Raw genomic sequence first — 104,080 nt, forward strand, 5'->3', positions numbered from 1 at the left:
ATTCCTAATGCTACTCTGTGATTCAGGTGAATCCTTATCAATCCTCACCTCCTCAAAAGCTGTCCTCATTACTGACATTCGACCCTGATGACAGCTTTGGAACAGATGTTTTAACCTGGAAGACACGATGTGCAGTGCTTTCGCTTACTTTGGTGGTCTAAGATAGTGCATCCTAAATACTGTTGTACATCATTACTGTGAACATTAAATTTCAAACATATGTCACTGGAACAAATCTAGAGTTCAATCTCTCTCCAGAATCTTTCCCTGCTTCACAGATAAGCGACTATGATTACATGTAACAGGTTTTTTAGCTACTAAATTGAATACTAAATAAATCTGTCAAGTAATACTGAAAACGTATGCACGTTTTGTTCCGCGAGTGGCCGTGTTGCGACTACGTAGCTCCAGTAACCCTTAATTCAAGTAACAAAACAAACTATTATTGTAATTAATACTGCCAAGCAACAGTACAGCTCACACCATCCGAAACGCCAACAGTCTCGGAGACGCAGTGACTTAGGGTTTCCAGGGGATTCCAGCGGCACAAGAGGTATCACTGTTCTCTTACAATTTTTAATGGATCATGGAACCAAGAGTGTCCGAAAAACAGTTCGATTTGCAATTAACAGAGAACTCATTGCACCTCTCGAGTGTCTCTGTGCAGATACAGTAATTTGCAGCGTTTGCATAGCGGCGCGCAAGACAGGGCAATACTGCAACATGTTATCCAGGTTTGCGCAGATTAGAGGTAAGGACCAAATATTTTTATTTTTTTTATTTATTCAATCAGGGCCAACTTATGTCATTCAGAGACAGTGATCAGTTTCGCAAAACCAATTACAGTAGGTCTTTTGTCAAAGTTCATTATTCAGGCAGTTTATACTGTTCAAAATTCTTACAGCCAGATGTTAACTTTTACAGTATGAAAGACTTACCTCTTTGTTACGATGATGAATTATTATTACAGCGCAGCTTTACTTTCACATTACGAAAAAAAAAAAAAAAACGGTTCAAAGGGCTCTGACAAGGGAACCTCCCAATCGCACCCCCCTCAGATTTAATTATAAGTTGGCACAGTGGATAGGCCTTGAAAAACTGAACACAGATCAATCGAGAAAACAGGAAGAAGTTGTGTGGAACTATGAAAAAAATAAGCAAAATACACAAACTGAGTAGTCCATGCGCAACATAAGCAACATCAAGGAGCGTATCAACTCAGGAGCGTCGTGGTCCCGTGGTTAGAGTGAGCAGCTGCGGAGCGAGAGGTCCTTGGTCCAAGTCTTCCCTCGAGTGAAAAGTTTACTTTTTTATTTTCGCAAAGTTATGATCTGTCCGTTCGTTCATTGACGTCTCTGTTCACTGTAATAAGTTTAGTGTCTGTGTTTTGCGACGGCACCGCAAAACCGTGCGATTAGTAGGCGAAAGGACGTGCCTCTCCAATAGGAACCGAAAACATTTGATCGCAAGGTCATAGGTCAACCGATTCCTCCACAGGAAAACACATCTGATATATTCTATACGACACTGGTGACGGGATGTGCGTCACATGACAGGAATATGTTGTCGACCCACCTAACTTGTACACTTAGCGAATGGGTAAAAAGATTCTTCTACCTTGTCCGATTTAGGTTTTCTTGTGGATGTGATAATCGCTCCCAAAAAAGTGATGAAAACATAAGAGTTTGTCAGATAATAATTGCCTGAAAATGAAAAATTTTCACTCGAGGGAAGACTTGAACCAAGAACCTCTCGCTCCGCAGCTGCTCACGTTAACCACGGGACCACGGCGCTCGTGAGCTCAGTCGATCCTTTATGCTGCATATCTTCCACATGGACTACTCAGTTTGTATATTTTGCTTTTTTATTTTTTTCATAGTTCCACACAACTTCTTCCTGTTTTCTCGATTAATCTGTGTTCAGTTTTTCAAGGCCTATCCACTGTGCCAACTTATAACTAAATCTGAGGGGGGTGCGATGGAGAGGTTCCCTTGTGAGCACTATGGGACTTAACACCTAAGGTCATCTGTCACCTAAAACTTAGAACCAATTAAACCTATCTACCCTAAGGACATCACAGACATCCATGCCCGACACAGTATTCGAACCTGCGACCGTAGCAGCAGCGCGGTTCCGGACTGAAGGGCCTAGAGCGGCTCGGCCACAGCGGCCGGGTCTGAAGCAGTCGTCTGTTGACGTGCTCAATTGGAGATCTGGTGATCGAGCATGCCAAGGCAATATGTCGATACTTTGTAGAGCATATTAGATACAAAAGCTGTCTGTGGGCAAGCGTTATTCTGTTGGAAGACACCACCTTGGAATGCTGTTCAAGAATGGCAAAACAAAAAGTCGGATTACCAGATCGAAGTACAAATCTGCAGTCAGGGTCAATGGTATAACCATTCTGGTGTCGTATAAAATCGCATCTGAGGCCATAATTCATGGTCTAGGTCCAGTGTCTCTCGCACACAGACAGGTTGGTTGCAGGCCTTAGACTGGCTCATCATAAACAAAACAAGGTCATCACTTGTCAGTGGCAAGAACCAGCTTTCAGCAGAAAACACAGCAGACCTCCACCCTGCTGTCCAATGATTTCTCGCACAGCACCACTGAAGTCGCAAATGGTGGCGGTTTAGGGTCAGTGGAATGCATGTTACAGGGCATCTGGCTCGGAGCTGTCCTTGACGTAACCGACTTGAGGCAGTTCGTTGTGTCATAATATATACAGGATGTTACAAAAAGGTACGGCCAAACTTTCAGGAAACATTCCTCACACACAAATAAAGAAAAGATGTTATGTGGACATGTGTCCGGAAACGCTTAATTTCAATGTTAGAGCTCATTTTAGTTTCGTCAGTATGTACTGTACTTCCTCGATTCACCGCCAGTTGGCCCAATTGAAGGAAGGTATTGTTGACTTCGGTGCTTGTGTCGACATGCGACTCATTGCTCTACAGTACTAGCATCAAGCACATCAGTACGTAGCATCAACAGGTTAGTGTTCATCACGAACGTGGTTGTGCAGTCAGTGCAATGTTTACAAATGCGGAGTTGGCAGATGCCCATTTGATGTATGGATTAGCACGGGGCAATAGCCGTGGCGCGGTACGTTTGTATCGAGACAAATTCCAGAACGATTGTGTCCCGACAGGAAGACGTTCGAAGCAATTGATCGGCGTCTTTGGGAGCACGGAACATTGCAGCCTATGACTCGCGACTGGGGAAGACCTAGAACGACGAGGACACCTGCAATGGACGAGGCAATTCTTCGTGCAGTTGACGATAACCCTAATGTCAGCGTCAGAGAAGTTGATGCTGTACAAGGTAACGTTGACCACGTCACTGTATGGAGAGTGCAACGGGAGAACCAGTTGTTTCCGTACCATGTACAGCGTCTGCAGGCACTATCAGCAGCTGATTGGCCTCCACGAGTACACTTCTGCGAATGGTTCATCCAACAATGTATCAATCCTCATTTCAGTGCAAATGTTCTCTTTACGGATGAGGCTTCATTCCAACGTGATCAAATTGTAAATTTTCACAATCAACTTGGGTGGGCTGACGAGATTCCGCACGCAATTGTGCAATCACGTCATCAACACAGATCTTCTGTGAACGTTTGGGCAGGCATTCTTGGTGATGTCTTGATTGGGCCCCATGTTCTTCCATCTACGCTCAATGGAGCACGTTATCATGATTTCATACTTGATACTCTACCTGTGCTGCTAGAACATGTGCCTTTACAAGTACGACACAGCATGTGGTTCATGCACGATGGAGCTCCTGCACATTTCAGTCGAAGTGTTCGTACGCTTCTCAACAACAGATTCGGTGACCGATGGACTGGTAGAGGCGGACCAATTCCACGGCCTCCACGCTCTCCTGACCTCAACCCTCTTGACTTTCATTTATGAGAGCATTTGAAAGCTCTTGTCTACGCAACCCCGGTACCAAATGTAGAGACTCTTCGTGCTCGTATTGTGGACGGCTGTGATACAATACGCCATTCTCCAGGGCTGCATCAGCGCATCAGGGATTCCATGCGACGGAGGGTGGATGCATGTATCCTCGCTAACGGAGGACATTTTGAACATTTCCTGTAACAAAGCGTTTGAAGTCACACTGGTACGTTCTGTTGCTGTGTGTTTCCATTATTAATGTGATTTGAAGAGAAGTAATAAAATGAGCTCTAACATGGAAAGCAAGCGTTTCCGGACGCATGTCAACGTAACATATTTTCTTTCTTTGTGTGTGAGGAATGTTTTCTGAAACTTTGGCCGTACCTTTTTGTAACAACCTGTATATACACTCCTGGAAATTGAAATAAGAACACCGTGAATTCATTGTCCCAGGAAGGGGAAACTTTATTGACACATTCCTGGGGTCAGATACATCACATGATCACACTGACAGAACCACAGGCACATAGACACAGGCAACAGAGCATGAACAATGTCGGCACTAGTACAGTGTATATCCACCTTTCGCAGCAATGCAGGCTGCTATTCTCCCATGGAGACGATCGTAGAGATGCTGGATGTAGTCCTGTGGAACGGCTTGCCGTGCCATTTCCACCTGGCGCCTCAGTTGGACCAGCGTTCGTGCTGGAAGTGCAGACCGCCTGAGACGACGCTTCATCCAGTCCCAAACATGCTCAATGGGGGACAGATCCGGAGATCTTGCTGGCCAGGGTAGTTGACTTACACCTTCTAGAGCACGTTGGGTGGCACGGGATACATGCGGACGTGCATTGTCCTGTTGGAACAGCAAGTTCCCTTGCCGGTCTAGGAATGGTAGAACGATGGGTTCGATGACGGTTTGGATGTACCGTGCACTATTCAGTATCCCCTCGACGATCACCAGTGGTGTACGGCCAGTGTAGGAGATCGCTCCCCACACCATGATGCCGGGTGTTGGCCATGTGTGCCTCGGTCGTATGCAGTCCTGATTGTGGCGCTCACCTGCACGGCGCCAAACACGCATACGACCATCATTGGCACCAAGGCAGAAGCGACTCTCATCGCTGAAGACGACACGTCTCCATTCGTCCCTCCATTCACGCCTGTCGCGACACCACTGGAGGCGGGCTGCACGATGTTGGGGCGTGAGCGGAAGACGACCTAACGGTGTGCGGGACCGTAGCCCAGCTTCATGGAGACGGTTGCGAATGGTCCTCGCCGATACCCCAGGAGCAACAGTGTCCCTAATTTGCTGGGAAGTGGCGGTGCGGTCCCCTACGGCACTGCGTAGGATCCTACGGTCTTGGCGTGCATCCATGCGTCGCTGCGGTCCGGTCCCAGGTCGACGGGCACGTGCACCTTCCGCCGACCACTGGCGACAACATCGATGTACTGTGGAGACCTCACGCCCCACGTGTTGAGCAATTCGGCGGTACGTCCACCCGGCCTCCCGCATGCCCACTATACGCCCTCGCTCAAAGTCCGTCAACTGCACATACGGTTCACGTCCACGCTGTCGCGGCATGCTACCAGCGTTAAAGACTGCGATGGAGCTCCGTATGCCACGGCAAACTGGCTGACACTGACGGCGGCGGTGCACAAATGCTGCGCAGCTAGCGCCATTCGACGGCCAACACCGCGGTTCCTGGTGTGTCCGCTGTGCCGTGCGTGTGATCATTGCTTGTACAGCCCTCTCGCAGTGTCCGGAGCAAGTATGGTGGGTCTGACACACCGGTGTCAATGTGTTCTTTTTTCCATTTCCAGGAGTGTATTTTCTCTGGAACTGGAAGAATAGGAGAAGTAGAGAAATGGAGTTTTAAAATGTAAGCATGAAAACGTGGGAGAGTAAAATGCAAAGAGGTAGGAAGTGAATGTATAATGTGCAACTGAAAAGGTGTAATGCGTGGAAAAGAAGGCGAGGTAAATAAATGTCGTGTGACTAGGGCCTCCCTTCGGGTAGACTGTTCGCGGGGTGCAAGTCTTTCGATTTGACGCCACTTCGGCGACTTGCGAGTCGACGGGGATGAAGTGATGATGATTACGACAACACAACACCCAGTCCCTGAGCGGAGAAAATCTCCGACCCAGTCGGGAACCGAACCCGGACCCTTAGGATTGACAGTCTGTTGCGCGGACCACTCAGCTACCGGGGGAGGACAGAAGGCGAGGTAAGAGACTTATTTTAAAGAATAATGTTCAAATTTCAGTAAGAACAGGTGGAATGAGAGTACAAGGATATAGGGCGGAAGTAAAAGGAGCTCAGGCTTGTGAGGAGGTGGAAGGTGAGAAGTTGGAACATAAGTATTCACGCTGTACATCCGGGACGTTAAGACACACCCCCCCCCCCCCCCCCCCCAGGGGTCCGTGAGCTATGCCAGAGGGGTCCGCAAGATGCTTTAAAAAATATGTTAAATATATTTCGTATGATAACAGATTTTTCGTTTTGGCCGCTTCCTGCATGAGCAGAGCTTTAGCGAACGCAAACTTCTGCGTCTAGCTTCTTTTGTGGCGGCCTTCGTAGCGACAACACTTCGCTGTAGAAACGGCCTACGAAGTCACCGCCACACTTTTAATAGCGGGCCGACCGGTCCGCTGGAACAGTGAACAGAAAGATGAAAACCCAAACACTCGGATTAAATGAAAGTCGGTACTTATCTTTATTAACGACGATACAGAACACAGTGGTGAACATGGTCTACAGAAATCTGTCTAGTTCGAGTCGGAGCGGCTTGGTCAGTGTCGGCTGACGATAAACAACAACTCTGCTGCGATGAACACACAACTGACTAGCAGGTACACAATTCGGTGGCGAGTATACAACTGAGCGGCGAATCCAGAACTGTCCTAGCGCTCGCGACTCCAGCGCTTAAGAAGCCAGAAGCCAGCGGTGGCGCGCGCAGACTTGCGGCGATTTCCTGTATCGCTGGCGCTGCTTATGCGGACGGCGTCCGGACTTTGATGCTGCCAACCTTTTGGCAGCGGGCTCGGTTGGCATTACTGGCTAGGATATAACAGCTTCTTCCTAGAGTGTAAAGAGATCGGAAGTGAGCATGAGCAGCTTCTAATTCATACGGATGTAAGATGGCTTTCTCGAGGTAGGATCTTGTCAAGATTTTTTGAACTTAGAGACGAGGTTCGTGTCTTCCTTTTTGACACAAAGTACGCGGATTTTCTCACTAACTTCTCTTGGCTTTGCTCAGTTGCGTTCTTAGCTGATGTGTTTGAACACCTGACTGTGTTAAACTTGAGTTTACAAGGAAGAAATGTAGACATGTTCAAAGTTGAGGATAAGATTAGTGCTATGGTCAAAAAGTATCAGACCTCGGCGTCAAGGATAGAAAATGAATCACTAACTAACGTTTCTACTTTAAGACAATTCTTGGAGTCATCAGAGGAGAGTTTGCCTGACCAGATCAAGATCAATGTAGCCGAGCATCTACGCAGGCTAGCCAGCACATTTGGAGAGTATTTCCCTGAACCTGACCCTGACGACAAGTGGATTCGAAATCCCTTCTGCTGTGAAGAAATAGACAAAATCCAAGGCCTCACTGAAAATGAGCAAGATCAACTTGTGGATCTGTCCAGATGTGTTACGATGATAAACATTTTCATCGGTGATAAAATTACTGACTTTGGGCATCGGCACGCAAGGACTACAAGAAACTTGGGGATAAGGCAATGACAAACATCCTTTCATGTGCAGCCACATATCGGTGTGAGCAAGCATTTTCTTCCATGTGTTTCATGAAAAACAAATATAAGAATCGGCTCTACATGCGGTCGGATTTCAGAGTGAAAGTTCCAAGTTTGGAACCTAATATTTCAGAAATAATGGACTCAAAGGTCAGATTGAACTCATCTCATTAAGAACTGAAAATAAAAACTAACTGTATACTGATGGAGTACTCTGTTGTAACTGTATTTTTTCAAATAAATAATACTTTGTATGAAATTAGTGTTTTCTTATTTTTCACACATGTCTAGTCAATGCAATCTCAAGTGTAGTATACATGACAGACCAATACACTTAGTTTTAATTTTTACCTGACTTTTCAGTTCATACTCAATTTTTATTTTTTTAAGGAGTTTGTTATACTGAACACCCAGATTTGAAGACAAAGATTTTGAGCAATAATCAGAAATTTAACAAAAGCAATGATGGCTAAATTGGAAAAGTTTTAAGTTCACTATTTTTTTCGATAATGAAAATGTCAATGTCTTTTATAAGTACCAAAAATAGAAAACGTATAAAAAGACTCTTAATTTGGCTTTTTTAGGTACTTGTTACTGTGATATGGCAAGGTACCAATCATGCTCGATGAGGGGGTCCTCGAGAAAATTTTGTTGGGAACCTCTGCTCTACACGTTTTGGACTGTACCGTGCAGTAGAAACATGGTGCTGAGCTACTCACCGATAATATCAGTACACTGTTCGTCTCTCGACTGTAGAGCGGGACTTACCTGAAACACAAAACAGAAAGCAGCAATTAACGTCGATCATAGGTAATACGTGGTCTGGCTTGCAAAAGTATGTGACTACAATAGAGTCAAAAGTCGACGAAAATATTTACAAAGATATTAAATGGTTCAAATGGCTCTGAGCACTATGGGACTTAACATCTGTGGTCATCAGTTCCTTAGAACTTAGAACTACTTAAACCTAACTAACCTAAGGACATCACACACATCCATGCCCGAGGCAGGATCCGAACCTGCGACCGTAGCGGTCACGCGGTTCCAGACTCAAGCGCCTAGAACCGCACGGCCACACCGGCCGGCCAAAGATATTAGTTATAAAATGGGACTGTCCGTTTGCCTCACTGTCGGTGCAGCACATAACTAAGAATTTTTTAGAGGGGCTCTGTTAGAATGGAAGCGACCACTCGGAGCTTTTATATTTTCGAAACGCTTCGATTCAGTGCGACACCGACATTTCCTCAAACGTAGCCGGCCGTTGGTGGCCGAGCGGTTCTGGGGCTACAGTCTGGAACCGCGCGACCGCTACGGTCGCAGGTTCGAATCCTGCCTCGGGCATGGATGTGTGTGTTGTCCTTAGGTTAGTTAGGTTTAAGTAGTTCTAAGTTCTAGGGGACTTATGACCTCAGCAGTTGAGTCCCATAGTGCTCAGAGCCATTTGAACCATTTGAACCTCAAACGTAAGGGGTCATGTGGCATATCTAGTCAGATCAGCGATTACACTGAGGTCTTCGTAGAAGGACCAAAGCACGCTATCCCGTGCAGAAATGATGTCTGTTAGTCCCAGGGATGTTTGTTACGGCCACTACTCTTCACTTGATAATTAATGCCTCATCGGAAAGCGCTGTCCCAGACTTCCCATCGGTGATGCGATTGTGAAAGATTTTTCCTGGCCTTTTATCTTACGTCTTGTTTAATCCACCCTTTCAGACCCTCTGGCTTCAATTGTGCACATTAACTTTTACTGTGTCTTAGCTGCAACATAAATATTTTTTCCCAATGGAAACCTGAGGTAGACATGTTGAATCTTTTCATCACGCGCAAGTACTATCGGGTATAAGTATCAAAATACCAGCAAGCCAATGTGTCCGTGGGCAGCAGCTTGCGACCATCAGAATACCTCAATGTGGTTGGTTCGCTATATATTCCACTGTATAGCTGAATACTGTTATTGCTATTTTGCATGGTAATTACTGAACGATCATTTTGATGTTTATTACAATAGATAACATTTCGTAATTAGTTCTTTTAGTCCATAAAATAAAGCCAAGTGAACAAAATATGTTTTGAAAATGGTTGCATAATTTTGTATAAATTATGCATCTAAAATAACTAAAAAATCGTCTAAGAGCTTTAGTACATTAATAAAAGTTTTCTTTTCCTCCAGAAAAAAGTCGTGTCCCGAAGTGTTAATGTTATCTATGCTGCCTAAAATATTTAAATATATGTATATGTGAGTGCCGTACGTGTTTATTCTCTGTTGTACGGCTGCTATGCTTACAGAGATTAATTTCTGTGTAAAATCAGAGGACAGTGAGTTGAGCGGTAAATGGCGTCAGTTCATCTGCACATCGGATGAATGAAAGTGAGGATATGGACGATTCGAGAACTAACAGTCAGAAAAAAGGTGTACAAAGATGGAGCAAAGAACGTATTGTACCAACTGATTATGGTTGCTGAGGTTCTGCAAACAATTTATGAACGGAGAGAAGGTGATGTTTGAACTATAAATGACGGAACAGTGTGGATTTTTTTACTGAATTACAGAGAGGAATGATTTGTTAATAAACAATACTTAGCACAGTACATCTATTTATTTTGTGTGTCTTTCCTTTTTAATAAACGATCGCGTTGCTGCAGTGATATTAACAGTGTAGCGATACGCGGCTGTGTGCGATAATAGGCAATAAATTGAAAATATTTCTTTCATCTGCAGATATATATAAATACGAGGGTAATCCCAAAAGTAAGGTCTCCAATTTTTTTATAAGTACATAAGATGATGAAGAAATTGATGAAATGTATGACGAGATAAAAGAAATTATTCAGGTAGTGAAGGGAGACGAAAATTTAATAGTCATGGGTGACTGGAATTCGTCAGTAGGAGAAGGAAACATAGTAGGTGAATATGGATTGGGGGGAAGAAATGAAAATGGAAGCCGCCTTGTAGAATTTTGCACAGAGCATAACTTAATCATAGCTAACACTTGGTTCAAGAATCATAAAAGAAGGTTGTATACCTGGAAGAATCCTGGAGATACTAAAAGGTATCAGATAGATTATATAATGGTAAGACAGAGATTTAGGAACCAGGTTTTAAATTGTAAGACACTTCCAGGGGCAGATGTGGATTCTGACCACAATCTATTGGTTATGAACTGCAGATTGAAACTGAAGAAACTGCAAAAAGGTGGGAATTTAAGGAGATGGGACCTGGATAAACTGAAAGAACCGGAGGTTGTAGAGAGTTTCAGGGAGAGCATAAGGGAACAATTGACAGGAATGGGGGAAAGAAATACAGTAGAAGAAGAATGGGTAGCTCTGAGGGATGAAGTAGTGAAGGCAGCAGAGGATCAAGTAGGTAAAAAGACGAGGGCTAATAGAAATCCTTGGGTAACAGAAGAAATATTGAATTTAATTGATGAAAGGAGAAAATATAAAAATGCAGTAAATGAAGCAGGCAAAAAGGAATACAAACGTCTCAAAAATGAGATTGACAGGAAGTGCAAAATGGCTAAGCAGGGATGGCTAGAGGACAAATGTAAGGATTTAGAGGCTTGTCTCACTAGGGGTAAGATAGATACTGCCTACAGGAAAATTAAAGAGATCTTTGGAGAGAAGAGAACCACTTGTATGAATATCAAGAGCTCAGATGGCAACCCAGTTCTAAGCAAAGAAGGGAAGGCAGAAAGGTGGAAGGAGTATATAGAGGGTTTATACACGGGCGATGTACTTGAGGACAATATTATGGAAATGGAAGAGGATGTAGATGAAGATGAAATGGGAGATAAGATACTGCGTGAAGAATTTGACAGAGCACTGAAAGGCCTGAGTCGAAACAATTCTATTTATTTCTACAATGGTTTACATCAGTTTACAGCTTGAACATTTGGCTATTTTTTGACATAATCACCATTTCTGTCGATGCATTTTTGTAGACGCTGTGGCATTTTCTGTATGCCCATGCCATACCAGCTCGCCGCCATGCTGTTCAGAAAGTTATGAATCACTTCTTTCACCTCACCGTCGGAGCTGAATCGCTTTCCGGCCAAATGTTCTTTTGACCTAGGGAACAGGTGATAGTCACTGGGCGCCAAGTGAGGACTATAGGGTGGGTGGGTGATTATGTTCCACTGAAATTTTTGCAGGAGTGCAACGGTTTGCCGAGCGATGTGTGAGCGAGCGTTGTCATCGAGAATGTGTACGGCCTTGCTCAACATCCCTCTTCTCCGGTCCTGAATTGCCCGTTTGACTTTTTTCCGAGTTTCAGAGTGTGTCAATTGTGGTCCCAACGATTCAGCTTCGCCGACGAGGTGAAAGAAGAAGTTCGTAACTTTCTGACTAGCACGGCGACGAGCTGGTATGACATGGGCATTCAAAATCTGTCACAGGATCTATAAAAATGCATCGACAGAAGGGGTGATGATGTGGAAAAATAGCTAAATGTTCAAGCTGCAAACTGATGCAAACCATTGTAGAAATAAACAGGACTATGTACTTTTAAAAGAATAGGAGACTTTACTTTTGGTATTACCCTCATATATATATATATATATATATATATATATATATATATATATATATATATATACACTACTGTACTAGAACTGACATGTGATTACATTTTCACGCAATTTGGGTGCATAGAACCTGAGGAATCAGTACCCATAGCAACCACCTCCGGCCGTAATAACGGCCTTGATACGCCTGGGCATTGAGTCAAACAGAGCTTGGATGGCGTGTACAGGTATAGCTGCCCATGCAGCTTCAACACGATATCACATTTCATCAAGAGTAGTGACTGGCGTATTGTGACGAGCCAGTTACTCGGCCACCATTGACCAGACGTTTTCAATTGGTGAGAGATCTGGAGAATGTGATGGCCAGGGCGGCAGTCGGACATTTTCTGTATCCAGAAAGGCCCGTGCAGGACCTGCAACATGCGGTCGTGCATTATCCTGCTAAAATGTAGGGTTTCGCAGGAATCGAATGAAGGGTAGAGCCACGGGTCGTAACACATCTGAAATGTAACGTCCACTGTTCAAAGTGCCGTCAGTGCGAACAAGAGGTGACCGAGACGTGTAACCAATGGCACCCGATACCATCACGCGGGGTGATACGCCAGTGTGGCGATGACGAATACACGCTTCCAATGTGCGTTCACCGCGATGTCGCCAAACACGAGTGCGACCATCATGATGCTGTAAACAGAACCTGGATTCATCCGAAAAAATGACGTTTTGCCATTCGTGCACCCAGGTTTGTCGTTGAGTACACCATCGCAGGCGCCCATGTCTGTGATGCAGCGTCAAGGCTAACCGCAGCCATTGTCTCCGAGCTGATAGTCCATGCTGCTGCAAACGTCGTCGAACTGTTCGTGCAGATGGTTGTTGTCTTGTAAACGTCCGCATCTGTTGACTCAGGGATCGAGACGTGGCTGCACGATCCGTTACAGCCATGCGGATAAGATGCCTGTCATCTCGACTGCTAGTGATAAGAGGCCGTTGGGATCCAGCACGGCGTTCCGTATTACTCTCCTGAAACCACTGATTCTATATTCTGCTAACAGTCATTGGATCTCGACCAACGCGAGCAGCAATGTCGCGATACGATAAACCGCAATCGCGATAGGCTACAATCCGACCTTTATCAAAGTCGGAAACGATATGGTACGCATTTCTCCTGCTTACACGAGGCACCACAACAAGGTTTCACCAGGAAACGCCGTTCAACTGCTGTTTGTGTATGAGAAATCGGTTGGAAACTTTCCTCATGTCAGCACGTTGTAGGTGTCGCCACCGGCACCAACCTCGTGTGAATGCTCAGAAAATCTAATAATTTGCATATCATAGCATCTTCTTCCTGTCGGTTAAATTTCGCGTCTGTAGCACGTCATCTTCGTGGTGCAGCAATTTTAATGGCCAATAGTGTATATATATTCCTCAGTATCTTTCAGAAAAGCGGTTTGATTGAAGCTAATTTGTCGCACAGAGCCGTCAATTATTTAAGCATATGATGTTGGTTGATGTGGTCTTGAGTCCTGAGACTGGTTTGATGCAGCTCTCCATGCTACTCTATCCTGTGCAAGCTTCTTCATCTCCGAGTACCTACTGAAATCTACATCCTTCTGAATCTGTTTAGTGCATTCATCTCTTGGTCTCCCTCTACGATTTTTACCCTCCACGCTGCCCTCCAATACTAAACTGGTGATCCCTTGATGCCTCAGAGCATGTCCTACCAACCAATCCCTTCTTCTACTCAAGGTGTGCCACAAATTTCTCTTCTCCCTAATTCTGTTCAATACCTCCTCGTTAGTTATGTGATCTACCCATCTGAACTTCAGCATTCTTCTGTAGCACCACATTTTGAAAGCTTCTATTCTCCTCTTTTCTAAACTATTTATCGTCCACGTTTCACTTCGATACATGGCTACACTCCATAAAAATACTTTCAGAAATGACTTCCTGATACTTAAACCTATACTCGATGTTAACAAATTTCACTTCTTCAGAAACGCTTTCCTTGCCATTGCCGGTCTACATTTTATATCCTCTCTACTTCGACCAACATCAGTTATTTTGCTCCCCAAATGGCAAAACTCATTTACTACTTCAAGTGTCTCAAAATGGCTCTGAGCACTATGGGACTTAACTTCTAAGGTCATCAGTCCCCTAGAACTTAGAACTACTTAAACCTAACTAACCTAAGGACATCACACACATCCATGCCCGAGGCAGGATTCGAACCTGCGACCGTAGCGGTCGCGCGGTTCCAGACTGTAGCGCCTTTAACCGCTTGGCCACTCCGGCCGGCTTATGAATTGTAGATTAAAACTGAAGAAACTGCACAAAGGTGGGAATTTAAGGAGATGAGACCCGGATAAATTGAAAGAACCAGATCTTGTAGAGAGTTTCAGGGAGAGCATTAGGGAACGATTGACAAGAATGAGGGAAAGAAATGCAGTAGAAGAAGAATGGGTAGCTTTAAGAGATGGAATAGTGGAAGCAGCAGAGGATCAAGTAGGTAAAGACGAGGGCTAATAGAAATCCTTGGGTTACAGAAGAGATATTGAATTTAACTGATGAAAGGAGAAAATATTAAAATGCAGTAATTGACGCTGGCAAAAAGGAATACAAACGTCTCAAAAATGAGATCGACAGGAAGTGCAAAATGGCTAAGCAGGGTTGGCTAGTGGACAAATGTAAGGATGTAGAGGCTTGTCTCACTAGGAGTAAGATAGATACTGCCTACAGGAAAATTAAAGAGACCTTTGGAGATAAGAGAACGACTTGTATGAATATCAGGAGCTCAGATGGCAACCCAGTTCTAAGCAAGGAAGGGAAAGCAGAAAGGTGGAAGGAGTACATAGAGGGTCTATACAAGGGCGATGTACTTGAGGACAATATTATGGAAATGGAAGAAGAAGTAGAAGAAGATGAAATGGGAGATATGATACTGCGTGAAGAGTTTGACAGAGCACTGAAAGACCTATGTCGAAACAAGGCCCCGGGAGTAGACAACATTCCATTATAACTACTGATAGCCTTGGGAGAGCCAGCCCTGACAAAACTCTACCATCTAGTGAGCAAGATGTATTATACAGGCGAAATATACTCAGACTTCAAGAAGAATATAATAATTCCAATCCCAAAGAAAGCAGGTGCTGACAGATGTGAAAATTACCGAACCTTCAGTTTAATAAGCCATGGCTGCAAAATACTAACACGAATGCTTTACAGACGAATGGAAAAACTGGTAGAAGTCGACCTTGGGGAAGATCAGTTTGGATTCCGTAGAAATGTTGGAACACGTGAGGCCATACTGACTCTACGACTTATCTTAGAGAATAGATTAAGGAAAGGCAAATTTATGGTTCAAATGGCTCTGAGCACTATGGGACTGAACTGCTGTGGTCATAAGTCCCCTAGAACTTAGAACTACTTAAACCTAACTAACCTAAGGACATCACACACATCCATGCCCGAGGCAGGATTCGAACCTGTGACCGTAGCAGTCGCACGGTTCCGGACTGCGCGCCTAGAACCGCGAGACCACCGCGGCCGGCGCAAATTTATGTTTCTAGCATTTGTAAACTTAGAGAGCTTTTGACAATGTTGACTGGAATAGTCTGTTTCAAATTCTGAAGGTGGCAGGGGTAAAATACAGGGAGCGAAAGGCTATTTACAATTTGTACAGAAACCATATGGCAGTTATAAGAGTCGATGGGCATGAAAGGGAAGCAGTGGTTGGGAAGGGAGTGAGACAGGGTTGTAGCCTATCCCCGATGTTATTCAATCTGTATACTGAGCAAGCAGTAAAGAAAACAAAAGAAAAATTCGGAGTAGGAATTAAAATCCATGGAGAAGAAATAAAAATTTTGAGGTTCGCCGATGACATTGTAATACTGTCAGAGACAGCAAAGGACTTGGAAGAGCAGTTGAACGGAATGGACAGTGTCTTGAAAGGAGGGTATAAGATGAACAACAACAACAGCAAAACGAGGATAATGGAATGTATTCGAATTAAATCGGGTATTGCTGAGGGAATTAGATTAGAAAATGAGACACTTAAAGTAGTAAAGGAGTTTTGCTATTTGGGGAGTAAAACAACTGATGGTGGTCGAAGTAGAGAGGATATAAAGTGTAGACTGGCAATGGCAAGGAAAGCATTTCTGAAGAAGAGAAATTTGTTAACATCGAGTATAGATTTAAGTGTCAGGAAGTCGTTTCTGAAAGTACTTGTATGGAGTGTAGCCATGTATGGAAGTGAAACGTGGACGATAAATAGTTTAGACAAGAAGAGAATAGAAGCTTTCGAAATGTGGTGCTACAGAAGAATGCTGAAGTTCAGATGGGTAGGTCACATAACTAATGAGGAGGTATTGAACAGAATTAGGGAGAAGAGAAATTTGTGGCACACCTTGAGTAGAAGAAGGGATTAGTTGGTAGGACATGCTCTGAGGCATCAAGGGATCACCAATTTAGTATTGGAGGGCAGCGTGGAGGGTAAAAATCGTAGAGGGAGACCAAGAGATGATTGCGCTAAGCAGATTCAGAAGGATCTAGGTTGCAGTAGGTACTGGGAGATGAAGAAGCTTGCACAGGATAGAGTAGCACGGAGAGCTGCATGAAACCAGTCTCTTGACTGAAGACCACAACAACAATAACAACACATTCAGAGGCGTGAGAAGTGTCCGCTTAAAATGAAGCGCAAATTACCCAGCCTGTATTCACACAGTGTTCCATAATGAGACCACTTAGCGAATTCATCTACATCTGCAGTTACGTGCATACTCTGCAAATCAAAAGTGCCTGGCAGAGGGTTCATCGAACCACCTTCACAATAATTCTCTATTTTTCCACTCTCGAACAGTGCACGGAAAAACAAACACCTGAACATGTCCGTGCGAGTTCTGATTTCCATTATTTTATTATGATGATTGTGTCGTCCTATGAAGGTCGGCGCCAACAAAATATTTTCGAATTCGGAGAAGAAAGTTGATGATTGAAATTTCGTGAGAAGGTCAGCTGCAACAAAAAACGCATTTCTTTTGCTGCTGTCCACTCCATGTCCTGTGTCATATCCGTGACACTCCCTCCCCTGTTTCCCAATAATACCAAACGTGTTGCTCGTCGTTGAATTTTCACGTTGTACTCCGTTAATCCTACCTGTTAGGGATCCTAGATTGTGCAGCAGTAATCAAAAAGAGGACGGCCAATCGTAGTGGAGGCAGTCTCCTTAGCAGATCTGTTGTATCTTCTAACCGTTCTACCAACAGATCGCATTCTTTGGCTAGCTTTCCCACACAACAATTTCTGTGTGTTCTTTGCAATTCATGTCGTTCGTAATTGTAATTCCCAGTATTTAGTTGAATACAGGGCTTTTAGTCATGACATTGGGTACAGATTTAAGTGTCAGGAAGTCGTTTCTGAAAGTATTTGTATGGAGTGTAGCCATGTATGGAAGTGAAACGTGGACGAATACTAGTTTAGACAAGAAGAGAATAGAAGCTTTTGAAATGTGGTGCTACAGAAGAATGTTGAAGATTAGATGAGTAGATCACAAAACTAATGAGGAGGTATTGAATAGAATTGGAGAGAAGCGAAATCTGTGGCACAACTTCACTAGAAGAAGGGATCGGTTGGTAGGGCATATTCTGAGGCATCAAAGGATCACCAATTTAGTTCAAATCAAATGGCTCTGAGCACTATGGGACTTAACATCTATGGTCATCAGTCCCCTAGAACTTACAACTACTTAAACCTAAGTAATCTAAGGACATCACACACATCCATGCCCGAGGCAGGATTCGAACCTGCGACCGGAGCGGTCACGCGGTTCCAGACTGAAGCGCCTAGAACCGCACGGCCACACCGGCCGGCTCACCAATTTAGTATTGGAGACCAGCGTGGAGGGTAAAAATTGTAGAGGGAGACCAAGAGATGATTACACGAAACAGATTCAGAAGGATGTAGGTTGCAGTAGGTACTGGGAGATGAAGAAGCTTGCACAGGATAGAGTAGCATGGAGAGCTGCATCAGACCAGTCCCTGGACTGAAGGCCACAACAACAACAAGAACAACAACGGCTTTTAGATTTGATTGATTTTTCGTGTAACCGATGTTTAACAGATTTTAGCGCCCATATGGATGACCTCACACTTTTCGTTATTTAGGGTCAACAAACTTGAAACATAATTTGTAACGTGTTCTAAATTTTTACCGCTTTCTTGCTTAGCGTCAAATATTTAAAGCATTATGTCATTTATAATGTTATCAGACGTCTGAAGCTGATGCATACATGGAAGTTTGTTTCTTTACGAGTCTGGGGTTTTCTGGTTATTCTAATCCCCACACAACCTGTGCACGACTATTTCTTCAAGGTATCCGCGTCTCAGGCTCGCAGACCGGTTAGAGGCGCCATGTCACGGATCGCGCGGCCCCTCCCGCCGAAGGTTCCAGTCCTTCCCTTGGGTATGGGTGTGTGTGTTGTCCTCAGCATAGGTTAGTGTAAGTTAGTTTAAGTAGCGTGTAAGTCTAGGAACCAATGACCTGAGCAGCTTGGCCCCTTAGGAATTCACACATTTTGTCTCATGTTCCAGCAGGTCACACTTGCTCCAGAGACATACGGGCGTATAAAGCCGACGCACAGTCCCACACAGCAGCTTCAGGAACTTCCGGGAGCGCCGGTTATCTGCTTCTGCTGGAGGACGTTGCGAAATCACAGCTGCGTACGGTAGACTCGGCTGCAATGCGGTTGGTGGACACAGCTGGAGAGGTGGGGGTTTGCAAAAAAGCGATAGCAGGACAAGGGACCGCCTGTGTGACGGTGGACTCCGTGGCAGCAAGGCGACTCACATGTGGACCCGGGCAGACTACCCCATCTGATACCGTGAGTACGTGATCTGTGTTTTCTGGCGTGCTGCTTGTTCTGTCTACAAAGGGTGTACCCTCTAATTTAGAAACAACAGTTCTTGCGTTTGTACCATCGTCTGAACGGGAAATGATTCTTGCAATAAACAGGACACAAAAAAGGACAACCACAGTTTCAGGCTAACTTCCACGTAAAACAGACTCGGGTCGGAAACCGCTTTGTTTTCATGTTGTAGCTCATTTTCTGTAAATTATTCATTTGTGTGACCACTTTGTCCGTAGTCGCTTTACAGTGCAAAGAAGGGCAGCTCGTTTCGTGTTATCGCGCAATAGGGGTGAGAGTGTCACTGATATGTTACGCGAGTTGGGGTGGCAGTCACTGAAACAAAGGTGGTTTTCTTTGCGGCGAGATCTCTTTACCAAATTTCAATCGCCAACTTTCTCTTCTGAATGCGGAAATATTTTGTTGACACCCACCTACGTAGTGTGAAATGATCTTCTTAAGAAAATAAGATAAATCAGAGCTCGAACGGAAAGATTTAGGTGTTCCTTTTTCACACACACCATTAGAGAGTGGAATGGTAGAGAAGTAGTATGAAAATGGTTCGATGAACCCTCTGCCAGGCACTGAAGTGTGAATTGCAGAATAACGATGTAGTTGTAGACAGTTCCTCAGGGTATTTTTGTTCCGTCGTTACAACTACAAGAAAAGGTGTGTTTTTTTTTCACCAGACGCCTTTCGCTTTATTGAGGTAAAACGTCATCAGTGGTCTGTACTTAAAGATATTTACAGGTTTATTTATTTTTAAGAGTTGGGGGAAAAAGATCGGAAAACAGTTCATTAATAATTTGTTGCTTTCTTCTTATAGTCATTTCTGCTTGGTTTCTCGCCTGCATCACGAAATTCCGCTTGCTAACACGTCTTTGGTGCATTTCTTCGTTAGACACCGAAACTTTTAGTCTGATTTTCCGTTGCACTGTAGAACTATGCATTTCTTACGTTTTACACAGCACAGTTTTTCGTAAACCTCTTTTTACTGTTTATTTTTGTACTTATAAGTGTGTATTGTGTTTTGTAGTGTTGCCAACATAACACTGTCTCTAGCTTGTCTTTCACCTATAGTTTCTTTTACTTTATTGTAATGAATAAATAGTTATGGAGTTGACACTTTTTTTAAATAGGTGGAGGAGGGAGAAGTATAGATGAGAGGACGTATGTCCATAGTAGTGTGATGGAGAATGAGTAAAATGTGAGAAGCAGTGAGTGAGTTGGAGGAAGACGGGAGGAGCAAGAAGTGGCTGGGGGGGGGGGGAGGGGGGGGGGAAGGGTGCTTAGATGTAAGAGGGTGAAGGATGGTGAAGGCTCTTTTCTTTTCCATGTGATTTTTTCACTCCTTGCTCCTCACGTTTTCCTCCAATGCACTCCTTGCTTCTCGCCTTTTCCTCCAATTCACTCTCCATCACGCTAGTTTGGAGCATTGAGCCACTGTTAATTTAGTGTTAATGGTATGTGTATGTGGAAATTTTCTTGGATAGGGAGGAGATGTGTGTCTTTACTGGTTCTTATGAAGTTCATATTTTCTATAGTTCTGCGTAGCACCTAAATAATGTGAAACACAAGAGAACGCAACTTACCGGCATATCACAAGGAACCCTTCCGTATATCCTACTGTTGTGGTTGTTGTTGTTGTTTTTCACTGTAGCCGACATATTCGTTGCGGAAGAACAACAACTATATTGATATTTAAAACATATTTAATATATCGTTTATTTTTCAGTGTCAGATTCACATTTATGAAAAATACATGATAAGTTTCGATCTCCCTGCATCATTTTCAGATCTGTGAAGTTGTCTGTTGCGCGTTCTGACACAGAGACGACGGGTTGCTGACGCAAATACATAGATAGAAAGGTGGTCAACGAAGATAGAAACCAGTGATAAATTCAAAAATTGTGCAACTGGAAATGAAAAATAAAGGATATATTAGATTTACATGCATATCTGAAAGAACGGGCACTGCTGTCTACCCAAAGCTGTATGAAATATTTGGAAACTGATTCGCTGATTGCAAATTCCTTGACACCACATGTATTCGATATAGATTTACTACTCAATAGTGAGGTATGAATATTCTAGCCACACACAAATTTTCATATATCGGATGCAGATGGTGTGAAGGAATTTGCACTCATCCAATTAAATTCGGATATATTAGAGTTGCTGTTGTCCGAAGAAAGTTTTGATGCAGATTTCCGCGCTAGTCGGCCTTTTGCAGACCTTCTCATCTCTGTGGAAGTATCGCAACGAGCATCGATTTGAACCTGCTTGCTTTATTCATGTCATGTTCTCCTTCTACACTTTTTACCACTAACGGTTCGTTGCATTACCAAACTGACGATTTGTTCATGCCTCAGAATGTGTCCTACCAAGCGATCCCTTCTTTTAGCCAAGTTCCGCCATACAGAGAGTGATACAGCTACCCCTACTGGTACGTTTAATGCAACCCGCAAAGCCTTCAAAAGCCGTGTGTGAGATTTTCACATTCTCTCATTTACTGTGTGCAAACTATGCAAACTATTAGTCCCATAGAAGAGAAGGAACAGGCCTTTCTGTAGGAAATTCAATGTAGTTGAATTTTATACTGCCATAAATTATTGCTGGAGGGCACAGTTTTCGTCGGAAGGTAAGCTTTGTACGTTTTTCTCGACTAATTCGAAAACTACGATCTCTAGCGAAAACGTTTCCTGTAGGACTAATAGTCTGATGTAGTGAGCGAGAGAATATGAATATCCTGAATGTGGTACTTGACGACAATGTGGGTTGCATAAAATCCATGGTTAGGGACACCCTGTACATCTTTTCTCCCTATTTCTATTCCACATAATCTTTAGCATTCTTCTACATCACTACATTTAAAAAGTTTCTTTCTCTTTTTGTCTAAACTTCTTACGGACCACGTTTCACTTTTGTACAAGGCTGCACTCCAGACAAACACTTTCAGAAAAAGACTTACTAACACTTATATTCGATGTTAACTGTTGTGTCTGGACCATACAGCCTAGACACAATGCTGTAGCCGATAGGGCACGCAATGCTAACGCAGACGGGCGTGAAGTCTGGAACATGAGACTTATAAATGAATAAGAAGAAAAGTACGTAGATGCTTGTTACTTAACTTTTAATTAGTCCTTGGAATACATCTCTCTTGAATATTAGTAAGCTATAGGCACTGATACAAATGGCGCCTTGCTAGGTGGTCGCCATTTAACTTAGCAGAGGGCTATTCTACTGTCTATCTCTCGGCAATTGAGAGCAAGGCTTAGCACGTCCAATCGCTAGCTATGTTGTCCGTACAACTGGGACGAGGTCTCCTCAGTCTCTCGAGACCTGCCATGTGGTGGCGCTAGGTTTCGATCACACAGTGGCGACACGCGGGTCCGACATGTACTACAGGACCGCGGCCGATTTAAGTTACCACCTAGTAAGTGTGGTGTCTAGCGGTGACACCACATTAACAAATATCACTTTTTTGGAAATGCTCCATTTTATGTCATCTTTATTCCCGCCACAGTCAGTTATTTTGCGCGCCACATAGCAAATCCTGTCTGCTTTTCGTACCTCATTCCCTAACCCCTACTTTGCCTTACGTGACGACATTCCATTACCCTTGTTTTCGTTTGGTTGATGTTCATCTTATAACCCCTTTTTAGCACACTGTCCACGCCGTTTAACTGCTCTTCCAAGTTTGTGACTGTGTCTGACGTGATAACATTCTGAAATCTCGAATGTTTCATTTATAATCTGTGTACTTTCATTCCCCGTCCAAAATCATCGTTGGTTTCCTTCACACCTCGCTCAGTGACACATAGAGATTAAGAAGGAACAAGCACAAATTTGGAAAGGGAAGTTTAGTAAAAAGAGTTTAAAATTGTTAGGCTATTTATCTGATAATAAATATGCAACCAATCGCTTTTTTACGATTTATTCAACCATGAGCATACTTTCGAGCCACTGCAGACATAAATTGCCAATTTAAATCACAGTCGCAGTTCGTCATCCATAATGGATATACCCAAATTGTTAGGTTTGCCCACACATTGTAAACCTTGAACCTGTCAGAAACGACAGAAGACTTCGCAGTGCATCTACATCTACATGATTACTCTGCAATTCACATTTAAGTGCTTGGCAGAGGGTTCATCGAACCACAATCATACTCTCTCTCTAACATTCCACTCCCGAACAGCGCGCGGGAAAAACGAACACCTGAACCTTTCTGTTCGAGCTCTGATTTCTTTTATTTTATTTCGATGATCATTCCTACCTATGTAGGTTGAACTCAACAAAATATTTTCGCATTCGGAAGAGAAAGTTGGTGACTGAAATTTCGTAAATAGATCTCGCCGCGACGAAAAACGTCTTTGCTTTAATGACTTCCATCCCAACACGCGTATCATATCTGACACACTCTCTCCCCTATTACGTGATAATACAAAACGAGCTGCCCTTTTTTGCACCCTTTCGATGTCCTCCGTCAATCCCACCTGGTAAGGATCCCACACCGCACAGCAATATTCTAACAGAGGACGAACGGAATGCTAGCTTCTTGAAAAGAGGTTACAAGACGAACACTAGCAAAGGTTAAACAAAGATATTTTATCCCACAGGTAAACCACGGAGAAGCACCGATATTAGCTCGAGAAGAGTAATTATCGTACGAAAAATGTCGATCAAAAAATTCTCTTTCGAACAGTTCCATAATACTGTTCATCTTTTCTCTCTCTTCTGCTAAAAAAAACTGATATGGATGGGCTCCTTACCAGTTCTTTTAGCAGAAGAGAGAAAATGATTCGAAAAAGAGACGCACGACACTTCACGTGTTTACTTGGTCGGAGTGTAAGTGTGAGAAAATGCCTCACAAATTGAGAGGTATAGATGTTGAATTCGATCTCAAGCGAAAAAATTTCGGAGGCAGTTCCGCGTCTGAGTAATTTGCTTGACAATGAGGTAACAAAAGTCACGGGATAGCGACATCCACATGTACAGATGGCGGCAGTATAGCTTACTCAAGATATAAAAGGACAGTGTCTTGGAAGAGCTGTCATTTATACTCAGGTGACTCATGTGAAAATGTTTCCGACGTGATTGTGGCCGCACGACGGATATTGAAGAGATTCTGAACGCGAACGCAATGGCCGACGGCGTTCACTTAACGGCCGAGAGCAGCGGAGTTTGCGTCGAGTTGTCAGTGCTGACACACAAGCAACACTGCGCGAAATAACCGCAGAAATCAATGTCGGGCGTACGACGAACGAGAGTGAGGCGAAATTTTGCGTTAACGAGTTATGGCAGCATACTTCCGACCCGAGTAACAACGACAGAATGTTAATGGATGACAATGCGCCATGCCACCAGCTCCCAACTGTTCGCGGGTGGTTTGAACAACATTCTCAAACTTTCAATACAAAAATATTATACTAATAAATCAAAATATAGACAGTTTCAATAGTGAGAATGAGATTTTCACTCTGGAGCGGAGTGTGCGCCGATATGAAACTTCATGGCAATTTAAAACTGTGTGCCGGACCGAGACTCGAACTCGGGACCTTTTCCCGGCAGAAGTAAAGCTGTGAGGACGAGGCGTGAGTCGTGCTCGGGTAGCTCAGTTGGTAGAGCACTTGCCTGCGAAAGGCAAAGGTCCCGAGTTCGAGTCCCGGTCCGGCGCACAGTTTTAATCTGCCAGGAAGTTTCATATCGGCGCACACTCCGCTGCAGGGTGAAAATCTCATTCTGGAAACATCCCCCAGGCTGTGGCTAAGCCATGTCTCCGCAATATCCTTTCTTTCAGGAATGCTAGTTCTGCAAGGTTCGCAGGAGAGCTTCTGTTAAGTTTGGAAGGTAGGAGACGAGGTACTGGCAGAAGTGAAGCTGTGAGGAAGGGGCGTGAGTCGTGCTCGAGTAGCTCAGTTGGTAGAGCACTTGCCTGCGAAAGGCAAAGGTCCCGAGTTCGAGTCCCGGTCCGGCACACAGTTTTAATCTGCCAGGACGTTTCAGTTTCAATAATGATCTAACATTATTTTACAGTATCCTAGTGGACACAATACTTAGTAATTTTAACATGAAACCAACTAATTTGTGTTATGCCCTTGAAGTGCGCATTCAGACTAAACTTCATGTCCATTTCCCTGTTGATTTCTCTTTACGTTCTGCCCAAACTTCCCTCATTCGTTTCTCTGTTCACTTTAGGTCCTGTGTTCTCTTCAGCTTCTCTTTTTCTCCTGTTCGCCTGGTGTTCCTTCATCTTTTGACTGTGTTTTTGTCGTCTCTGTTCGGTCCATTGTGTACGTTTGTTGTGTGGTCTCTCTTGTAGTTCGTTTCTTCCGATCAGGTTCCTAAGGAGTGTTTCGTTTTATATTGTTTCCTTTGTGATGCTGAGTTGTTCCGTGCCATTTCTTACTTCATTCAACCATTTGTTGTTTTTCCTTGTGCTAACCAAGATCTATCTCGTTATCCTAAGTAGTGCCATTCTGCTGAGGTGTCCGTAAAACTGTAGTCTTCGTTTCCTGATTTGGCCTGTTATTTTCTCTGTGTGTTCGTGTAGTTCTTCAGCTGGCCTCTTTATCCGTACCCCGTCTCTTTGCGTCGCTCTGAATATTTTTCTGAGTATTTTTCATTCCTTCTTCTCTGCCTCTTTGATTCGTGTCTGTCTTTGTACTACTGTGGTCTCGGCTACGTATAGTGCTTCTGGTAGCACCAGTGTCTCGTAATGTTGTAGCTTGCCCTTTCGTGAGATAGCTTCCTTACTGTAGTGATTCCAAGCCAGTTTGTAGGCCTTTTCTAATTTTGCTCTTCTCTCTTCATTAGATACCTTATTTCTTCCTGAAATCTGTATTGTTTTTCCTAGGTACTTAACATTTTCTGTTCTGTGTATTGTCCCATATTGTCGAACCTGCGACCGTAGCGGTCGCGATGTTCCAGACTGTAGCGCCTAGAACCGCTCGGCCACCCCGGCCGACTTGTTTCTTCCGATCAGGTACCTAAGGAGTGTTTGGTGTATATATTCATATCTACTCTGTATTCTTTCAGGCTTTTAAAGAGGGTTTCTCTGTCTATTGAATCGTACGCCTCCTTGAAGTCGACGAAGGTGATGGTTATATTCTGTTTGTGTTGCAGTATCATCTTAAGGTTCCATATCTGTTCAACGCACGACATATGTTTACGAAACCCAGACTGGTATTCGCCAATCACGTGGTCTGTTTGCTTCGCTAATCTATTCAGCAGTGCTTTCCAAAGCATCTTAAATGTGACAGCTAACATTGAGATGCCTCTGTAGTTGTTTGGGTTCGACTTATCCCCCTTCTCGTGTAGGAGGGTGTATCAGTGCTGTGCGCCATTCTTTCGGTATCTCTTCTTTTTACCATATCTGTTTCATGATTTTGTGTATGTGTTTTGTGAGATTCAGGTCTTGTAGCTTCCAGCATTCCGCAATGACTCCATCCTCTCCTGGTTCTCTATTCTTCTTGAGGTTCTTGATGATTTCTTGTAATTCTTCTATCAATGGCGGTTCGCTATCTGGGTCTGGTGGAGATTCCTCTGTGTCCAGTTTATCTGTTGGTGATTCTGCGTTTACGAGTTTCTCGAAATATTTCGCTAGGAGGTTACAGTTGTTCTTGGTATTGGTCTCTAGTGTGCCGTCCGGTCTCCTAAAGCAGAGGTACGGTGCTTGGTATTTCATCATGTTTTCTCTGAACGTCCTGTAGAAAGTCCCCGTGTTGTTCCTTGTGAAGTCTGTGTCTATCTCTTTTTACTTTCTATTTGTCGTAGTTTAGTTTCTCTTTACGGATAATTTTACTTGTCTGCTCCTGTGTTTTGAGAAATTCTTGCCAGTTTTCTGGTATCTTGTTGCTATTGAACTTCTTTCATGTATTGATTCGTCTTAAGATTTAGTCACCCTTCATAAATATACATTACTATCACGTTCCATACATAGGGTGTACCTGGAAGACTGCTCGATACTCAGGGATACGAGTGGGGCCATCATTCAAAGCAAAAAGCCTAGGAAACATGGGCTATAAATATGCATATCTTCAGAGCTTTGGTACTGCGAAACACATCTCTTACTATGCAAGCTCTTTGCTTACCATATCTTAAGATGTGGCAGTAGAAACAAATCCCTTCTACGGAACAAGTGCTCATAGATCTTGAGGTATGCGTTTTAGAGCCCATATTTGGTGGATAATTCTTTCTTATTTGGACCACGCTACTTCCTCACAAAATATGGAAATCAAAGAGCTTGTAGCAGAAGAGATTTCTGGCACAGTATCGAAGATCATGAAATGATCATAGCTGTTAAGGTATGCGTTTTAGAGCCCATATTCACTGGAAATCTCTGCCTCGAATGGTCGTTTCTGTCATATCCATGAATTTTGACTATTGCTTCTGTGACATCCTGTATATCTTTGTATGTATGTGTGTATCTGCTGCATGTACACACGTGCGTTCCACATCTCCTCCAAAAGCCGCTAGTTCGCTTTCGCTCTCTATCTCGAAAGAATCTCACTGTAAGCTAAGAACCACTTCATCTCCCATAGGGGTTAGAGTGAAAAGGTGGCGACACAGAAGGATAATTCATGACTCTGGAGCAATGTCAAACATATTTCGTATCTAATGATTCATCATTTATATTATTACACTACTGGCCATTAAAATTGCTACACCACGAAGCTGATGTGCTACAGACGCGAAATTTAACCGTCAGGAAGAAGATGTTGTGAAATGCAAATGATTAGCTTTTCAGAGCATTCACACAAGATTGGCGCCGGTGGTGACACCTACAACGTGCTGACATGAGGAAAATTTCCTACCGATTTCTCATACACAAACAGTTGACCGGCGTTGCGTGGTGAAACGTCGTTGTGATGCCTCGTGTAAGGAGGAGAAATGCGTACCATCACGTTTCCGACTTTGATAAAGGTCGGATTGTAGCTTATCGCGATTGCGGTTTATCGTATAGCGACATTGCTGCTCGCGTTGGTCGAGATCCAATGACTGTTAGCAGAATATGGAATCTGTAGGTTCAGGAGGGTAATACGGAACGCCGTGAGAGATCCCAACGGCCTCGTATCACTAGCAGTCCAGATGACAGGCATCTTATAAGCATGGCTATAACGGATCGTGCAGCCACGTCTCGATTCCTGAGTTAACAGATGGAGACGTTTGCAAGACAACAACCATTAGCACGAACAGTTCGACGACGTTTGCAGCAGCATGGACTATCAGCTCGGAGACCATATCTGCGGTTACCCTGGACGCTGCATCACAGACAGGAGCGCCTGCGATGGTGTACTCAACGACGAACCTGGGTGCACGAATGGCAAAACGTCATTTTTTCGGATGAATGTAAGTTCTGTTTACAGCATCATGATGGTCGCATCCGTGTTAGGCGACATCGCGGTGAACGCACATTGGAAGCGTGTATTCGTCATCGCCATACTGGCGTATCGCCCGGCTTGATGGTAAGGGGTGCCATTGGTTACACGTCTCGGGCACCTTTTGTTCGCACTGACGGCACTTTGAACAGTGGACGTTACATTTCAGATGTGTTACGACCCGTGGCGCTACCCTTCATTCGATCCCTGCGAAACCCTACATTTCAGCAGGATAATGCACGACCACGTGTTGCAGGTCCTGTACGGGTCTTTCTGGATACAGAAAATGTTCGGCTGCTGCCCTGGCCAGCACATTCTCCAGATCTCACCAATTGAAAACGTCTGGTCAATGGTGGCCGAGCAACTGGCTCGTCGCAATAGGCCAGTCACTTCTTTTGATGAGCTGTGGTATTGTGTTGAAGCTGCATGGGCAGCTGTACCTGTACACGCCATCCAAGCTCTGTTTGACTCAATGCGCAGGCATATCAAGGCCATTATTACGGCCAGAGGTGGTTGTTTGGGGTACCGATTTCTCGGGACCTATGCACCCAAATTGCGTGAAAATGTAATCACATGTCGGATCTAGTATAATATATTTGTCCAATGAATACCCGTTTATCTTCTGCATTTCTTCTTGGTGTAGCAATTTTAATGGCCATTAGTGTACTTTTATTATTTATACAGAAATAGTGTGGGAGTAATACTCACCTGTTACCCCTAGGGATAGGATTTGAAAACGACTGATATTAGCATCGAATTAACATCGAATTCATAGTTTTCACGGTCTATAGGCTCAGTGCTGATGTGCCGACGACGTCTTATCCCCAGGGGTGGAGGGGATGGGAGATGCAAAGACAGCACAGTAACAGCATATCCCTGTAACGTCTGTTGTAATTTTTACCAAACTGGTCGCACATATCAGTTGCTAGCGGGAGAAACTATGAATGTGAGACACCTCCTGTTAGCCTATGGATGGGGTAGGGGGTGTAAAGTGGTGACATACAAGCGTAACTCATGTAATCCTGGAGCAATTTGAAGCAAAGCTGCTATTCGTGATTAATTATTTGCACAAGATACCACCACCATCGCTGGATGTGAGATCAGAAGCGATGAGCATGAAACTTGTCGAAAACGACCTGTTGGTATTTTCTTCTCGTATTTTGTTAACTCTGAAGACTTTAGAAGTACGAACCGCAATGTATTTCTGACTCGCGTTGTTCGTTTCGTCAACAAGTCGCGATAGTGAGCAATGTAGGAGTCAGCAATTTTTATCAGCATGGTTCAGAGGTCAAAGATCATAACACACAGCTGGATACCAGAGACATATTTAACTTTCTCTCTCGATTCGGTTGGTGTAGAACAGTGGGGCATCGAACACATTCCACTGAAATCAGAAGATAGTGCAGGCCGTTATGCGCCACAAATACAAAAATACGTGTAGAAATATGTGTGGAAAATGGGGAATATACGAGGGTTGACTGAAAAGTAATGCCTCCACCTTCGTAACTCTTCAACAGTTGGCAGCATTGGTATGCGGCAGGTACTGGCTTGTTCCGTAGCCTCTTCTCTACAGCTTCAGTTGGCGGGAAGCCTTGGCATTGAACAGTTGTGTTGTTACAGTGTAAAGTATGGAAACCAGCGCAGACGGACGGTCAATGCAATTTAAGCAACGTGCAGTCATTGAATTCTTGACAGCAGAAGGTGTCACCCGAAAGGAGATTCATCAGAGAATGAAAGCAGTTTATGATGATTGTGTTGGTGTGAGCACTGTGCGTCGTTGGGCGAGTAAATCTGAAGATGTCGAAGCGGGAACATCTGACCAGCGTGACAAACAAAGAGTTGGACGACCTGTGACAGCAACCACCGAATTTCACAAGCAAAATGTTGACAGATTGCTACAGGACGATCGTCGTAACACTCAGAGAGAAATTACAAGCACAATGGGCATTCCACAAGAACGTGTGGGTCACATTATTGCTTTGCATGGCTATCGCAAGATCTGTGCACGATGGGTACCCCGCATGCTGACTCCTAAAACGAAAGCCAACAGACCTGAAATTTGCCAGGAACTCCTCTCGCGTTACGAGAATGAAGGTGAAGCATTTCTCGATTCAATTGTGACAGGAGACGAAACGTCGGTACACCGTTACGACCCAGAGACGAAACGTCAGTCTATAGAATATCGGCACAAAGACTCGCCCTAGAAAAGAGACTCAAGACGCAGCTCTCAGCCGCAAAACTCATGGCCACAGTGTTTTTGGACGCAGACGGTGTTATCCATCTACATCTACATCTACATAATTACTCTGCAATTCACATTTAAGTACTTGGCAGATGGTTCATCGAACCACAATCATACTATCTCTCTACCATTCCACTCCCGAACAGCGCGCGGGAAAAACGAACACCTAAACCTTTCTGTTCGAGCTCTGATTTCTCTTATTTTATTTTGATGATCATTCCTACCTATGTAGGTTGGGCTCAACAAAATATTTTCGCATTCAGAAGAGAAAGTTGGTGACTGAAATTTCGTAAATAGATCTCGCCGCGACGAAAAACGTCTTTGCTTTAATTACTTCCATCCCAACTCGCGTATCATATCTGCCACACTCTCTCCCCTGTTACCTGATAATACAAAACGAGCTGCCCTTTTTTGTACACTTTCGATGTCCTCCGTCAATCCCACCTGGTAAGGATCCCACACCGCGCGGCAATATTCTAACAGTGGACGAACGAGTGTAGTGTAAGCTGTCTCTTTAGTGGACTTGTTGCATCTTCTAAGTGTCCTGCCAATGAAACGCAAACTTATTCTAACAGTGGACGAACGAGTGTAGTGTAAGCTGTCTCTTTAGTGGACTTGTTGCATCTTCTAAGTGTCCTGCCAATGAAACGCAACCTTTGGCTCGCCTTCCCCACAATATTATCTATGTGGTCTTTCCAACTGAAGTTGTTCGTAATTTTAACACCCAGGTACTTAGTTGAATTGGCAACCTTGAGAATTGTACTATTTATCGAGTAATCGAATTGCAACGGATTTCTTTTGGAACTCATGTGGATCACCTCACATTTTTCGTTATTTAGCGTCAACTGCCACCTGCCACACCATACAGCAATCTTTTCTAAATCGCTTTGCAACTGCTACTGGTCTTCGGATGACCTTACTAGACGATAAATTACAGCATCATCTGCGAACAACCTAAGAGAACTGGTCAGATTGTCACCCAGGTCATTTAAATAGATCAGGAACAGCAGAGGTCCCAGGACGCTTCCCTGGGGAACACCTGATATCACTTCAATTTTACTCGATGATTTGCCGTCTATTACTACGAACTGCGACCTTCCTGACAGGAAATCACGAATCCAGTCGCACAACTGAGGCGCTACCCCATAGGCCCGCCTTGATTAGAAGTCGCTTGTGAGGAACGGTGTCAAAAGCTTTCCGGAAATCTAAAAATACGGAATCAACTTGAGATCCCCTGTCGATAGCGGCCATGTTGATTTCCTTGATCGTGGTACATCAATAAACTCAGAGCGTTACATCACAACGCTCCGAACTCTGAAACGACAGCTAAAAAAGGTCCGAAAGGAAAAGGGAAATGTTTTCCTGCAGCGTGACAATGCCAAACCACACACTTCACGTGGAACCACAGCAGAACTTCAGAGACTGAATCTCACCACCATACGGCATCCTCCATACAGTCCAGGTTTAGCACCGTCTGACTTCCATCTGTTCCCGATAATGAAAGACGATCTGCGGGGACATCATCATGCTTCTGATGAAGACATTGAGAGAACTGTGAGGCTGTGGTTGCGGAAACACAGTGTCGAGTTCTTCCGTGACGGCTTCAGCAAACTTGTTCATCGTTGGCACAAATGTATCCAATTGGCTGACGATTATGTGGAAAAGTGAGTACTGGTAATTAAAGATCACATACTACGTATTATTTCTGCGTTTGATTTATTAAAATATTCCCATCCAAACCCATTTAACAAAGGTGGAGGCTTTACTTTTCATTCAACCCTCGTATGTGAGATATGAGCATGCGAGCGAAGCTGCGTCCCAGAAACCAGTTAATAACGTATTCGTTAAACAAAATATCAAAATTCAGTTTAATGAAGCGTCCCTGTATTCTGGTCATACAGCTACACGTATATTCAAATCTTCACTTCTTTGAGGGTCAAATTACGCTGTTGTCCGTTTTATTCTGTTCAGCGTGGTTACAGTGAGCCTTGTTTTAAGGGAACCACATCGTTATTTAGATCGAAAAAAATCGATTTTCAGTTTTCATCATATTTCGATAGATTAAGCTTTTATTTAAGTACTCTGAAAAGGATTTCGTTGAAAAAATTTTTTTCGATCATTTAAAGAACATTTTCCTACCACGTGTGTTTATGTGCCACGCCTACTTTTCTGTCACCCACTTTTCTGCATATATTTTAGATCGTTATATCCCCTACATTGCACGTTAGGTATGTTGGCTACCCTTGAAATTCAACGGTCGGTATTCTTTTGTTTCTGCTGTTTGTAAACAACACGCTTTCAAACACACGGTTAGTTTTGTTCAAGTGTGATAGCGAGTAGTTGTTATAGAAAACTTGCAGGTACAGTATGGGCAGGTAGTTAGGAGAAATAAAAAAAAAATCTGGAGGCAATGAAGAGAGATGTTTGGGCCATATTCTCCCATATGTCCTCTACTGATGAGCCATGTCATGGATTGTGCCCCTCAGGAGAAAATACGTGGTGCAAATACAATAGGGCTCAGGCAACAGGAGAATTTTATTGTCACCAGCATTCTCTTCCACCTGCTGTTATTACAGCAATTAAACCAATTTTCAGAGACTTGGCTCATCCTGACCTTCTAAGGAAATGTCTGCATGGGCAGACACAGAACCCAAATGAATGTTTTAACAGCATAATTTGGAACCGCCTTCCTAAAACTGTATTTGTAGGCATGCATACAATGTAACTATGAGTTCATGATGCTGTTATTACATTCAGTTGTGATAATACTCGAAAGTTTTGGGTACCGGAAAAGCTGGAAATTAATCCTGGTGAAAATATGATCACTGGACTGCAACACTGCGATAAAATGAGGATAGGCGATGGAGACAGGTTTGCATCTAATATAGCCAAGAAAGCAAGACAAACATTCAGGGAGGTGAAAAAGAAGCTGGAAGACCTGCTAGAGGCCAAAGAAGGGCCATCATATGCAGCATGACAGTTTTAATTAACTTTAAGTAACAAATTTCAAAAGTTTTTTCTTTAAACTAAAATTTTCAGTACATATGTCCCATTTCATCAGAAACTATCACAGATAATTGAATGAAATTTTCAGAGACTCTGCATAACATAAAAAGCCATCTCTGGTACTACATTCATTAATATTGCCCCATTAAGAAGTTCCCAAAAAAATATTTTCTGCAGAAAAGACTTAATAGTTTTTGCTAACATATTTAAAGAAGTATTTCTTAAAAACTATAAAATAGATAAAGTATAATTTAGTACAGTTGACTCTATTAGCATCATGTAACATACAGTAAAAATATTAAGGTCCTGCATCAAATAGTTTTTTTCAGAAATGGGTCAAATACTTGCCTAAATTAACATGGGTTAGATAGGCAGGGTGTGGTCACCTTAAGGCACTTTGGCAAGAGTTGGGTGTTTTTAAGAAACTGTTTTGTGTTTGAGTTTTTGAACATTTTAAGAATATTATTATTTTATAGCCTTGCAGATTATTTTTCTTTTTCCTCGATGATGTACTAATTCAGCTCTTGGTGATCAACAGACACAACTCATCAGCCAGGATGTGCTGCAGGGTATCCACTTGCTGCTGCATCACGAATCTGCGGCTCGCCACGCTCATCATTGCCGTCCTCAGTTTGGTGAGTTTCAAAGCAAAGAAACATTTTTTTATTGTTTTACGTATGGCTGGGCCCCCCGTCGGGTGGACCGTTCGCCGTTCGCCTGTCTTTCAATTTGACGCCACTTCGGCGACCTGCAGTCGATGAGGATGATAGGATGATGATGGGGACAGCACAACACCCAGTCCCTGGGCGGAGAAAATTCCCCGATCCAGCCGGGAATCGAACCCAGGCCCAGAGGATTGACAATCTGTCACGCTGACCATTCAGCTACCGGGCGCGGACAAAAGGGCGATCGAAAAGTGTTCAAACTAGCACTGATCGATGAGAGGATACGAAACAAACTTTACCTCCGGAAATGCATGGTTTCCATCCTAGAGTCCATATACTCAATCGTACGTTGTCACAATTTGCGCGGAACCTTGTAGCCAGAGTTACAGTATTCATGCTTCCCTCCTTGAGGGTGGTACTGTCCCTCATAAGTCATGCACTAGCGTCCTCACCTCCCACTGTAACTGGTAATGTTATGGCCGATTCGCGTCTCTTGCCGACTCACCTTGTAATGGACGTGATACAGCGTAGTGCATAGTGGTCCCGTATTCGAATTGAGAGCTTGCCGACGTGATGGTGTTTACTTATGGAAACGCAAATGGCAACAGGCGACGGGCAGCAAGGTTGTACACTACTGGACACTAAAACTGCTTCACCAAGAAGAAATGCAGATGATAAACAGGTATTCATTGGACAAATATATTATACTAGAACTGGTATGTGATAACATTTGGGTCCATAGATCCTGAGAAATCAGTACTCAGAACAACTACCTCTGGCCTAAATAACGCCCTTGATACGCCTGGGCATGGAGTCAAACAGAGCTTGGATGGCGTGTACAAGAACAGCTACCCATGCAGCTTCAACACGATACCACAGTTCATCAAGAATAGTGACTGTCGTATTGTGACGAGCCAGTTGATCGGCCACCAATGACCAGACGTTTTCAATTGATGAGATATCTGGAGAATATGCTGGCCAGGGCAGCAGTCGAACATTTTATCCAGAAAGGCCCGTACAGGACCTTCAACATGCGATCGTGCATTATCCTGCTGAAATGTAGGGTTTCGCAGGGATCGAATGAAGGGTAGAGCCACGCGTCGTAACACATCTGAAATGTAACGTCCACTGTTGAAAGTGCCGTCAATGCGAACAAGAGGTGACAGACACGTTTAACCAATGGCACCCCATAACACACTCCTGGTGATACGCCAGTATGGCGATTTCGAATACACGCTTCCAATGTGCGTTCCCCGTGATGTCCCCAAACACGGATGCGACCATCATGATGCAGTAAACAGAACCTGGATTCATCCGAAAAAGTGACGTTTTGACATTCGTGCACCTGTGTTCGTCGTCGAGTACACTATCGCAGGCGCTCCTGTCTGTCATGCAGCGTCAAGGGTAACCGCAGATATGGTCTCCGAGCTGATAGTCCATGCTGCTCCAGACGTCGTCGAACTGTTGGTGCAGATGGTTGTAATCTTGCAAACGTCCCCATCTGTTGACTCAGGGATCGAGACGTGGCTGCACGATCCGTTACAGCCATACGGATAAGATGCCTGTCATCTCGACTGCTAGTGATACGAGGCCGTTGGGATCCAGCACGGCGTTCCGTATTACCCTCCTGAACCCACCGATTCCATATTCTGCTAACAGTCATTGGATCTCGACCAACGCGAGCAGCAATGTCGCGATACGATAATCCACAATCGCGATAGGCTACAATCTGACCTTTATCAAAGTCAGAAACCTGATGGTACTCATTTCTCCTCCTTACACGAGGCAGCACAACAACGTTTCACCAGGCAACGCCGGCGAACTGCTGTTCGTGTATGAGACATCGGTTGGAAATTTTCCTCATGTCAGCACGTTGTAGGTGTCGCCACCGGCGCCAACGTTGTGTGAATGCTCTGAAAAGCTAATCACTTGCATATCGCAGCATCTTCTTTCTGTCGGTTAAATTTCGCGTCCGTAGCACGTCATCTTCGTGGTGTAGCAATTTTAATGGCCTGTAGAGTATAATGAGACCTAGCCCAGCCGACAACAACCACAACTTTCAATGTTTGCTACAGTGATTCGCAGTTTTGTCTGAGACAGGGTCGTTTCAGGAAGCAGGAAATCATGATGGACGTACCCGAAATGTTCAGACTGCAGACTTGGTGGAAAATGTGATTGACACTGTGGAAGGTGACCGCCGTGTCAGTACCAGGCAGTACAGGGTAAGCCAGATGACCGTGTGGAACATTCACGACAGTTGTTACTACCCTTATCACTTACAGCGTGTGTAGGGCTTACTAGCGACAGACTTTCCACATCGAGAGCAGTTTTGTCACTCGTTTCTTCACCAGGCAACCACGATTCCGGGATCTGTGTCATCCATCCTATTCGCAGATGAGGCCACCTTTACGTGGAGTGGTGTCTTCAACTTACATAACAGGAGTAATCCGCTTAATAAGAGGCCTATTTCACTAATGTCGATTTGCATTAGGATTTTAGAACGTATACTGTATTCGAACATTATGAAGTACCTCGAAGAAAACGATTTATTGACATGTAGTCAGCACGGATTCAGAAAATATCGTTCTTGTGTAACACAACTAGTTCTTTATACTCATGAGGTAAAAAGTGCCATCGACAGGGGATGTCAAATTGATTCCATATTTTTAGATTTCCAGAAGGCTTTCGCCACCGTTCCTCACAACCGTCTTCTAATCAAACTGCGTGCCTACGGAGTATCGCCTCAGTTGTGCGACTGGATTCGTGATTTACTGTCAGAAAGGTCACAGATCGTAGTAGTAAACGGAAAGTCATCGAGTAAAACAGAAGTATAATCCGGCGTTCCACAAGGAAGTCGCCGGCCGCGGTGGCCGTGCGGTTCTAGTCGCTGCAGTCCGGAACCGCGGGACTGCTACGGTCTCAGGTTTGAATCCTGCCTCGGCCATGGATGTGTGTGATGTCCTAAGGTTAGTTAGGTTTAAGTAATTCTAAGTTTTAGGGGACTGATGACCTAAGACGTTAAGTCCCATAGTGCTCAGAGCGATTTGAACCATTTTGCACAAAGGAAGTGTTATAGGTCCTCTATTGTTCCTGATCAATAGTAACGATACAGGAGACAATCGGAGTAGCACTCTTAGATTGTTTGCAGATGATGCTGTCGTTTACCCTGTTGTAAAGTAATCAGATGATCAAAACGACTTGCAAAATGATTTAGATGAGATATTTGTATGGTGCGAAAAGTGGCACACGAGTGGCACATGAATACTAAAAGAAATCAGCTAAATTTCGATTACGCGATAAGTCACACAATTCTTAAGGCTGTAAATTCAACTAAATACTTAGGGATTACAATTACAAATAACCTAAATTGGAACGATCACATAGATAATACTGTGGATAGAGTAAATCAAGGACTGCGATTCATTCGCAGAACACTTAGAAGGTGCAACAGGTCTACTAAAGAGACTGCTTACACCACGTTTGTCCGCCCTATTCTGGAGTATTGCTGAGCGGTGTGGGATCCGCATCAGGTGGGACTGACGGATGACATCGAAAAAGTGCAAAGAAGGGCAGCTCGTTTTGTATTATCGCGAAATAGGGGAGATAGTGTCACAGACGTGATACGTGAATTGGAGCGGCAATCATTAAAACAAAGGCGTTTTTCGTTGCGACGGGATCTTCTCATGAAATTTCAGTCACCAGTTTTCCCTCCGATTGCGAAAAAATTCTGTTGGCACCCACCTCCATAGGGAGAAATGATCATCACGATAAAATAAGAGAAATTAGGGCTGGCACGGAAAAATTTAAGTGCTCGTTTTTCCCGCGTGCCGTTCGAGAGTGGAACGGTAGAGAGACAGCATGAAGGTGGTTCACTGAACCCTCTGCCGGGCAGTTTATTGTGAATAGCAGAGTAATGAAGTAGATGTAGATGTAGATGTCATCTGTGGGACGGTATGCAGATGCACGTAGTATAGTGATAGCGAATCATCAGCATCGGTGCAGCTGGCATGTGTGGGCCAGGATAATTGGAGACCGTATTTTGGGTCAAATGGTTCAAATGGCTCTGAGCACTGTGGGACTTAACATCTGAGGTCATCAGTCCCCTAGAACTTAGAACTACTTAAACCTAACTAACCTAAGGACATCACACACATCCATGCCCGAGGCAGGATTCGAACCTGCGACCGTAGCGGTCACGCGGTTCCAAACTGAAGCGCCCAGAACCGCACGGCCGCACCGGCCGGCACCGTATTTTGGGACCAGTCTTCCTTTCACGTCACCTAACAGTCCGGAATTATTGGCGTTTATTGCGGGTGACTTTGCTTCCCTTGCTGGAAGAAGTGCCACTGATGATTCTAAGGGTTATGTGGCTGCTACATGATGGTGCTCCAGCCCACTTCGCCGTTAACGTACGGAAGCATCTCAATCGTGTCTTCCCTGATCGATGGATCGGACGGGGGTACCCAGTTGCATGGCCTGCTCGATCACCGGATCTCACCCCGTGCAATTTCTGGTTACGGGGCCATCTCAAAAGTATCGTGTATGCAGAGCCTATTCAAGATGTGGAGACACTGGAGCAGCAGATTCATGTTGCCTTTGGCACTGTTCGGGTGTGAACGTGAGAGACAGAACACGCTACGGCGCGTACACGCATGCGTTGAGGCACATGGAAATCGTTTTCAGCACGTACTGTAACTGTGGATGCATGGCGCAGCGCGCGTTAGACCGCAGTTTCTGTAAGAATTTATGACTGACTTATGTGACTGGATTTACGATTTCCTGTCAGAGAGGTCACAGTTCGTAATAACTGACGGGAAGTCATCGAGTGAAACAGAAGTGATTTCTGGCGTTCCCCAAGGTAGTGTTATAGGCCCTTTGCTGTTCCTCATCTATGTAAACGATTTGGGAGGCAATCTGAGCAGCCGTTTTCGGTTGTTTGCAGATGAAACTGTCGTTTATCGACGAATAAAGTCATCAGAAGATCAAAACAAACTGCAAAACGATTTAGAAAAGATATCTGAATGGCGCGAAAAGTGGCAGTTGACCATGACTAACGAAAAGTGTGAGGTCATCCACATGAGTGCTAAAAGGAATTCGTTAAACTTCGGTTACACGATAAATCAGTCTAACCTAAAAGCCGTAAATTTAACTAAATACCTAGGAATTACAATTAGGATCAACTTAAATTGGAAGGAACACACGGAAAATGTTGTGGGGAAGGCTAACCAAAGACTGCGTTTTATTGACAGGACACTTAGAAAATGTAACAAATCTAGTAAGGACACTGCCTACACGACGCTTGTCCGCCCTCTTTTAGTATACCTCTGCGCTGTGTGGGATCCTTGCCAGGTTGGACTGACGGAATACATCGAAAAAGTTCAAAGAAAGGCAGCACGTTTTGTATTATCGCGAAATATGGGAGAGTGTGTCACAGAAGTGATACAGGATTTGGCCTGGAAATCGTTAAAAGAAAGGTGTTTTTCGTTGCGATGGAATCTTCTCACGAAATTCCAATCACCAACTTTTTCCTCCGAATGCGAAAATATTTCTTTGCCACCAACCTACATAGGGAGGAACGGTCACCACGATAAAATAAGGGAAATCAGAGCTCGTACAGAAAGATATAGGTGTTCATTCTTTCCGCGCGCTATACGAGGTGGAATAATAGAGAGTTGTGAAGGTGGTTAGATGAACCTTCTGCCAGGCAAATGTGATTTGCAGAGTATCCATGTATATGTAGATGTAGCAATGGTCTCTAGCATGGAAACCAAGCATTTCCGGACGTAAGCCGGCCAGAGTGGCCGAGCGGTTCTAGGAGCTTGGTCTGGAACCGCGCGACCGCTACGGCCGCAGGCTCTAACATGGAAATTAAGCGTTTCCGGACACATGTCCACATAACATATTTTCTTTATTTGTGTGTGAGGAATGTTTCCTGAAAGTTTGGCCGTACCTTTTTGTAACACCCTGTATAGTACTTGGCTTACTGCTTGTTGTCATTCGTCAGCCGTTACAGGAAGCAGATGGCGATGCACACACGGCCGCTACCCCGACCGCTAGCACCATCTATACGGAAATTACGGTTTCATACTTCTGCACCTGGCATTTACAGAAAACCGCTTGCTAGTTAAATCAACACTATGTAACTGAACACTCCAGAAAGCCGTTGCCTAGTCCAGAAGAAAAGCAAAATCACAAGAAATTCTGCTCGTTACATACAATGAGACAGAGATAATCTAACACCCCGAATAGTTTTGCTATCTCTGCTTGGGACTAACTCGCAGTTCTAAGAAAACATGCATATACTCTCTCTTTTGAATAGTCACCTGAATTATCTATCTGATCTCTAATAATTTTCTGTAACAGCACACTTCTCAGACATTTTTGTTCTGGTCATTGTCCATGTTTCACTCCGGACAGATACTTTCATAAAGTACAGGGCGATTCAAAAAGAATACCACAACTTTAGGAATTTAAAACTCTGCAACGACAAAAGGCAGAGCTAAGCACTATCTGTCGGCGAATTAAGGGAGCTATAAAGTTTCATTTAGTTGTACATTTGTTCGCTAGAGGCGCTGTTCACTAGGCGTCAGCGTCAGTTGATGCTAAGATGGCGACCGCTCAACAGAAAGCTTTTTGTGTTATTGAGTACGGCAGAAGTGAATCGACGACAGTTGTTCAGCGTGCATTTCGAACGGTGTTAAACCTCCTGATAGGTGGTGTATTAAACGTTGGTATAAACTGTTTACAGAGGATGGGTGTTTGTGCAAAGGGAAAAGTTCTGGACGGCCGAGAACGAGTGATGAAAATGTAGCACACATCCAGCAAGCATTTGTTCGCAGCCCAGGAAAATCGACTCGCAGAGCTAGCAGAGAGCTGCAAATTCCACATTGATGATTTGAAACGAGAAATAACAGTAGCTATCCAAACTGTTACGCCTGATATGCTACAGAGAGTGTGGAACGAGTTGGAGTATCGGGTTGATATTGCTCGAGTGTCTGGAGGGGGCCATATTGAACATCTCTGAACTTGTTTTTGAGTGAAAAAAAACCTTTTTAAATACTCTTTGTAATGGTGTATAACAGAAGGTTATATTATGTTTCTTTCATTAAATACACATTTTTAAAGTTGTGGTATTCTTTTTGAATCACCCTGTACTTTTCAACACTTAGCCTTACATCAGATGTCTACATAGTTCTCTTTTTCAGAAAAGTTTTTCTCCTTATTGCCGGCCTGCGTTTCGTATTCCGTTTACTTCTCCCATTGTCGCTGTTGTTACTTACTGAGTAGCATACCGCTAAAAAAGTACTCTTGTGTGTTACACATAATGGATCACTGTTTCTTTGTCACCTCGGTGTAAATAATAACACTGGCTTGAACTCCTCAGAGTTGCTCGTGGTCCCTGGATAACCATAAATTCGAGAGTAAATTTCTTAGTCAACACGGGCAAGCGGAACGAAACAAAACTGCACAACCATGTTTAATAAACAGAGAGCTGAGTCACTGTCATATTGACACATACCGCTGCTAACAAGCCAGGGAGCCATATTGCGTGCACGAACCGCATGTGATCCACCAGACTACACTGGATTTTCATGCGACCAGCGATTAGCGACCGATCACCGCAATTTTCCCACACACGTGCCGTCTACGAACCGATCGGTAGCCCACGCTATGGGGCTCTTGAAGCTCACCTAGAAAAGCAAGTAGTATGTTGTTGTTGTTGTGGTCTTCAGTCCTGAGACTGGTTTGATGCAGCTCTCCATGCTACTCTATCCTGTGCAAGCTTCTTCATCTCCCAGTACCTACTGCAACCTACATCCTTCTGAATCTGCTTAGTGTATTGATCTCTTGGTCTCCCTCTACGATTTTTACCCTCCACGCCGCCCTCCAATGCTAAATTTGTGATCCCTCGATGCCTCGAAACATGTCCTACCAACCGATCCCTTCTTCTAGTCAAAGTTGTGCCACAAACTTCTCTTCTCCCCAATCCTATTAAATACCTCATCATTAATTGTGTGATCTACCCATCTGATCTTCAGCATTCTTCTGTAGCACCACATTTCGAAAGCTTCTATTCTCTTCCTGTCCAAACTATTTATCGTCCATGTTTCACTTCTATACATGGCTACACTCCATACAAATACTTTCAGAAATGACTTCCTGACACTTAAATCTATACTCGATGTTAACAAATTTCTCTTCTTCAGAAACGCTTTCCTTGCCATTGCCAGTCTACATTTTTATCCTCTCTACCTCACCAATCATCAGTTATTTTGCTCCCCAAATGGCAAAACTCCTTAACTACTTTGTCTCATTTCCTAATCTAATTCCTTCAGCATCACCTGACTTAATTCGACTACATTCCTTAATCCCGTTTTGCTTTTGTTGATGTTCATCTTATATCCTTCTTTCAAGACACTGTCCATTCCGTTCAATTGCTCTTCCAAGTCCTTTGCTGTCTCTGACAGAATTACAATGTCATCGGCGAACCTCAAAGTTTTTATTTCTTCTCCATGGATTTTAATTTGTACTCCCAATTTTTCTTTTGTTTCCTTTACAGCTTGCTCAATATACAGATTGAATAACATCGGGGAGAGGCTACAACCCTGTCTCACTCCCTTCCCAACCACTGTTTCCCTTTCATGCCCCTCGACTCTGATACTGCCATCTGGTTTCTGTACAAATTGTAAATAGTTTTTCGCTCCCTGTATTTTACCCCTGCCACCTTCAGAATTTGAAAGAGAGTATTCCAGTTAACATGGTGAAAAGCTTTCTCTAAGTCTACAAATGGTACAAACGTAGGTTAGCCTTTCCTTAATCTAGCTCCTAAGATAAGTCGTAGGGTCAGTATTGCCTCACGTGTTCCGATATTTCTACGAAATCCAAACTGATCTTCCCCAAGGTCGGCTTCTACTAGTTTTTCCATTCATCTGTAAAGAATTCGCGTTAGTATTTTGCAGCCGTGACTTATTAAACTGATAGTTCGGTAATATTAGACTGTAGAATGATAAAAGGAGGAAACGAAATAGCACATACGGTGAATGAAATCTCATTAGTTTGTGTGAACTTTATAATGTTAGTGCCTGGTTTACTCAACTCCCCTACAGTTACTTTACTAATCACAAATAAATGAAGAGAGATGAGCCGAGTGTTTGCTGCTTTTCAAGCTCATGTGATAGCGACGTGGCGATGACGTTGTAACTCACCGTTACGGCGACCGGGATGCGAGGCTCATATCTTACAACCTCATAATGTTGCATGCATTTAGACCAGGTGTAAAGCGACTTTCTGGCCACTCTGTATGGTGAATGCAGAACATGTTCCTGGAAAATATTAGGACACTACGTGTCGTTACTCCACACTGTATGTGGAGTATGCACATGAAGTAAATGCTGTCAAGAAACATCAGCTGAGTTGCAGTCTTATGTTTCAGATGGGCAACGTTGGGGTACTTGCCTACACGTCGTGGGACATCAAGATGAGCAGGCTGATCTTGCAGCAGTTGCTCAAAGACGCCGGATCGGGGGAGAAGGACTTGATGCTAGTGAGAAGCTACAGAGGTACGAACATGATTGTTACTTTGCTTTTGGCAGACGATACTATTGTTGTAATAAATCCCATCAGAAAGAAAGGAACAGAAGATGTGGTTAGTAATATTTTGAAACAATTATTAAGTGAAACTTCCTGGCAGATTAAAACTGTGTGCCCGACCGAGACTCGAACTCGGGACCTTTGCCTTTCGCGGGCAAGTGCTCTCTCGCAGGAGAGCTTCTGTAAAGTTTGGAAGGTAGGAGACGAGGTACTGGCAGAAGTAAAGCTGTGAGTACCGGGCGTGAGTCGTGCTTCGGTAGCTCAGTTGGTAGAACACTTGCCCGCGAAAGACAAAGGTCCCGAGTTCGAGTCTCGGTCGGGCACACAGTTTTAATCTGCCAGGAAGTTTCATATCAGCGCACACTCCGCTGCAGAGTGAAAATCTCATTCTGGAAACATCCCCCAGGCTGTGGCTAAGCCATGTCTCCGCAATATCCTTTCTTTCAGGAGTGCTAGTTCTGCAAGGTTCGCAGGAGAGCTTCTGTAAAGTTTGGAAGGTAGGAGACGAGGTACTGGCAGAAGTAAAGCTGTGAGTACCGGGCGTGAGTCGTGCTTCGGTAGCTCAGATGGTAGAGCACTTTCCCGCGAAAGGCAAAGGTCCCGAGTTCGAGTCTCGGTCGGGCACACAGTTTTAATCTGCCAGGAAGTTTCATATCAGCGCACACTCCGCTGCAGAGTGAAAATCTCATTCTGGAATTATTAAGTGGTTCTCTGAAAATCTTCATAAATTTTAGAAGAACACAATCTATTCAATTCTGTACAAAAAATACACCATCATACTTAGAAAGGCCAAAGAAATTGGTACACCTGCCTAATATAGTGCAGGGCCCCCGTGAGTACGTACTAGTGCCGCAACACGACGTGGCATGGACTCGGCTAATATCTGAAGTGTTGTATAATCTAACAGTTTATTGAACGTAACTTCTTCTACAATACAATAGCTGGCTGTACAATAGATATAGACATCCGTCGATCTAGCCGTGGATGTGGTGGCTCTCGGTCGGCTGGTACTTCGATCGGCGGTGCAGTACAGCGGCTTCGGTGATATCTTCTGGGAGACTCTGCTATAGCGGTTGCCATTAGCAGCGGACGAAGACTGGTCTGCCATCGACCGGCCGGGCCTATACAGTGAGCTGGAGCCAATAGAAACCCGGCGTAGGAATCCGTGGCCGGATATGTCGCGGCGACCTCTGCAAGAAAGGTTCCTATTAATCGATTCGAATCTTTTGCATGTTTACCTGTTGTCTTCGCCTGTTTGGCTGTTGGTTTGTTTCCCTCATAGCGTGGCTGTTATGCGGGGCTGCCTGCCATTTAGGGGAACCCGATGGCAGACAGTACATGAAGTAGTGTTGGAGGGAATTGACACCATGAATCCTGAAGGGCTGTCCATAAATCCGTAAAGTAAGAGGGGGTGCGGATCTCTTCCGAACAGCGCATTGCAAGACAACCCAGAAATGCTAAATAATGTTAATGTCTGGGAGTTTGGTGGCCAGTGGATGTGTTTGAACTCAGACGAGTGTTTCTGGAGCCATTCTGTAGCAATTCTGGACGTGTGGGGTGTCGCATTGTCCTGCCGGAATTGCCCAAGTCCGTCGGAATGCACAGTGGGCGTGAATGGATGCAGGTTATTAGATAGGATGCTTACGTGCCTGTTAACTGTCAGATTCGTATATAGACTTATATATCAATTCAATTGCGCACGCCCCACACCATTACAGAACCTCAACCAGCTTGAATCGACCCGTGCTATCATGCAGGGTCCATGGATTCATGACATTTTCTCCATAACCCTAAACGTCCATCTGGCACATGCAAGTGCCCTCTCTCGGCGAAACCATCTGCCCTAGTGCTTTCACACTCGTGTTTCAATAGTTTATAGGCGAAGTAATGGTGCTAAACTGTTCGCTTTGACCCTGCGCCCATTACACATGTTGTACAAATGGAGATGATGTCTTAATTACTGACGACGCCTTTGGCATAATTGTTTTATTATTCTCCATTGCATGATGTAATTTTAGGAAGTACTAAAGATTTTGTGCCTGTATTACTTTGGTAATTTCACCGTTACTTAAGCGTCTGTTTCTCACTTTCGTTGATATGGCTTTTCTAATGAATGTGTCTTTCTGTTCAGGAAGTTTTACTTCTGATGAAGGTATATTTATATGTACCGAAACCTTGGTCAAGAATTTTAATAAAAAAATTTATCCTGCAACTGTTTTGGCTGTCATCCTTTTATTGTGAAGAATTTTAACAGTTGCTGCTGCAGCCATGTTTAAAATCTTGAGATTTATTTTTTTGTCTTAAGGGTTTTTTTTGGCCCTTTTAGTTGTTAAGGTGGCAATCAGCTACAACTGTACGCTTTATTTCGTAAATGCATTTGCTACTGTAGACGCTGTTATTAAAGGCAGACCCAGTCGGTGCAGAGTATGTTATGTTGTTGCAGTCGGTATGGCGATTATATCGGTGATCTTGGTGCTGTCCATCGCTGCCATTCTCCTAGACGTCGTGCTGTTCTTTGGAGCTTTTAGAGTAAGTAAAAGTTAATTACTTTTGAATACATTGTGGGAGCAACCAGTGATCAGTGTTATTACTAATATTTACTATCATAAACAGTCTTGATCACAAATGATTTATTCAGGTGACCGGTTTCGACCACAACTGTGGTCATCTTCAGACCAATGAGCAAGAACCTCCTTCTGGTGGTAGATCACTCACTAGTAGTGAGTGTCCATCCGGACACGCAACAATTCTCAACTTGTCACTTCCTAGCAGCGTTCTCTGTCAATTCATCGTAATTATTCACAGCGAGTCCTGTATGCACAAACACACACACACACACACACACACACACACACACACACACACACACACCTTCTTATTTAACGCATGTATCAGACTACGGTTAATCGGCAGAATACTGTGTGTGTGTGTGTGTGTGTGTGTGTGTGTGTGTGTGTGTGTGACCCATATCGAATATGATAAACAGGGGGCACTGAACTTATACATAGAAGGTAGCACGAATGATCAAGTGCTTGTCTAAGTTATGGGACAGCATCAGGTACTAGCTGAAAAACCTGAATTGGTAGACGGTATCCCTCAATATCCCACGAAAGCCCACTTACGAAGTTCGAGATCCATTATTAAGTTAAAAATCTACAGATATTCTTAATCCCCTCCCCTCCCCTCTCGCCACACACTGCTCCCTTGGGGACCGTGTAACAAGATTAGACTAACTGCAGTATGTACAGGGGCATTTGCTTAGTGAATCTTCCAACATTCCGCGTAAGGAATGGGCAAGAAACTCAGAGCTGTGGTATCATGCTAAGTACCCTCTGCCTTTCACTTTTCAGTAGTTGCAGACTACTCGTATGTACTCTGATGTGAAAAAAGTCATGCGATACCTCGTAATACCGTGTCGGACCTTCTTTTGCCGGGAGTAGTTCAGTAGCTCGACGTGGCATGGAAGAACCCTGCAGAAATATTGTGCCATGCTGCCTCTACAGCCGTCCATAGTTACGAAAGTGTGCAGTATTTTGTGCACGAACTGACCTCTCGACTATGTCTCATACTGCCTGATCTGAGTGGCTACATCAGTAGCTCGAATTGTCCAGTATGTTTCAAACCATCGGCAAACGGTTACTCTACCGTTTGCGCATTGTCACCCATAAAAATTCTATCGTTGTTTGGGAACATGAAGTCCATGAGTGGCTGCAAATGGTCTCCAAGTGGCCGAAAATAACAATTTCGAGTCAAGATCAGTTCAGTTGTAGCAGAATGCCCAGTCTATTACACGCGAATTCAGCCCACACCATTATGGAACCACCACCAGCTCTCACTGTGCCTTGTTCACAACTTGGGTCTATGGCTTCGTGGGGTCTGCACCACACTCGAACCTACCAGCAACTCTTACCAACTGAAACCGGGACTCATCCGACCAGGCCACGGTTTTCCAGTCGTCTACAGTCCACCCGATATGACCACGAGCCCAAGAGGGTCGCTGCAGATGATGTCGCGCTGTTACCAAGGGAAACAGCGTCGGTTGTCTGTTGCCACAGCCCAGATTTCGTCTCACTATCCTAACGGATACATCACACATTGCCTTCTGCGGTTATTTCATGTAGTGTTGCTTGTCTGTTAGCACTGACAAGTGCCGCTGCTCTCGGTCGTTAAGTGAAAGCCGTCGGCCACTGCGTTGTCCGTGGTGATAAGTAACGCCTGAAATCTGGTATTCTCGGCACAATCTTGAGACTGTGGATCTCGGAATATTGAATTCCATAACGATTGCCGAAATGGAACGTCCCATGTATAGCTCCAACTACTATTCCGCGTTCAGAGTTTTGTAATACCCGTCGTGCGGCCTTAATCAGTAGGTTAGCTTTTCACATGACTCACCTGAGTACAAATGAAAGCTCTGCCAACGCACTACTCTTTTATATCTTTTGTATGAGATACTATCGCCATCTGTATATGTGTGTGTCACTATCCCATGACTTCTCTTATCTCAGTGTAGGATGAGGGATGTGTCAAAATTTGTCTACTTAGAAAATTGAAGTATGTAGATATTTCCGATTGGCAGTGTAATAACAATGTGTTGTTGTTGTTGTTGTGGTCTTCAGTCCTGAGACTGGTTTGATGCAGCTCTCCATACTACTCTATCCTGTGCAAGCTTCTTCATCTCCCAGTACCTACTGCAACCTACATCCTTCTGAATCTGCTTAGTGTATTCATCTCTTGGTCTCCCTCTACGATTTTTACCCTCCACACTGCCCTCCAATGCTAAATTTGTGATCCCTTGATGCCTCAAAACATGTCCTACCAACCGATCCCTTCTTCTAGTCAAGTTGTGCCAGAAACTTCTCTTCTCCCCAATTCTATTCAATACCCCCTCATTAGTTATGTGATCTACCCACCTTATCTTCAGCATTCTTCTGTAGCACCACATTTCGAAAGCTTCTATTCTCTTCTTGTCCAAACTGGTTATCGTCCATGTTTCACTTCCATACATGGCTACACTCCATACAAATACTTTCAGAAACGACTTCCTGACACTTAAACCTATACTCGATGTTAACAAATTTCTCTTCTTCAGAAACGATTTCCTTGCCATAGCCAGTCTACATTTTATTTCCTCTATACTTCAACCATCAACAGTTATTTTACTCCCTAAATAGCAAAACTCCTTTACTACTTTAAGTGTCCCATTTCCTAATCTAATCCCCTCAGCATCACCCGATTTAATTTGACTACATTCCATTATCTTCGTTTTGCTTTTGTTGATGTTCATCTTATATCCTCCTTTCAAGACACTGTCCATTCCGTTCAACTGCTCTTCCAAGTCCTTTGCTGTCTCTAACAGAATTACAATGTCATCGGCGAACCTCAAAGTTTTTACTTCTTCTCCATGAATTTTAATACCTACTCCGAATTTTTCTTTTGTTTCCTTTACTGCTTGCTCAATATACAGATTGAATAACATCGGGGAGAGGCTACAACCCTGTCTCACTCCATTCCCAACCACTGCTTCCCTTTCATGCCCCTCGACTCTTATAACTGCCATCTGGTTTCTGTACAAATTGTAAATAGCCTTTCGCTCCCTGTATTTTACCCCTGCCACCTTCAGAATTTGAAAGAGAGTATTCCAGTTAACGTTGTCAAAAGCTTTTTCTAAGTCTACAAATGCTAGAAACGTAGGTTTGCCTTTTCTCAATCTTTCTTCTAAGATAAGTCGTAAGGTTAGTATTGCCTCACGTGTTCCAACATTTCTACGGAATCCAAACTGATCTTCCCCGAGGTCCGCTTCTACCAGTTTTTCCATTCGTCTATAAAGAATTCGCGTTAGTATTTTGCAGCTCTGACTTATTAAACTGATAGTTCGGTAATTTTCACATCTGTCAACACCTGCTTTCTTTGGTATTGGAATTATTATATTCTTCTTGAAGTCTGTGGGTATTTCGCCTGTCTCATACATCTTGCTCACCAGATGGTAGAGTTTTGTCATGACTGGCTATCCCAAGGCCATCAGTAGTTCTAATGGAATGTTGTCTACTCCCGGGGCCTTGTTTCGACTCAGGTCTTTCAGTGCTCTGTCAAACTCTTCACGCAGTATCTTATCTCCCCTTTCATCTTCATCTACATCCTCTTCCATTTCCATAACACTGTCCTCAAGTACATCGCCCTTGTATAAACCCTCTATATACTCCTTGCACCTTTCTGCCTTCCCTTCTTTGCTTAGAACTGGGTTGCCATTTGAGCTCTTGATATTCATACAAGTGGTTCTCTTCTCTCCAAAGGTCTCTTTAATTTTCCTGTAGGCAGCACCTATCTTTCCCCTAGTGAGACAAGCCTCTACATCCTTACATTTGTCCTCTAGCCATCCCTGCTTAGCCATTTTGCACTTTCTGTCGATCTCATTTTTGAGACGTTTGTATTCCCTTTTGCATGCTTCATTTACTGCATTTTTATATTTTCTCCTTTCGTCAATTAAATTCAATATTTCTTCTGTTACCCAAGGATTTCTATTAGCCCTCGTCTTTTAACCTACTTGATCCTCTGCTGCCTTCACTACTTCATCCCTCAGAGCTACCCATTCTTCTTCTACTGTATTTCTTTCCCCCATTCCTGTCAATTGTTCCATTATGCTCTCCCTGAAACTCTCTACAACCTCTGGTTCTTAACAATGTATGTACCAATTAAACTGTCTGTACTGTATGACCATATTTACCATATATCTATAAATAGTTCGTATTTACGCAGCGCCGACGGGACCTGGTGCAGTGTTGGACACACGGACACGCGGTAGTGTCTGGAGCTTACCTGGTCTACTTCTGGTTTGTGCTCGTGAACAACTTCGCCGCTGGCTTCATCCTATCTGGCTTCATGTTTTTGGCCTCAACCATCATCGCCGCAGGTAAGAGATCTGTAATAGGTCTGAGTGTCTTATACCACTAACGCATTATCAGGAAAGCGATCCACTTCTGCATCTGTGATGCGACTCAATTTGTAATGCCAGTAACACTTCGCACTGTCCTGGCCAGTGCACAACCCACACACAGTCAGCAACTGTATCATCACGAGCAGTCATGCACACAATTCTTTCAGAGCCTGTGGCAATTCCAAGGCCGATGAGTAAGACTGCTAACATACAGCCCTACCAATCAAGAGAGTGTGATTCCCAAATGACAGCTGAGGTGTGGGAAAAGTTGGAAGATAAGTCTTTTAGGTGCTGGCTATAATTGGTACGTTGCAAACAATACTCTGAGGGCTTAATCTCACCTACTGCCTGGAGCATCGGTTCGAGGTGATCGTTTCTCAGTTTTGGTTACTGATAATAACTTGAAACCAGTGCCTATGAGTTTAATTTGTACACCACTGCATTCAAGATGATCACCATGTGATTGAAAATCGATTTAGCTATCAATAAACCATCAATATTACGGCCAACGCTGACCTTCCTTTTAATTTAACATATATGGTCGTTGTGCACACAGCACTCCATGGAGTTGCCAATCAACAAGTGCATCACGTTATTCAGTCTGTGTGATCATGAGCCTCCAGTGCCCAACTAGTGGTTGGGCCATCGGATGAAGCTATACATACTACAGGAACAACAGCTATCAGAGTGGACCCCAACTGCTTCCTGGGAGACTTAATCCTGTTGAACTTTATTGTTAAGACGCTGAACAAGACCCATCAGGCTCCTTATCAACTGCTAGCTGTAACATCAGTTCAGTGGCTATTGCACTGCACGATTCATGTCAACTGCTCCAGGGACACACACCCAGGTCAGCTGAATCACGTTATTCAGTCTGTGTGATTAGTGACTGTGAGTCCCTCCGTGTCCATCTCAACTGGTGGCTGGGACATCAGTTCCATTGTCATTACCTGTGTACATCTAACTGCTGGCTGGGCCGCCAGGCCTGCTTCAGCTATTTTGTGTGCTTAGATTAGATTAATTATTCATTCCATAGACCCATAAAAGAGGGAATCCTCATGAGTGTGCAACATGTCAGATAAACACATTACAAAAATGTAATTAGAAAAACTTGAGTTTAATTATTTTTAATGCTCCTCAGTCAATAAACAGTAAAATTATGTACATGAATTAAATTTAAACTTGTAATATTTACAGGTTTAATCACTTTTTCTTGGCTATTAAAACCAAGTATTGTCAAAAATTAAAGTAAATTATTTATTTCAGTGTTCCTCAGTTAAGAACAGTCAGATTATGTACAAGATTTAAAATTAAACTTCCACTATTTACAGACTTAAGACTTACATCTGCTTTCCATACATCCGTCATTCACACAGTAGGTTGTTACTTGGCTGTTACAACCAAGTACTGTCAAAAATTAAAGTATAATAAATTTTCATTAAAATGGTCTACTGCGCTTGTTGAGAAACTCATGGATGGAATAGAAGGAGTTGGCCACCAAAAATTCTTTTAAATTATGTTTAAATTGTGCCTTGTCTGAAACTAAACTCTTAATGGTTGCTGGTAACTTATTGAAAATATGCGTTGCTGAATACTGGACTCCTTTCTGGGCAACAGTAAGTGATTTTAAATCTTTATGTATATTGTTCCTATTCCTAGTGTTGATACTGTGTACTAAGCAGTTAGTTGGAAAAAGAGATGTATTATTTACAACAACCTTCACTAAGGAATAAATATACTGAGTAGCTGCGGTTAATATGCCCAATTCTTTCAATAGGTTTCGACATGATGTTCTTGGATTTACACTACTCATTACTGTTATTATACGCTTCTGTACTCTAAATTTTTTCTCTGTTTGTGGAATTACCTGAAAATATGATACCATATGACATAATGGAGTGAAAATAAGCAAAGTATGCTAGTTTTTTCATATTTATATCTCCTATGTGTGACATCATTCACATTGCAAACACAGACTTGCTTAGGCGCTTTAGCTGTTCGTTAGTATGTTGCTCCCAATTCAATTTATTATCAAGTTGTAATCCTAAGAATTTTACACTCTCAACATCTCCTATTTCCATGTCTTCATATTTTATACACACACCAGAAGGAAATCTCTTGGAGGTTCTGAACTGCATATAGTGGTCTTTTTAAAGTTTAATGACAGTGAATTGGCTATGAAACACTTATTAATGTCAGTAAAAATTTGATTAGCTGCCCTTTGTAAATTTATATTTGATTTAGTATTTATTGCAATGTTTGTATCATCTGCAAATAAGACAAACTTGGCATCAGTAATGTAACGGATGACAGGTCGTTACTATAAACAAGAAACAATAGTGGACCTCGTATGGAACCTTGGGGAACACCACATGTAATTTCTTCCCCGTCAGATGATATCTGATTGCCTACTGCTGAAGTGTTACGTAATGACATCCTTTGTTTTGTATTAGTAAGATATGACTGAAACCACTTTGTGAGTGTGACACATCACTGTTCACCCTAACTGCTGCTTGAGAGACTGCATCCACATCTGCTGAGTTGTTCAGAATCATACAACCCCCATTTAAATGTTAACTGAGACGTCAGATCAATGTCCACCATCATTTGCTGTTCTGCTCGGTGCCCATCTCAACAGCTAAATGGGGAGACAGTACCACTTCTTCTACACTGTGTTATCAAGAATGTGTGAATGCGCACTGCAGTGTTACGGTATTTTTTTCTCAGTTTCGCAGTTCCATTTGGACAGTCTGGATACAGTATTATTTAATAAAACAAACGGCAAAATTAAAGGCTGTTTTGTGTAACACAGTTAACAGTCAGAGCGACGCAGGTAGCAGAGCGCTTTTTCGAGCTACTGACGCTGTTGTCTTCTGTTGCAGTGGTGACGGTGTACTTCTGGATAGTAGTGCGTAGCTTCGACCTCAAGCTGCAACGGACCAACTTGAGAACAGTGTCTGGCAGTTGCCGTCCACCCATCACCAAGAGTTACGAGCCGGCACCAATGCGCCCGAGTACTTTGTCTGATACCGACAGACCGTTACCGGGAACACTTTATTCGCCCCCACCCTATACCAGCAATCCCTAGACCGGACCCACATCTGCCACTGCTCCAGGTTTTAGACTTTCTGCTACTTTTAGTCGATCACCATATCACATCCGACTTACGCAGCACAGCTGGAATAAATCAAGTTTGTGGCTGACAGATGGTAAGCCGATAAACGCCATGTGCTCTAGCATTCGATACTCACGTGAGCAATGAAGATGAAATAAAACTGTGGACTTGCAGATTAAGGAGGAGACTGGAATAGTGGTGGTGACAGCTGGATCGGCAGCTGTAGTAAATGCATCTGCCAACAGTACGTCTGAGAAGTCCCCATACGTCTACATCAAAATAGTACAGTGTATATTGTACTTGCATATAATAACTATCTATCCAATAGGCCTGTCATGCATTACACAGAGATCTAGGCGTCTCCCTGTCCTTCTCAAAACCTCATGGAGCATCTCACGGATTATGCTTCGCAAGAATTCCTCGACAGTTTTGGGTGATTTTTCATTAGTCTTGCGCAGATATTGAGCCCCGTGGGACTCGCATATGCCCCATAATGAGATGTGTGGTCTGGGAAAGTTTGAGCTTCGTGGTTGCCACCTCCGTATGGCTGGAGATGTTGCTGGGCCACGCTAAATAAGCCACCTCGAAGTTGTTCTTCAAGGAATCCATACACCCGAACAGCGAAGTGTGCTGCTGATGTAAACACAGATAGCCAGTGATAGCTTTGTCTTCGAGCTGAGGTGCTGACATCATTTTGGCCGTGCGGCTCTAGGCGCTACAGTCTGGAACCGAGCGACCGTTACGGTCGCAGGTTCGAATCCTGCCTCGGGCATTGGTGTGTGTGATGTCCTTAGATTAGTTAGGTTTAATTAGTTCTAAGTTCTAGGCGACTGGTGACCTCAGAAGTTAAGCCGCAAAGTGCTCAGCGCCATTTGAACTTTTTTTTTTTTTTGCATAATTTGGATGGATACCAACAAATTATTTCCCAAATTCTACGAATTAAAGAGTGATTTGGAGACTTGCTCAACTGCCGTAGACATCAAGCATTACAGCGAGCATGTGGCGCCAGAGAAATAGATACGATTGGCTGGCAGCTGACCACTACTATTCCACCCAGATAAACGTCAGTCACAAAGCTGCTTTAATCGAAGCATAGCCAAGATTTCCCAGGAAACTTTGAAACCTCTCTCCCATAACACTCTCACAGATCCAAGCAGGTAACGAGCTCGGCCACAGCACCGAAACTGTCGCTGCAACTAATCGTGACACGTTTTGCAATTTCCTGAAATGTCAGTGCATCGTGTCCTGTCGAAATATTCCGTTCATGCTAGCGATACGCTTTTTCAACATCGGAGAGTTATTAAACGAAAAGTTTCTACTTTCCAGAGATCAAATCTGAAAGCATGTTCAAGAAATCATTGAGTGGGAATGTTACAGTAAATAGACGAGATCATTTGTGTACAAATTGGGAACGAATACGTACTCTAATCTTCTCAGCTGTGTATAGCAATGGTACAGTTTTTCGTTAGTATCTTGACTGAAAAGCAGAACATCAGGGCTACGGAATTCGCAAAGAAATGCATGACAGAATATTCTGGTGCGATATTCACCGACACGGACATACAATAGGACGTCTGAAGAGATTGTAAAAATTTAATCTTGATATAGGACAGCATCAATTCGGCGATTATTACTTAGGGCGGGGGAACGACGACCTGAAATCCAAATCGATACACATTTCATGAAGTCTGCAGAAGATTCCTAATGTTATCCTATGATTCACGTGAATCCTTACAAACCCGTACTCCCTCAAATACTATCCTTATTTATGACATTCCACCATGACGATAACTTGGGAACAGAAGATGTTACAACCTGGAAGGCAGATGTGGAGTCCTTTTCCCTTCCTATGTTGTCTAACGTACTGCATTGCTAAGAATATTTAATTTTAAAGATACATCAGAAGAACATATAATGTCTCGTTGAAGTGGAGTATCTGTGCAAAATTTTTCACTGCTTCATAGATAAGAAACTATGACTGTGGTTTGTAGATTTTAAAGCTAGTTAATTTTATATGAAATAAACTGAAAAATAATGTGCCAATTTAATCCAAGTATTGTAGTACAACTGGCCTTATTGCGACTACGTCATCCCACAAACCCACAGTCCAAACAACATATGGTTTTAGATTTAGTAATTGGTACAGGTTATGAAATGTATGGTTCAACCACGAACACCAACAGAGGGCTCTCTGGAGAAACAGTGACATGAGGTTTTACACTCGATTCCAGACGCAGCAGATGTCGCAGCTTTCGAGTTCACATACACGTAAGTTCATTTCATTGGCAACATCACATTTATAAGCTGAGTGAGTATCACTTGTATCTTTCTTTTAAAAAGATTATTTCTTTACGATTACGTTAAATGAATGTCAAAACCTTACACGAATTGATTGGGCAATGCAACTCCCAATACCAATAGATAAATACAGTCGCTGCAAAATACATTCAGCCCCTTAGGCACTGAATCATTTGGCCCTGTTCAAAACATAACTTTTGTCACTGTGCACATAATAAACAAATTGCATTGTCTTACCTCTAATGCAGCAACGATGGAACGCAATATATTATGATCTCTCACAAAAATATAAGTATGTTAGCCAAGCTCAGCAGTGTGAAATGCTTCTCATAATACTTTGAAATGCACATGAAATTCGTTTGGCTGATAACTGAGAACATTTAAGAAAATCCAATATCTTTAAAAAATACACTCCTGGAAATTGAAATAAGAACACCGTGAATTCATTGTCCCAGGAAGGGGAAACTTTATTGACACATTCCTGGGGTCAGATACATCACATGATCACACTGACAGAACCACAGGCACATAGACACAGGCAACAGAGCATGCACAATGTCGGCACTAGTACAGTGTATATCCACCTTTCGCAGCAATGCAGGCTGCTATTCTCCCATGGAGACGATCGTAGAGATGCTGGATGTAGTCCTGTGGAACGGCTTGCCATGCCATTTCCACCTGGCGCCTCAGTTGGACCAGCGTTCGTGCTGGACGTGCAGACCGCGTGAGACGACGCTTCATCCAGTCCCAAACATGCTCAATGGGGGACAGATCCGGAGATCTTGCTGGCCAAGATAGTTGACTTACACCTTCTAGAGCACGTTGGGTGGCACGGGATACATGCGGACGTGCATTGTCCTGTTGGAACAGCAAGTTCCCTTGCCGGTTTAGGAATGGTAGAACGATGGGTTCGATGACGGTTTGGATGTACCGTGCACTATTCAGTGTCCCCTCGACGATCACCAGTGGTGTACGGCCAGTGTAGGAGATCGCTCCCCACACCATAATGCCGGGTGTTGGCCCTGTGTGCCTCGGTCGTATGCAGTCCTGATTGTGGCGCTCACCTGCACGGCGCCAAACACGCATACGACCATCATTGGCACCAAGGCAGAAGCGACTCTCATCGCTGAAGACGACACGTCTCCATTCGTCCCTCCATTCACGCCTGTCGCGACACCACTGGAGGCGGGCTGCACGATGTTGGGGCGTGAGCGGAAGACGGCCTAACGGTGTGCGGGACCGTAGCCCAGCTTCATGGAGACGGTTGCGAATGGTCCTCGCCGATACCCCAGGAGCAACAGTGTCCCTAATTTGCTGGGAAGTGGCGGTGCGGTCCCCTACGGCACTGCGTAGGATCCTACGGTCTTGGCGTGCATCCGTGCGTCGCTGCGGTCCGGTCCCAGGTCGACGGGCACGTGCACCTTCCGCCGACCACTGGCGACAACATCGATGTACTGTGGAGACCTCACGCCCCACGTGTTGAGCAATTCGGCGGTACGTCCACCCGGCCTCCCGCATGCCCACTATACGCCCTCGCTCAAAGTCCGTCAACTGCACATACGGTTCACGTCCACGCTGTCGCGGCATGCTACCAGTGTTAAAGACTGCGATGGAGCTCCGTATGCCACGGCAAACTGGCTGACACTGACGGCGGCGGTGCACAAATGCTGCGCAGCTAGCGCCATTCGACGGCCAACACCGCGGTTCCTGGTGTGTCCGCTGTGCCGTGCGTGTGATCATTGCTTGTACAGCCCTCTCGCAGTGTCCGGAGCAAGTATGGTGGGTCTGACACACCGGTGTCAATGTGTTCTTTTTTCCATTTCCAGGAGTGTATATGACCTGGACAGGGAGGCGGTACACATTATGGTGAATTACTAATACTGAGTTTTTTAACAACATTATATTGCAAGTTAAATTTGGCTTTTCAAAAACATCTGACAATTTAAGTTACATTAGTCACAATTGATTCAAAAACAATGACATTTAAACGGCAAGCAATATCTACCTTTATTAATCCAACATAAATGCAAATCATCAAACTACATATAGCTCTGTTAACAAATCTTAAAAGCATTACAAAAATGAAATATTTAACTAGCCTTTTTATCAATACGGTTTACGAACATTCTGAAGGCTTCTGCATCCATGTTGAAATATATTGACATGTCTGCATTAATCTAACTCTTGGTGGCTTCACACAGCACACCCCAAAGACTGCTTACTCCATCGTCTTTCCGTCACAGACAGCTACCTACAACTGTGGCCCAGCGCTCCCTTACCCCAACAAAGCAGTATCTTTGGCTCTGCGGTCCCACAGTCAGCGATCCGTATTATCGAGCGTGTCAGAGACATTCATCGTTTATAATATACTAGTTTCATTTTAGTTTATTAATATTCTTATCTTATTTTGGTGCGACATACAAGTGCCCCAATATACTCCTTTCACACTGTCATTTAAGTTTAGGCAACTGCGCAATAGTAGTCCGGTACAAAATTTAAAAAAAAAATGTGCATTTTACTAACTTGCGTAATGATTATAATAACATCACATATCTTCAAACTCGCTGTAAGTCTATGCCAGTAGCAAAGCATTATACGAAAGTGTTGAGCGGAAATCTGCGGAAGAAGAAACAGGAGGTACATCTGATTTTGTGTTATAGAAGAATGGTTGAAACACAGTGGGCAGGAAAAGGACAAAAATTAAGAGGTACTGAAAAACAGGCGAGGAAAGAAATCCATACATATTATGAAAATATACGTACGTACGTACACTATGTGATCAAAAGAATCCGGACAGCCTCAGAAACAGTCGTTTTTTCATATTACGTGCATTGTGCTGCCACCTACTGCCATTATACCCATTAGACATCGTGAGAGAGCAGAATGATGTGCGCCGCGGAACTCATGGACTTCGAACTTGGTCAGGTGATTGGGTGTCACTTGTGTCATACGTCTCTACGCGAGATTTCCACGCTCCTAAACATCTCCAGGTCCACTGCTTACGATGTGATAGTGAAGTGGAAACGTAAAGGGACACGTACAGCACAAACGCGTACAGACCGACCTCGTCTGTTGACTGACAGAGACCACCGACAGTTATAGAGGGCCGTAATGTGTAATAGGCAGACATCTATCCAGAACATCACACAGGAATTCCAAAATGCATCAGGATTCACTGCAAGTACTATGACAATTAGGCGGAAGGTGATAAAACTTGGATTTCACGGTCGAGAGGCTGCTCATAAGCCACAAATCACGCCAGTAAATGTCAAACGACGCCTCGCTTGGCGTATGGAGCGTGAACATTGAACAGTGGAAAAATCTTGTGTGGAGTGACGAATCACAGTACACGGTGTGGCGATACGATGGCAGAGTGAGGGTATGGCGAATGCCCGGTGAACGTCATCTGCCAGGGTGTGTAATGCCAACAGTAAAACTCGGACGCGGTGGTGTGGTCGTGTTTTTAATGGAGGGGGTTTGAACCTTTTGTTGTTTTGCTTGGCACTGTCACAGTACAGACCTACATTGATGTTTGAAGCACTTTCTTGCTTCCCACTGTTGAAGTGCAATTCAGTGATGGCGATAGCATCTTTCAACACGATCGAGCACCTGTTCATTATGCACGGTCTGTGGCGGAGTGGTTACACGACAACAACATCCCTGTAATGGACTGGCCTGCACAGAGTCCGACCTGAATGCTATAGAACACCTTTGGGATGTTTTGCAACGCCGACTTAGTGCCAGGCCTCACAGACCGGCATCGATACTTCTCCTCAGCACAGCACTCCCTGAAGAATGGGCTACCATTCCCCAAGAAACCTTCCAGCACCTGATTGAACGTATGCGCGCGAGAGTGCAAGCTGTCACCATGGCTAAGGATGGACCAACACCATATTGAATTCCGGCATTACCGATGGACGGCGCAACGAACTTGTAAGTCATTTTCAGCCAGATGTCCGGAAACTTTTGATCACATAGTGTATGTATGTCTGTATGTTCTCGTATGTATGTAACTCATCCTAAACCAATGAATCGATCTCAACTGAACTTGATACACGTATTCCTTATTGTCAGATAACAATGGCTGTGTCAGTATGATAAAAAATGGTTCAAATGGCTCTGAGCACTATGGGACTTAACATCTGAGGTTGTAAGTAGGCTGTTTAGGTTTTTATGTCGGTAACGCCACGTAGCGCTCTATATGAAAATCACTGACTGTGCTGTGTGAAGGGTGTGGTTGGTTTGCATTGTTGGAGTATATGCTATTGTAGTGTTGGGCAGCTGGATGTTAACAGCGCGTAGCGTTGCGCAGTTGGAGGTGAGCCGCCAGCAGTGGTGGATGTGGGGAGAGAGATGACGGAGTTTTGAAATTTGTAAGATTGGATGTCAATTACGACTATTAAGGTAAATACATTGTTTGTTCTCTATCAAAATCTTTCATTTGCTAACTATGCCTATCAGTAGTTAGTGCCTTCAGTAGTTTTAATCTTTTATTTAGCTAGCAGTAGTGGCGCTCGCTGTATTGCAGTAGTTCGAGTAACGAAGATTTTTGTGAGGTAAGTGATTTGTGAAACGTTTAGGTTAATGTTAGTCAGGGCCATTCTCTTGTAGGGATTATTGAAAGTCAGACTGCGTTGCGCCAAAAATATTGTGTGTTAGTTTAGTGTTGATCAGAATAGGTAAAGAGCGAAATGTCTGAGTACGTTCAGTTCTGCTCAGCTGTTTGAAAATCAAATAATGTAAGGGGTTTACCAGCACAGTAATTCACAAATTTTTCTAAGGGGACGTTTCAAGGTCATCAGTCCCCCAGAACTTAGAACTACTTAAACCTAACTAACCAAAGGACATCACACACATCCATGCCCGAGGCAGGAGTCGAACCTGCGACTGCAGCTGTAGCGCGGTCCCAGACTGAACCACCTAGAACCGCTCGTCCACAACGGCCGGCAATCTTTATTATCATACTAAGCAACTAATACAAGAAGAAGTTGGCAAAAAATAAACAATAAGTTGTTTTAAGAAGGTCACTGTATTTTGTAAAATAACTAACATAGTAAGCAACTAATATAAGTGATATTGGCAAAAGGTAAACGAACAGTTGTTTTAAGGAGGTGATTTCACTTTGGAGCCACTGGGACATAAACCCGTCGTTTCATATGAAGTGTTTGAAGCACATTCAAATTTTTTCTAGACCAAATCCCATATCTCGAAACTTCCATGAAATTATAAAGCCTAAAAACAGTAAAGTCCACGATAACAAGCAAAAATGGGCCTAAAATTTATTTAATTTTCTATCACAACTACATAGCATCCCAGTGGTTTCATTTCGATGAGACTCATAAAAGCAGTAACACAAACTCAAATTTACGTTACAGTAACTTATGTATACTTACTTTCACTGCTAGTGATCTCCTCAATAGGTCCACTATAGGAAGACAGCGCATGTACAAAGTTCCTACAATCCCGTTGTACAATCTAAACACAGACTATTTGAACGCTACATACAATGCACTACTTTCGTAGAATTACCTCTGTGTACCACTAGAAGTCTCTATCTTGCAACAACATCGGTGTTTTCATGCGAAAGGCACTGGTACTTCAAAAAAATAAATAAACAGTTAAAAATAAAAGGGAGGGTTCAAGCAGAAGTATTGGGGCTCAAAGGGTTAAAGCAAGACTTTCATCCAGGAAGATGACGCAGTGTAAGTTTAAGTGAGAAAATACTTAGCCCGGATCTAGACATATGAGATTTATGAATACAATGTTGAATCTAGATATAAGTAAGGAAATAAGTAAATAATAAGTTTACTTTGGAAAAACAAAAACTTATTTGCAACACTATATTCCACAGACATCAGCGTATTTGTTCCAGCAACAGAAGACCATTAGTTTGCTGTTTATATTGCAGGTAAGTCAATACATACACTCCTGGAAATGGAAAAAGGAACACATTGACACCGGTGTGTCAGACCCACCATACTTGCTCCGGACACTGCGAGAGGGCTGTACAAGCAACGATCACACGCACGGCACAGCGGACACACCAGGACCCGCGGTGTTGGCCGTCGAATGGCGCTAGCTGCGCAGCATTTGTGCACCGCCGCCGTCAGTGTCAGCCAGTTTGCCGTGGCATACGGAGCTCCATCGCAGTCTTTAACACTGGTAGCATGCCGCGACAGCGTGAACGTGAACCGTATGTGCAGTTGACGGACTTTGAGCGAGGGCGTATAGTGGGCATGCGGGAGGCCGGGTGGACGTACCGCCGAATTGCTCAACACGTGGCGCGTGAGGTCTCCACAGTACATCGATGTTGTCGCCAGTGGTCGGCGGAAGGTGCACGTGCCCGTCGACCTGGGACCGGACCGCAGCGACGCACGGATGCACGCCAAGACCGTAGGATCCTACGCAGTGCCGTAGGGGACTGCACCGCCACTTCCCAGCAAATTAGGGACACTGTTGCTCCTGGGGTATCGGCGAGGACCATTCGCAACCGTCTCCATGAAGCTGGGCTACGGTCCCGCACACCGTTAGGCCGTCTTCCGCTCACGCCCCAACATCGTGCAGCCCGCCTCCAGTGGTGTCGCGACAGGCGTGAATGGAGGGACGAATGGAGACGTGTCGTCTTCAGCGATGAGAGTCGCTTCTGCGTTGGTGCCAATGATGGTCGTATGCGTGTTTGGCGCCGTGCAGGTGAGCGCCACAATCAGGACTGCATACGACCGAGGTACACAGGACCAACACCCGGCATCATGGTGTGGGGAGCGATCTCCTACACTGGCCGTACACCACTGGTGATCGTCGAGGGGACACTGAATAGTGCACGGTACATCCAAACCGTCATCGAACCCATCGTTCTACCATTCCCAGACCGGCAAGGGAACTTGCTGTTCCAACAGGACACTGCACGTCCGCATGTATCCCGTGCCACCCAACGTGTTCTAGAAGGTGTAAGTCAACTACCCTGGCCAGCAAGATCTCCGGATCTGTCCCCCATTGAGCATGTTTGGGACTGGATGAAGCGTCGTCTCACGCGGTCTGCACGTCCAGCACGAACGCTGGTCCAACTGAGGCGCCAGGTGGAAATGGCATGGCAAGCCGTTCCACAGGACTACATCCAGCATCTCTACGATCGTCTCCATGGGAGAATAGCAGCCTGCATTGCTGCGAAAGGTGGATATACACTGTACTGGTGCCGACATTGTGCATGCTCTGTTGCCTGTGTCTATGTGCCTGTGGTTCTGTCAGTGTGATCATGTGATGTATCTGACCCCAGGAATGTGTCAATAAAGTTTCCCCTTCCTGGGACAATGAATTCACGGTGTTCTTATTTCAATTTCCAGGAGTGTATTTTAGAACTGAATCCGCCACAGACCGGAAGGAGTATTCGAAGGACAGATGCACACTGGAGAGAAAGTTGGCTGTAGGGTAAGTTCAGAGAACCAGCGTTCGAGTGAGACATGAAAGAATTCCCTTTCATCAGGATGACGAGAATAAGGTAGGATGCAGAAGGAAGAATTGTGAGGGGTCTTTGCTGCAAGAAAGTGACCTCTGCCATGCAGTGAACGAGGGTTAGCCATTTTTAGTTATCATCTCGAAAAATCAAGGTGCCTGCATGTGAGTAGCTGATGGTGTCATTCTCTGCATATTCAACCTTCAATGCGACGGATTTATCTCATATATAGATGATTGGTGAAGACCTTGGTTGTAGAAGTGTGGATTCGAACTGTTGGGGAAATGGTACCAACTTGAAACTTGCTGGTAGATTAAAACTGTGTTCCGGACCGAGACTCGAACTCGGGACCTTTTCCTTTCGCGGGCAAGTGCTCTACCATCTGAGCTACCGAAGCACGACTCACGCCCCGTCCTCACAGCTTTACTTCTGCCAGTATCTCGCCTCCTACCTTCCAGACTTTACAGAAGCTCTCCTGCGAACCTTGCAGAACTACCACTCCTGAAAGAAAGGATATTGCGGAGACATGGCTTAGCCACAGTCTGGGGGATGTTTCCAGAATGAGATTTTCACTCTGCAGCGGAGTGTGCGGTGATATGAAACTTCCTGGCAGATTAAAACTGTCTGCCGGACCGAGACTCGAACTCGGGACCTTTGCCTTTCGCGGGCAAGTGTTCTACCACCTTGCACTTGCCCGTGAAAGGCAAAGGTCCCGAGTTCGATTCTCGGTCCGGCAGACAGTTTTAATCTGCCAGGAAGTTTCATATCAGCGCACACTCCGCTGCAGAGTGAAATTCTCATTCTGGTACCACCTTATGTTCCTGGAAGAACCTGCACGCGTTTCTTCATCTGAGGAAAGAGATGAAAGTCACAAGATGCCATGCCAGGAGGACACGCGCTACGTGGTGAATCTTGATAGGCCAAAGAACGAACATGTGTGACTGCGGCCTCTGTAGGAACTGTGTTTTAGCACAAGCACTTTCAAAGGACAGAATATCCCATCTCTTCGTCTTCACTGCATTCCGTAGCCTCATCAGGAGATATTGGTAGTACGTTCCTGTAACGTTTTGTGCCTTACCAGCGTAATCTGTTGGCAGTACAAAAATGCCGATGATGGTTGAGCCTTTGCCGTTTCCGACGGTGGTGAATCCTTTACGGTCCAGTCACAATAATGCGACCAACGCCTATGATCGACGTCAACGCGCAATAACCTCTCTCAGACGACAGACGGAAGCACTAGCAGTGGAGGGTACATAAAGCGTGTCGGGGGACGAGGAACACAGCGCAGCCATTGTCGCCATGCAGAAACGGAGTGATTTATCCGACATCTAAAAGGGCATGATCATTAGCTTTTGGGCCAATGGTGGAAGCATTTCCGAAACTGTTAAGTTCGTAGACTGTTCCCACATATGGTGAAACAGCGCTATCCAAATCTGGCGCCGAGACAACTGTGGTGTGCCACGGGCGTTAGATGATAGGGGTGACAAATGGTTCAAATGGCTCTGAGCACTATCGGACTTAACTTCTGAGGTCATCAGTCCCCTAACTAACCTAAAGACGTCACACACATCCATGCCCGAGGCAGGATTCGAACCTTCGACCGTAGCGGTTGCGCGGTTTCAGATTGTAGCGCCTAGAACCGCTCGGCCACCGATAGGGGTGACATATGAGGGTGAACAGACGTGCAACTGTTGAGCAACTGATGACAAAGGGGTTACCAAAACGTCTATTCAACGACCATGTAGCAAACGTTGCTGCATATGGGCCATCGCAGCACGCACCCAGTTCATTCACCACTGGTGACTGCTGTTCATTGCGGATGAAACCTGGAATCTGCACTCCAGCTATGCAAGTGGTCGTCCACGGAGAGGACTGGTGGACTGGTGGGTGGCTCCAGTTCACTTCACGCCAGTTCCTACCATCACATCAGTTATTGTTTTTATGCCCACCGTTAAAAGCGTGTCAGTTTTCTTGTCTTTCTGGTAGTGGTCTGAAGTAACGCTGTTGAACTGATGGCCCATTCCCGCTGTCTCTCCCAGACAGCCGACCATTATTATTTCCCCATGTTGCACCTTTTCTCATTTGCATTTTGGTATTCGTAGGTCTACTCCAGCTCCCCACCATGCCGTCTCCGCATCTACCTGCTAGAACCTCCAGGTACCGCATGGGGAGCTTCATAGAATTGTATAATGCCACTTGAGCGTCCTGGTGAATCTAGAACTCTTCTTTATCATTGACTCAAAAAATTTCACTGGACTCCACGTCGTTCCACATAGTTATATCCTACTTGATGTTATCCTCCATCTGCTTCGACCAGTATATGCAAGGAAAGCCGCTTTTAATTCCTCATCCGACTGACTGATTGTCCGCAGCTCGTGGTCGTGCGGTAGCGTTCGCGCTTCCCGCGCCCGGGTTCCCGGGTTCGATTCCCGGCGGGGTCAGGGATTTTCTCTGCCTAGTGATGACTGGGTGTTGTGTGATGTCTTCAGGTTAGTTAGGTTTAAGTAGTTCTAAGTTCTAGGGACGTTTTGTCTGTGAGTCGGAAAATCTTGAGTGTACAGAAAGAACAGCGTGTTAACATCAAATTTTGTTTCAAACTAGGAAAATCTGCAAGTGAAACGTTTGTAATGTTACAACAAGTGTACGGCGATGATTGTTTATCGCGAACACAAGTGTTTGAGTGGTTTAAACGATTTAAAGATGGCCGCGAAGACACCAGTGATGACACTCGCACTGGCAGACCATTGTCAGCAAAAACTGATGCAAACATTGAAAAAATCGGTAAACTTGTTCCTTGTCAACTCCTGTTAACTCAGACACTGCTCTGATTGTTAAACGGCGATCTTGTCGAACAAGTAGGCGGAGCGAGAGTCACGTGACAGGCCACGCGACTTTCAGCCTTATTGCATTCGTTTTATTGTTTCACCAGTACTAGTCCGGTTTTTTTCTAGCCACACCTCGTATATGCAGCGACGCTCTGATCTGTTTTCTGGGGGTCAGAATAATACAGCCGAAGCCCTTTCATGGTGACTAAGCGACGGAAGAAGTCACTAGGATTCACCTGATTCCTACTCTGTAAGAATCAGCACGGGTTTCGAAAAACATCGTGTGAAACCCAGCTCGCGCTATTCGTCGAGACTCAGACGGCCATAGACGCGGGTTCACAGGTAGATGCCGTGTTTCTTGACTTCCGTAAGGCGTTTGATACAGTTCCCCACAGTCGTTTAATGAACAAAGTAAGAGTATATCGACTATCAGACCAATTGTGTGATTGGATTGAAGAGTTCCTAGATAACAGAACGCAGCATGTCATTCTCAATGGAGAGAAGTCTTCCGAAGTAAGAATGAAACCATTCTTACTTCGGAAGACTTCTCTCCATTGAGAATGACATGTTGCGCTCTGTTATCTGGTTTCACGTCTGCCACAGTTGAGTGTGTGCCGCAGGGGAGTGTCGTAGGACCCTTGCTATTCACGCTATACATAAATGAGCTTGTGGATAACATCGGAAGTTCACTGAGGCTTTTTGCGGATGATGCCGTTGTATATCGAGAGGTTGTAACAACGGAAAATTGTACTGAAATGCAGGAGGATCTGCACCGAATTGACGCATGGTGCAGGGAATGGCAACTGAATCTCAATGTAGACAAGTGTAATGTGCTGCGAATACACAGAAAGAAACATCCTTTATCATTTAGCTACAATATAGCAGGTCAGCAACTGGAAGCAGTTAATTCCATACATTATCTGGGAGTACGCATTAGGAGTGATTTAAAATGGAATGATCATAAAAACTGATCGTCGGTAAAGCAGATGCCATACTGAGATTCATTGGAAGAATCCTAAGGAAATGCAGTCCGAAAACAAAGTAAGTAGGTTACAGTACACTTGTTCGCCCACTGCTTGAATACTGCTCACCGGTGTGGGATCCGTACCAGATAGGGTTGATAGAAGAGATAGAGAAGATCCAACGGAGAGCAGTGCGCTTCGTTACAGGATCATTTACTAATCGCGAAAGCGTTACGGAGATGATAGATAAACTCCAGTGGAAGACCCTCCAGGAGAGACGCTCAGTAGCTCGGTACGGGCTTTCGTTGAAGTTTCGATAACATACCTTCACCGAAGAGTCAAGCAGTATATTGCTCTCTCCTACGTATATCTCGCGAAGAGACCATGAGGATAAAACCAGAGAGATCAGAGCCCACACAGAGGCATACCGACAATCCTTCTTTCCACGAACAACACGAGACTGGAATAGAAGGGCGAACCGATAGAGGTACTCAAGGTATCCTCCGCCACACACCGTGAGGTGGCTTGCGGAGTATGGATGTTGATGTAGATGCCGCACCTCCACTGATGTCTCGTGTTGGGCAGGCTTTTTAAGTAGCTGTGGGTATCGCGCTGTCCACTGGGCGGCGATCTTTCTTTTAAAATGTCGTCCAAGAGGTCGAAAGCCGATCCACGAGTGATTCATAAATTCTTCACTATCGTCTAGATAGTGATTCGCCGGTCTTCGTGCACCTGGCCCTCCACTTCCGAGTCCCAGTTCTTCACAGGGAGAGAGGGTCCACCACTTCGTTCTCGCTCTTTCAGAATTGTATGACCAAAAATAGGCATCTGCACTATCTAACCACATGTAATGCAATTCTGCGGTGTCCGTCAACGCGTCGTTTACCATTGAATACATAAAGCAAAACATCGAATGATATTTCACTTTATCAGCTGACTTTCCTCACGCCCCGCCCCCCCCCCCCCCCCTTCACGGTGTTTTGGGGCGGCACTTGTACCAGTACTGGCAAACTCTTCATCTCAGCTCGTAAAAAATAATCTATTTTTTTTCTGGGTGACAATTCAAATTTTACGACTGCGCCTCGCCGGCGAGGTCCACTGGACCTAACGGGATACCAATTCGATTCTACATAGAGTATGTGAAAGAACTTGCCCCCCCCCCCCTCTAACAACCGTGCACCGCAAGTCTCTAGAGGAACGGAAGGTTCCAAATGATTGGAAAAGAGCACAGGTAGTCGTCGAGCTGATGCGCAAGACTATAGACCTACATCTCTGACGTCGATCTGTTGAAGAATTTTAGAACCTGTTTTTTGCTCGCGTATCATGTCGTTTCTGGAAACCCAGAATCTACTCTGTAGAAATCAACATGGATTCCGGAAACAGCGATTGTGTGAGACCCAACTCCCTTTATTTGTTCATGAGGCCCAGAAAATATTCGATACAGGCTCCCAGGTAGATGCTAGTTTCTTTGACTTCCGGAAGGCGTTCGATACAGTTCCGCACTGTCGCCTGATAAACAAAGTAAGAGCCTACGGAATATCAGACCAGCTGTGTGGCTAGATTGAAGAGTTTTTAGAAAACAGAATACAGCATGTTGTTCTCAATGGAGAGACGTCTACAGACGTTAAAGTAACCTCTGGCGTGCCACAGGGGAGTGTTATAGGACCATTGCTTTTCACAATATATATAAATGACCTAGTAGATAGTGTCGGAAGTTCCATGCGGCTTTTCGGGGATGATGCTGTAGTATACAGCATTAGAAAATTGCAGCGAAATGCAGGAAGATCTGCAGCGGATAGGCACTTGGTGCAGGGAGTGGCAACTGACTCTTAACATAGACAAATGTGAATTATTGCGAATACATAGAAAGTAGGATCCTTTATTGTATGATTACATGATAGCGGAACAAACACTGGTAGCAATTACTTCTGTAAAATATCTGGGAGTATGCGTGCGGAACGATTTGAAGTGGAATGATCATATAAAATTAATTGTTGGTAAGGCGGGTACCAGGTTGAGATTCATTGGGAGAGTCCTTAGAAAATGTAGTCCATCAAGAAAGGAGGTGGCTTACAGAACACTCGTTCGACCTGTACTTGAGTATTGTTCATCAGTGTGGGATCCGTACCAGATCGGGTTGACGGAGGAGATAGAGCAGATGCAAAGAAAAGCGGCGCGTTTCGTCACAGGGTTATTTGGTAACCGTGATAGCGTTACGGAGATGTTTAGCAGACTCAAGTGGCAGACTCTGCAAGAGAGGCGCTCTGCATCGCGGTGTAGCTTGCTGTCCAGGTTTCGAGAGGGTGCGTTACTGGATGAGGCATCGAATATATTGCTTCCCCCCTACTTATACGTCCCGAGGAGATCACGAATGTAAAATTAGAGAGATTCGAGCGCGCACGGAGGCTTTCCGGCAGTCGTTCTTCCCGCGAACCATACGCGACTGGAACAGGAAAGGGAGGTAATGACAGTGCCACGTAGGGTGCCCTCCGCCACACACCGTTGGGTGGCTTGCGGAGTATAAATGTAGATGTAGATGTTGAAAGAGAGCGAGGGTAGTAGCTGCGGCGGTACAGGCACAGTAGCAGAGAGACAGGCGGTCTGACGTGCTCTGTCAGCTGATCACACGGCTCGTCCGCCACGTGCGGGTTATCTGTTCCCCCTCCACCCCCTCAATTTAGCTCTCCCCTCCCCCTAACCAGCGCCTCCCCCCCCCCTTCCCCCCACCTCACGGTGCAGGAGACAGTGCTAGGAGCGGGACCAGACAGTCGCCTTCTGACCTCTGGGGCAGCGCTAGGGCCTCAACAAGCATCATACAGAACACTGTCTCCCAGCCCTCACCTGGTAAGTGCCAGTCTACATTTTCTACTTCTCTTTCTAGGTCATCAGTCTTTCAACTGGTGCTATACGGTCGTCCACCAATTCCTCGCCCGCCGGAGTGGCCGAGTGGTTCTAGGCGCTTCAGTCTGGAACCGCGCGACCGCTACGGTCGCAGGTTCGAATCCTGCCTCGGGAAGATTATTTAGGTTTAAGTAGTTCTAAGTTCTAGGGGACTGATGACGTCAGATGTTAAGTCCCATACTGCTCAGAGCCATTTGAACCATTTTTGAAACAATTCCTCTCTTGTGCTTACCTCTTCATCTCAGAACAATACTTGCACCCAACGACTTCAGTTACTTGTTGGATGCAGTGCGCTCTCTACCTTCTCCTACAGCTTCTACCTTCAGTGCAATGGAAGTTACTGCCTGATGTCTTAACACACGGCCCATCATCCTGTCACTTCTTATTTACTAAGCCGTATGTTTTGAGAAGTTATTTTGTTTAGACAGCCAGTTCCGGCACCTCATTAATGCCATCTTCAGGCCCCTATGCAGTCCATGTATAGACAATCGGATACATCGAAACTTACGTAACTGGAGCCATCAGTATGTGGATTCCGTGAATTTGTTTTTTGAGTATTTAGTTCGACCTTGCCGCAGAGGCTACACCGGTTCCCGTGAGATCACCGAAGTTAAGCGCTGTCGGTCGTCGTCGGCACTTGGATGGGTGACCATGCCGTCATGCGCTGTTGTCATTTTTCGGGGTGCACTCAGCCTCGTGATGCCAATTGAGAAGCTACTCGACCGAATAGTAGCGGCTTGGGTCAAGAAAACCATCATAACGACAGGGAGAGCGGTGTGCTGACCACACGCCCCTCCAATTCGCATCCTCCACTGAGGATGACACGGCGGTCGGATGGTCCCGATGGGCCACTTATGGCCTGTAGACGGAGTGGTAAGTATTTAGTCAGAAGATTCGACAGCATTTTATGCGAGTTCTTGTCAAGTGTTCCAGGTAAACACCCCAAGAACGAATTCACGGAATCCTGATATTGATGGCTCCAGTTATGCGAGTACAGACATATCTGATCATCTGTACATGGAGTCCCTAGGTGTTTGAAGATGTCAGTAATGAGATGCCGAAACTGGTTGTCTAAATGAAACAATTCCTCAAAACATACGGCTGTTTGGTAATTTCCTTGGTAAAGATTTGACTGGCTGCTGTCCCGGTGCCTACATCCACAATGGATCAACAGGGATGTCCCTTCTTCTTGACAGTGGTTTCCATATCTTGTCTTGTTCGTCGATTCTTTCAGGAACCTCCCCAGTTTCTATTTCACCTACATAACCGGAATACCGCGATTGTTGACTAATCTCCAAATGGCTCTGAGCACTATGGGACTTAACATCTGAGGTCATCAGTCCCCTAGAACTTAGAACTACTTAAACCTAACTAACCTAAGGACATCACACACATCCATGCCCAAGGCAGGATTCGAACCTGCGACCGTAGCAGCCCCGCGGTTCAGGACTGCAGCGCTAGAACCGCACGGCCACCACGGCCGGCCGACTAATCTCCCACCACAGTGCAAGTGCTTGAGGTGGAAGCAGCTCGTGATATATACCCTGAATATTTAATCGTTATTAAATGTACAGTTAATTTCGAACCCACAGATGCATGGCCGACCATACCAAGGGCGGCCGCCCTCGCCCTTATCCCTCAGGAAACAAAAAAGTATAATGCAGTTAGGTGTTCTTGTTTCAAAAAATTTATTTAAAAATTGGTACTGTGCAGGTTTTCAACGAGTCGGAATTGTAACTTTTCTATGGCTACTTCCAAAATATTAAAAATGCGCCATGCCCCCCACGTCCACCTCCCCTTTAAAACTACCGTATGGAAGCCCTTCCACTGATGATTATCATGCATGCATACTGCCAAACTAAAGCACATCTGTGCTTGATAATACACAATTAAATCAAAACTGGCTAATTGGAAGGGAAATTATGTTTGAATACGACCTAGACAGGAGAAAGATTCTCTTCAAAAGCTTTACTCTAAGGATCCAAACCTCGAAAAGACATTTGGTATTAATTTAACCTCTAGCAAACGATTTTCCTCTGGACATTCCTTGGGCTCCATAAAAGACAGCCACGCTTGTGACTGTTTCCATTGTACTCACCAAACGCTCTTCGTGTCAAAGGCATATCTGGGGCAGGAAGAGAATCCCCTGCCATCTAAAGTTGCTGCTGCCACCGAGGCAGTTTGTTTGCAAGCAGCAACTACACAGCCTCGTCACAGGTACAACTGAGGCCTAGCCTTATCTCAGTTGCACATGACTGCTAGGTAGCTTGACGCTCTTCTAGGCATGAGTGTGCTCTGTATCTTCTGGAGAACAGAGCACATTCGATGAAATCACTTATTAATACCGCATCGAAAAAAATGCATTAATTCAAGCAATGTCTGAGACCACATCCGCCAGTACTACACCTTCCATTAACACGCCATCAAGAACTGAAAGAGAAATCGGGCCAGAAGTTCTCATGCAGCTGAACTGGGAAAACCGAGAAGGGACACGCGTTAACAGAACACGCCAGAACCACATTTCACTTCCTAATGCCACTGCGCCGTTTGCCTCTGATGGAGGTAGACCTACATTTTTACTATTGTTGTTGTAGCCTTGAGCCTGAAGACTGGTTTCTATGGTGTGCAAGCGGCTGAGAATAACTGCTGCAATCTACATCCTTCTGAATCTGCATACTGTATTCGTCTTTTCGTCTCCATCTAAGATTTTCACTCCCCCCCCCCCCCCTCCATACTTCCCTCCATCCCTCCAGTGCTACATTTGTGATCCCTTTACGTCTCAGAGCATGTGTCCTACCAACTGATTACTCCTAGTCATGTTGTGCCACAGTTTCTTTTCTCACCAATTCTATTCAGTACATCATCATTAGTTAAGCGATACATCCATTCAGCATTCTTCTGCAGCACCACAATTGAAAAGCTCCTATTCTGTTCTCGTCTAAACTGTTTATCATCCAGGTTTAAATTCCATAAATGGCTACACTCCGGATAAACACCTTCAGAAACACTTCCTAAGACTTAAATTTATATTCGATGTTAACAAATTTCTTTTCTTCAGAAAGGCTTTCGTTGCCATTGCCAGTCTACATTTTACGAGTATATCCCGTCTACTTCGACCATCATCAGTTATTTTGCTGCCCAGATCTAATTCCCTCAGCATAGTCTGACTTAACTAGACTACATTCCATTATCCTTGTTTTGCTTTTCTTTATGTTCGTCTTATGTCGCCCTTTCAATACAATGTCGATTTAATTCATCTTCTTTTCCAAGTCCTTTCCTCTCTCTGACAGAATTACAATGTAATCGTCAAACCTCAGTTTTTATTTATTCTCCCTGAATTTTAATAGCTACTCCACATTTTTCTCTGGTTTCTTTTACTGCTTAACATACAGATTGAACAACATCGGGGGAGACTTCAACCCTGTCTCATTCCATTCTCAACCACTGTTTTGCTTTCAAGCACGTCGACTGATGTATCTGCCGTCTGGTTTCTGTACAAGTTGTAAATAGCTTTTCCCTCCCTGTATTTTACCCTTGCTAGCTTCAGAATTTCTAAGAAAGCATTCGAGTCAATACTGTCAAAAGCTTTCTCTATGTCTATAAATGCTATAAACGTAGGTTTGCCTTTCCTTAACCTGTCTTCTAAGAGAAATCGTGGAGTGCGTATTGCCTCGTGTGTTCGAATATTTCTCTGGAACCCAAAAACTGTTGTTTCCCGAAGTTGGCTTTTGCCAGTTTTTCCATTCTTCTGTAAAGAGTTCTTGTCGGTATTTTACAAAAAAAAAAAAAAAAAATGGTTCAAATGGCTCTGAGTACTATGGGACTTAACATCTGAGGTCATCAGTCCCCTAGAACTTAGAACTACTTAAACCTAACTAACCTAAGGACTTTACACACATCCATGCCCGGGGCAGGATTCGAACCTGCGACCGTAGCGGTCGCGCGGTTCCAGACTGAAGCGCCTAGAACCGCTCGGCCACACTGGCCGGCGGTATTTTACAACAGTGACTTATAAAACTGATAGTTCGGTAATATTCACAAGTGTCAGCACCTGCTTCGTTTGGAATTGGAGTTATTGCAATAACTTTAAAGAGTATCTTTACAAATCTGATTGGAAATAAATTTTAATAAGCAGAAAAAGAAGACAGAAATGTACAGAAATGGAAGCAGAAAAAATTATCACTGTGTGTCTTTGAAAGAGTTGATGAGTTCTTGTATCATATTTGTAACAAGTTAAGGCAACTAGTGGATTGGCAGCAAATTTAATAGAAGAGGGAAATTGGTCTGAAATGGCTGTAGCACATCATAGTGCAGGTCATTAAAATGGCAACACCATGAAGGTGACATTAAAAAGATTAAAAAAGTTTCAATTTGTTTCTTTGTTGTTACTTTATGACACAAAACAGCTGAGGCCATACGTGCCCGTGTCATAACATAAAAGGTCACTTACCGAATGAATTTGAAGTCGATAATACTAGGAACCTTGTCCGACTGGAGTAGGGTGATAATTAAAATCCCTCACTTGCCTTTTGAGAAGGTTGTTCAAACGGTTGAAAATTAAATTTCCTTCACTATATCACTACGACGAATAGAAAGTAAAACGCGATCTACAGTTCGTGCTCTAGCTGCTAAAATATGTGATAATTGAAATGTCAAACAGAGATTAAAACGTAAACGGTTATAAAATCGGCATTGGGTCAGAAAATGGTCCACTGTCAATGGTTGGTTGCAGTAAGCACAGAGAAGGGTCTCCACTTATCAAATGTTGGTAGCTGAAGCGACAGTACTCAACACGCAGTCTAGTACCTTCTGGAGACGAGAGGGACGAGGGGAAGCCGTCCGAGCGTTTTGGAGGTGGTTAATTCCCCAGAATTTGTTCCCATATGGAAAAAGCTAATAGCCATGGGAGACTGGAACGCCGTTGGAGGGGAAGGAGTAGAACAAAAGTTGACAGGAGGCTATGGACTTGGGACAAGGAACGAGAGAGGGAAAAGACTAATTGAGTTCTGTAATAAATTTCAGCTAATAATAGCGAATATTCTGTTCAAGAATCACAATAACAGGAGGTATACTTGGAAAAGGCATGGCGATACGGGAAGATTTCAGTTAGATTACATCATAGTCAGAGATTCCGAAATCAGATACTGCACTGTAAGGCGTACCAAGGAGCAGATATAGACTTGGATCACAATGTAGTAGTGATGAAGATTAGGCAAAGAAGTGGAATACGGAAGTACCGAGGAATGACGAGATACGCTTAAAGTTCCCTACGGTTATAGGTACAGCAGTAAAGAATAGCTCAATAGGCAGTACAGTTGAAGACGAACGGACATCTATAAAAAGGGCAGTCAGAAAAGTTGGAAAGAAAAACGTAGGTACAAAGAAGGTAACTACGAAGAAACCATGGGTAACAAAAAATGGTTCAAATGGCTCTGAGCACTGTGGGACTTAACTTCTGAGGTCATCAGTCCCCTAGAACTAAGAAGTACTTAAACCTAACTAACCTAAGGACATCACACACATCCACGCCTGAGGCAGGATTCGAACCTGCGACCGTAGCGGTCACGCTGTTCCAAACTGAAGCGCCTAGAACCGCACGGCCACACAGGCCGGCCGTGGGTAAGAGAAGAAAAATTTCACCTGGTGGATGAAAGAAGGAAATACAAAAATATTGAGGGAAATTCAGGAATACAGAAACATAAGTCACTGAGGAATGATATAAACAGGGAGTGCAGTGAAGCTAAGACGAAATGGCTACATGAAAAATGCGAAGAAATCGAAAAAAAATTGTCGGAAAGACTAACTCAGCACATAAGGAAGTCAAAACAAGCTTCGGTGAATTTAAAAGCAAGGGTGGTAACATTAATTCCACTGTTAAATGCAGAAGAGAGAGTCGATCGGTGGAAAAGATCACTGAAGGCCTCTATGAGAGGAAGGATTTGTCTGATCTGATAGAAGAAGAAACAGGATTCAACTGAAAAGAGAGAGAGGTCCAGTATTAGGACATAAGATTAAATAAGACAGAAGGGATAGATAACATCTCATCAGAATTTCTAAAATCATGGGGGGGGGGGGATGGCAACAAAACTACTATTCAAATTGGAGTGTGGAATGCACGAGTCTGGCGACATACAATCTCACTTTCGAAAAAATATTATCCACACAATTTCGAAGATGGCAAGAGCTGACAAGGGCGAGAATTATCGCACAATCAGCTTAATGGCTCATGCAAGAAAGTTACTTCCAAGAATAATATACAGAAGAATGGAAAAGAAAATAGAGGACGTGTTAGATGATCAGTTTGGCTTTAGGAAAGGTAAGGCACCCGAGAGGCAATTCTGACGTTGCGATTGATAGTGGAAGCAAGACCAAAGGAAAATCAAGACACGTTCATAGGATTTGTCGATCTGGAAAAAAACGTTCGACAGTGTAAAATGATGCAAGATATTCGAAACAACGAGAAAAGTGGGGTAAGCTATATGCAGAGACGTGTAATTTATAATATGTACTAGAAGTTGTGCGTGTGTAGAAGTTGTGCACAGAATCGGAGAGGAAAGGAATATGTGGAAAACACTGACAAGGAAAAGGGACAGGATGATAGGACATCTGCTAAGACATGAGGGAATGACTTCGATGGTACTAGAGGGTGCTGTAGAGGGCAAGAATTGTAGAGGGAAACAGCGATTAGAATACATCTAGCAGATAATTGACGACATAGGTTGCAAGTGCTGCTCTGAGATGAAGAGGTTGGCACAGGAGAGGAATTCGTGGCGGGCCGCATTTAACCAGTCTTGAAGACTGATGACAAAGAAAAAGAGACCAGTGTTCATGCCAGAGGAACAGAGTGTTCCTGCGCGCGGCAACACAGAGATCATCTGCTGAGGGAAGAGAACAGCTAAAAGGTGTAGGTAGTCGGTCTGCAGCCTTGGCAGCAGCATCGTTAGCTTCATTCCCCGCCACTCTGACCTGATCTGGCACCCACATGAACACCACGTTGGCTCAATCATTAGCCAACGAGTGAACATCCTAAAAAATGGCACATCCTCACTCACCAGTCATTACAAAAGGGGGGCTCTGATACTGAGCTGAAGTGGCATGCAATGACGTGCCCATGTCTGTCATCCAAACTCAGTTCGACTCGATGCTCAGCTGGCTTGGAACCCGTAAGGGGTGGCATATCCTTGTACTAAATACTGTACCTGTGCAAGCACTAATCGCCTGCAAATTTAGTTACATATTCTTCCTATTACACTGAAGAGCCAAAGAAACTGGTACACTGGCCTAATATCGTGGAGGGACGCCGCGAGCACGCTAAAGTGCCCAACACGACGTGGCATGGATTCGACTAATGTCTGAAGTAGTACTGGAGGGAACTGACACCACGAATCCTGCGGGGCTATACATAAATCCGTAAGAGGGCATGGGGATGGAGGTCTCTTCCGAATAGCACGTTGCAAGGCATGCCAGATATGCTCAATAGCAGGCCGGAGTAGCCGAGCGGTTCTAGGCGCTACAGTCTGGAGCCGCGCGACCGCTATGGCCGCAGGTTCGAATCCTGCCTCGGGCATGGATGTGTGTGATGTCCTTAGGTTGGTTAGGTTTAAGTAGTTCTAAATTCTAGGGGACTGATGACCTCAGCAGTTAAGTCCCATGGTGCTCAGAGCCATTTGAACCATATGCTCAATAATGTCCATGTCTGGTGAGTCAGGTGGCCAGAGGAAGTGTTTAAACTCAAAACAGTGTTCCTGGAGCCACTCTGTAGCAATTCTGTGCGTGTGGGGCGTCGTACTGCCCTGCTCAAACTGCTCAAGTCCGTCAGAATGCACAATGGACGTGAATGGATGCAGGTGATCAGACAGGATGCTTACGTACGTGACACGCGTCAGAGTCGTATCTAGACGTATCAGGGGTCCCATATCACTCCAACTGCACACGCCCTACACCATTACAAAGCCTCCACCAGCGTTAACAGTCCCCTGCTGACATGCCAGGGTCCATGGATTCATGCGGTTGTCTCCATACCAGTACACGTCCATCCGCTCGATATAATTTCAAACGAAACTCGTCTGATCCGGCCAACATGTGTCCAGTCATCAACAGACCAATGTCGGTGTTGACGGGTCCAGGCGAGGCGTAAAGCTTTGTGTCGTTCAGTCATCAAGCGTTCACTGGTGGAAGTTTGGCTCCGAAAGCCCAAATCATTGGTGTTTCGTTCAATGGTTCGCATGCTGTTGATGGCCCAGCATTGAAATCTGCAGCAATTGGGAGGGTTGCACTTCAGTCGTCGTAGGTCTCGTTCTTTCAGAATCTTCCTTCGGCTGCAGCATGCCAGGGATCTGATGTTTTACCGCATACCTGATATTCACGGTACAGTCGCGAAATGGTCGTATGGGAAAATCCCCTCTTCACCGTCACCTCGGAGATGCTGTGTCCCATCGCTCGGGCGTGGAATATAACACCACATTCACACTCACTTAAATCTTGATAACCTGCCATTGTAGCAGCAGTAACAGATCTAACAATTGCACCAGGATCTTGTTATATAGGCGTTGCCGACCGCAGTTCCGTATTCTACCTGTTTACATACATCTACACTCCTGGAAATGGAAAAAAGAACACATTGACACCGGTGTGTCAGACCCACCATACTTGCTCCGGACACTGCGAGAGGGCTGTACAAGCAATGATCACACGCACGGCACAGCGGACACACCAGGAACCGCGGTGTTGGCCGTCGAATGGCGCTAGCTGCGCAGCATTTGTGCACCGCCGCCGTCAGTGTCAGCCAGTTTGCCGTGGCATACGGAGCTCCATCGCAGTCTTTAACACTGGTAGCATGCCGCGACAGCGTGGACGTGAACCGTATGTGCAGTTGACGGACTTTGAGCGAGGGCGTATAGTGGGCATGCGGGAGGCCGGGTGGACGTACCGCCGAATTGCTCAACACGTGGGGCGTGAGGTCTCCACAGTACATCGATGTTGTCGCCAGTGGTCGGCGGGAGGTGCACGTGCCCGTCGACCTGGGACCGGACCGCAGCGACGCACGGATGCACGCCAAGACCGTAGGATCCTACGCAGTGCCGTAGGGGACCGCACCGCCACTTCCCAGCAAATTAGGGACACTGTTGCTCCTGGGGTATCGGCGAGGACCATTCGCAACCGTCTCCATGAAGCTGGGCTACGGTCCCGCACACCGTTAGGCCGTCTTCCGCTCACGCCCCAACATCGTGCAGCCCGCCTCCAGTGGTGTCGCGACAGGCGTGAATGGAGGGACGAATGGAGACGTGTCGTCTTCAGCGATGAGAGTCGCTTCTGCCTTGGTGCCAATGATGGTCGTATGCGTGTTTGGCGCCGTGCAGGTGAGCGCCACAATCAGGACTGCATACGACCGAGGCACACAGGGCCAACACCCGGCATCATGGTGTGGGGAGCGATCTCCTACACTGGCCGTACACCACTGGTGGTCGTCGAAGGGACACTGAATAGTGCACGGTACATCCAAACCGTCATCGAACCCATCGTTCTACCAGTCCTAGACCGGCAAGGGAACTTGCTGTTCCAACAGGACAATGCACGTCCGCATGTATCCCGTGCCACCCAACGTGCTCTAGAAGGTGTAAGTGAACTACCCTGGCCAGCAAGATCTCCGGATCTGTCCCCCATTGAGCATGTTTGGGACTGGATGAAGCGTCGTCTCACGCGGTCTGCACGTCCAGCACGAACGCTGGTCCAACTGAGGCGCCAGGTGGAAATGGCATGGCAAGCCGTTCCACACGACTACATCCAGCATCTCTACGATCGTCTCCATGGGAGAATAGCAGCCTGCATTGCTGCGAAAGGTGGATATACACTGTACTAGTGCCGACATTGTGCATGCTCTGTTGCCTGTGTCTATGTGCCTGTGGTTCTGTCAGTGTGATCATGTGATGTATCTGACCCCAGGAATGTGTCAATAAAGTTTCCCCTTCCTGGGACAATGAATTCACGGTGTTCTTATTTCAATTTCCAGGAGTGTATAGGCGTTGCCGACCGCAGTTCCGTATTCTACCTGTTTACATACATCTATATTTGAATACGCATGGGTATACCAGTTTCTTTGGCGCTTCAGTTTTCAGTTTTTCGCGCAATAAGCAATTTTTTTCTATTTGCTATCCTACCTGTTGCTGCAACTGTAACTGTACAGATTGTGTAAGCCAGGGGTGCTCAACCCGTCGATCGCGATCGATCAGTAGATCGCCATGGCTTTATGAATCGATCTTTCGAAACCGGTGTCCGAAATACGTCTTTGGAAAATAGCGTTTTTTTTTTTTTTTCTGAGAACACTGTCCCAGCTGTTTTGTCTCCATGTGCGTTTCACCGCCTTTAACGCTCTTGCCAGTAACAGACTTGACTCCGCCACGATTATGGTGTTACACACAACCGCAACTTGGCGACTGGTTATGACTGGGCGTTACGATGAGCGGGGTGAACAAGCTTCGGCTCCAATTGGCGACACAAACTCTGTTTCCGAGCTTCAACAAAGCGACAATTTGCATGACGCCGGTAATAATCAGTTAAATACTCAGAGTGCTGTTCGTATGGACAAGAGAGGAAGATTCCTCACAACTGTATGATTTGAGCTGGTTGTTACAGCTGGTATTTGTCACTGATATGACACGAACTAAATAAGGTAAACAAAAGAATTCACGAAAGAAGCAAACTATCGACCATCTATAAAGTCTTTCGTGCAAAAACTTGAGCTTCGGCTAGCATAGTTACAGAAATTAAGTGTGAAACACTTCCCTCAAATACAGCCCGAACTGTCGGATCGGCAAACATAATTGGACCTAGAAGCTGCAAAAAAGTATGTAGCCAATCTCACAGCGCTGAAGTCTGAGTCTGGAAGCCGTTTCTCAGATTTGATGGGAATGTAATCTGTTCTGGCTTTCATGGCTCAACTTTTCCAAAATGTGGGTATGGAACATAATTCAGGTACACTTAGTACTCTCTTACCTTATCGTGAGCTTAAACTTGAAGAAGTAATTTGAGTGTAAAACGACATCTCCTTAAAGTCACAACTCAACGAAGATCAACATTTAGAAATTAGTGACTGTAAAAACCTACCCTAACATTGTAAAAGTGGCATCGTATGTTTTATCGTTTTTTGGATCTACTTATCCATGTGCGGCATTGTTTCCAACGATGAAAATAGTGAAACATAACTGTAGAAATAAACTAACTGAGCTTCATCTTTCAGACTAAGGTTGGCTAGTGACAAATGATGCTTAAACCTTTATGCACTTTTAAGTCAGTGGATCTTTAAAATGACGACTGTTCCTCAAGCTTAGAAAGGTTGAGCTCCCTGGTATAGACTGAATACACCAGACTGAATGCAGTGGATAGACTAAACAGCTTGAATGCACTGCAGAGACTGAAAAGACTTAATAGACTGAACAAATAGATGGAGTGGACCAACTCGACTGAATAGACTAAATAGATTGAATAGACTAAATAGACTCAATAGATTATATAGATGGAATAGATTATATACATTGAATAGACTGGATAGATTGAATAGAGACGACCGCGGTGGCCACGCGGTTCTAGGCGCTGCAGTCCGGAACCGGGCGACTGCTACGGTCGCAGGTTCGAATCCTGCCTCGGGCATGGATGTGTGTGATGTCCTTAAGTTAGTTAGGTTTAAATAGTTCTAAGTTCTAGGGGACTGATGACCTCAGCAGTTGAGTCCCATAGTGCTCAGAGCCATTTGAACCATTTTTTTTTTTTAGATTGAATAGACTGGATACATTGAATAGCTAAATAGATTGAATGGACTGCTGAATCGATTTAATAGATTGAAAAAACGTAACAGAGTGAAAACATCTTGTAGTGTACATGGTTCAACAGCAAATTCCCTACTGCTCTACAGTTGATACTGGTTTGCAAATTATAGGTGTAGAAAATGGTGTATTTATTTTATTTTATTTACACGTATAGTTCCGTAGGACCAAATCGAAGAGCAAATCTCCAAGGTCGTGGAACGTCTCAGTACATGAAATTACAACATAAAAGTAATAACAGATAAAAATAAATGTTTATGAACCCGAAAAACGTCAGTCCATAAGTTTAAATAAACGCAGTCAGCAATACAACAAGAATCAGCTAAATTTATCAAGGACCTCCTCGACATAATAGAAGGAGTAACCCATGAGGAAACTCTTCAGTTTCGATTTTAAAGCGCGTGGATTACTGCTAAGATTTTTGAATTCGAGTGGAGCAGTATAATGGTTCAAATGGCTCTGAGCACTATGGGACTTAACGTCTATGGTCATCAGTCCCCTAGAACTTAGAACTACTTAAACCTAACTAACCTAAGGACACCACACAACACCCAGCCATCACGAGGCAGAGAAAATCCCTGACCCCGCCGCGAATCGAACCCGGGAACCCAGGCGTGGGAAGCGAGAACGCTAACGCACGACCACGAGATGCGGGCGGAGCAGTATAATGCACAGCTTTCTGCACAAGAGTTAAAAAAGTCCGATGCAAATGCAGGTTTGATTTCTGCCGAGTATTAACTGAGTGAAAGCTGCTTCTTTTAGAATGGAAAGAGTTACCCCAAAATATAATACCATACGACATAAGGGAATGAAAATAAGCAAAGTAGACTAATTTTCGTGTCGAATGATCACTTACTTCCGATACCGTTCGAATAGTAAAAATGGCAACATTAAGTCTCTGAAGAAAATCCTGAACGTGGGCTTTCCATGACAGTTTACTATCTATCTGACCTAGAAATTTAACTGTTCAGTTTCACTAATCATATGCCCATTCTGTGAAATTAAAACGTCAGGTTTTGTTGAATTGTGTGTTAGAAACTGTAAAAACTGAGTCTTACTCTGATTTAGCAATAGTTTAATTTCTACAAGCCATGAATTGAGGTCATGTACTGCACTATTTGAAACCGAGCCAATGTTGGACACATCCTTTACTCCCAAGCTAGTGTCATCAGCAAACAGAAATATTTTAGAATTACCTGTAATACTAGAGGGCATATCACTTATATAAATACGAAACAGAAGTGGCCCCAACACTGATCCCTGGGGCACCCCCCAATTGACCATATGCCACTCAGACCCCGGTCATTCCCAACATTGTGTATAATGACCTTTTGCTGTCTGTAAATGTGATAGCCAGTGCATTTTTACAGAAGGGTATGCTTGTGCAGGTGCAGGTGCCGCGCTGGTAGTGGTGCAGTGGTGGCCACCATGGTGGTGATGCTCAAGCAATGCTGCTGCGGCTGCACGCCTCGGACTGGCGCCCTCATCATCGCCGTGGTGTTCGCGGTGAGTACCGGCAGCCGGTGTGGCTCATCACCAAAGAAGAGACCAAAATGGAGGTAGCGTTGCGGCTCTACAGTGCAGTTCACAGCGTGATACAGGTGACTCACGGACATATGGCATTTTATACTGTATCATTTTCTAGGAGCACTTTCATCACATCATTGGTCTCTCTTCTGACAGTCCGACTGAGAATGTTCCAGCTGCTAGTTTCAGAATATGAGTGTATCTCTATTCCCCAAGATGCCAAAGTACGCAACTACAGCTATACTGAAGAGATGAATGCTCATGTTGGTCACTTGCCAATATAAACTATCCGATCAAAAGTATTCAGACACCTATCAGTGAAAATTTATATGAGCTATGTTCATCCTCTGCCTGTGTGATGACTCAAACTAGGCTGAGGGCACTTTCAGTGATGTGTGCCTGAACGTCTGTGGAGTAATGGCAGCCCATTCTTCCTCAAGAGCCGAAACCGAGAAGATAGTCATGCTGGACGCTGGAACTAAGTCGACGTCCTAGCTCATCCCAAAGGTGTCCCATTGGGTGCAGATCGTGACTCCAGGCAGACTGGCAGACCAGCCCGTTTCATAACAACCATTGCTTCACGGCCACCCTTTTTTGTTAAGCACAATAAGGTGATCACACCCTAACCACGAAAAACAACTCTATTCGTAACACCACCCCCTTTGTCTTTCACTGTGGCTCTTCGCATAATGGCAGGTAACGTTCTCTAGGCATTCGTATAGCTCCAACCCTCCATCACATTGCGACAAGGTCTATCATCATTCCCTCTCCAAATCAATCGTTTGCAGTCATCCACTATGCAGTGGGGTCGCTCTTGGAACTACCTGAAGCGTCACTCAGCACTGACTAAAGAAACGGGTGGCTTAGAGAAGCTGTCCGACCACTGTACACCACTGTTTTTCACTCCTTATGCACAGTCGTAGTGCTAGATGGACTGCTGGTAGTACTTTGGAACTCACGAACTGATTTCATGCGATTTATTGAAAGAAACCTCCACAATGCTCGACAGTCCCTGCCTATCAGTGCATGGGCAGCCAGTTTCTGTTTAGCTGTGGTTGTTCCTTCTCATTCCCACCTCAGAGTCGACATGGACAGTTTTAGGTGGGTTGAAATGTCCTTGATGGATTTGTTACTCACGTGACATCTAATGACTAGTCCACCTTCGAGGTCAGTGATCTCTTCTGACCGACACTTTCTGCTATTACTTCTTCTCTGCTGACAAGATTGTGCTCCTGGCTCGTTTTATAATTGTGGGTCTGCCTCTCGTGACATCTGATCATCACCTCCAAATTACGTAGGGCTGTCAGGATGCTGCTGATTGGATGGTGTAAATGTAGAGTCTTCTACTGCAAGGGAGAGGATGTTGTTAAGGGTGGCCGGAATCCTCTTTCTACAACACGAATGCATGAATGCATTAATGTGGTTCTTTATTTACATGAACGATTACTCAGCCGGAGTAGAGTCCACATGTTCTGTGATACAAGCTCCTCAGTAGTAGTCCTCTTGCAGACAATATCGGTAATCCTGCTATCACAAACTTTAGTCTCGCTATAGTCACTAATCTGTTCGCTATGAACTGTCATAGCCTGCGATGTGAACTGAGCCCGCTCTGTGAATGGACTGACAGATGCCAAACTGGAAGAGTGAGTCAGTGAGGAACTCTGGTCAGTGGCGGCGGTCTAAATACCTGCTGTCAAGAGTGCGATGGCGGCGTGTTGCTTGTTGGTGTGTCTCTGGCCTCTCTCATGATAGGCGCACTTGAACCAATGCCTACTCATCGATCTTCCCTTCATCTTTGCCGACCGGTGTGCTGGTGACAGCTTATGGCAGCACAGTAAGTAAATCCCCAGGAGACACACATGAATACTGTGTACACCATCTACAGCTTTGGTGATGGCATCAGTTTGGCGTGAAGGAGCTGACACAAGTTCCTTCAAGTATGTCATACCATGATGGAGCCTCTCATTGATATTCAGCTCCTGTAGAGCTACTTATCTGTGACCATGTTTATTAATGGATTTCACCTGCTGAAACTAACAATCCCAGACATTTTCTGAGGGGACAGGATTGAATGGTTAAATGGGCCAGTTGAGTGGAGATACGATGCCAGATTGTTCACCAAAGCAGGAACTATGTGTGCAGCCCTGTGAACATGGCTGTTGCCTTCTTGGAAGATGGGAGTGTGTGTAGTGTAGTCATTATGAAGATACATCCTGGTTCAAGTTTTCAGTCACTTGATTGGGTAGGTCATGTCACAGTTCCAGAAACAGCCCTCAAGGATCATAGAGCTATCTCTGGTGTGAACTGCACCTTCCACCCACTAATGGTTAAACGCATCATTGAGGTATCAGTGCACATGGCAATTTGAATGGTTCTAAAAAACAAAATTGCGACTTGTCGAATCAGATTGAACACCTTCAGGTCACTATTGTTCCGCTTCTGCTTCTTTTGGCCTTCTCAAACACGTGTCGCTTTGTATGCCACTATTAGTAGTGGGCTTTTGCGAAGAATCCGACTCCAAATGCAGTTCACTTTGCAATATTCACTCGGAAATTAATTGAAATTGAACTCAATTGACAACAGCGATTCCCATCGCACATGCATCACCGAAAGATGATGAAAAACTCCTGTCTGGTTTGAGTCCAATCGTCACCAACAGTTATCAGTTAGGATCTCTTTATAGCCGTTGTTCTTACGCCATCTTACATGGCTGCGAATGTTACATTATTTCTTGTTAATGCATTGGACAGTCCGTTTTGATATACCGTCAAATCTGGAAATTTCATTTGCAGTGCGTTCATGGTCACTTCTAAACATGATTAACTCCTCTCTGCCCCTCTGCAAAATCTCCACGTTGACCTCTGTTACTGCACTGATTCCATACAACCGACTGGCGCGCGCACACACACACACACACACACACACACACACACACACAGAATTTCACTGACATAGCTTAAATAGACAGTGAGTGGTCATATGACCATCTGCACCTTCTATAAACCATCAACACTGCTCCAAAGCGACCACTGTGCTCTTTTGTGTATGTGACTAATACGAGGGCAGTTCAATAAGTAATGCAACACATTTTTTTTCTTGGCCAATTTTGGTTGAAAAAACCGGAAATTTCTTGTGGAATATTTTCAAACATTCCCGCTTCGTCTCGTATAGTTTCATTGACTTCCGACAGGTGGCAGCCCTGTACGGAGCTGTTAAAATGGCGTCTGTAACGGATGTGCGTTGCAAACAACGGGCAATGATCGAGTTTCTTTTGGCGGGAAACCAGGGCATCTCAGATATTCATAGGCGCTTGCAGAATGTCTACGGTGATCTGGCAGTGGAAAAAAGCACGGTGAGTCGTTGGACAAAGCGTGTGTCATCATCGCCGCAAGGTCAAGCAAGACTGTCTGATCTCCCGCGTGCGGGCCGGCCGTGCACAGCTGTGACTCCTGCAATGGCGGAGCGTGCGAACACACTCGTTCGAGATGATCGACGGATCACCATCAAACAACTCAGTGCTCAACTTGACATCTCTGTTGGTAGTGCTGTCACAATTGTTCACCAGTTGGGATATTCAAAGGTTTGTTCCCGCTGGGTCCCTCGTTGTCCAACCCAACACCATAAAGAGCAAAGGAGAACCATCTGTGCGGAATTGCTTGCTCGTCATGTGGCTGAGGGTGACAATTTCTTGTCAAAGATTGTTACAGGCGATGAAACATGGGTTCGTCACTTCGAACCTGAAACAAAACGGCAATCAATGGAGTGGCGTCACACCCACTCCCCTACCAAGAAAAAGTTTAAAGCCATACCCTCAGCCGGTAAAGTCATGGTTACAGTCTTCTGGGACGCTGAAGGGGTTATTCTGTTCGATGTCCTTCCCCATGGTCAAACGATCAACTCTGAAGTGTATTGTGCTACTCTTCAGAAATTGAAGAAACGACTTCAGCGTGTTCGTAGGCACAAAAATCAGAACGAACTTCTCCTTCTTCATGACAACGCAAGAACTCACACAAGTCTTCGCACCCGAGAGGAGCTCACAAAACTTCAGTGGACTGTTCTTCCTGATGCACCCTACAGCCCCGACCGCGCGCCGTCGGATTTCCATATGTTTGGCCCAATGAAGGACGCAATCCGTGGGAGGCACTACGCGGATGATGAAGAAGTTATTGATGCAGTACGACGTTGGCTCCGACATCGACCAGTGGAATGGTACCGTGCAGGCATACAGGCCCTCATTTCAAGGTGGCGTAAGGCCGTAGCATTGAATGGAGATTACGTTGAAAAATAGTGTTGTGTAGCTAAAAGATTGGGGAATAACCTGGTGTATTTCAATGCTGAATAAAACAACCCCTGTTTCAGAAAACAAATGTGTTGCATTACTTATTGAACTGCCCTCGTATAATGTTTGGTGAGCTTACTTCCGCAACACCATCAGGCATAGAAACACAGTATTAATCACTTTCCTTCCAAAATGTCCATAGACACATTCTGTATCAGAGGTGAAATTATACCACCCAAACGGTTCAAAACACTTTTTATAAAATAAAAACCAAGTGGAGGTTAACACAAGCACATGTAGAATATTATTCGTGCCTGTGGACGAACCCCCTGCAGGAGCTGCTTTGTGTTTTTGGTGCAGATCGTGTCCGCGCTGTTGGTGGTGATGTTCTCACTGGGTGCAGTGGTCAGCTCAGAGCAGCACTCCCAGCTGGTGCAGGAACAACGCGAGAGGGAGAGGGAGGCTCTGGAGCACCAGGTCACCACCACCACCACCACCACCACCACTACTGTACACCCTTCAGATGACGTCGACGACTACAGTGAGGCGCAGCAATTGTCACTGGCCTCCAGGATCACCGTCCTGATGTGTAAGTTCACTTTGGGGCACTAACATGTATGTGCCACTATGGATTCTCTACAGTTCAGATAGCAACTACCAACTTGTAATACCACTGTGTGTGACACACACACTCGTCATTCTTTTGTTCCTGTTGTTGTTGTGGTCTTCAGTGCAACGGTTGGTTTGATACGCGCCTTCACGCTAGTCTGTCTTGTTCAACTGCCTTGATATCTGCTTAACGTCTACAACCCACCCGTGCTGCCTCGGGATCACGCGTCAGCTGGCTCGCTTGCGGCAGTGCACACACAGTAAGCGGAACCTCTGCTGGTCTTGTTCCAGTCTGGAAGTGCCTGACCGTGCTCATCACGCTGGCCGAGGCGCTGGATTTCCTGCTGAGCGTGCTGCTCATGTTCGCCGCAGACAAGGTAAGGCGTCCGCACGCATCTGCCAGCACAGCTCATTCCGATTCGACGCCTAGCCTCACAGAGAGCCCGTTGATGACCATCCCTTATGGAGTTGCCATTTTATGGACAGTGTGATACAACATCGTAAGCAATTATCGAAGCGGAGTAGACCGTGACACACAGCAACAAACTTGAACCTAACAAAAAATTTCTATCATGTGAATTTTACTTTTTTCTCACACTTTGGACGTATTTGTGACAAGATAACAGTATTATTCGGTGATTCCATTGATACCATACAATACTTCGGAAATTTTGTTTTGCTGTTCCAGTCGAAACTCCATATTTCTAATGTTGAAACCTGTTCGATTCATCATCCCATGTTTTGCAACCATGAATTGAGAGTCTATAGCAAATGAAGACCATAATAGGGTAGTAAGTTCCATATCGATCAACTCATTTGAATAATTCCAAAATTGTGTCACATATGAACAAAGGAAGCTGTTTCGTGATTTTAAATTCAATTAAATTCCTATTTGGAAAGTAACGTTTATTCCGCAGACGCTGGAGGGAAAAAGTTCACGATTTACACAAACAACTGTAATGTATTATTAATATTACTGAAATATAAGTAGGAATATTAAATCATACATAATTTAGAAATATTATAGACTTGCAAATTCTGGGAGCAGTTTCAGATCAGCGCAAAAATTCCTTTACGATGAAACACAAATTATAAGTAATTTTAAATTTTGTAAAACTTTCACTTACTTTATTTTGCTAAGATGAGAGGCTTTTGAGGCTATAACAGTGAACTCATCTATGGTTGCCCCCAAATTAATGTATATTTAAACTAATTTAACACAAATCAGAAAACCTCTTTTAAGTTAATACTAATATAATTGAAAACAGAACAAGCCTTCCGGAAGCTTATTTCAATTATTAAATACATTTTAATACATCTGTTTGCAATATTATATCCCTGAAACTGGTGGGAAGAGGGATTAATTTTAAAACATTTTCTGCAGACACCACGAGTAACTTGAGAGTGAGCTCATCTCATTGGTCACATACACCTGCAGTACGACCAATTTTTTTTAAAGGTCAACCGAACGCAGGTTGGAAACAGTGCACAGACACATCAGATGTCAGTCATGAACGACTTCTGTGAGTTGTTCACAACATACATACTGAGCTAAGAGGACATGTTTTGATTTATCACTGTTTATATTTCGACACGCAAGTCGCCGAAGTGGCGTCAACTCGAATGACTTGGACCAGACGAACTGTCTAACCGACACGAAAGTGGCTGAAGTAGCGTCAACTCGAATGACTTGCACCAGACGAACTGTCTACCTGACACAAAAGTCGCTGAAGTAGCGTCAGCTCGAATGACTTGCACCAGACGAACTGTCTAACCGACACGAAAGTCGCTGAAGTAGCGTCAACTCGAATGACTTGCACCAGACGAACTGTCTAACCAACACGAAAGTGGCTGAAGTAGCGTCAACTCGAATGACTTGCACCAGACGAACTGTCTAACCGACACGAAAGTCGCTGAAGTGGCGTCAACTCGAATGACTTGCACCAGACGAACTGTCTAACCGACACGAAAGTCGCTGAAGTGGCGTCAACTCGAATGACTTGCACCAGACGAACTGTCTAACCGACACGAAAGTCGCTGAAGTGGCGTCAACTCGAATGACTTGCACCAGACGAACTGTCTAACCAACACGAAAGTCGCTGAAGTAGCGTCAACTCGAATGACTTGCACCAGATGAACTGTCTAACCGACACGAAAGTCGCTGAAGTAGCGTCAACTCGAATGACTTGCACCAGACGAACTGTCTAACCGACACGAAAGTCGCTGAAGTAGCGTCAACTCGAATGACTTGCACCAGATGAACTGTCTAACCGACACGAAAGTCGCTGAAGTAGCGTCAACTCGAATGACTTGCACCAGACGAACTGTCTAACCGACACGAAAGTCGCTGAAGTAGCGTCAACTCGAATGACTTGCACCAGACGAACTGTCTAACCGACACGAAAGTCGCTGAAGTAGCGTCAAATCGAATGACTTGCACCAGACGAACTGTCTAACCGACACGAAAGTCGCTGAAGTAGCGTCAAAAATGGTTCAAATGGCTCTGAGCACTATGGGACTCAACTGCTGTGGTCATAAGTCCCCTAGAACTTAGAACTACTTAAACCTAACTAACCTAAGGACAGCACACAACACCCAGCCATCACGAGGCAGAGAAAATCCCTGACCCCGCCGGGAATCGAACCCGGGAAGAAGTAGCGTCAACTCGAATGACTTGCACCAGACGAACTGTCTAACCGACACGAAAGTCGCTGAAGTGTCGTCAACTCGAATGACTTGCACCAGACGAACTGTCTAACCGACACGAAAGTTGCTGAAGTGTCGTCAACTCGAATGACTTGCACCAGACGAACTGTCTAACCGACACGAAAGTCGAAGTAGCGTCAACTCGAATGACTTGCACCAGACGAACTGTCTAACCGACGGGATGTCCTAACCACATGGCATTCCATTTCCACTGTTTATATTGCACACAGCTGAAAAACCTGACTGCATGAGCGAGCTTTGGGACCAGAAACCTGGACTGCAGCCAACAGATTCATCACATAACGTTGAAGAAATCCACAAGCAGGCTACGTGGAGTACAGTATTTGTGCTATACTAAATGAGGTCTCAATCTTTTCTTTATTGACCCTAGGCTTACGTAATTATTGAATCCTTTTCTTTTAGCCCTCAGGTAATTTAATTCCCTCCCACTGCAGAGGTACTTATCGTCGTTTCGGAGTTTGTGTGTGTGTGTCGGCTTGTACACAGAACTCTGCCCGCCACGTTCGCCTGTGGCTGCTGGGTTTCTGCGCGGTCTGCTGCTGCCGCACGCTGATGCTGCTCATCCTCAACGGAGTCATCTTCTACGCCAAACCCATATCGCTGGCCGTCTTCGTCTTGGGCGTCGTCACAATCTTAACAGGTATTTTTTTTTTTTTGGTCATCAGTCTTCTGACTGATCTTCTGTCACCCGCCACGACTTCCTCCCCTGTCCAAAACTCACTATCTCAGAGTACCACCAACACCGAAGTCCTGAACTATTTGTTCAACATGTTGCCATCTCCGTCTTCCCCTACAGCTTTTGCCCTCTACAGCTCCGTCTAGTACCACAGAACTTAGTCCCTTACATCTTAACACACGACCATCCCATCCCCACTTCTTTTTAGTCATCTCTATATATTCCTTTCCTCCCCCATGTTATGGGAAACCTCTAATTACTTGCCAGTGATCTTATTTTTCATCCATCTATAGCATCAAACCTCAAAAACTTCGATTGTCTTAATGAAATGCTCTACCTTCTTGTTTAGTTTCCAGCCCATAGCTCACTTTAATGCAATGTTGGTGTCCAAAGTGTACATTTTCAGAAATTTAAATCCCAACACTTTTGTTAGACTTTACTGTGACTGTTAATAATATCGAATGAAGCAACAAGTATACTGTGGCACGACGTCTCAGGCCACAAGTGGCCCATCGGGACCATCCGACCGCCGTGTCACCCTCGGCTGAGGATGCGGATAGGAGGGGAGTGTGGTCAGCACACCACTCTCCAAGTCGTTATGATGGTTTTCTGTGACCGGAGCCGCTACTATTCGATCGACGAGCTCCTTCATTGGCATCACGAGGCTGAGTGCACCCCGAAAAATGTCAACAGCGCATGGTGGCCCGGATGGTCACCCATCCAGCTGCCGGCCACGCCCGACAGCGCTTAACTTCGGTGATCTGTCAGGAACCGGTGTATCCATTGCGGCAAGGCCATTGCCAAGCTGAATATACCCGTTTTCTTAAAACGGAGTATCCTATTGTGTGAAGTAGTCTGTAAGTACCCGCTGCAAATCCTCGTCCAACAGCAATCATCGACCCTTAAAGGCTTTTTTAAGAAACTGAAAGGGTGATAATCACATGAAGACTCAGGGAACATATACGTTGAAAACACCGATGATGGCTGTTAATCAGTTGAAATCGATTTGCAAAAGTAAATAAAGAAAACATGATTTTGCGACTGGTTGCTGCTTATTTGGTAATTTTTCGGGGTGCACTCAGCTTCGTGATGCCAATTGAGGAGATACTCGAGCGAATAGTAGCGGCTCCGGTCAAAGAAAACCATCATAATAACTGGGAGAGCGGTGTGCTGACCACACGCCCCTCCTATCCGCATCCTCAACTGAGGATGACACGGCGGTCGGATGGTCCCGCTGGGCCACTTGTGGCCTGAAGACGGAGTGCTTTATATTCAACCTGCTGCATCGATGGGATGACTGCCTCAATGATCACGGCGATTTTCCCTGATTCACGTACCAGTTTTGGACTCTACGGTCTTTGAATGGAAAGTAAAGCACTATTTGTATATAATTTTTGCCACTTTTCTCAACATAATGATTATACTTTTTGTGTCTAACATGTGATCCAGATTACTTAAATGTGAACAACATATTAAGAATGTAAAGTTGTGAAAAAAGTATCTGTGTCATCAGGAGATATTTACACATACGTTTCTGTCCATCTACACAACCAAAAATCTCTTTTGCGATTTCCTCTGAAGCAGTGGTTTCTTTAGCTATACATTATTTGCACTTAATAGATTCAAGACGCCATGTTTGCTTCGTTCAGTGTTAATAAATTGTGGTGGTGCATGTGATGCAACACGACAGGGAAAGTAGCCTGTGATCACTCGAGGTACATTTATACACTACTGGCCATTAAAATAGCTACACCAAGAAGAAACTGTTCAAAGTGCCGCCAATGCGAACAACAAGTGACCGAGACGTGTAACATCATGATGCTGTAAACAGAACATGGATTCACCCGAAAAAATGACGTTTTGCCATTCGTGCACCCAGGTTCGTCGTTGAGTACACCATCGCAGGCGCTCCTGTCTGTGATGCAGCGTCAAGGGTAACCGCAGCCATGGTCTCCGAGCTGATAGTCCATGCTGCTGAAAACGTCGTCGAACTGTTCGTGCAGATGGTTGTTGTCTTGCAAACGTACCCATCTGTTGGCACAGGGATCGAGAGGTGGCTGTACGATGCGTTACAGCCATGCGGATACGATGCCTGTCATCTCGACTGCTAGTGATACGAGGCCTCCTGAACCCACCGATTCCATATTCTGCTAACAGTCATTGGACCTCGACCAACGCGAGCAGCAGTGTCGCGATACGATAAACCGCAATCGCGATAGGCTACAATCCGACCTTTATCAAAGTCGGAAATGTGATGGTACGCATTTCTCCTCCTTACACGAGGCATCACAACAACGTTTCACCAGGCAACGCCGGTCAATTGCTGTTTGTGTATGAGAAATCGGTTGGAAACTTTCCTCATTTCAGCACGTTGTAGGTATCGCCACCGGCGCCAACGTTGTGTGAATTCTCTGAAAAGCTAATCATTTGCATATCACAGCATCACTTTCCTGTCGGTTAAATTTCGCGCCTGTAGCACGTCATCTTCGTGGTGTGGCAAATTTTAATGGCCAGTAGTGTATTTTACTTTGACATTTATATTTTCGTTCAGAATTGCACTCAGACCTCTCCATAAAACTATGAACCATGTGCTGAAATGTTTTTTTCTCTACAAGACTCTGCCATAAGTTATTCCGAATTCGTGACACAATACATACATATCATATTAATGCACCTGATAATAAGGACTGAAAACTCCGAAATGCCTAGTGGAAATAAATCAATGGTTACTAGTAACAGTTAGGTTTCATTTGATTGTCAGAAGTTTATACCTCAGGCACATGTTCGATCCTAGTAGTCATCGTCTACTACCAGGCCCACAATTCTGATGCTAAGTTTATTTCCAATTTCATTTCTATTCTTCAGTACTACTTACATGTTTCTTGGTGTAGTCTAAGTTCATATCGTGTATTCACTAGACTGCCTTTCCCTCGTCGTTTTCCACCTGCCAATCACTTCTTTACACCTTCCACCTGCCTCATGCATCTCCTCCTAATCTCCTCTCCCCGTCCATCCCCCTCCTCCCACTTGATCTCTCCGTCCATCTAAACCTGACCCCAGCCATGCTCATCGGCATGTGTATACCCTGTAATACAGTTCAATAAGATAGGCCAATGCTAGTCCCACGACATACTTGTCATGCAGGGCAAGCGACACATATGGGCTTGAAAATGATTTATTTGTGCCAGTTGTATAGGTTGGCATGTGAAGCAGATTGATAAAGCAGGTTGATACTACAACAAAACACATCTGTCACTGCACAACAGCCTGAATGTTGGGGCCTGGAAAACCTTATGTGCAGTCCATCCTGCAAAGCAGATCGGTTTGGCAAGCCAATACTGTTCCCACACAACGTACATGTCATGCAGGGTAGCCTACACGCCAGAGGCTATAAAAGCCACATTTTTGCCCCCTGTCTTTGCTCATATTGGAGTTAGGAGGCTTTAAACCTATCAGTGCTCACGCTTTTGATGCACTTTCTGTTAAAATTAGGTTGAAATTGATCCACAGATTTTGGAGGAGGTCCAGATATACACACATAAACACTACTTTATACATATAACAGGTGAGGCAGTAAGCTATGGTCTTGCAGTGAGGGACAGCGATTGCAGAGCAAGTGTGGCACCTGATAGTCTCGGGGAAAATTTAATTATGTTGGCAATCATTGTTTAAAACAAATAAAAAGCTTTCTTTTAAGGCATTTTTACCTGACTACAGAGGGGTGGAAGAGGATCCCCCCACATTTTACAAAATCTCACCAAGGGGAGAGGGGTACCCAAATTTAGAAAAAAAACAAATCTCACATAATTAATGGACATTTGGACATCACCCAACTTATTTCGCATATACTATGTACTCTATCACTGTTCAGTTACACATTTGTCGCCTAGAGTAACACAGTGTGTGTCGTGTGTGTTGCAGTGGGCAGCGCCTACAGCTTGCTGGTGGTGTTCAGCTACCACCGCCAGCTGGTGGGCACAGCTATAGCCAGAAGGATCTCCCAGCAGGAGGACTGACCAGCAGCTCCCGTGGACCCATCACACACTGGGCTCCACAGTTGTCAGGAGTCTCATGAGAAGCCATTCATCTTTGTGCAAGTGCAAACTCTGTATATATAAACTTTTAATAAAAGTACTGAAGATGATTCTAGTCAACAGGCGAGTGTTACATTTGATATTATTTCAGTGATGCCTGATGACCCCTGTAATTCATTCTCGCCAAATCTAAAACACTATTTTGAAAGTGTCTGTGCAGGGAAATTAATAGTCAGTCACCTATAAACGAAAGGAATGTAACCTGTATGTTTCTGCTGAAAGCACAATTTCACCCCTTTTCCCAAATTAGTTTCAGCTTATCTGTGCCATCATCATTGCTGGGATGTTCCTGTATCCAATTTTTTATTTGAACGTCCAGACATCGTCAGACAAGGAGACACAATGCTTTGCGTCATTTATTACAAATTTTAATGCTTTTAATGGCAATGTAATTAACAACAATTACATTATAACATGTTTCGGTAGACTAGTAGTCCTCGTCTTATTTATGGAAACAAAACTGCCCTTGCATTTACGTAAAATCCACTTAAAATTAAAAAAAAAAAACAGATAAATTTTTATAAAAAGTATTGAAACATTAAAAATAGTAGAACTCCTTCCGTGCTTACCCTATAATTATACGCCTGACTGCACAACGGTCAGGTGTTACTACTTTAAAATCTTAATTTATACGCCAAAAATGGTGGTCTGACCAGCCATATGATATTGACAATCTACGGTTAGTAAAACTGCTATAGTGGTTAACACAGTTTTTAGATACGAATTACAGTGCAGAAATGGTAGCTTTTTAGTATTTTTATTGTTTTAACACTTTTAAAATATTAGTTTTCAAAGTGTTTGGAGGTTGTTACATGAACTCAGATTAGTTTTTCGTAGATCTGAGGACGAAAAATTTATAATTCATTATCTTTCATTTGGTTGTGGGAAACTGCTGTAGCCTTTGAAGGTTTCTGTCGGTGTTTCTCCCTTCCTACACAGGACTGTCACGCCATGCTAATAGTGAACTTTTTTATCATTGACACGTGACCCTGTTATACACTAGGTTAAAATCATGCAAAGTTTACGTTCTTACTACACACATGGTAGCAGTCTACGTGTGAAGAAGCTGCCGTTTCAGCATAAAATTCTAAAGACAGTGAAATATAATGCGAATTCACACGAAATCTATCACTGGTACTCACCAACACGAAAAGACAGCGAAAACTCCAAAGTCAGAAGCGAACTTACCTGAAATACAAAAAAATGTTGTTAATTTTTATGTTAAAACTTACGATGGAGTTTCAAATGCTACCAGGTAAAAGTAGGAATAATTTACAAACAGAGATGATAGTATAAGGTTCCTGTGGCACCCCCCCCCCCCTCTCTCTCTCTCTCTCTCTCTCTCTCTCTCTCTCTCTCTCTCTCTCTCTCTCTATGTTCCCACTATCCACCCTTTTCTCCCCCTCCGCTCTCTTTATTAACAAATCATTAAGTACACTCGATCATCGTTGTTTCTTGCACAATTGTATTCCTGCATGCAAGGAAAGATAGTATCGACTATGAAGGATTATTGTCACTGCCACCTTCCCATAGCACAAACTATAGATACCTCACCTTCTGTCCCACACGATACCATAAGACGACACGATTCTCTCTACGATTAGTTTGAGGTCGCGTGGGGCCGCAATCCACAACTATACTCATTTTTAACGTATTATTTTAATTCCATACAAAACAGAGTTTCAAGGTGAACATCTGTACAGATAAACAAGGGAAACTGATTGTAGTCGAATTGAATCTGGTAATGAAGAAAAAATCAGATGAGGAAACGAGGCAGTAAAAGTAGTTGACGAATTTTTCTGTTTGAGCAGTTTGAGTAGAAAAGTAACTGATGATAGCAGAAGTAGGGAGGCTATAAGCCACCGACTGCCAACAGCACGAAAAATTTATGAAAAACAGAAATATGTTACCATAAAATATAAATTAAGTATTAGGACGGCATCTTTGCTCAGTCCACTTTCATGAATGAGGCTGAAATGATGACAACACAAACACCCAGTCACCTCGAGACAGGTGAAAAAGATGAACAGAATTGACTAGTGTGCAGAACTGCACCAGAACAGTCTTTCTGGAGGTATTTGTTTTGAGTGTTTTTCTACAAAAGTGAAAAGTGGTCTATAAGCGGTTCTGATGGTTCAAATGGCTCTGAGCACTATGGGACTCAACTGCTGAGGTCATTAGCCTAGAACTTAGAACTAGTTAAACCTAACTAACCTAAGGACATCACAAACATCCATGCCCGAGGCAGGATTCGAACGTGCGACCGTAGCAGTCTTGCGGTTCCAGACTGCAGCGCCTTTAACCGCACGGCCACTTCGGCCGGCAGCGGTTCTGACAACAAGAGAATAGAATCTTTTGAATTGTGGTGCTGCAGAATAATGGAATAATGCTGGATATTAGATAGGAAGATCTCGTAGCTAATGAGGAAAAAATGAAATTCATTGTAAAACTTACATAAAGAATAGATACATTGAGAGCACACTCCTACGAAATCAAGAAAAAATCAATTTCTCAAAAGAGGAATATGTGCGGTCTTAAAATAGTACAGGAATACGAAAGAATGAATACAATAAGTAGCTTCAAACGGATTTAGGTTGCAGTAATTATTTGAAGATAAACAGGATGATGATTTTTGGGGCGCTCAGCTACGCGGTTATCAGCGCCCGTACAAATTCCCAATCTTTGCTCAGTCCACTTTCATGAATGAGGCTGAAATGATGACAACACAAACACCCAGTCACCTCGAGACAGGTGAAAAAGATGAACAGAATTGACTAGTGTGCAGAACTGCACCAGAACAGTCTTCCGACTTCAGCAGCAACAGCAACAGCAGCAGCAACAACAACAACAAATGTGAACGTCTAACAAAATTTTATCTCAACGATTAGCAAAAGGATAGATAGTTACCCACCATAGAGATGACACACTGATTTGCAGACAGGCATGACTAAAAGTCTATTACATACTTGAGTTATCGGTGAAAGCCTTCTTCAGCAAGCAAAAAACACCCACACACACCTACACAAGAATGCACCCTCACACACATAACCACTACCTCCAGCTGCTCCAGAGTGGCCGGAGGTAGTTCTAATGTGTGCATGGTGTGTGTGTGTGTGCGTGTGTGTGTGTGTGTGTGTTTTTTTGCTTGCTGAAGAAGACCTTGACCGAAAGCTCAAGTGTGTAATAGTCTTTTAGTCATGCCTGTCTGCAAATCAGTGTGTCATCTCTATGGTGGGTAACTATCTATCCTTTCCATACCTTTTGATATTTCAACTTGGACTGTCCAATGTTTAAAACTTTCTCCCACTTATTTAAGCCTCATAAATGCTACGTAACTTGGTTTTGAAACCATTTTCTGACAAAATATCAAAATTATCTCAAACTACCCTCCACACTTGACTTACTAGCTCCATTCACATATGAACGAAAAATCACAGTTTACGAATGAAAGGTTTCTCCATCGCAAACTTGAAACAAAAGTTTCTGAAGCAGTACCTACTATGGCCTTGCAGACATTGAAATTGTCGAAGTGACAAGGGTATTTTTACACTTGTTTTCACTAGGTGGTAAGAGTACTTTAAACAATATTTCACATTTTTATCAATGTTCGAGAAGAATTGGAACCTTCCTGTCGTTGCAGTCGTCAATTTGTGCAAGACTGTCTCGAAATTGATTTTTTTATATTACTTCATGTTAAAACGTACAATGCATCGTATTACAAACTTAAAAAGTGTAGGACTCTGGATTCGACATAAATTTCGCAACACGCTTCACATTTCTGTGTCACAGTAAATCAGCGCGACAAGCCGTTAGGTGCGATGACAATCAACAAACTAGTTTTGGGAGATCTTTGTTGACACTAGAAAAAAATTAACATCTGTCGACATTACTGAGGCGCAAGTATGTAGCAACAAGCAGCTGACCATAGCACAAGAGATAATTTAGATAAAACTCCGGCACCAATGTGTACTAAGTAAAAGTTGTTTAACAAAATACAAATATACGCTCAAAATACATGCAATTTTATGTCAATGGCCATCACGTCCAGTGATTTAAAAATACTGTAGAATCAATCGCACAAAAACTTAACAAGTATTAATATACATCAGATTGTCTGGATTAGTGCAAACCCAAAATTTTATGGATAGTCGTAAAACACGGGTAATTCAAAATACATTACTGGTCATTAAAATTGCTACACCAAGAAGAAATGCAGACAAATATATTATAATAGAACTGACATGTGATTACATTTTCACGCAATTTAGGAGCATAGATCCTGAGAAATCAGTACCCAGAACAACCACCTCTGGCTGTAATAACGGCCTTGATACGCCTGGGCATTGAGTCAAACAGAGCTTGGATGGCGTGTACAGGTACAGCTGCCCATGCAACTTCAACACGATACCACAGTTCATCAAGAGTAGTGACTGGTTTATTGTGACGAGCCATTTGCTCGGCTACCATTGACCAGACGTTTTCAATTGGTGAGAGATCTGGAGAATGTGCTAGCCAGGGCAGCAGTCGAACATTTTCTGTATCCAGAAAGGCCCCTACAGGACATGCAACATGCGCCGTGCATTATCCTGATGAAATGTAGGGTTTCGCAGGGAACGAGTGAAGGGTAGAGACACGGGTCGTAATACATCTTAAATGTAACGTCCACTGTTCAAAGTGCCGTCAATGCGAACAAGAGGTGACCGAGACGTGTAACCAATGGCACCCCATACCATCACGCCGGGTGATACGCCAGTATGGCGATGACGAATACACGCTTCCAATGTGCGTTCACCGCGATGTCGCCAAACACGGGTGCGACCATCATGATGCTGTAAACAGAACCTGGATTCATCCGAAAAAATGACGTTTTGCCATTCGTCGTTGAGTACATCATCGCAGGCGCTCCTGTCTGTGATGCAGCGTCAAGGGTAACCACAGCCATGGTCTCCAAGCTGATAGTCCATGCTGCTGCAAATGTCGTCGAACTGTTCGTGCAGATGGTTGTTGTCTTGCAAACGTCCCCATTTGTTGACTCAGGGGTCGAGACGTGGCTGCACGATCCGTTACAGCCGTGAGGATAAGATGCCTGTCATCTCGACTGCTAGTGATACGAGGCCGTTGGGATCCAGCACGGCGTTCCGAATTACCCTCCTGAACCCACCGATTCCATATTCTGCTAACAGTCATGGGATCTCGACCAACGCGAGCAGCAGTGTCTCGATACGATAAACCGCAATCGCGTTAGGCTACAATCCGACCTTTATCTAAGTCGGGAACGTGATGATACGCATTTCTCCTCCTTACACGAGGCATCACGACAACGTTTCACCAGGCAACGCCGGTCAACTGCTGTTTGTGTATGAGAAATCGGTTGGAAACTTTCCTCATGTCAGCACGTTGTAGGTGTCGCCACCAGCGCCAATCTTGTGTGAATGCTCTGAAAAGCTAATCATTTGTACATCACAGCATCTTCTTCCTGTCGGTTAAATTTCGCATCTGTGGCATTTTCGTGGTGTAGTAATTTTAATGGCCAGTAGTGTATATATATTGCTAACATTTGCACCCGATTTTCCTTAGTTACTGCTTCAATTATGTTTGTCACTTGAATAAGTAAGATGACGTCTTTTACAAAAGAATGTTTATCACGTGGATAAGTAAAATTTTGCTTTTACAACAGAATACTTATTTCCTTTTTAACTAAACATTTTATGTGTAGTATGACGTATAAATGGACCTGATCCTAGTAGTAGTAGTAGTAGTAGTAGTAGTAGTAGTAGTAGTCATTCATCCATAGATCTCTTTTACAAGGATATTGGACTCGTCCTGGTATTGCATTTTAAGAACAGCAAAAATGAAATAACTCATATATACAGGCATTTACATACTCACAGGTCTAGTTTAGCAAGGATAGGGCAGCAAGTTGTCCGTGGCCTTGTAGTGGTCTTGTAACAAAAGATGCTTCCCCTGGATTACTCCTCTCCATTGCGGCACTTGCTTAACCAGCACACTGAAGCCCCACATAAAATTAACCAAGTTCAGACGCGTACAATATACTTACTGTTCGTAAATTACTTCACTGCTACTCTCCTTACTTCGAAACTGGCAGAAATTGGACTTCAGGCTGTTACCGCCTTCCGTCTAACCAGTCTAATAATAATAATAAAACTGTGTACAGCACTATACTAGCACTTACGTAGTTATTGCTGTGTCGTGCTGTCAATTAATTGATATATCTGTTTCGAAGCGAGTAATGAAGCAATTTCTGGACTACTGCAGGTACTGTCTACAACTTGGAGAAGACATTTTCTTGAGATATGTAGCATTTGTTACGTATAAGGCGCACTTTCATCATCAGCCATGTACGGGACAAAGCACAGCGTATGTATGTAGTGGGTGGACAATGTGAGGAACCTGTAACCTCCACCGCATTGATGATACAAGTTGAGAAGAAGTAATTATTGGTAACTTATATAATCTATAGTAGAGTGTTACAAGACTGTGATAACAGTAATTATTCTTTGAATATAATTTAGTTTCGTGACAAACAGAATCGAATTGTTTAGTTTTTACAGCTCAAGAAATTTCTTTTTATCCTTAGCGTGTAATTACCCCCAGGTTGGAAACCACTGTAATAGAGTTACCATACTGTCAACCACCTCTCCATAACAACGTCTTCAAGATGTGCAGTGACACCTCAGATATGTGACGTCGGTAGCCATCAGATAACCTAAAATACAGTATGTAAAGGAAGACATTCACCAGTATACAGCAGTGAAACGGCCTGATGAGGACCGCAGCAAGTCGGTCGAAACGTCGGAAGTTTAACTGTTTTAGTGGCTTATAGTGACCCGGTTCGATACCCAGAAAATGTTTTGTCCAAAATGACAACGGCTATGGAAGCCTACGAACCTATACCAAAGATGTAGGATGTTAATAACATTTCTTTTACTTGAAAAGTTTTGAGAGTTTTCGCATAAAAAATCCAGAGGCGTTACTTGCCTTGTACAAGCGCATTGTGTAGTAAATTGAAACAAAATTGGTGCATGTAATTATGTATGCAGTATGTTTTTGAAAGTCGCGTGTAGGGGTGGTAGATTATGTCACAGGGATGAAATTTCGTCAGAAACAAAATGTTCGCTGGCCCTCAGACGGCGCGATCTCACCGAACTAGCAGCGTCTATTATCCCAGTAAACTGATGGAGCAATTTCTACAAGAAAACCTTGAGAATGAGTGTGTCTTAGCGGATGAAGACATTTTAGAAGCAGATCAAGAATTTTAATTTCGCTGGGCCTAGCCATTTCATACGAAGCACTCACTCCGTCTTCAGGCCACGAGTGGCCTACCGGGACCATCCGACCGCCGTGTCATCCTCAGTAGCGGATAGGAGGGGCGTGGGGTCATCACACCGCTCTCCCGGTCGTTATGATGGTATTCTTGACCGAGGCAGCTACTATTCGGTCGAGTAGCTCCTCAATTGGCATCACGAGGCTGAGTGCACCGCGAAAAATGGCAACAGCGCATGGCGGCCTGGATGGTCACCCATCCAAGTGCCGACCACGCCCGACTGAGCTTAACTTCGGTGATGTCACGGGAACCGGTGTATCCACGGCGGCAAGGCCGTTGTCCAGCAGATGACTGAATTGTAGGCAACACACAGGGCATATGCACGCCGCAGTGTGCCTACGGCTGCAGCCTCTCGGGGGCATAACCAATACGAAATGACGTCTAGCGTCTCCAGGAAGCGTCAGCGAACTTTTTGTCCCTAAATACGTTCCCCAAGCGTGATGTATCCTCCCCAGACGTTTCATTCAAAGATTTTGAAACACATTGCAATAAAAAGAGTTAGAGACTCTTGAATTTTTGTGAGTTAGGATCTCTGCGGTGCTCGCAGTCTCTCCTGTAATGT

The 104,080-nt window shown here is 44.3% G+C and overlaps 2 protein-coding genes across 3 annotated transcripts; both read left to right on the plus strand.

Annotated features, from left to right (window-relative positions):
- Positions 1-18,907: 18,907 nt before the first annotated feature.
- Positions 18,908-56,059, plus strand: LOC126210354 (uncharacterized). 2 transcript variants are annotated; one of them, XM_049939570.1, is made up of 6 exons: positions 18,908-19,046; positions 34,243-34,339; positions 43,803-43,929; positions 46,404-46,489; positions 50,714-50,867; positions 53,774-56,059. In XM_049939570.1, the coding sequence occupies exons 2-6, from the start codon at positions 34,262-34,264 to the stop codon at positions 53,977-53,979; spliced, it is 651 nt and encodes a 216-aa protein (XP_049795527.1). In that variant the 5' UTR covers positions 18,908-19,046; positions 34,243-34,261; the 3' UTR covers positions 53,980-56,059. The 2 variants fall into 2 exon arrangements, with proteins under 2 accessions (XP_049795527.1, XP_049795526.1); XM_049939569.1 differs by having other exon boundaries at positions 18,917-19,050.
- Positions 56,060-70,282: 14,223 nt separating this feature from the next.
- LOC126210225 (uncharacterized) lies at positions 70,283-96,233 on the plus strand. Its single transcript, XM_049939408.1, has 6 exons — positions 70,283-70,385; positions 83,650-83,767; positions 88,428-88,656; positions 88,968-89,053; positions 91,890-92,043; positions 96,001-96,233. The coding sequence occupies exons 2-6, from the start codon at positions 83,690-83,692 to the stop codon at positions 96,093-96,095; spliced, it is 642 nt and encodes a 213-aa protein (XP_049795365.1). The 5' UTR covers positions 70,283-70,385; positions 83,650-83,689; the 3' UTR covers positions 96,096-96,233.
- Positions 96,234-104,080: the final 7,847 nt, after the last annotated feature.

The sequence above is a fragment of the Schistocerca nitens genome, chromosome 10 (assembly GCF_023898315.1).
Source record: "Schistocerca nitens isolate TAMUIC-IGC-003100 chromosome 10, iqSchNite1.1, whole genome shotgun sequence".
Classification (NCBI taxonomy): domain Eukaryota; kingdom Metazoa; phylum Arthropoda; class Insecta; order Orthoptera; family Acrididae; genus Schistocerca; species Schistocerca nitens.

What these genes read in the sequence shown, in the direction of transcription:
- LOC126210354 (XM_049939570.1), top strand. Translation starts at nt 34,262, where the DNA reads ATGTGCTGCAGGGTATCCACTTGCTGCTGCATCACGAATCTGCGGCTC. An exon ending in GCTAGTGAGAAGCTACAGAG is followed by an intron (nt 43,930 to 46,403) that starts GTACGAACATGA and finishes ATGTTGTTGCAG; the next exon opens with TCGGTATGGCGATTATATCG. An exon ending in TGTTCTTTGGAGCTTTTAGA is followed by an intron (nt 46,490 to 50,713) that starts GTAAGTAAAAGT and finishes GTATTTACGCAG; the next exon opens with CGCCGACGGGACCTGGTGCA.
- LOC126210225 (XM_049939408.1), top strand. Translation starts at nt 83,690, where the DNA reads ATGGTGGTGATGCTCAAGCAATGCTGCTGCGGCTGCACGCCTCGGACT. An exon ending in TCATGTTCGCCGCAGACAAG is followed by an intron (nt 89,054 to 91,889) that starts GTAAGGCGTCCG and finishes GCTTGTACACAG; the next exon opens with AACTCTGCCCGCCACGTTCG. An exon ending in CGTCGTCACAATCTTAACAG is followed by an intron (nt 92,044 to 96,000) that starts GTATTTTTTTTT and finishes TGTGTGTTGCAG; the next exon opens with TGGGCAGCGCCTACAGCTTG.